At 39.9% G+C, this 144179-nt stretch overlaps 2 protein-coding genes across 8 annotated transcripts in view; one reads left to right on the top strand and one right to left on the bottom strand.

Annotated features, from left to right (window-relative positions):
- The window catches only part of SHH (sonic hedgehog signaling molecule), a 9744-nt gene extending 9640 nt beyond the window's left edge, over window positions 1-104 (top strand). The window contains exon 3 of the mRNA XM_082755056.1: window positions 1-104. This exon is cut by the window's left edge and continues 624 nt beyond it. Coding sequence (XP_082611182.1) covers window positions 1-83 — 83 coding nt within the window. The 3' untranslated portion in view covers window positions 84-104.
- A 26032-nt stretch (window positions 105-26136) lies between these two features.
- Window positions 26137-126664, bottom strand: RBM33 (RNA binding motif protein 33). 7 transcript variants are annotated; one of them, XM_082753687.1, is made up of 19 exons: window positions 126424-126664; window positions 116924-117002; window positions 111721-111769; window positions 109598-109674; window positions 107237-107528; window positions 106007-106114; window positions 99498-99669; window positions 92396-92604; window positions 90396-90702; window positions 85152-85210; window positions 68919-69078; window positions 67729-68060; window positions 66537-66785; window positions 65445-65732; window positions 57488-58126; window positions 43943-44152; window positions 42354-42542; window positions 30742-30830; window positions 26137-30555 (listed from the first exon to the last, which is right to left on the bottom strand). In XM_082753687.1, the coding sequence occupies exons 1-19, from the start codon at window positions 126449-126451 to the stop codon at window positions 30507-30509; spliced, it is 3585 nt and encodes a 1194-aa protein (XP_082609813.1). In that variant the 5' UTR covers window positions 126452-126664; the 3' UTR covers window positions 26137-30506. The 7 variants fall into 7 exon arrangements, with proteins under 7 accessions (XP_082609813.1, XP_082609814.1, XP_082609815.1 ...); XM_082753688.1 differs by having other exon boundaries at window positions 43943-44149; XM_082753689.1 differs by having other exon boundaries at window positions 90396-90552.
- Between the last annotated feature and the right edge of the window lie 17515 nt (window positions 126665-144179).

Raw genomic sequence — 144179 nt, 5'->3', positions numbered from 1 at the left:
CGCGGCTCCTCTACCGCATCGGCAGCTGGGTGCTGGATGGCGACGCACTGCACCCGCTGGGCATGGTGGCGCCGGCCAGCTGAGAGCGGCCGGAGAGGGACAGAGACGGAGCGGGAGGAAGGAAGAGAGAGAAAATGGGGTGGGGTGTTTTGGTTGGGGGAGGGCGGGAGGGGAAGGAGGAAAAAAAAAAAAAAAAAAAAAAAGAAGAAAAAAAAAGGAAGAAGAAGAAAAAAAAAAAGGAAATAACCCAAATGAAATGGAAAAAAAAAAAAAAAAGGAAAAAAATGCATATTTTTAAAAAAGAGCACGGATTAAGACTTAAAAATAATAATAATAAAATAATAATAATAAAGTAGGACAGTCCAAAGTAGACTTTAAGGGAAACAAAGACCCCGGGAAGTTCTGTTCCGTTTAGTTTATAAATATATATATATTTTTATTTGTGTTTTTTGTTGTTGTTTTTGTTTTGTTCATTGTTTTGTTGTTGTTGTTGTTGTTTTTTTCTTCCTCTCCTGGATATTTATTTCTTTGGTATGTTGAATAGATGTTTTAAATGATATGAACCGGACCTTCAAGAGCCTTAAATAGTTTCTTTGATAATTTATTATCATGTGAACTGTACTCACAGGGGAAAAAAATTATTTTGTGAGGCCAAGCAAAACTGCGCAGAGTCTATTTTTCTACATGTCATGTGTGTCCTGACTTTCAGAAAGCAAAATTCTGTACTTTCCCATCTCTCCATTACATTGCTCCTTCATTTCAGTGAGTCTAGAGTAACAAGCAAGCAAAAACAAAAAGAAAAAAAAAAAAAGAAAAAAAAAAAAGAGAAAAACTTCATGGGGGTCCGTAAATTATATTTTTATACACAGAATTGTAAATTAGATTTTTTTGAGAGATCAATACTTAACTGAATCACATTTCATTTTTTTGAAATAGTGTAAAATATGAGAATATATTATTTTAATTTAAATAGTTTCAAATGTAACGTCATTTCCTGTATTGTTTTCCATGTCTCTTAAATATTTTGCTTTGTAAAAAAAACACCATTTGGCCACGTTCATGGAAGTCAAGACTGTTACACAAACTTTTTATTTGCAAAAACCGTAAGAAACTTTGTTATTTTTAACTTCAAGAAAAGTTTATTAGAAAATAATATTTTTTAAAAGCGCACATGGCGGCAATTCTGTGACGATGGAGACGGTAGTTTGTACAGAGGGGAGAAAAGGATGTTTTGCATTAATAAATTGAGAAATAACTGCTGTAAATTTACTAAAATGTATTTTTGAATATTTTGTAATAGTTTTAATAGTTTTATAGAAATAAAATGTGCCATGCACAGTCTGGTTAGTATATAATAACTAAGAGTTCCTGGTGCATCCCATTTTTTTATTTTTTTTAAATTTTTTCTTTCCTTTTTTTTTCTTTTCTTTTCTTTCCTTTTTTTTTTTTTTTTTTTTTGGCTTATTGGTTTTGGAAACATAATGCCTACAGGAGTGCCCATTATTTTGTTTAGATATATTGCTTATAACTTTTAATTTTGGTACATTGAATAAGGAAAGAGATCCATCACATCGGCTCGTAACCTGGAACCTGTTGTACTAACAGTAGAACCTCACTCATTCGCACTAACAACTGGGCAGATTTTTCCCTTTTCCCTCACCAGCACCCAGTCTCCCCGTCCTTGCTCAGGCAATGCTTCCCCTCTTCCAGTTTCAGTGCTGGGTCCTCATCCTCCTCCCGGTCTGATCTGGATGCTGTGGGCATCTCTTGATGGATTTCCAAGGGCGCTAAACCCTTTGAAGCAAACTAACCTGAAGGCAGGCAGCTGTATTCACATTGCAGCACCTCCGTGGGTTTGATTAGCTTTAATTTGCATCCCCTGAAGATGCCTACCTGGGGAGCTGGCACTGGTTTTGGTGAATTAACTGGAATTCGTGTTGCTGAAGCTGAAAGAAGGATCTGGCCACCGGATTTCAGTGGCCACCTTGCCTGAGTAAAGATGCAGGGCTTGGGGCCACCAGGAGAAGATCAAAATATCCTTGGTCAAATAAAATTAAAAAAAAAAAAAAAAAAGGAATAAAAATTGCTCTTTTATACTGAGAGCCATGCCTTAGCCGTAATGCACCCCTGTCGACCCTCAGCCATGGATTAGCAAATGCATTGGAGACATATTTTAGAAGGAGGGCGAGGAGGCCACCCCTGTGCCCTCCCACTGGAGCACAGCTCCAAGCCCCCCAGGAGCTCAGTTTGGGGGTGCTGATCAGTGAGGTTCTGCTGCACTGTGTGTGACCCTCTCTCCTCCATGGAGGCTTTTCAGGATCCCTTGAAAAATTTTGCAAAACATTTTGTGTGTGCATCTGAGACAAGACCATGCTGGAAGGGAGCTTTCCTTGAATGTCTTCTCACCATTTCTTCAGTTTCCATTACTTGACCGGTTTAGGATGTTCACCCTTCAGGCAGCACTGTGCTCCAGAGACGTGGCCGTGTCCTCCAAAAGGATGGAAGGCAGCTCCGTGGTGTCCAGATGTCCTCCTGGGATGATGCGTGGAGGAGCAGTGTGCTCTTCTGTGCTCAAAGCCTGGGAGTTTCTGGAGCAGTGAAGGGAGGTGGTAGCCAAGCCTGGACGTGCATGCAGCCTCCAACAGATGGATGAAAAGAGGTGGTCTCTCTTGTTCCTGGCAGCCTCTAGCTGAGGGCCACATCCTCCATTGGAGCATCTGGGATGGTTCTTGGTGGTGGCCAGACGTCGGTGTGCATGCTGGTGATGCTCACAGCACAGCAGTGCTGTGCCAGGATGTGGACTGCTGGGATGAGAGCAGAGCTGTGGCCTCAGGCAGGGTACAGAAGCTCTGCACTGGGACGCAGCTCCTGCTGAAGGTCAGAGGAACCTCTTCTCCAACTTTAGAGGGAGCTGGATTTGTCCCTTGGGCAGGAGTGCTTGCAAGTGAGAAGTGATTTGGGAGCCTGAAGACTCTCTGACTGCAGACTGCAGCTGCAATCAGCTACTCCGTCTCAGTAAATGCCATCTTCTGCAGTGCTCCAGCCGTCCCTGGGTCACCACCACAGTGGTGGCAGTGGTGTCACCTCTCACTGGCATGGGGACTGTGCACTGCAGGTACCAGGGCTGGGACTCTGCCACTTCTGGGTCTTCAGGGGCTGCTGGTGTGCTGGGGGCTGCAAGCACAGATGTAAAAATACGGACATGGAACAAATAAGTCTCTGCTTTTTTAAGAGTTTGTCCTTCCTATGGCAGTGTCAGGGCTTCTCAGCTCTCTGACCCCTATCTCTGAACAGCGGCCATCATTTTGTAAGGCCTTTGCTCTCAGAAAATGGCAATGTGGAAGCCTACCTCCTCCAGGGGTTGTGCAGTGGAAGCATTCAGGGATTGAATGTCAGCGGCAGAATGCAGTCCAACCGAGGTGAAAAAGACCTGCCAGAGCAGAGCCCATGTCAGGGTAGGGTACATGCCCCAGTAGAGAAGATATCAGATCCCACCACATTTAATCTCCACCAAAAGGCAGAGCTTTGCAGTGTGAGAGCAGCTTGGATGCCGCCGTATGCCAGGATCAACCCGTTGCAACAAGTAACGAAACGCAGCGCTGTGCTCCATCGCACGCATTTCTGGTGACTGTACGCCTCCCTCTCACCATATATTTATTACATCTCTCCCCAAAACCTTCGGCGTGTCACATCTGGATCACATCTCCGTGGCACGCGTTAGAAGTGCTTTGTTAGATGGACCAATGCAACCTCTAGCTACAGCTCTCGTATGAAGGATGTACTGTCGTAACCTTGTGCAAAACGTCTAGGAGATGTCACCGTCCATTTTCAGGGTCTGAGTATGGCAATAGTTTGTATAAAATGTACACATAGTGGTGGCTACAGAATAGTTTATGACTAAATACATATCTATTACTGTTAAAAATAATGTATCAGAATGTACTTGAAGCTATTATCCTTGTGCTCTGTTGTCTGAATAATTAAAGAAATTACAGAGACTTCCTGAAACGTCTGTTATGTGACATTCAGCTCTCCAGCTCTTCCCCTGGTGACACTGAGATGGGAGCTGGGGCACAGGGTGCCAGTCCCATGGGGCTGCAGGGCTTGGCACGGGAGGAGCTTCCACGGCAGGAATTCTGCTTGGGCCGGTCTGTGTGAAGGTCTGGTTGGTATTCACCTGCCAAATACCGTGTGGGTGTGCAAAGACAGCTCATTTGGCAGGGAGTTTTGGGGAGAAAGGGAATCTCTGAGTGCTAGCCCCAGGAGGATGTGTGAGATTCCCAGCCTCCCCTGTGAAACCAGCATGAGAAGTGACCCTAAAGAGACTGGGGCTATTTTATATTATTTTAATGTGGTCGGTCTTTCACATAGTGCCACACGCTCATATGCCAGGCAAACCAACTGAGGGGAAGCAGGGATGTGGCAGTAAAGGAGGATCATGGCAACTCTGCAATTAAAATCCAAGCTGTGCAAAAAAATAAGCCAGCTCCTGCACATCCAGGTAGCTCTCTGTGTTGTCACACACAAGAGTTTGCTTAGCTGTATCTTTATATATACATATATGCACACACACGCACATATATATAACATTATTACCCACATATTAAGAGCTCAGCATATCCTACTGGGCTATAAATATGTTTACAGTGGCCCTCCTGAGCATTTTGCATCAAGCTGAAGTTGGACGGAAGATTTAAATCAGCTGAGTTTGGTGATAATTGGGCAGCAGCTTTGCAGCTCCAGTATCACATATATTTCAATTACAGGGGGAAGGAAATCAGAATTAGCATTCAGTTTTACTCATTACTGCAAGCCATCAGGGACTACTAGATTTCCTAAGCTTTTGAAATTCTCTCTTCAGCAGTTTCTGCTTTAAAACTAGTGCAAACTTCACCTAAAAAAAAAAAAAAAAAAAAAAAAAAAAAAAAAAAGGTCTATTTTCCATATACAGAACACTTCATAGCTTTCAATAGAGCTGTGTTAATGTGATCCTTGGCCCATGCAGGTTGAAATGGAAAAAAAAATATAAAAAAATAAATCGTTTTTAAAAAGTGAACCTTTACAGAAGACAGGATTTTCTCATATTTTGGTGGGAGCAGGCACTGTTTGAGCCAAGAACGTTTAATGTCATTTTTAATGCTTTGCCTTTGAGGTGTTTAGTCTTTGCATTTAAATAATTTTGGTTTTCAGGACTGATTGATGAAAAAAGTGAGCAAACGTAGGAAATATGGGTTTAATAATCCTGTCCTGGTTGCAGAAGAATCAAGCGTGACATTCAGAGCAGGTCTGGGAGCACAGGGAGCTGTGCTGTCACCCTAAAGCCCAGTGCAGGGCCCTGTGTAACTTTTTTGTTCCCATTTTTTGCAAGCCAACTCTCTGGCCAAATATTGTTGCAAATCAGGAGTGAAACCACAAGGTCAAGAAATATGTTTGGGGGAAAAAAAAGAAAAAAAAAAAAAACATTTGTTTTGATGGACCGTGACCTAAATGTGAAATAAATATTAGATTTGCTCAGTTTGGTGTAAAGAAATGTCTGTTCCTATTACCGAGGAGAAGAGGTGACAAGGGATGCTCCGTGTGGCGTGACCGCGGAGGGTTCCCCGGACGCCAAACTCATGCCTGGCTTTCAGGGAAGATATCACTGTGCTGTTCCAAGTCTGGAGTCTTTTGATGACATTCGCTGCAAGGGAGCGGATGATAAATCTGTATGCAATTACAGCAACATCCTTTTGGTATCATCCACACACAGTCACTGTCACAGACCTGTCACAGGGCTTCGCTGCGTGCAGGAAGCTCATTTTACAAGCAAGGTACAGCTCAAGCTTTGGCCAGTTCGGAACATTAAAATATTTCATGAGTTTTTTTGGAACCGTTTAGGCTGGAAGGGGCCTGTGGTGGTCTCATGTCCAACCCCATCCTGTATGGGGCCAGCTTAGGACAAGCTGCTGGGGGCCATCTCCTGGTGGATCTCCAAGGATGGAGAGCCACCACCCCTCTGGGTAGCAGATATTGTTCTTTATGATAACATTTTGCCTGAATACTCTGTGCCATGTTCTATCTACCAAGAATCTCCCTTTATATTCTCTTCTGGGGGTAAGAAACCCAAGAGTTAAAATGATATCATGTTTAAGAAATGCCAGGTTTAAAATCTGGGACATTCAGAGGTCTGCTGGACTGTACTGTTCCCACAACCCGCACCTAGCAAAGACAGCAGAAGCATTTGCTGGGGAGAGCACAGCATGCCCAGCCAGCCTCCTCTCTGTAAGCCAGTCCTGCTTTCTACAGCAGTAAGCACTGCTTTTAATTATTAGGCTGTGATGAATGCAAATAAATATTAGTCTCAGGATTGCTAATGAACAGTTCTCTTGGAATAGTCACCGGTTTGGTGCAAGCTTTGGTAGCTCTGCCAAATGATGCCCTTTCTACCCTGTAAAGCTTCAAGAAACAGGAGTGTAATAAATGTGCAGTATCAAACAAGTCTGTTCTGGCATAGTATTTGTATGAATAACTATTTTGTGCGAACACCAGTGGAAGCTACGGGGTTCACAGGCATCAGAAAGTCCAACTGACATTCAAATATTTGCAAATAATGAATCATGTGATCCCACAAATAACAACAAACCAGCCTGCTTGCTTTCATTGAGGAAAATGATTATGAATCACTGTGTACCGTGGGACCAATCCAACAACCACCAGCGTCAAAGGGAGTCTTTCCATAACTTCAAACAGGCAGGGAGCTGAGCTGTGTTTGCTCAGCTTTGCTCAGTGTATCCCTCGCTTTCATATCACACAATTAAATAATAGAATTTATCAGGCAAGTCGGAATTTCCTAGAGCAGCCAAGAGTGGGCAAATGTCATCTCCTGACTGCATATGTGCAGCTCCCACTGATGTCAGTAGGGTTATGTATGGGCAAAATGAGGTCAGGCTGTGTTGTCCTACTTTACGTGCCCTGTGGTATTACACTCAATTAAGTTTGTCTCCCAGGACGCAGCCTCCCTCCCACTTAAGTCACCAGGAACTTTGTCACTACACAGCAGCTCAGGAGAAGGCATGAAATACTGGTCTTTCATCCCGAGTGCAATGAGGTTTAACTCGTGGAGCTGCTCTTTGAAAAAGGGGGGTTACATTCTGTAGAAAAAAAGTAGAAAGATCCATGAAATCACAGTGTGGGTCATCTTCTAGAGAACGTAGCAGCATTTAAGGTCTCCCACAGCCTTGCAGAGCATGGTGGCCTCAACAAGACCTTCTTCCCAAGGCATCTTCCCTGCCCAACAGCTGCCCACAGTCCCTTGCAGAAAGAGTCTGAATATCATGGCCAACACCTCTTAGGCAGCGCTGGAGAGTCAGCCACATCTTCTGTGTGGGTGACCACATGCTAGGCTACTTTGGGAATATTAACCACTGGTTATGAAGTGAAACTATAAATAGCCATAGGAATGCCAGCTGAAGGAGAAAGCAGGAAAAATCCCCTGGTGCAGACAAAAGTGTTGCCAAAATGCTGCTGTGCTTTGAGTGAGCTGGGCTTAGTCCTTGACTCCTTGATGGGGTTCCTCCTGATGTTGAGCAAGTGTCTTTTTCTCTCTCTGCCTTCAGCAGAGATGTGCAGAAAAAACACCACTGAGGATAATTTTCTATGGTCTGTATGATGAGAAACACGGTCATTCAGATATCATCTGCTGACTTTGTGTCACTATGAGGGAAGTTCATAGGTACCATGAAACCCAAGGAGATTCAGGTCTGTCCTACACAGACACATACCTTTGTGTAACAGCCTAGTTGAAAGACCACCTATCTATATATTGGTTAGAAAATAGTGTTTGATTTTTAAATCTCTCACAACTGCTGTTTTAAGTCCCTTCTAAATACTTTTGGAAAAAAGGATAGCTGACTTTTTTAAAGATGTTTAACTTTGCACAGTATACTTAATCATGAGGGGGCCACAGAAGGCAGCAGTCGGCTCGAGGCTAAGACAAAATTTTGGCTTCTGGTTGTGTCATTGGGGTACAGAGAGAGCAATTCAGCTCCTCCTGAAGCAGATACTCTCTGGCTGACAGGAGGGTTTTAGGTTATGTCTAAACCCAGTTGTCCTAACTCAGAGCTGGACCCTGCTCTCCCTTTTCCACGAAGGCTCTCCTGTGGGGTGCTGGATTGCATTTAGGGCCTCCTTGCCTCCAGTAGTCCTGGCTGGGTGTTGACAAAGCCACCCCTCCAGCTGCACCCACAGCCGGTGTAGGCCCAAAACCGAGCTTTCTCAGGGGCTGGCCCTGCACTGCGGGACGGGATCAGGACTTCAGAGCGGCCACAAACCTCAGCACCTCTCTTTCCAAGAGCGCGGCACGCTTGTTCAGCCTTGCCTGCGTTGGTATAAACACCGCGCACGTACTGTGTAGTTAATTAAAACTATTCCCACTCAGTTTTCCCCGGGGGGGAAGGAAGGGAGAGGAGATGGAACCACTTGGGAGAGGTGCTCGTCGCACTGCTTAATGCGATCTTCTGGGGGAGGCAGGCAGTGCCGCAGAGAAATAAAGCCGCTGAGGCCTGAGAGCACCGTGGAGAGCAAGGAGGGCTGTCTGCTGGGAGAGATGTCCCTCAGGCCCTATGCTGCCCAAGGGAAGAGGTGGTGTGAGCCTGGCAGAGAAAACAGAGACCATCCTCTCTGCAAGGCTGGGTAGCACGCATGGAGGCCTACCCTGACACCACCTAACTTCATGCTCAGGACCTTCTGGGATCTTGGGAGGCTCCCATCCTCCAGAAGCCCATCTTTTGGGCAACTGATGGAAATGGCAGAAGTCACAAGCGGCTGGGCATGTCCATGACATAACCGGCGCTCGGCCTGGGTGACTCAGCCCCATACCTGGAGTTTTCCCAGGCTTCAGACGGAGAACAAAAGCAGCCTGCAGCTCCCCACAGAGCCAGGTTACTCACCCAGACACCAGGAAGTCATTCAGGCTTTTGTTCTGTGGTGTGTGGATGTGCAAGGGCTCATTCGGGGAAAGTGGCTGCCCTGATCAGTGTTCCCAGAGCTGTGATTTTTTTCCAATGCTGGGCATCCTGGCACTGAGGCAGCGGTGCTGCCATGGGACAGATACAGCTGGTGCCACCCCACTGCTCCACCAGGTCCCCCGCTGCCCTCCAGCAGATGCTGAACAAGATCAGGTGCAGGATAAAAGGTGAAGCCTCATGGGCAAAGCAGAACACGCATAAACCAACTGCACCTAGCAGTGGGCAGGGTGCTGCTGCAGGTGATGATGTCTTGGTCCCTGCTGGTGACTGAGCAACCCATGGTGTGGGTTGCTCACATGGGATTCAGGTGTTTCCACTGTGCACACCAACAAGAGAGCTTGTACGATAGGGCCCAAGGCAGCCCAGATGTCCAACATGAAATAAACGTCACATTTCATGCTATAAGTTCATCCATTTCCAACAAGGAAAGTTGTTGCTTCACAAAATTAAAAGAAGCCAAGCCTGGGCTCCCATTGGACTTGTTCACAGAAATGTGTCACAGGGAAATGTTCTGCATGATCAGAAATTTGGTTTTAGCATTTTTTTCTTTCACAAAGGAAATGACTTTACTTCAGTTATCAATTGTGTCTAGGAAAGAAACACAGAAATGCTATCACACCTTTGAGTGCAACAGAATAGGCAGCAAAATTAGAATATTTTCTTGCAGATTTATACATCAGAGCTATTCTTTTCCTATTTATAGGGATCCTGACAGGACAGAACTATTTACTGAGAGTTAAATAATGACATCTGTTGTGATGAATATCAAATCCAGTGGAAGCTGTTTCATATTAGAAAAGAAACTCGGGGCCAATTTTCCTCTTGATGAATATAGGCACAGCTTTATAAACTTCTTTAAAGTTTCACCCTTTACACCAGAATAAAACCCAGCCCAAGTAGCTTATATAAACAAGCACCATACACATGTGCAAAGAGAGTTCCCTTTTAAGCAATGTCTCACTGAAAAACAGAAGAAAGCAGAAACCAAGCCCCAAACCTTTTAGGATTCCCTCGTTTAGATGGAATCAAAGTGACCTCTAGTGATTCGCTGCTAACCGTGCAGCCGTGAAGCACCGAGCAGGAGCAGTGTGATGCTGCGGTGGCACTCCTCTGGTATAAACACCATCAAGACCTGATTAAAGATAAATTATAGCAGTTAGTAGCTGTTACAATGACCATCACAAGTATTCAAGTATAAAGTATTTTCCAAAGCCCTACTGGTTCTTTCCATGCAAGTCTCACACTGTTAAAAGAAGAGGATTGTTTTTATTAGGCCATTAAAAATAAGCAACACAATGAATTTATTAGTAACTTATCATCCATGTGTCTTCTGGCACTGCTGACGTGCTGTTCTTTGGGAATAGGCAGGATAGGAAGTGCGCTAGATTTGTGATTTAACTCGTTTGTTCCTACTTTTTGGAACAGTCACAGGCTGATGGCAAAATTATAACCAGTTGTTGTGCAGCGAGTGTGGGGTGCAAGGCTGGGCAACAGAAGGCAGATTTGTACCTTGGCAAGGTCATCCTTCTTCTCCCAAACAATGTTTTTATTTTTATTAATATTTTTAATTAAATAAAAATCATAGAGAAAGAATGTTTCTGTTAATCAGCTGTGCGAGAAACTACATGAGCCACATTGTGTTGGTTTACCGTGAAAATCAATAGAAAAAGGGGTAGAAATGGGATATCGCTGGGGTCACTCCCTGGCAGGAAATCTTCCAGGGACAATTGCAGGGAACTCAGCCAGCAGTGAGATGATGGAGTGCTCTAATATCCCCCAGGGGTGTGTCAGGGCTGGAGTGGGCAGCAGATACAATCGATTCCTTTGGCATGGGAGGCAGGGATGGGCACGAAGGAGATGCTATTACTCAGAATGCAGATTTTTGATAAAATATATCCTCCGCAGGCTGGATGCATCAATCTCAGCACCAGAAACGGGCAAAAACCAGGACACTATTTTTGCTAGGAAATGTTGCCTGACTGCTTTAGTTTCATATGTGTTTGGAAGTTCATCTCCAGCCTCCTCTTCGATTCCTTCTCTCCTCATCCCCATGTTACATTACCATTAAAGACTACATCACTGTACATCTGCAGGAAGATGCACAAGAACAATTCTTCCCCTGTTGGCAGCTCTCCGTGACGGTCATGCATGGAGCAAATTGCATTTTGACTCCTTTCCAGGACTGCTCTAGCACTCCCTGTAATTTTTGTGGAGGATCCGCCGCAGCCATCATAATGAAACTTGCTCCCTTGTTGTGGTCAGCACTGCTTTCATCACACATTTGCAATGAAGCGCCTTCTTCTTCTTCCTTTTTTTTTTTTTTTTTTTTTTTTTGGCCTGGATTTGTCAGTGCCTTTCTCTCCTACCAGAAAGCATTAGTTAAGACATTCCTAGGATAGGATGCAGAAGGACTTCTCATGGGAATGAGGCATTTCACAAGGGGTGCTGTTGGACCTGCCAACACCACGAGGGATGCTGGGGACCCTCCTGCCATTCTGGGGTGCCCACGGTGTAAAACTTTCCATGTTTTGGATAACAGCTGCCTGGATAAATGTCCAGACCTAGATGTTAGGCTGCTATTAATGGTCAACCTACAGCTTCATTTGCTCAGGAACATCTGAGCAAAGCCTCCTCCATCTGGGGACAAGAAGCAACTTGAATGAGTAAAATTACATGTGTGTTTGTCCAGGCCTTGGAAACTAGCCAGAGAGCAAGGATTTGTCATCAAATAATGAATCCAGCTACCGGAGAGACCTAGCCCAGGCTCTGCTCTGCCCCAGAAACCTCTCCTCAGAGCCATGGTGGCAAGTGCCAGGTCTACTCACAGGTCTGTGTTAAATAAAATGTGGCTTGACATGTGTTTGTTTTTAGGGCTTACAGATGGAAATATTATTATTGCTATTATCATTATTTCTATTATTATTATTGTCAGGAGGAGCAAATCCAATAAAAACAGATAGGTAAAAAGAAGCAAGGTGCTCATTGCAGGATGATCTGGTACTAACTCTGGATTGTCTAGATTTCTTTATTGGTGTTATAATCAAAAATTCATGTTTCTGTATTTTGTTTCATTTCTTTCACAAAGAAAGACACTTGCACACTTCATTAAGCTCCTTCTACATTTTACATTCATTGTGTATAAAATGATATCATTTTAACGAAAGGCAATAGCTAGAAAACCACATTTTGTCTCGAAACAGCCCCTTTCTGGTAAAGAAACATTTCCTTATTTTTAGAGCCAGAACTGTGCTAATCTGAAGTACTTGCACAGCCTTTGAGTCCCAAACCTGAAAGCTGTAAAAATATAATTTATTTTATACATGCATGCTGCGGGTTTATTTTTCCAGCTAAGGAATGAGAATACAGAAGCTGGTTTCACTTTTGTGGTCTAATAGGTCAGTGCAGATTTACCATTTTAAACATGTGCAGCCATAAATACACAACAAAACAAATTGCTGCTGTTGCTGTGATCCAAACCCCAAATTAAAAACAAATACAAATTAGAAATCCCCTTTAGAAATCTCATCTGTCTCAAGCTGCTAGAATATCATCTTGATGACAGAACTTCTCAGATAACAATGGCATAATATTTGGACTTTTCAGAGTATTTTAACTAAATCTCTTTGTTGTTTGTTTTGAGTATCCAAATACTTAAAGGCATTTGTACATTTCTGACTCTGTGAACCATGTGATTGCATGAGAATTTCAGATTAAACTGTTGTGTTTTTTTTTTTCAAGTTAGCTTCCAGCTTTCAGCATTTGCAGAAATAATATTAAGAAGAACCTGAAATCTAGAAGACCAGGAGGCAAAAATAAAAAAATCCTTGAGCTTGGTCCTGTATTTATTTCCTGGTAAAGTTTGCACAGTTGAAGTTGGCATCGGGAGACAAATGAGAAGTAGCACAGTGGAACATTTACATTCTGCGATGCTGGGAGCTATGGAGAAGTATGAAGCAGTCACCTGGAAACCAGCCAGCCCAGTTTAGTCTATCTACAGGATGGTAGGTCACTCTGGTCCTCTTTTGAAGGAAGTGCAATCCGATGAAGTTTCATATTTTAAAAAAATATTCACAGTTGACTGAAAGAAAGTTTTCCTAAGGAAAGTAGGCTTGGTGACCTGTTCCTTAAAAAAAGTCCCACTAGATTTATTGGGAATGAAAGCAACCATGGAATACAGGAAAAGAAACGACTCAAACAGCCTGGAGAAATGAGCAGAGAGCAATATGCTCCTGCAAGCCTGCTGCAATGCTCTGCAGGGCTTCATTTTCTCTGCTCTGAGAGGAGATTTTAAAATGTGGGAACAGGGAGGCTGGGTGCCAGAGGAAGGGCTGGTGAAGGTCCCCTGCTTGCTGGGCAGGGGATTCCACATGGATCAAGTCATAATCCAGTACCAGTACATGGCCCCCTAGCTCCAGTGGGCCCATGCAAGCTCAAAACAGATCTGGGGGGACAAAACCAAAAAAAGAGTCTGCAAACAACCCCTTCTACTCTTTGGGATGATGATATCCTCATGTGTTGCCTGAACACATCCTGAAGCCTTGTCAAGGTGTTGAAACTATGGGTTATACCTTTCTGGGATGTGTCTGCATTTTAGCCAATTTTGTGATATTAATTGAATGTTGAAAATATGTTTTTCACCCTTTTCAGGCACACTTGAAAAATTAAAACCAGACACTAAGGTAAGCTGCAGATTGCACTCCCAGAAATAAAATGGCAAGAACTGAGCAGCAAAGAACCCAGTCTTTATGGAGTTTGTGAAAATCTAAAGGACAGTTGCCACAAATCAGGTTTTGTGGCTTTGTTTTGTGTAGGAAAAAAGCTAAAGATTCTCAAAACTTCCTGATAAAGGTGAAGCTGTGCAAGAATAATTTCACTTGTTCTGCAGAGAGGAGGCATATGGCTTCAAAGTAACTACGGCATAGCTTAAAAAGTGCCTTGCTATGGTTTTCAGTAGGATGCTGATGCTGAATGAACAAGAAAAATGGTTAATGATAATAGGGGTATGGGCTGGAAATGACTGCATCCACCATGGAAATGAAGTCTGTTCTTTAAGGCAGTGAAAACATGAAGCATTTCTGTTCTCTATGCAAGAGCAGGAGGGAAACAGCAAGTGAGATGGCACGTCCAGGAAGGAGGAATTTAAACACATCCATCAAATTGGCTGCATTAGCATCTGACTGGCCAACTGCAAAGGCAGAAGCTCAAGTTTTCAATGTGGAGAAAGGGGCCTGAGCTATCACAGAGGTCTCGATCCCAGTATTGCACAAGAAAATAAAACAAGTTTTAGATAAAAGAATGATCAAAGATTAAGAGCCAAAGAGAAAATGAGATATATAGTACCCGATTGATTGGGTCAGGTTAATGCAGAATAGTTCTTTGATACTGTAAGCAATTTTATTTTATTTTTAGACAGAACAATTGATCTAAGAAGTATTTCCAATGATGTCTCATTAGTGTATGCTACCTAAGCCAGAGACGATGGAAACAAGTGCGAGAGCTGCAGGCTGGTTGATGGGGGCTCACAGTGACAATGGGAGGAGGAGGCAAATGGTTTTCCTCAAGCATTGATCCTTTCATGGGTCTATTTTAATACCCCTGAAAGAAATTGAGGTGTGCCCTGTGCTGGGTGACAAGATGAGAGTTGCCATCAGCAATAAAGATGACCAAAATATTGATCAGGAGCAAAGAGGTGACCTTGACTGAAAGAATAGAATTGGTATCAAAATGAATAGCAAGAAGTGTTCTTCGTGCACTTAATGAGTAAAAACAGTTACTCATATTAATTACTGGAGGCAAAAGAGGAGAAAGGAGTCCTGCCTGCCTTAGCCACCCCCGTGTAACAGTCAGGAATGTGACACGACCATGCAAAAAGCTAACACCATGCTGGTTGTAACAGGGGAGGTATTTCCAACAGGGTTTGAGGGAACGCTTTGGGCAGCAGGACTTACACATAGGAAGGGAGAGGTTATAAGTTTCTTGGTGCTCTCGCTCAGGATTAGGATGATGTGATGATGACAGGAGGTCGGAAGGGATGCTGCGTGTTGTGAGCTCTGGAAGATGAAGGTTTTCATACACTTTAGCAGGAGTCAGCCACACCAGTAGTGCAAAAATAAGCACTCGGCAATAAATAATATCCCCACAGGAAATCCACCAGGTGTACAGCTATCTCTATAGCTAATTACTTGTTTATTTAAAGCAGAGTTAACTTACTCTAATGTGACTGGACAGATTGTCTGACAAGCCGACCCTATGGGTGTAGAAGCAGAGGCATGAGATGGACAGACACCCAGCCCCTGGTGTGGCAGTACCCAGGCAGGTTCCAGCACTGCCAAACTGGGAACCTCAAAACTATTAAAATGCCATGGGGAGGGCTGGGGGGGCTCAGCTCCATCTGCTGGGCCTTGCTACCACCCTCTCTGGTGCAAAACCTGGGACTGGAGCCCCAAAACTCAGCCCCAACCCATGCTCCGCTTATCTGGATGGGCTTCTTTCATGTTAGGAATCTGCTTTTCTTTAATATGCATACAATTATTGAATCAAAAACTTCCCCTTTCAGCTTCACTCCGGGTAAAGAAAATGACAATTAACCTGATTCAGCTGTGAGTTAATTCATTTAATCTCCAGGTGCCCTTAGCCTTGAAATTAATACCCCCTAAAACACTGCTAAATAGCGCTCGAATCTCTTCCTTTAATTAAGTGCGTAATGAAGCTAATTTAAACAGCAGCCAGCCTACTGGAGCCCACGCTGCGGGCTCCGTGCCCCTTTCCACTGACACCAGAGAACTTTTTCCAGGTTAGGCCGGCACCGCACGGGCTGTGGGGCCGCTTGCCCGGCCCCTGAGCACCACCTGCCGACATATCGCCTGCAGACAGCACAGAGGCAGGGCCCTGGAGTCTTCAGTTCTGACAAACAGGAGGAAAAAGTGGTCTCAGTGGGCTTGTTGGGGTCTGGGGTTATTATCTGGGGTTTGTTGTCTGTGTCTGCTGCTTTGCTTCCCACCTGGAGGAGGGCTGGGAGGCGGGTGATGGGTTTTCTCCCACCTCTGCACCTCCAGCAGGCTGAGTTAAGGGGAGATGTTTCTCCTCCCCTCAACCGGTGCCTCTCGGGGCTCATGCAGCCTGGCTCTACCTGTGCCACCACTGAAAACAGTTGGAGTCCTTCCTTTCCCTCTGCTGAAATGTCAGGGCTGACGCTTGACACTGATAAAAACTTGAGATAATGTAAAAACAGGAGGGGAGGAGGGCTTTGTTTATAACAGGACTGGGTTCACACTCCCTCCGTCTTCAGAAAACAAGGATGGGGACAGAGAGGGCAACCTGGTGGCCATGCAGCAGGATGGGGAGAGCTGAAGCACCCTGTGAAGGGCCCGAGCTGCCCTGGTCCCCACAGGGAGCTTCATTTGGCCCTGAGGGGCCACCCCGCTGCAGAGACCTGGCTGCACGGAGGTCTTGTCTCAGTTCTGTTTGCTTCCTTGCATGTTCCTTACGCTTCTATCTAAAGGCTTTTTGCTGTGTTGCCTATGCCAGGCTGAAAAAAATATATATATATATTTATATATGTATATACATCTATATACACACGCGCAACCCCCTTGCAATTGGTTCCTGTAATGGATTTCAAGCCCAGCTACACCTCTGGCTCAGGCAGCCCGACCTAAGGATTTTATTGTGCCCTTTCCAAAGCTGCATGTTAAAACCAGTTCCCAGAGAATATTCTGGGCTGCTTGGTATAAACAGCAGCAGCCTAAAGCCTCTGGCAGGGCCGTGCCTGGCTGGCAGCCTCTCCATCCCCTGTCCTCGCCCTGCTCCTGGTGTCTTTTGGTCTGGTGCACAAAGGGGGCAGAAGGCTCAGCAAGGGTGGGTCGGGGCTGTCCCCGGGGCAGAATTTCTCCCCATGGCGGTGGGAATTGCATCATTAGTGGCTGGCCTGGGGATGGGCAAAGGTGTGGCTGAAGGACGTACACTAGACTTAATTATTTAACTTTATGAGGTTCAGGAAGGAGAAAAGCCCTTGTACCATCATGCCCGGCATGAGTCCTTGCAGCCAGGGCCAAAAAATCACCTTTCTGAGTATCTTTCAGAGAGCTGGCAGCATTTATGAGCTCTGCCTCTCACGCAAGCATGTCATCCTTTAAGATACACTCACCAACATAATGTAGTCTACAAAAAAATGAAGACTTCTGTGAAGTTTGGCTTTCATGTTTTTTTTTTTTTGTTTTTTTTTTTTTTTTGTTTTTTTTTTATGTCATGGGTAACTTCACGTCTTTGCTCAGAAAGCCAAACCTAAATCTCCTAACGAAACACCACCTTCACAGGGAGCCCACTGGGTCAGGCTGCTGTGCCTCTTGTTGGCAGCTTCATGCTTTGGAAAACCCGTGAGATCTGAATATTGGTGTGTTGGGATGTTATTATTTTTTTTTTCATTTGCTTTCAGATTGTTGACATTTCAAAATCCTCACTTCCAAGGCTTTGGCCCCATGGGCAGGAGCCTGTGGAAGGCTGGGGTCCATGTTGGCTCCTCGAGGGGGGGTTTAGGGATGCTCTGGAGCACAGCAACAACTGGAGCCTGTGGTTCCCCCCAGCTCTGTCTTTTGGGCGCATCATGGTCCAAACCCTGACCATGTGCTCACATGGCACTGGGGATGGATAGAAGGACAGAAGTCCTTCTTTTGTGTGTGTGTGTGTTTTTTTTGTTGTTTTGTTTTGTTTTGTTTTGTTTTTTGCTTGCTTTTGTGAGGTTGGGTGGTTTTTTTTGATTGGGGGGGAAGGTTGGTGGTTTTTTTGTGTGTGTTTTTTGGGGGGGGGAGGGGAGTTTTTTGTTTGTTTGTTTTTGTTCTTTTGGGGGTATTTTGGGGGTGTGCTCTTTGGATAAAACAAATATTTCTCTGCCCAAATTACCCCACTTTGCTGAGGCGGAGGACAGGTAAAAGTGAGTGTGTGACAGCTCCCAGATCTTCCTTAACTCTTCCTTTTCCCAGCAAATAAAAACGAGCAGATCCTTTCTAGTGAAGCCCAGAGATTTGTGGCTGCTCTGAGGATGTGACCAGGCTCTGTGTGGATGTGCCCTGTGCTGAAGCCCTGGAACCTGCCAGTTGCTGGCTGTTGGGTTGCACTTTGGAACAAGTAACGTGCTGTTAGTGTCATCCTATTTTGCTTTTCTGCTCTATTTTCTACTTCAGTTTCACTTCACTTCAGTATAGAGATGGGCTTGGAGAGCCTGGAGGCAGGAGCAGGAGGTCTCAGCTGCTCTTCTCCATGGATAACGGAGGACAGGGGTGTTTGCAGCAGTTCCCTGCTAGAGGTGTAACAGCATTCAAACCCCCATCCTGTTTATTTTTGTGTCACATTTCAGATTTACTGTATGCTCAGAATATGTACGGTTAGTTTTATATTTTTTTTAATCTTTATTATTTTATTTTTTTAAAGGTATCTGGTTTCTGAGTTGTCTGCAAGAATGGAGGTTTTGCATAAGAACACTGCAAGTCCTTTCCCCCCAGATCCAAGGCGTGTTATTCACCATCTCCAGCCCACAAACACACAAAACTGGTATTTGTTCCTCACAACTGATCAGAAAAGAAGATCTCAGATCCTAAAGCACCTCTTTGCAGCAAGAAAGATGAGGGTTCATGCTTTGAAATAAAAGGGGCTGAGAGACACTCACCAGTTTTAATCAATAAAGCCAGAAATACGCTGGCTCTGAGCTCACCCCTACAAGACCAGGGTTTGAACTCCCTGGGACCAGGCTGAAGATGTGCTGAGTCACCGAAGGACATCACCACGAACAAGAAAAGCCTCAGCACAAGACGCTTGTTAGACCTTTAAGCATTAAAAAAAAAAAAAAAAAAAAAAAACCTGCTGGAAATGATCCTGCCTTCCCCCCGGACAGCCCCCTCATCAGCAGCATTCACAGTGTGAGAACCCATTTCACCTCTCAGAGAGGAGGTAATTATTTCTTGTCAGTTAGGCTCAATCACTGAACTCTAAACAGCTGGTGGTATATCACCATTTAGCCTCATTTACCACCATGATAGCCTTTTAGCTGTTCTACATTTCACGCGTTCTCTGCCATTTTGCCCATAAATTCTCCTCAAAAAAAATCATAAAAATTTATGAGGGGGGAAAAAAAAAGAAAAAGCATAAAATGGAGGTGGCTAAGAGAAAAAGTACTAAAATTTTCAAATGAAGATGAGGTTGCATACCCCCAGCTGTGTGAAGTGCAGTGATTGAGGGTCTGGCTGATGAGGGTTGATTGCCTTCCTCCTGCTCCTTGCCCCCATTAAAGGAGAAGTGCATCCTCCCTCTGGGTGCGGCTGATTAACGGCAGCGCAGGGAAGACCTGGGAACAACTGTGTCTTCCACGTTTCGATGTGATCCATGGATTTTCCTGACCCCCTTCCAATAAACTAGCACCCTTAAACAGCCTGAAAGGTTTATAGGAACAGAAACTGGGAGGCATCACTTTGCAGAGGGACCAGCTTGTGGCAGCGTTTAAGATGGAGAATGTACCAATACATTATCACCTTATTCAGTTAAATGGGATTTGGCTTCCAGGATGGCTTTTGTGACACAAAAGTCCAGGCTGAAGTTGCATTTGGTAGTCACTGTGAAATAGCAAAATCCTGTTTTTATGGTCCAGGAGTTCCTGGGCTCCCCTGACCAAGTCCCAGTTACTTCCCTGGGGCTAAGGTTTTGAATCTAGCCACTGTTTGCAGAAGCCCCAGTTCCAATGTTAATAGTAATAATAAAGACAAGCAAATGATAGGAAGTGACAAAGAATAGGCTGACTTAAGGGCCACTGAATACCTGTGAGGGAACATTAAAACCATCCTAGAGCAAATCCAAAGCAGACCTTCTGTTTTATTGAAGATCCACCCAAGCACAAAGTGGTAAGGATCCAGATGATGCAGGAGTGTTATTTCTGATCTCATTTTCTATCAACTTTTCTTAAGAAATGAGATTTCAGAAAGATGTAAAAACAAACAAAACAAAACAACAACAAAAAATTAGATCATGCAATAAGTAAAATTAATTTTGCCTGTGTGGAGAATACTTGATGCCAGCCACCACTAATATATGTATTACCCAAAGAGCACCATCATATGCTCATAAGTACCTGAGCTGGGACCACTTTTCTCTGTGCAGTGCTAAACAGACACCGCATATTTGAGAGAGTGCCCACACTCCCTGTAACCTATCTTCCATTAGAAAAATAAACAACAAAAAGCCCCCAGCCTCCTCTGGGATGAGGGCTGTAAGGGCAGACAGGAATCCCAACCCCCTGAATACCTTTTGGCCACTATTAAAATACATGGAAGAGCTTTTTTTACATCTTGCTTTTAACCTCTTGGCCATTTCCACAAACCCTCAATCCCTGCAGGGTGGAATCCAGGTTAAGGAGGGATGTGCGAGGCACTGAGCGTGGTGTTGTGCACCTGATTCACCATATAGGTGCATGTAGGAGGGAAAAAAAAATGCAAAAACGCTATCCCTCCTTTCTCGTTAACTTTCCTCCAAGTAAAGATTGTGCGATGCTGTAAGGGAATACCAAAGTTTCCCTTTTTGGAAGACGGACGAATTTGTTTGCAACCCAAGGAAACAGGATTGGAAAGGGCTGATGGGCAGCTCTCGCTCTGTTGTCATAAAATCCTTCTCATGGGAGTACAGTCTTTTTATCAGCAATTTCATGAAAACTGGTTGTTAATTAGCAACTAACGATTACTGGAATAGAGCACTAGAATAAGAAGAATTGGAAACGTTCACTTCGTGTGTCCTCTCCAGAGCCTCCACAATGCAGAGCACATCTCCAGAGAATGACTTTCCCAGGTCAGCACCTCTATTTTTTTTTATTTTTTTTTTTATTTATTTTTTTTTTTTTTGTCAGCTGAAGGCATACCTTTCCTCAGTGATCGTTGCAAAACAGTGAACATGGGTGGATGAAAATACGTAATATACATCCCGCAGTTACCAGAACTGGCATTTGAAACCAAGGAGCAGTGGTGCTGTGTGACCAGTCAATTCTCATTGAAGCAATGCGCGGATGTTTTCTGTAGTTTAAGCCCTGGTATTTGAAAGGCAGAACATGCAGAGCAAAAGCAGAGAAAATCTTTGACAGCTGAACCATTCAAAATAAATAAATAAATAACCAAACAAATAAACACCCCCTGAAATCAATATTCAAAATAAACATCCTCTAAAATCATTATTCACAGGGGGATTCCACTTAGGGAGTTGCTTTGTATTTTGAAGTCCAGCACTAATTCCTCGTACTATACATACACATACTAATACTTCAGTTCTGGAAGTGCCTGACACATTGATCCTGAAAAGGCTTTTTTTTTTTTTCCCCCCTCTATGGCTCACCACATCTGTAGATCAGCTATCTGCAATTAATTCACTGCTCTTTCTCTTCCTTTTTCTTGGCAACACTCAGCTTACAGCAAAAATCCTTACTTATTAATACCAGAGTGCATGCTCTTGCACTTTGCAAGATTTAATTTAATCTCATCTTTATTATTCTAATTCTCTAGCTCATCCAATTCCTGTAAGATGCTCCAGTTCTCCTCCTCCTCCTCACTCAAGCCCTCCCTCACGCGTCTCCCAGCACGCTTGGTGAGCGCGCTCCCAACTCTTCATGCCCAAATCGTTACAAATTAATTAAGGTCAATCAAGACCAATTTTTGAAGCACTCCACTCAGCATCTCAAAATTTAATTTTAAAGGCTTACTTATTCCTCCCTTGGTCACTCCTTTTCTATCCCTTCAATAGCTAGTTTTTAGTCCCATTGATTTCCTCTTCAGCTCTGCATTTGCCAGCCTCCAGCTGAAGGTTTAGTTTTCCAGCCTTCAAAACACACTACTGCATGAATACTGCATTCAGGTTCCTAAAAAATAACACGTTCGTTGGTGGGAGATTTTAAATTTGTACTGGGTTTACGTGGTAAGGTTTTGGTAGCAGGGAGCTGCAGGGGTGGCCTCTGTGAGCAGAGCCCAGCAGCTGCCACATGGCAGATCAGAGCCCACTCCAGCTGGCCCCAAAAGGACCTGCTGCTGGACAGAGCTGAGCCTTGAGTAATACTGGTTGGGCCTCTGGGAGACCAGAGTTAAGGGATAAAAAGGCTGTGCTACAGTAGCTGGGAGAGAGGAATCAGAAATGTAAGAGAGCCAGCCCTACAGCCCCAAGGTGAGCGCAGCAGGAGGGCAGGAGGTGCTCCAGGCATGCAGCACAAGTTCCCCTGCAGCCTGTGGAGAGGCTCCTGGTGGAGCAGGCTGTCCCCCTGCACCCATGGGTCCCACATGGAGCAGATCTCCACGCTGCAGCCCCCCCATGGGTGGAGGAGCCCCTGGTGGAGCAGGTGGATGTGGCCTGGAGGAGGCTGCAGCCCATGGAGAGCTCCCGCAGGAGCAGGCCCCGGGCCAGAGCTGCAGCCCGTGGACAGGAGCCCACGCAGGAGCAGGGGGTCTGGGGGGAGCTGCTGCCCATGGGGGACCCGTGCTGGAGCAGTTTGCTCCTGGGGGATGGACCCCGTGGGATGGAGCCGTGTGGGAGCAGTGCTTGAAGAGCTGCTGCCCATGGAGAGAAGCCCCCGTGGGCTCAGTTCGCGAAGGACGGCATCCATGGGAGGGACCCCGCATGGAGCAGGGGTAGAGGGGGGCCGTGAGGGAATGGCGGGGACAAAGCCTCAGGGGCTCACTGCAGCCCCCAGTCCCCAAATCCCCTGTGCTGCTTGGGGGGAGGATGTAGAAAAGGGTAGATGGGGGAAGGTGTTTTTTGTTTTTAGTTTCTCACAGCTCTATCTTGTTGATAATAGTCAATAAATTATATTAAAGTCCCTACATTGGCTGCTTTGCCCATGACAGTAATTGTTGAGGGATCTCCCTCTCCTTATCTCAACCCTTGAGCCCTTTCTATCATATTTTCTCCCCCTCCTCCTTTGAGGAGGGGAGTGAGAGAATGGCTGTGGTGGAGTTCAGCTGCCCAGCTGGGTGAAACCACCACAAACTTTCAGAAATCACATGGACTGCTATGCCTGATCCTAAATGTGATCTTAGAAAGGAAGATTGTTTTTCAGGTCATGATGCTGTCTTGAGATCTACCCCCAGTAACGATGTGACATGCTAGTAATGCTCCAGTGAAAACGTAGATATTGGATCACTGGTAGCCACTTCAAGTGATAGCAGGGTGATAGTGTGATTTATTACATTTTCCTCTGTGAATAATATTAACAGATTGTAAAGCTTCTCCTAAGTGCAAAAAGGCAGATTTTCTGACCTCTTATCTAAATATATAGTACTCCAGTGAAATTAACCTTTACTGATGGTGATAGAATTGTGTTCAGAATATAACTGATGGTGAACAGATTGAGTTTGTTCAGAGCTCCTTTATGTCATAACTATAAGCAGTATTTGAATGCAGAGATCTTTTATTGGACATGTCAGTACAGCTGAAAAAAACAGAAAAGCTTTAAACCCACATGTGTTTCTCCTATACTCATGTTATGAGCTACTTGTTAGCCTCAAGATCTTTTCAGCTGTTCACGCAAGCACAAGCCTCATGTACCATCACCTGTCCTCAGTCATTTGTTTTTCTGTTCAGGATGCCTTTGTACAGCTCTGCAAGAACCCTACACTACAGCACTGATGTAAAAGCAGGGGCCCAGGGATGCTACCACAGTAAAACAATATGGTATGTATGGCTCTTTTCCTGGCAAGTTTGAAGTTCAAGTTGTACATCAAAAGACAACAAAGCAATCATGAGGAAAATAAAATTTTATTCACATATTTTAGGTACAATAAATATATTTGCATGTTGACATTGTAAACATGGAATTACATGTAAAAAAACTTGCATGAGATTATTTTTGTGTTGCCATTTTTACATTCACTTAAAGAGGTATGACAAAGATCTCTTGTGCAAGTGGAGGATTTGGAATAGTTCAGTGTTACATTCACGAAATGAAGTAAACAGCTTGTGCAGATGATGCTGTAGTAAACATGAGGCAGATGAACCCCCAGTGGAGTCAGAATGATACAGTCGGCTGTTGAATTTATATTCTGAACTGCTAATAAACAAACTCTGTCATCCAGATTAGAGCAATACATTTTAAGTGATTCTCAAAACACCTAAATATATATACAGCATTTAAGACTTTATAGGTTAGGAAGGATCACATTCAGTAATAGTAATAGGAGGTAGAATTGTGTCGACAGTGCTTGTATTTCTAAGTGACAATAAAAAAGCGCTATTACTATCACTGAATTCAAGAACAGAACTCCTGAAAAAGTAAAAAGGATAAAAGAGGTGTTAATCCTGTTCCTCCTGGCTTGCCACAAATGCTAGAGCATCTATAAAAATGCTGTAATTCTCCAACACAGGTAAAACTGCAAAGCAAAACTGTTAAGTGGTATTTCTCCAGTGCTCTGGTATGGGCAGCATCTCCTAAGGTGTGACACCTGTAAACGCAACTTCAAATTCAGGTACTATGAAGTCTGCAAAGAAAAATATAGTATGCTAATGCTTCCAGCATGGAAGATTTAGTCTTCAGGTATCAAAAGGGCTGGAAGTGAGAACAGAACAGAAAATACAGCAAAAGATTGCATGCTATGCACTAAGATAGGATGAAGTCTGGAGGGATGAACGTAGAGTCAAAAGATCAAGAACATAACAAGGATACAAATATCCTTGTGGGAATGGAAAAATAGGGGCAAATGAGATGGAAATGAGGTAATGCACAGGGTAGAGGAAAAGGGCACCACAAGAGAAAAGAAAGTTGACTCATTCTAAGGGCAATTTGTGTCAATAAAAACTATACACAGTGGCATAGAAGATCAGCTGCGAATAAATTAGAGTTAGCATCTCATCTTTGGTGTGTCTGTAAGTGAAAATGTGTATAAATTAGAAATTAAACAGTTGAAGAATTTCGCTGCCTGCAAAAGAAATCCTGCAAAAGAAAATATTATTTAAATGGAAATAAAACTATTCAGAAGTCGGCCTGAGGAACACTAGGAAAAAATACAGCGGATATTAAAAACCATTAGATGTACATAGAGATAATTTTGACCCAGTGAACGAATGCAACATTAACACAGCAGTGCTCTGTTTAAACTGTGATCTTCCAAGTAACTACACATAACATCGCAATACAGCTCCATTTAACCATACGCCTTTACAAAAACATTCTTAATGATTAAAATTATTCAGATGGTAAAAAATGGCTTAACCTGAGCGCTGTTACATGAAACAAGGAGTGCAACGCGTTGAAAAGCTGTATGTATACAAGGCCCATTTCCTGTTAGTTAGAAAAACGTGTATCCAACCAAGAAGTGAGAAAGCAACACAGGCACCTAAAAGACCCAGTGAGATTAACTTTCCCCTTGAGGTTTTGTCTAGTGCAATAGGGACCACACTTTCCACCAAAATAAGCATAGAAATAGAAAAAGAAAAATAAAAAAAATATATAAAATATAAATTAAAAAAAGAAAAAGCAAAAAAACAACCCTGCAAAAAGTAGTGTTATAAAGAACAAAATGATCCTTCCCAACCATATTATACCAGAAGATGGTATACGTAAGGATCCAATATGAATCAGGTTTTGTACACAAGGCCCTGTGCTCATGTAGACAATAAGTCATCTTCGTGATTAAAAATTAGGTTACAAAAAAACCTTACATAAAATCCTTAGGATTTAACACTAATTGAAGATAAAATACTTCCACAATTATGTTTATGAATTAATGGTTAAGGCATTTAAGGTAACATTGAAACAAAAGCCCTATGTTACCCTAAATGACCCATACATACCCTTTATAACATAGCTAACTTTATGCAACCTGTTCATTTTCCTTCAAATTTATTTCTCATCCAACATGCTGCTAAAAATTAAAAAGCACAAAAAAATAATTTAAAAAAGGTTCATGTCTCAACAAACAAAAATGCCTTTTTAACAGGGAGCACGTGAAAGCCAGATTTCTACCTTCGAGCATCACAACCCACGTAACAAACATGGTACCAGGCGAAGGACAGAACAACACAATGCTATGCCAGAGAACAAATCCAGGAAATCTCCCCAATACGACAAACAGGCAAAAAAAAAGCCAGCAAATGAAAACCCACACCCTCCCTCCCGCCCTCTCACCCGTAGTATAAGGGCAGCACACCCACACACACATACATACACACAGTTACTTTCTGTAACCATAGAAAGTGCATACAACAATTTCTCAGGTAACTGCACAATATAAAGCTAAACAGAAGATACTATATATAAATATAAAAAATACTATTTAAAAAATATTTAAAAATAAATAAAAAATTGTTTCTGATTCCAAGTAGCTAGATTATGTCGAGAAAAAAAACTATGAAGACCCTCAAGGCACATGTTCTCAAATAACCTACAGTTTTATAAAAAAAAAAAAAAAAAAAAATCTCATCTAAACACTTGCAGTGGAAACCTAACATCAAACGAAAATGCTCAGTCTACTTGGCATTTTAGTGGCTGGAAGGCCGTATTTTTTTAAAACAGAAATTTGGAAATCTCAAGTTATTTTTCAGAATTAAACTGGGGAATAAGCTACGTATCCTGAAGATACTTTACAGATGGGATGCCAATATTCTTCTTGAAGTCATACTGGTGATATATAGGTGGACCAAGAACAATTACCCCGTCTAAATTTACTCTTACCACTACTTAGAGGGAAAACATTTGCATGGCAGCTCCTTCAGCTGTGAAAATGCTATGGAACCATCCTCCTCCTACCTAGCAACAATTGTACTGAGCTTTTCAAACACTCCAAATTGTTTCATCGTACATTATGTGCCACATCAATTGCTAACATTGTGATGAGAGCAAGTTTTACAAGACCAACTTGAATTATGTGTAAAACGAAAATAGCCCAAACTTTTGAGAACAGTATTACAAAGCAGACCTATCTGTGCTTGTACAGCAGAACCAAACAGACCTAGAAAACCATGCCTTAGTCTGACAGTGTACTCTGTTTTCCCTTTAACGTTGAGCTTTTTAAAAACCTTTCCTTTTTTTTTTTTTTTAATGTAGAACATTTTGCTAAAATACCACAGATCATATGGCCAATCCAATCTTTCAGTCAAAGCAAAATATGATTAGTTATGAAGTGAATTCTCCAGAGCTACAGATGAAAACAAAATAATTCCAAAAAAAAAAAGATGGCTCAATATAATCACCTACTGGAGTTGCCTATTAAAATCATTATAAAATTATGCTAATAAAAATTGTGAACAAATAATACACAGATCAGGATGTATGTATTGACTTACTAGCATCTTTATAAAAATTTGAAGATATACACAAAAACACATCAACATTTATGGAACTGTATCCATTAAACTTAGATAAGACAACACAAAAAACTAACAGGTAGCTAAGATGTGTTTGACTGTAAGCACTTTGAGTAACATTTTAATTTTAAAAGTTCAATATTTACATACTACATTAAATGTTCCTTTTTTTTTTTTTTGCATTGTATTTTGAATGCATGATCAAGAAAGAACAAGATAATGGTTGCAACAGATCTTCCAAGAAAGTTAACTTAAGATGTTCATTTTTAACTACGTGCTGAAAGAGAACATGGATGTAACACGTTCATCTAGCTTTACCTCTACTTCCTTTTGTGTTTTTTTGTTGTTTTTTTTGGGGGGGAAGGGAGGGAGGAGACAACAAATAGAACTAGAAGAGATGTACCACTCAAACTGATCATTGCCAACAGATCCAGTTTTAAGTTAGAATTTGAGAACTAACAAAACACAAACATTTTCACAAGTGACTCACCTAATTGCTACTTTTGCTACTGAGTTTAAGGTATTAGTAAGATATGGCGACAATACAGGGTGTGCGTATGTATGTATGTGTATACTAAAAGGCATATAGACATACATACATATAGTGAGTACGTTTACACGTGGTTCTGATACCCAGCTACTGCAATAAGCAGCTAAAATAACCAGCAATGCGCTGTACATTGTCTATGCACAAGCAACAATCTACTGCAACCACCTTTAAAGAGGATCCATCTAGTCATTAAACAGGCATTGTTTACGTTGCCTCCTACATTTAAATAGATCTGAGGCAATTTCACGTCTTTGTTCCAAAGCCACCCATTTTTGTCTTTTTTTTTTTTTTTTTAAACCCCAACTGAATAAAAATTCTTAAAACTTGTTTAAGTTGGCTGAACCTCAGCCTCTTTGGGATAGATTCAAAACCCAAAGCAGGAGCGTTTCTACAAACTTCTTTGACTTTTGAATCAAACCCATATTCTCAGGCTCCAAGAAACCCTCTAACCCCAATAACACATGCTTACGACAGGACAGCTGATCAACTGCAGATGTTCCTACTGCTGAACTCAGCTGCTGGCCTGTCTGGCATTCGCATCTAGCCCAGATTTCCAGACACACACTATTAGTGCTCCATTCCTAGATGTCTTCCCATCCTTCTCGGCACAGAGAAGCTGCTTCCTAACAGTGGGGTGAATAACTGTTTAATGACTCATTTTAAAGATAAGAATTTATTTTTAAAAATAAAAATGACATAACCTGAGGAGGTAGCACAGCAGTCCTAGCACTCATGGAAGTGAGGAACTACACCGCCCTTGGCAGAGCCAGTCACCGCCATCACCTGGCATTGGTCTTCAGAGTCAGCTTCCACCGGGCACTTCCTACCTGAGACTTGTTCTTTGTCCTGGGCTTAGGCCTATCTGAAGCACTAACAGCACTGTATGTGCTGAATGTAATTAAGAAATATGCTTAAATGGGGAACTGTACAGACAGATATAAAACTCACTTCCACATTAATATTCTCTTGATGTTATAGCATCTTGTTACTATGTTGGAAATGGGCTTAGAGCACTCTTTATAATTTTTACCAGTGCAGTTATTTCCAAAGTACCACGTTACTCTGTATCATTTCAGTGAATAAAAGCAGTTTTACCTAGAAGACTCAACAGTATTTATTAATCGTTATAATTTTTTTAAGCAACTTTTACTTAATTGAAAGCCTGGACCAGTCTTTCCGTAAAAAAGCCAAATGGGTCTCTGTTACTTAGTTACCATTAAACCTTTAAAAAAAAATCTATGCTACTATAAACTTGCTTAGTTCATCCTTCTGTTTTGGCCCCCATTCACAGCTGTTCCATTGGTGTTCTTCTGTGATTGCTCAGGTAACAAACCTACAAAGTTTCTTTAAGTCCCCCCATTCAATAGTAGGTGGAAGGCTTAATAGTATTCCTAAAATAAAGGATGAAGCAAAAGCTCACAGTCTAAAAACTAAGGAAATGTTCATAAAAACTTCAATCCAATATAAAGATGACATTTTAATAAGTTTATTCAGAAGTAACTGAAAAAAGTTGTTCCTTTGGCAATACCATCTAAATGGTTCTAACCAAAAGGAAATATTATGAATTTTACTTTGAATAAAATATAAGCTCCTTTATGTTTGCACATAATTTTTGCGAACTGCCACGTTCACCAGCAGATTCACAACGTCCTTATAGTCTTGTATGTATTGGGAACAACACATCAAACTAAATCCTTTCAGTTATGGGTTTCTTATGGTTCAGTCAAAGTAAATCTCAAAGGAAGAAAAAAAATAATCAAAATAAAGCATAAGGCGATTATGAAACACTAGCCCAAAAGAACTATTAGGAATGCACCGCTCTTCCTGTGTAACTTTTTTTAAAGTGAGCCACTAAATATTTCTTTTTCCTTGTATCTGGCAACATCATTTAAAACAACTTAGTTACAACTTGGAGTTAACTACCCCAGGATGCTACTGAAGGGCAAAGATCCTTGTTTTTAAAAACCAAGGGAAAATACAGCAATGTTTTTCCTACACAGTGTTTTATGGAACAAGTGGAGTTGGAAGGAGAAGGTGGAAGTCTGTGTTGGAATAGAAAATGCAAAGACAGACTTAACATATTTACAAAGATAGAAACTACAGTTTTCCAGTGTCACCTCCAAAGCTTCTCAGCTTACTGCTATTCAGTGAAGTAGACCACGTTTAAATCTATGCAAGAATACTTTCTATGCTCTCAGATATACAACGTAACTAACGTGTTTTGTTTAGAAAAGTGAGTTCTCATTCAAATACCTCGCAGTGAAGATAAGAGCAACCATTATCAAATATTCTTTGCTATGAAGAAAGTTTTTAGATCTTTCGGTGTAAACGTTCTCTCTCAAGTCACTGTGGTCACACAGTAGTATCTTGAAGAACAGTGTCTGCATGCACTGTAAGCATTTTGAAAAAAATCTGTAGTTCCATGTGGTTACAACAGAACGTGAACAAACTGAACAGAAATTCCACCTTTGCAGATCCCTCTCAAGTTCTGCTCTTCTTGAGGACATCTCGCTGCTTTCTGTAGTTCAACATGGCAATTAAAGACTGTAAGCTGAAAGGTTTCAGAACCTGATGGTTGTGCCACCGCGTCTTGTGTCGCTCCACAATTGGCTTCTGTTAGTGTATGTATTTCTCAGCAGACATCACTCAACTATCAGTGCCACATTTATGTGGGACAGATCTATCATGTGCCTGTTAAAAGAAACGTAAAACTCGTACTCAAGCTTATTCTAGGGATAGAGATCAGACAAGAAGGTTCTATGAAGGTCACCAATAAATAGATGCTTGAATAGATTAAGAGAAACATTGATCAGAGGAGACTAATTTCATCTTTTGAAGGGAGGGAGTGAACCAAAGGTTGCAGCAGTGCTTACTTACCTGTGGAATTTCTGTTGAAATGCTAAAGCATGTGCTGGCTCCTTAAATTTTGCTATGGCTTTCCGTTGTTGAGGAAGCATCTGTAAACTCTGTAGAGACAAAAAAGTCAAAATATATTTTTATTATTCAACTAAAATTACACTTAAAGAAAACTCATTTTGCATCAAACCTATCAAAATTTTGTTTTATTTCTTTTCTCAGAAACACTTACTGGTGTTTATGGAATGGAAAGAGACTTCTGATTGCAGTCAGGGGCCTAGCTGAAAGCTGGTATGTTAAGCAACTGTGCCAAAGGGAAAACCTAGACTATCGCCGGTTAAGCAAAGACCACAATTCTTCAATCTGATCCATACAGATGAAACAAACCCTGCAGCCCGACTTCCACCAACTGACTGCGAAGCATTCAGATGGGCACAGTCTCACTTCACACACAAGCACCTGGATTCGCTCACCTGACCTACATTAATGGATCACAGCATTTCACAGGTCAAACCAGAGCAGAAACGGGGAAAAAGTGGCTAACAGGCAAAAAGTTATAAGTTTTGATCTCTGGACTGTGTATCCTCGTGCTATTTCAATACAAATGGTTAGCTTTTGACAGACACTAATGATCCTGTGACCTTGATGAGATGATTTAGGACACAAATTTAAATATCCAAGTCCCAGTAATGGGAAACAATACAACACATTTGCCTGCAGAAGTCCATGAGATATATGTTTCTCTTACTAAGAAAGCAGTATTTCACAATGCTGTAAGAATCAACAAAAGGTATGTAGTATTGAGGCCTCTAGAACTAGAAAACGCCTCAGCTACGGAGCTGGAGCACTCATGTCCCTGTTCCCCGTTGACCGGTGGCCCTGTGGTCTTTGTAGTCATAGAATCAAAGAATATCCTGAGTTGGAAGGAGCCACCAGGGTCACAGAGACCAACTCTTGCCTCTACAAAGAACCACCAAAAATCAGCCCGTGTCTGAGAGTGGTGTCCAGATCTTCCTTGAACTCCTGCAGCTCGGTGCCGTGCCCACTGCCCTGGGCAGGCTGTCCCAGTGCCCGACCACCTCTGGGTGCAGACCCTTTCCCAAATGCCCAGCCTGACCCTCCCCTGTCCCAGCTCCATGCCGTCCCCTCGGGTCCTGTCGCTGTCCCCAGAGAGCAGAGCTCAGCGCCTGCCCCTCCGCTCCCCTTGTGAGGGAGCTGCAGGCCGCCATGAGGCCTCCCGTCACTCTCACAAACCAAGTGATGAGAAGTTAACAGCCTTACTAAGGTTGAAATTGATACTTCGGGTTAGAACAGTCTAACCACCCCCCCTAAAAAAAAGACACTTCAGAAATACGAGAAAATTAAGTTTTACAAATTAAATATGTGCACTCCCAACAATCCCTGAGAACATGCGAGAGGCATTCATCATGACAGAACATCCAGGATGGAAATATCCTGCTACACCGATGTCTGAACACAGGCCACAGGGATTTTACAGTAACTAGGTTAAAACATCTTCTGAAAGTTTCAATCACAATTTTGAAGCTCAATGTCACAGCGATTCCAGTATCTCACGATAAGTTTCTGAAGTTTAATTGCCTAGGCTGCAGAACACTGAAGACAATTGTTGTCATTCAGCTTCCAGCTCCCCACCATTCTCATGGCTTTGCATACAAAATTATATACCTACCATTCCTGCTTTCCATGCCTAAGTTTCCACATAAAGTCAGTCCAATTTTGCACTGAGCCTAATATGTATTAAGTCACCTCAAAACTTTTCTAGGTTTCCTTGTAATTTCCTGGTTGTCACATATAAATTTAGTTCTCTGTTCCTGTGTATCGCCTGCACTTAGCAGCATCCCCACACTTGTCAGTGACTCTAGCCTTCTCTAGGTCAGTCTCCAAAATTTTAAATTCCATCTGCAAAAACTTCATATCATCTATTGAAGAAATACCAAATATCTTCAGACAAGCAACTGTTCCTTGGGAAACCACAAACAACCACACTCAATACATTTTTCAAGGGTAACATGCTTTGAGACGTCTCAGTGAAAGGATTTTTATCCAACTACTGTGTGCAGTGCTTGCTCAATCTCATGCAGCATTTTAAGCAAGATGTCAAACGTCAGGATGAAATTTGCTATTAAAATTGCCTACTTGTATCTTTTTTGGAGCAGGCTGAGAACACGTTTATTTAACAAGAGCTGTGGTACCTGATAGTCGCATTTCTTTATTTTTAAGCCTGACAATTCAGCTGTAGGCTCTTTCTGTAGTTTATCCATCTGTGGATTTTGAAGTCATTAATTTTAGCACTGGCTACCTTGCACTACCTTGTAATTGACAGGAAACTTCCCTTTCACTACGAAAATCACAGAAGTTTAATATTTCCATTACTCTGACAATTTTAAAGTGAAAGCAGAGGAAACGATGAGGAAATTATCAGCTTCAAATTTGAAATAACTGAGAAAAAAGTAACCAGCAGAAAAGTTCCAGTTGGTTAATTTGCACTGTACAGTTTTCGGAAGTCTTGCAATAAGGGAAAGATTTAGCTAAGTAACTAGAATTTGTTCTTTTCTGAGCTAGTAGCAATAGGATTTATCTAAAAAAAAAAACAAAAAAACAACAAAAAAACAAGCAAATAGGAATATGTCTATTTTTTAATCAGAAAGATCTTTACAAGGTTAAGCACATTTTACCAACATGAATACTATCTAATTGCACAAAGCACCAAAGAATGAACTTGGAAAAAAGCTCAGTTCTCCTGTATGTATAGAAATCTGCTGGACTGGATGAGGGAGGTACTGAAGTTTGTGTTCTCCTTTACAGATGTCCCTTTATTATAACTTACAGAACTGTATTCTCTTGCCACCACCTTTTCAGTCTAGACTAAAGAATAAGTTTTAAAGACTAAAAACTAATTACAGCCATTAAGTAAAACATTTTTTAAAGAAGACACTTTTAAGAGTTAAAAGGAAGAAATGTAATTTAAAAAAAACCAAACAAACAAACAAGAGAAGTAAATCTGTTTCCTTGATTACGACCCAAAGAACCTGAAACGATTAATATAAGAAAAACCTGTCTGAATCACTGAAAGGACAAATAGTTCAGAGAGCAGTTGGACAACAGCGAGTACCCTGCAAGTCCTACTGTCACCTCGTTCTCTCCCCTTTCCTGAGCTGCCTTTAGTTCTGCTAACAACTGATACTCACATGATGTGATCAGTTTCAGAAGAGATAAAATGTGCTCTTTTTCCAATAGTTGATCAATTATGACTTTAGTATGCTTGAAACGCAGAAAAGCAAAATTTGATTTTGCAGCTCATACACCCGTAATGATAAATTATTAAGAAGCTGCTCAGTAATTAGCATACAAGATTGACTAAAGAAAGACATTCCGGCGTAGTAGAGGCTTATTAGTGAAATTAGAAAGGCAAAGTATCTAAATCTTACTGTAGACAACATATTTGTGCTTTCACATGAATTAATAAAGCTTACTGGCTGACTAGTTTGGATATGTCACTGCCTGCTCATCTTTGTGTTGTATTATTGTCATATTTTCCAAAGCAAAAAAAATGTAACCAAAACAATTCTGATTTAAGTTTTAATTTTAATACTCAGTTGTTTTTGGCAACAAAGCATCTGTTCTTGGATAAGTCTATTGAAAAGCATCTTAATAACATTCAGTTTCACTTGTCAATATGGTGAAACAAAGTAAAAGGTTTTCAGCTGATTTTCAGTGGAAGCAGCAACCATTTATACTCAGCCTGAACTTACTTGAAAGTTCTCAGTTTATTCAATTCCCCCAACAGTATTTTATATTTCAAAGCCTCAACATCAATTCTAACAATCAAAATTTTCCCACAGTCATCTGGCTAATGAATCCAGATGGGAGCCACCGTAGCAGCATGGATCGGTGTGCCACACTGGATCTCCACTGGCTGCAGTAAGCCAATCCATCTGATCCTTTGCTGAACAGGCTCCATGTAATGCACTCACACAGCCCAGCAGTAGGACAATCACTTCCAGCATCAATCTTCTCAACTACTGCAGTTACATGCTCTTGTGCTTTTCAGCAAGAGAGAATTTAGGACTGCACAACAAAAGGATAAACGAACGCTACACAAATGATACTCCTCTAATTGAAAACTGTTCAAAAGCTCCAATTAAACAGCTTTAATACAATTTCTCAACCTTCACTACACTCAAACCATGGTTGTGAAAACAGTGCAGATTTGTGTTTGCCTTATTTAGATATAAAAAAATGTTTTTGGTCTTGTTTTAACACGAAATAATTTACTAATTTACTTTCACTATATGAATACCATAGCCTGAAATGCCATCACAAATACCTTTGCTGACAAAGACTTATAATATCACAACATGAGACATGATCTACATTGTGTTTTCAAACAAATCATTATTGATAACGTGCAAATATGAGCATTTAGCTTGCTATCAGAAGTCTCTTGAAAATGTCTACTGTTATTTTGAGACAACATACATTTACTTGTACTACTATATAAACTCCGAACTTCATGCTTACACTGTTAAGAGAACAACGAGGCTGACTGTCAGGCACCGAACAAGTCAGTACAATTTTGCTGGAGTGTGTAGGTCCTGACCTGCTGCTATCCTGAGCCTGAACAGATGGGCTATCGGCTGGGAATACAAACAAGTGTTCCACTTCAGTGGAAACCTGAAATAAAATAACTGCATATTCATCTTACTGGATTATTTCTGTCTCCTTGAATTCTGGGTGAGATGTAGTTTAGAGTTGATCCTGCACTTAGGTGATGTTAACAGCTTCAGTTAACAGGTGATGTTGTCTGAAGAAACAGATTGGGCATGCAACCTGTGGAATTTTATCACCTCAACATTTTTTTTTCAAGGCATTATCTTATGGACTTTACCAGCTTTTCCTACGTGCTAGGAAATTACACACAAAATTAATTCTGCATAACTTAATCACACTACCTCGTTATTTTAAGACCCCTATTTTTGTCACCTTTTAGAATAACTGGGCAGTCATTATTTTCAGTGATAAAATTCAGTATTTTTAGCACCCATAACATTCTTAGGACAGGCCAAGTGCTTGCACATTCACAGGGTCATTTCAAAATAACCTCCTAGAAAGCTGTTACATTTAATCAGCTGGACCAACTGCAAGTCTCTGCAAAAATACCAGTCCTTTGTAAGAAGTGCTAGCCCTCCAGGAACACCACATTTCCAGAAACATCACAGTGATCACAACTATGCCGGTGACTTGCTCCAGGTTCAAGTCTGTAACAGCTATGGCTGAAACCAGACTGCCATAAGATAAATGTGTTGCATGCTATTAGAGATAAGACTTTTTCTTCTTACAAACTCTACATGAGTTTTGGTTTGTTTATACTCTAAATTGTGAGTAACATGATAATAAATGCATAACTGTATGTTGCTTAGACACATTCAAATCTATATTAAATGCTTCCTTCAATAATGTTCAGATACCACACAAGTACCACAGATGAATGACATTTATGGAAGAAAAATGGTTTTAGAGCTGAGGTAGTATCAAAAAGAAGCTAAAACCATCAGACAGGCAGGTCTTCATATACTACTAATGATCTGTTCTCTCATTTTCAAAGAATACATAGCACAAAACAATCCTTAGCTTTATGATCTCCATTACAACAATAAAAATGAGTTTATCTTTGACAAAATATCATGCCGCCCTATGAATTTGATCTGAATTTAGCATTATTCCAGTAGCTACTGATTTTGCAGGATGCCAAAGGAGAGTCAGGAGAGGCTGGGTAAGGACCAGCTACACAGCCTTGCTTTTGGACATGCACTGGTTCTACCAAGAGTTACTTGACTTCTCATATAATGCAGGGACACTGAAGTTTCCTCAACAGGAGATTTCTGCCACACTGTACTTCACAAGAATCTCCTTCTATCAGCAATTCCTAAACTGAAATATCACAATCCTTCCAACCGTCACAGCTCTGAAAAAACAACTTCATTCACATTTCCTCTTTAAGTTGACCTAGTCAGACGTTCACCAGAGGATGAAAACCCCTTCCCGGATCCGCTCAGGTGTAAAGGATTGACAATGCAATAACTTCCAGGGGATTTCATTGACTTGTTACTTTACAGATTAGGGCGTACAGATCTACCATACAGTTCTTCCTGGAGATCAGCCTGAGATCAGAGGTATTCTATGCATTTCCCCAATCGACTCCGGAGTAACAGAAGAGATTAGATCCTGACACAGTTTTAGCATTAAAAAAAAAAAAAAAAAAGAAAAAAGAAAAAAAGAAAAAAAGAACTGTTTTATGCTGGGGAGGAGTTTTTTATTTTTTTATACAGAGGTGATTTTGGAAGCGTAGAGCTCATACTGATCTTCATTATTTCCCTTTTCTGCTTCTTTAGGTGCTGCCATGGGAAGATGTGTACCTTTTGTAGAATGGAAAATGCAACAGTTTCAAACAACCAGGATTTCATGAACACTCATGCTTTTGGTTGAGAGCTAGCCTACAACTGTTTTAAATCACTACTTAATTCAACATCTTTAAAAAAAATCAGGTCTGACATTTTCTGCAACTGAACTATTACCAGTGACTAAAGAACGAACATCGTAAAAAGACCATTCCCTCTGCAGAGGCTGAGACCTACACTGGGCTCAAATTTATCCTTTACACATGCTTTGTCCTTACATCTACACTTTTCCAGTATCAATAAAAAATAATTTTGAAATAACCTGCATATCAGCAGCACAATGATCTCTAGTTAAGCTTCACTGAAAAACACTACCTTGACACACGCAACAGGACAACCAAGAGTAGAAAGCAAGAGATCTCTTGTAGAAACCAAGTGTCTTTGACACTAAAGCTCTCAGAAGTTACACAGAGAGAAGGAAGTTAAAAGGGAGGTAGTAAGAGTACTGAGAGATGGAAACTAAGCAGGCAGGGATTGAGACTGGAGCAAGAGCTCGTTTCAATTACAATAGACACATGGGAAATAAAAGTTTCCTCCTCTAAATAATAGACTGTACATTCAGTTCATTGCTGAATTTAGGATTAGGGGGTGACAGTCCATACACGGCTGCTAAAAAGGGTCTGTGCAATAACAAACTGTAAATGGTCATAAATAATAACATTACTAGTGTGTGATTCAATCTGTTCTCCAACAGTATGAACAGCAGCACGGCAGGTACTTTCTGAAAAGGAAAATCAGATTCTATTTGTTCTTCCATCCCTTCAATACATGGGGATACATTTTTATTGTTCTCACAGTTCCCTGACAGCTGAAGCATCTTTCTGTAGGTGACACTTCATAGCCATTGCCAACAGGCACAGAGGCTGGAACAGAATGTATTTATTTTACCCTCAGCTTTTGCATATGACTGCGCCCCTCCTGCCCTTCCTTCCGGCTTTTATGCTTTAAAAGTGCTCAACTTTCAGCTTCTGTATGCAAGATGAGATAAGAAAAAAGGGATAATCACCTATGGTTGAGATGAGCTTCTCTAGCTCAGGCACTGCTCTGTAGTGCAGCTGAACAGGACAGGCTCATTGTAGAGTTGCTCTCCTCTCCCCCAGCCCAAGGACAGGGCAGGACTGACCATGCTTTCTTCCACAGTCTGTGGAGAGACTCTCAGCTGCAAGAGCTGAAAATGTTTTTACAGGCAGGAAGAACAAACAGGTCACCAAAGCGGCGCTGCGCACCCCGTGTGCCATGTCACACGGAGAAGAACCCTGCTGATCCTGGAAGAGCGCTCATGTTCTGGGCGCGCTCATCTACATGTGCTTGTCATTTCCACTGATAAGCCTTTACGCTAAAAATAAAATCATCAACTTTAGGTGTAGTGTTAGTGCAGACACTGTCTTTACCCTAAGTGGGCACTAGGTAGCACTATCACTCTAAGAAAGCAAAGAGAAGCACATCGACAAGGCAATTGTTTTCCCTTTCTGAGACTGGAAAATAAATGACTCTTATCAGAGTATAACTTATATTCATAAATGCACTTCAAATACAGTTGCAGCATTCTAATCATCTCTGATATATAACGGTGGCTTGCTCCCCCCCCTCCTTTTTTAACATCAGAATTCATGATCTTAAATCTTTTAAAAGCAACACTGGGAATTTGCACTAATATTTTATGGTTGGAAACATCTAAATATATGGTTTAAGACAATTATGGAACAACTCCACAGGATGATCACGCAGTACTCGCATCAGCTGAAGACCTAGAAAACAATTCTCTGTACCTGCCACCAACCGTAAAAAAATATATAAAGGTGGTGGTAACGGCTGAATACAAACCTCTGCAAACAGTACAAGACAGCATGAACATTAAACCTGGATTCAATAGCATACAAAAAAGAGCTAAGTTTTTAATTACTTTTGTAACTTCTTACAAAAGACATAAAATTATTAGAGTGTCCAAAGGAGGGCTATAAAGATGGCAAAGGGTCTGGAGGGGAAGATGTGTGAGGAGCAGCTGAGGCCCCTTGGTTTGTTCAGCCCCGAGCAGAGCAGGCTGAGGGGAGGCCTCATGGCGGCCTGCAGCTCCCTCACGAGGGGAGCGGAGGGGCAGGCGCTGAGCTCTGCTCTCTGGGGACAGCGACAGGACCCGAGGGGACGGCATGGAGCTGGGACAGGGGAGGGTCAGGCTGGGGGTTAGGGAAAGGGTCTGCACCCAGAGGTGGTCGGGCACTGGGACAGCCTGCCCAGGGCAGTGGGCACGGCACCGAGCTCAAGGAGTGTTTGGTCAGCACTCTCAGACACAGAGTCTGGTTTTGGGCTGGTTATGCGTGGAGCCAGGAGTTGGATACAATGATCCCTGTGGGTCCCTCCCAGCTTGGGATACTCTATAATTATTAGTAATCTCCTTCAGGAAGTGGTTCTGGACAGATGTGTACTGAATGTCACTGCTGCAGTGCAGTCCCCAGGAGGCTGTATTTCAGTGGCGTGCTCAGAAAGCTTCTATACTTTCAAATGTATTTTGGACTGCATGATTTTATTTATAGTATATAATTATTTTAGATTCATCACTCAGATTCTACTTCAGGGACATTATTTGTATCTGTATCTTCTCCAGAAGGAGGAGGACAGCAAGCCATATGCTGAAAGGAAGTGGTTTTCCTGGTAATTTAATCATGTTTGAGTTGGAAGGTGCAGCTATGACTAATGGACTGTTCCTGAAGCCTGGAAAATTTTCTTCAGTATCTGAGAATCTTAATAGTGTTTTTTCTCCTGTTCTAGTAACAAAGCAGCTTTAATGAATCAAGGATTAGAAATAAGGAGTCTACAGTGATAGTCAACAGAGCATAATTTTCAAAGTTCATATACAGGAAAAGACAATTTTCTCCATTTTTAGGGGATGGAAAGGAAAAATTGTAAATTTCCCACCTCTGAACTGTAAAAAATCACCATCTTTTGAGTGCCCAGCTGTTCCCACATTACAACTTACAGAACCATCATCTCAATGCAAACTGATTGCAAAGCTAGGAGCACTGAACATCATAAACTGAGGGGATTTTTGAACTTCCCTTCTTAAGACAGTTTTGTGCAAGGTAATGATACCTCAAAGATACGAGAAAAAGGCAGAAGTAAAAATCCAAGCCTTCTGCATCCAGAAAAAGTGTAACCTCCTTTATGCCCAATGCATCTTTCTGTTCTCCTACTGCTTCTGGACTTCCACCTGGCTGAGCTAAAAACCTGAGCTTTCTTGAATTCATTTCTGAAAAAGCAGCTAGAATTTCTGTCTCCGCCCTTTTCTTGGAGGTAATTTTTTCTTTCTGCATTCCTCCTTTTCCAGTTCACCAAGTTTCAACACTTCGATTTCATCTCAAAAGATCAGAACTGCACTACCTAAAGGTGCTCTTCTGCTCAAGTCATTCCCATACCCGATGCATGAAATATGCCAACCCCACATGGCCAGGAGCCCTTCCATTCACTACTCAGATCTCTTCCAGTGGCTCACTTCTGTACTCCTCATTGCAAATTACATACATGAAGTGCATTTTAAAGAATGAAAACATGATGTATAAAAGACCGTTATAAGCAGACTACTTCTCCCCTGGACATGTCACTATCCACACTTCCAAAACATCGCTTAGTTGCAAGCAAGCCAAGAAATGTCTAGCCTTCTATAAGCCTGATTTGAAATTCAAGGGTAGAATTAGCACAAAATGCCTTCTGCATCATTAGCTAAATTCAACTCTCTTTTTCAAGTACTAATTCTAGATATCTGGTGAGGTGAAAGCAGATGATTTACAACTTTCCAAGGGTACAGCTGACACTGTTGAGCTGCAAGAACACAAGGGACATGCATATATCAAATCCCACTGGAAAATTAGTCACAGGTTTCTTCCTATAAGCATACTTTCGAAACTGGTCTGTGACGCTACATTAAGATACTACCGTTTGGAGTCTGCTAAGAAACAGCAAGTACTGAATAAATTTTTTAGCACATTCTCAATATCTTCTCTCAATCATGAATATTTCCTAGCAGGATTTCTGTTAATCTCCTCCTAATATTCTCATGCAAGATTTAACAAGTAAACACTGACTAAATGTGCTCTGGAACTGTATGAATAATTTCCTCGAGTACTACAGAACACGAAGGGAGAAAGTATTTTGTGAGAGTATTTTTGCCTTCACAAACAAATTAAACCTCTCTGAATTGACGACATAAATAATTCAGTGTTATTCCATTTACTAAATTGGGAAAAAGTGAGGCAGAGAGCACATCTTTAGGAAAGTACTGTGTTCTACAACAGAGATAATCCTATTCATAAACAAGTCTCCAAGCCACAAAATAGCTCCAGTTAATGCATTGCATTTGTCTGAAAATGTTGATCCTATCAAAATCAGCGCCCAAAACTGAAAAATTAAAGGAGAAAAATAATCATAATCTGCATGTTTCATTATCTGCTGACTGATATTTTCAAATATACTAAAAATTCAGACATGGGCTCCTAAGCCCTTGGGTGCTTTGAAAGCCTCCTGTTTTGCTTAAAGCCAGTTTAACTGATACACCAATTCCAGGAGGCAGTTTTAGAACAGAAGCTTTGCAGCAGATATACCAGCACATATGTCATAACCTTGCTCACAGGCCCCTCCTGAAGAGAACCTCCTAAAAAGTAAATTAAAAATCCTTCAAAGCAGAATATGTTTTCATTTGAAAAAGCAGGCAGTGCTACATGGTATAAAACCTCAAATGAATACTGTTCATTAAATAACCCAGGACTGCAATGACAGGAATCAAAAAAGAGTGTAGGTGCAAGCCAACAATAAAAACAGCAAGAAAAATGTATTTGCTTTGATATGATAATTTGGCTTTAACAAAACCTCACAGAACGGACGTGCTTGTATTCTATATGGAAATAATAGAGATCGTACAAGAACACCAAAATGAAGGAGACTCTTTTGCAGCAAGAATGTGACAGTTAGCAAAATTCTCCTGCATTTCCCGTGCCGCAATGTAATCGCGCCTGTCTTTGCTATCAGGTGTGGCGTGTGTGGGTGGGGGTACCTTCAAACATAAATTACCAATAAACACACATTGTATTTAGTGTCAGGGAATTAATTGAGCTTTCCGGAATGAAAGACTTTTGGCACAAAAATTATAAACCAAGGTTGACCTACCTGAATGGGTCCCACTGACATCAGCAGGTTTTTCAGTTGGACATCAGTAGTTGATGAAGAAAGCCCTTCAACTGACACAATACAGGGCTGAGGTTTGCACTCCACCACTCGCAGGTTCTGTTTATTTGGCATCAAGCGTCCTCGGCCCATCTGGCCTGCTACTCCTCTGCCTCTCCCATGCATAATGACCTGCCAACAACAAAAGTAACAGTATTTTGATTTACTTACCTAGTGTTTCTGCTAACCGCATTTGACAGATGATACAAAAGTTAGCAATTTACTTAAAGATTTGATTAAAGCACGTGTTGATTTAAAACAGCTTGTTGCTGTTAGCTTATTTGAAAGGCCACACATTAACATATCTCTCTATTGCTTATATAAACCTATTTTAAAGGGATAGCGAGTTAGAGATGATATTGAGACTAAAGCCTCAGCCTTAGCACAGATCAAGCAGTGGAAGGTCCCAGACCAAAGTGTATAACCTAGTTTTCAACACTGATCACATTATCAGGCATGTATTTAGCTCCCATATTTTGAGTCTGGTCAAAAAAATCCGAAGTGATCCCTCTCATTTTTCTTAACCCACAGATATATTTAACGTATGCATAAGATGGGCAAACTGTTCCAAGTGTCTCCAGTCTCTGCTGCTTGCAACCACCAGTCCATTATCTGGATGGAGTGTTTATGCATAGAGAAAAAAAAAAAAAATAATTGTTTTACAGTTCCTTTCCCCCAGATCCTGTAGGATCTGGAACCACAATATTTATTCATATCCCACAATATGTATTCATTCTTGTAAATTAAAGGTCGAACAGTTGGGGAGAGAAAAATCAACAATGAAACAGTAACAAACATCAAACAATTAACACTTAACATTGAGATAACACTCAACACTTTCTCTTCTTCAGTAGGATTCCTACTTGAGAAGCCTAGGTAATGACTTTTCCTCTCCGCATCAGCAAGGAAATCTTAGCTTGCCATGAAGCTGGAAGGTTACTGCTAACAGTTCGAAACCAACCATTAACTTAAAAGCCAAAATCCCAGTTATTTTCAGGGAGCATCTCGGTTTGAGGATGAACAGAAAGCACACACCAGTGCAACCTGAACGCTCTCCCTGCCTCCTCCCAGTGAATGATCAGTGCGAAAGCCTCATCCTGAGCTCACCGACTGTTCTGAGCAACACCAGCTTTGAGAACCACCCGAGGAGCATCCTGAAACAGCTGCTGTGTGCTCCTACGCGTGCAGCCAACAGCCTGAACACAAGCAGAAGCACAACTTCAGAATAACTCGGGTTTTAAGCCAGAAAGCACGTTGGATGCCGTTCCTCTAGTAGCTATCTTGAGACGCACGCATTTCCCATGGGGAATACTGTGCTGGCCAGAAAGTCATCGGATGAAACAACTTGCAGGCATCACCACTCTGTGCTGGATACAAACAGGCCTCTATAGATTAAATGCTTTATATGCAATTATGCATCTCCTGGGTCATGCAGCCCTGTGCTAGTAATTGACAAACAGAATGCTAGTTATTAATATAGCAACACAGCTAGACAGTAAAACTTCTAGCAGCGATATGCATCTAAAAATCACCTTTTTAGGTTGATGGATTCCCTGGATGTTTTTGACTCCTTGAGGAGCTGGTGAATGGATCTGTGCCTGCTGCTGCTGTTGGTGCTGCTGCTGTTGCATTCCCTTTGTCAATGTGACCTTCCGCACTGGCTGCTGTTTCGGCTCCAGAGGTTGTTGAGGCCGCTGGGGCTGGCCCTCTGGGTGAAAAAAGCCAGCATCCTCTCCCCCCTGCTGAAATCAACAACACAACACGCGGCTCAATGTCTACGCAGTGCAAACACTCGCCCTGAGAAACCTCCTGTGACATCCAGCTCGGTTAGAGCACAGCAAACACTCATCGATTTGCCTATTAAAACAAACCAGCGCCTGTTACAGAAGTGTGTAAGGGCTCAGCCTGGAAATTACGCTTTAGTCTAAAACAAACCCACAGTAGCTAAGCACAGCTTATTTCGTTTGAACTTTATTATCGATTGCTGTGTTCAGTGACATCTTTTCAAACCCAAATCAGCGAGGTATTTTCACTTCTCTTTCCAAATTATTCTTCCTTCCAGGTTTACATATGAACTATGCTTATTGCTTTTTGGTGGTGGTGGATTTTTTTCCCCCCACAGAGACGTACACGTTACAGAGAACTGTGAAGGCTGGAAGAACCACACAAGTACTCTGCTCATCTTTCAAAGTTGAATCTCTCTTTAATTAGAAATTAGTATTTATTTTGAAGTGCATATTTACGCTGCCTGCTTCCATACCAACAACCTTTTAAGCTATCTTCATCCCCAAGCACTGTCCACGTTTGGAACAGTTAGAACAGTTCTTCCCCAAGGTTTTTCTTGTTTGGTTTGGTTTATAATGCTCTTACTGTAAATATTTATACTCACAAGCACAAATAAACAATGCCCTTTCCGATCCAATGACCCCTAACTCTTTCTACTACCTCTCACTGAGCACACAGCACAGATGTGAGGTGAAGGCACTAGGAGATGAGTGATTCACTTCCACTGCCTCTACCCAAGCAGTTTGGCTTTGTACAAACAGAGGGGAGATTCTTGAATTTGTGTCTAGCTTTCCAGACTTGATACCGAAAACCAGCATCTATAAAGGGCTTCAAATCATCGCATGCTTTCTGCATGGTTTTTACAGCAAAATTTATATATTAGCTGCACTCCAACGTTCTCCAATCTGCTAATATTAGTCAACATTGTTCGTATTATCTTACATGCTCAAAGAATACTGATGCTTGCTGCCTGAGCACCCAGCACTGACCTGAGCATGCAGCTGCAGGACCAGCAGGAAGCCCCCCATCACCTACTGCCACTGGGGAGCCAGGCAGGGGAAGTTCATTAATCTCCAATCCCACTGGTGCAACACCTGAGAGTCAGGCTGAATAAACACAGGCAGGACTGCAGGCTTTATTTAAGCCCATGACAAACCTCAGGCAACCTTGCAAAAGCCCTATAATAGAAGGTGTGTCTGAATAAAAAGTAGTAATTGTGAAAGCATCTCTATTTACGCAGTTTCTTTCTTTTTGCTTAAATATCGACGAGTCAAAAGTCCTTCTGCATCCGTACCAGAGGTCAATAACCAGAGAGGTTCACATTAACTGGCACATTTCTTGGGGACAAGCAGACAAAACAAGGCTGCAGAAGGAGCAGGTTTATGGTCCAAGAGTGAGATTACCTCGACTGAGAAAGCAAATCATTACGCCTCTACCAGGATTACACAAAAGCAAAAGAAACACCTACTGAAGACCACTTGCTACTAAACCTTTTCACTATTATTCGAAGAGAAGTAGTCCAGAACAGGCAGTATCTACGATATTCTCATATTTTCAAGACCACTAGTGCACAATTCAAATCCCTAAACCACATTCTGTTTTATCCAGTAGATGCAGGCAACAAGTTCTCAAGAACTCGACTACATAAATCCCAGACAAGTTAAACCCCCCAAAATTGGCTTCATCACTGCCTTGCACCATCTACATTTCAAAAGCACAATCTGTCATAGGGAAAATCTTGAAGCTCTTCCTACTTAAGGGCTTTCTGCCACGGTACCCACAGTGAGAAAGCAAGAGAAAACTGCATCTGTTTTTCCTACTTCTAAACAAATTTGTTTTTTTTTCTGTGCTAAACTGAATGGCTCCATGCTGAATGAGGCTTCACAGAAAATTTTGTACATAAACCTTTGAGATCAGTAACTAGAAAGATATTATAAAGTTTTCTCTTCAACTGCTGCTCAAAAAAAAAAAAAAAAAGGAAAAAAAGCAGCAGCTCTCCTCTTCTGAAAAAACAAACATACACACACAAACAAGTATCTTAGCAAGAACCCAGTATTAAATCCTCTTCATTTTAGTATTAATTCCACTATGAGCATCAGCATAAGCCTTATGCTCTGGTCAGATAATTTCCTTTATTCAACCTTCCAGCAGCTGGAAGATTATGAAACAAAAACGAATAAAAACTCCTAGGAGGAATTTAAATGGAAGAACGGGGAGTTAAAATCTAAACTATGCAACCTGCCTGCTGTGAAAAACAGCCATAAGTATTTGCAACCATTTGTTTCTAAACCAAAAATTATTCCATCCCATACAAAGAGCATGAGAGCAGGGCCCTCATGTACACAATGTGCTCATTACTGAAAGTTCAGAAGCAAACAACCATTTGCCATAAGAGGCAGGGACAGTCAACAACCTAATATTTAACTTGCAAGCCCAATTATCACCAAATAAAACTGTAAAGATTAATGCAGGAAACAAACAATCACACAAAACTCGAACAGAGCCAAATGCAAACACACAGTATTGGTTCAAATTCATGGAAGATCTAATGGGACTTTTTCTCTGCTGGGGTCTATAGTGGGTTGAGACCCAGTCTTGGGTTGAGACTCAGTCTGTGGGTTTCAAGCACTAGCACGATGTTACTGACAATTCCCTGGGATGCTGATCCAGTCTGAAAAGCTGGAAGCATCCCTGGACTTTTTGTGAGTTAATACATTTTGGAAATACGAAAACCTGTAGGTAACAACAAAGGTAGTCCACGGGGTAAGAAATGGAGGGAACAAAGCCTGCTGGTTCCTGTTAACAAGAAAGGAAAACAGGACAACCTGGATCAAAACTTTGTAACACCTCTCTGAACACCTCCTGCCACTGGAGATGACTGGAGCTGGCAAGGGCAGAGGGCTCCCTGCTCACTGACCTTCAGCAGCACGTTGCAGCACTGTACAGCCAGTCCTGCCTTCCCCTTTAGACAATGTTGGTGTTTTTCTTAAGGAAATGAAAAACAAACACAGCTCCTAGGTCAATATGCACTTAACAAGCAAAACAAAGTCTCAGGTAACAAATTTTAACCAGCTGAAAAAAGAATCGGTGCCAAAGTCATGTCAGTGCAAGGACCAGCACTGCTAGAGCCAAAGGGAACTAAATCTGCATAGTGCTATTTAGTGGCAAATTAAAACATGGCACTCACCATCATACCATCTTTTAAACTTCTTACATGCAAGGTAATTGCTGGCTTCTTCAGGAATGCAAATAAAGAACTAAGTCTCAAGCAAAAATAAAGCATGAAGAGCTTTAATGCCTGGCCTTAAAGCTACAAAACCTCACACATTGCTCACGGGCCACACATTCGTATGAGAATATTAACACCTCAGAGGAAGAGATGCATGCCTGTAAATAACACTGTTGTATGTTCACTCCTGGCTTTCGCTCCAGAGGCAAACACCCAGCCAGAACCCATTAGGCTAATTAAACACATGGCAAAGCTACAGGTAAGGAGGCAGGCAGAGCACACTGGTAGTGCAGAAGCTACCAATACAACATCTAAGTGATGGAAACTGAACTGCTAGCATCTCCTCTACTTCAAACATCCCACTTCTACCTCATTTGAAATCCACTTTTTCTTAAGGACTTGATTTCTCTGATGGTAAGTTTTCATTAGCTTATATCCTCTCTTCCCCTCAGATTTAAATGTGTAGAAATAGAATGAGATATTGTAATTCTTGATAAAGCATGTTTTTCTTTTCTTTTTTTTTTTTTTTCAGTACCCTTTTGAGATATACTGGGCAACCCTAAATCCTGCTGCAAGGAATCTATCCATCATCATGGCCTGCTTCATACAGCCTGATGCACTGGAAGTGCTGAAACAAGGTAGAACAATTCTCAGCCCACCACAGTCCTATGCTAAGACCTGAGACTGATTGTTACAATTTCTGATTTTGTAATGCCAATTTCTCTAAAGTCCCCTACAGATAGGTGAATTTCATCTTGTGTCTGCAAACCAATAAAGGGAAAATGCTTTTCAGTTATTGCCTACTGCTTAATTCCTGCATTACAAACCATTTTGACCTTCAAGCAATGAATTCCCAACTTTTATACAAGGGCTACCTTCCTAAATTAACATGAAGCTAGGGAAGAGTTCTCTTGAATGAAACTTTATAGTTACTTGCCTAATTCAAGAGTAATAAAAACACCTTTAGTAAGGGACAGGAGTTCTGTTCAGGGCAAATCTCAAAAACTGTCTTTCAAATTGAAAATACTATGAGATTGCTAGCAGTGCCAAAACTACAAGTTAATTTCTAATACTGCATGCAATTAAACACTAGTCAAAAGATCTAGATGAAAGGATTTGATCTATACGGTGAATATTTTTCAAATGTTACTGTGTAAGAATCTGCAGACTAACAAAAAAGAGAAGTTATGCCATTTGAGGGCCACGAATTTCAGAATCAGTTCCCCGATAGTAATCGGGGCTGGTTTCCAATATTGACACTCACTCTCTCACTTGTCAGTGCTGTGCATTCAGAAACACAAAGACCATCCTGCCAAATAGGAGATCACGAATCCTAACCCCAGAATTTTCTGATCCTGCCCGAATTTTGCAAGCTGAAGCTCTGCGCTCCATCATAATCATTGTGACAGTTTTGTAATGAAGACGAAGTTTATTTGCCACCAACATTAGCAGGACAAATTTATTTATAACAAACGCCTTAAAATGTACTGATAAAACTGCCTATTGATAGTGTCAGAGCTTCCTGCAATTTGACAGATCAAATCTTATTTTCATTCTTAAACCCCATGAAGGAATGGTATCACCAACCTGCATTCTGTAGTGAGCAAATTGATTAATCCCCCTCTATAGAAATCTCAACTCTTGATTACACCTATCAGACGTTAAGCAGCATTATTCTAGAGTGACAACACTTGACAAATTCCCAAACCATTTTTCTCAGCCTTTGTGGCCCTGCTAGCTTGTATTAACCCTGATGAAAAATTAATTTTCCTTATCTTCTGCTAAACCCCAAAATCCAAATCCGCCAAACTGGCAACTCTTTCTGTAAAGGTATTATGAAAACCTCGAAAAGATTAATTGCATGTCTTCAGGTGACATTAAATTAATTTCTGCACTCGTGACAGACATTTGATACTCCGTACTGAGAGGACAGATAACATTGTCAGGATACACAGAAGGACAGTGGTGCGGTGTCCCAGGGCAGCCTCTTATGAATTCTCCTCTCGATAAGGCCATACTTCACTGTCACCGGCACTGTTAGGGATCTTGCAGCCCATAGACCTCACTGCACAGGTTTCTATTAACTACGACAATGCCGTGTCTATCCGTGTAATCTTTATAAAGCTAATTCAAAAAATCACCCAATAGGAAAGGGATGTGCATGCCGGATAAAGCACTTAAAGGAAATAAACTCCGGGTGATTTGTGTAAAAATAACCCGGAGAAGGAAAATATTTTCATCTTTTCCCAGACGTACTACAAATCAAATTCTCTGTAACACGATGAAGGCTTGAATCTTGCAGGAAAATCTCAATCCAGAAATGTCTTGTAATTGATTTCCTCTACGAAAAACTCCTCATCTGCTACCAGTTTGAGTCAATATTTCTAGAAATGAGTACTTCTACGGTATCACAGTCGTTCAGAGGAAAAAGCACCTACCAGGTTACTAAACTCATCTTCACTTCAAGGACAAGAACAAATTACTGTTTTCTTTCATCAGTTATGTGGATTTTCATATGTAAACTTTTTCTTTTTACTGATACTTCAATTGATTGTCAAATAGACAACTACGCAGACAGCTGTGATCACCATGTAACAGAGTTCAATTAAAAATCATAGAAAGCAAGAAAGACCATCATGAAATGTATGTGAATAATCTCTCATTACAATAACCAGAAACCAAAATTAAAGGCAAATTGCTATTAATTAGCTGTGTCTCTTCAATTGGTGTTCCAAATATTTTACCACTGTGATACTGCCAGGGACCTGGGAACAGAAAGCCCAACCATTTGTGAAATACCCCACAAACCAGTACCATGAACAAGCACTCTTTGTGAACAGCTGAAAATCTATTTTCAGTCTGTCAAATGCCAATAAGACACACCTGGAAACCCTTTACTGAAAGGTCTTAGAAGGCTTTTAAAGTCTTTCTTTTTTTATATTCAAGAACAGCAGTAGTAAAAAACAAAACAAAACAAAAAAAAACCCTCCTGCTCTCCAGCCAGGCTGCTATACACTCCTCAATTAATAGACTCATTATTAATGACACATTTAAGACACACTAATGGTATGGTTTTGACTTATGAGAACCTGCAGAAATACGCTGCATCAGCCTACAGAGCATGCAGAACTACCAAAGCTTCCCCATTCACACCAGAAAAATGCCACTTTTGGTGCTGTGGTTTATTTTTCCTGGTCAAAAACTTTGGCATGAGGCAAACTTACCTCAAACAAGAGCACTCAGACTAAGTAATAAATAAAATCCAGAAGTGGTTCCCTCCCCATAAAAAAAAAAAAAAAAAAAGAACAAGACACTGTTAAGCTGCTTCAGTGAAGCATGATTTGATGACAAACTTCTCTTCTAATAGTGCCTAATGGTGTATGGAGAGTCAGAACAGCAGAAGCAAACACCTCATAAAAAAGCAGCTAATTCTGTTTAATCCCACATACTAACAGACTCCTTACCTTTAAGACATTTCCTCCTATGTCTGAGAGAACTAAGGCATGGAAAAGGACTGGCCGAAAGGCAGAGAAACCTAGCTGTGCTACACTGGTTTCACCAGCAGCAACAGAAACACAGCTGATCAGATGCTGAACCATGGTGTGTTCTTCTAGTACAAACATCCACCTGCCCATTACAAAAATACAAATGTTGTTTCAAAGCTGCAGCAAAGACAACAGAGGTCGTGGACGCCCCATCCCTAAAGGTGTTCAAGGTCAGGTTGGATGAGGCCCTGGGCAACCTGATCTAGTAGGTGGCATCCCTGCCCATGGCAGGGGGTTGGAGCTGGCTGGGCTTTAAGGTCCCTTCCAACCCAAGCTATTCTAAGATTCTGGACTGGGCCTGTATTTTACTCTAAGTACCACCTTTGTTTTTACATTTCTGTCCACAAATATACATCACCGGAACGTAGATATCAAAAATATGTTTTTGAGCTAAGTTTCCTGTGTCCCTATTCATTTGTCAGTATTCATGTCCAGGGTATTTTTGTACAGAATATTACAATGAAAACTGGACAGGCAGAGAAATTACCAAGAGAAACCACTTCTGTTTGAAAATACCAGCGATTCCAAAGCTCCTCAAAGAGCACTTTTGAGCTGGACACCAGGTATGTTAGAAAACACAAGGACTGGCTATCAGAAATCAGTACAGTGGGAGCTTCCTCATTTCTAGGTTCCTTTCTAGGTTCCCTAGTTCACATTCCCTGTGATCCTCCCAACTCACAGCCACCTCTGTATTAAAGATCTATTCCAAACTGTCAAACCTGAAATGCCATTTAAAAGACATTTGTGACACCTTGAACTATTAAATTTAAACTGGACAAATCTGCGTTTCTCCCCACCAAATTCATTGATTGCATTCAAGTAATTTTAATTTGAAAACTAGCTCTTTGTTACATACTTCAGTGGTGTTAGAGCTGCCTTTAGTCATTTCCCATCAGGAAACGAGATGCTCCACAACACCAACATGGCATCAATACAAATTTCACACTGTAACACAATGGCAGAAAAACTCTCCTTTGAGACTTAACAACAGTGACAAGCAATACCAAGTGCATTGCTTTCAGGGTATTCAGGAGGACGCTGCTCTTCTTCAACATACAATTTAAAAGTCTCCTGAGGAAAAGGAGAAACTTGTTCTCCAGCCTTCAGTAGGAAATACTTTATTGCACTTTGCTTCCAAGTTAAACCACAGCAAAGCTAAATTCAATTTAGTTAGGTATCTCCTTCTCTTTTTTGAGGATTTTATTACGAATCCATAGAAAGTACTGCTTGCATCTGGTTTGGCTGTCACCTCAAATCCCTCTAGTTGCTGAGTGTGTCCACACGTGCCCTTACACTGCCCCCGAGCCACCAGGTATTCTGTCTCTGTAGGGCCCATCCTCGTTGGAGGCCTGGGAGGACAGTTCATTTGTTTTGAAATACTCCATAAAATAGTATGCCTTTTTCATAACAGGAATAGTACCTGACTTCCTTTTTTTTCACCCTGATATTTGTGGGGAAGAAATCCACGTTCATTTGTGAAATATTTCTACAGCACTGTCTCGCAGGCTGCGGCAGGCAGAGTCCTTTTTCAATGACACTTGAATTAGTACTGCTGCAGAGGTCTTGCCCATTCTGACACAATTATCACTCTAAGTGATATCTGGACATTCAGATATGATGGCTTCAGCCTGTTCCGTCTGCTTCCAATATGGACATTATCCACAGCTCCTTCAAATAGTGGGACTGAATGAACTACAATGCCATTCCCTAGTTTCTTAAAAAATTAATCGCACTGTGTGTGGTGCCAGCTCCTGTGTTCTGTTTCTCACAGCTGGTAGAAGAGCAGAGATCTCTCCAGAACTTGTCATGCAAACATAAAGAAATCTTGGTGTTTGTAATTCCTGACATATTTAGAGGAAAGGCGCTATAGAGCTTTCAAGTCAAATACTTTTAATTGAACTTGAAACATACACATGCATGCAAACACAGGTACAAACAAAGTGAAGTTGGTTGATAAGGTTACATTATTAAACAAGAATCATCTAAATCAGTGTCTTTGTCCATATTTAGAACTCCACATTCCACTATTTCACTTCTCAGTTACTTGAAATAAGAATGAAGTTGTCTATCTTCCATTCCCATTTTCTTTTTACAATCCAAGGACAATTTTGTAACAGACTTTTCAAACAAGACTTGCCAATACTTTCTTCAAGCTTTTCAGATGAAGCATCTCAGGTTTTCATGATTAAGATCACTAATAAGATAATGTTGCTTTTAATCCAATAGGGAACACTGAGATTTTTGTGTAGTTTACAGATATATGAAACAAGCTCATTGTGCGGCTTTCCACAGAGACAAAGATTGGTGTGTTCTTGTTGCAGCGTAAGAAATCAGCATTTTCAGGCCTTTGGGACAGACACATATCACTTTAACCATGGCAGACCATTTTCTGGCTAGAGAAAAATCATCCAACAACAACATAAGGTGACTGAAAGATACAGAGATTTTAAGACTTTATTACCGTTTCCCAAAGAACCTCAAACAAAACGAAAACTAAATTCAGCACCCACTCCATAAAACCTTCAGATATTTAAGGATGTATTTGGTACAAACCTGTTCTTCTAGGACTAAAGACACTCCTAATATACTGACTATGGGAATTCAGCTGAGCTTCGTACTGAACTATTTGCCGACAGACTGGTTGCAAAGCCCAAAGGAGAGCACCACAACAGCCAAGGTGCCAGAAAACCTGACCTGTCCAGAGTTAGTGATGGGAATGACTGATCAAAAACAGTTAAGAGATCTTCAAAATGAGAGACAGCCACAAAGAGGGACATATTTTTTCCCCATGTCTCTTGAGGTAAAATACAAATAGTGGAATTCAAATTGCAGCAAAAAATATGGCTTGGTCACTAAGAAAAAATCTCCTAAACGTACACGTTAACCATTGAAGTAGATGGCCCAAGAAGTCTCCATAAATGAGATCTCAGAAAAAAAGCTGGACAGATCCATCAGGAGTGCTATAAAGTTCACCTCTCTTCAAGGTGGAACAAATGGTCCTTTCACCCATTTTCTGTAAGAGATTTATTAGGGTATCTCTGCCTGACAAATAACGCCCTACAAACTCTCTGACTTTATTCTTATGCAGATCCTTAGGACTGAGTTCAGGCTCCTTTCCAAGGAATCAAGTGTATCTCAAGACTTCTTCTTAGCAGAACACGTTAGTATGAATACCCAACATGTACGCTGAGCGATTTCTGGAAAAGCTGAATTGGAAGACACAGCAACCATAAAGCAGATTGGATCTGTCAAAAGACTTTTGGGCCTCCATGAAAAAAATAAAGTCAGAATTCATTTGCTAAACTCTTAGCACTATCTCATTTTTCCAAGAGTATAACATTTAAAGGAGTAATTAATATGGAAAACTATTCACTGTACTGCCATTCCTGCATAAATTAAAGAAGTATTAGAAAGGGATGGGCATATCTGGCAGTGGGTTTTTGTTTTTCCTGAAGAAAAAAGGCAATTTGTTAAAAAAAAAAAAAAAATAAAAAAAAAAATTAAGTATGGTACCTAGCATGTATCACCTTGGTATGAGGACTTAGTCTGACATAAAGAAAAGGGAAGTAGAAAATGACCTTAATTTCCTTTAAGAAGCCATAAATAAAGGCATCTTACATATCAGATAAACTGGAGTAACTAACATATTTCTTAGGATTTAATTAGTAACTCTTACAATTAGGTAAAAATACTTAAAAAGTAAAAACCTCTCAAGAGAGAATATCATAGGAAGAGATTAGAAGCTCTTTTACCTTAAATAACAAGGATTACTTTTATCTGGAGGTCAGAGAGCCTCAATAGTACTGCAGTGTCCAGCAATATAAGTATAATTAGAAGCTTAGACTGGGGAAGTTACTTACTGTCCTCAAGAAAATAAACCATTTCACCACATAATAAACCTTTCTCTTCTGGTGTACGGCATTTGTACACCATAAATGACACCGGTGTACTCAGTACATCTCCCTAACTTAAATAACAAGGCGCCAGCAACAAATCCTCATTTGATCCTGTTCTACTGATGGCCCTACTGAATCCTGGGGAAATCTCCTTGCCACCAGCTGCTGTTTTAGGTTAATTTGGTCTAGGGCAGTTTGTATGGGTCTGGCATCGAACTGATCAGCTCTTCTGCTGACAGCTCTGCTACCATGCTGTACCATGGCCAGCAGGCTGAAAGAGAAGGGACCTTCTAAGTCTGTACCTGCCTGAATGAAGAGCTTCAGAAAGGGACCCTCATTGTGTCTAATCACAAACCATCTCACTTGGACACGGGTCTTAAAAACTGTGCTGCACAAAAGAGCTCTACAAAGGAAAAAGGGTACAAGCGATTAGACTCGAGAGCAACAGCAGGGCTGCTAACTGCAGGATGAAGTCAATGCATATAGATAAGAGATACCAAGCATCCCTTTGGCCAAAGGAAGGGAATTACAGGAAACACAAATACTAAGGAGAACAGCTAGGAAAAAGAGATTTGGCTTTTCCTTTACATTTAGGGTTGAGGGAAGAGGAAGCAGGTGGCAGAGCTAAACATGAGAGAACAAAACTAAATGTGATGTGATCTTTATGGCAGAGCCCACACCTTTTAATTCTTCTTTAAAATCCTGTCAAAATAGACAAGATTGCACACCCTCTCCATTTTTGTTTTTTTTTATCTTGCATGGTTCAGAAATGAAGTCATATGGATTCAGCCTGTCACTAAATGATTAAAAATTAACTATCTTGATCAATGTTAAGCAGCTAATTGCAATGCTTGCTCTTATTCTTCCATAGTTGGAACGAAAATTTTCATGACTATATGAAAAAAAGCAGAAAAAGCTACATGTAAAGAACCTGCTTTACATTGGTAATAACACCTCAGTAGCTGGAAGTTACAGACAGAACAAATCTGCTTGAATATACACCAAAAGAGAGGTTCCAGGTGCATTTAACAAAGCTAATTGCTCTTGCTTACCAAGAGACTCATCTGAAACAAACCATCTCTGGTTTCCCGAAACAGAGTTACAATAAGAACTATTGCATTACAAATGCCAGTTTGGGCACTGATAACCTTTGTTATGAAGAGCTGTATACAGTGGTGACTGGCACTGTTTTATTTCACCACATAATAAAAGAAGTTGTGCATGATTGCTTTATTTAATTGCTCAGGAATAACAAACCTGCTGTACCTTTCACAGACCACTGGGATTCCTGCAGACATATTTGTATGCAACTATTTTCAGCCCAAGAAAAAAAAAATTCTTTCAACCTTTTGAACTTTCTTCTACACTTGTTACCGTGTCAGAGGATTTAGACATCCTCCAAGCAAGGTTGTTGTCAGCTCTATTTAGTCAACAAGGTCCTTTATGTTAGTATTTTGAAAGATCACGTGGTCATTATGCAATTCAAAATTTTAAGCATATTTGTTTTATGAGCTGTAGAAAAGTATTTATAAAAAGTAATTCAGGCTTTGGCATTTCGATTTCTCCCTTATTTCTACAGATTAAAGCTTACCCACTGAGGCTTCCTTGAGCCCATTAACACAGTATGTTCACTTCATTACAGACTTAGAGCAGTTCTGCAAGTTCCCCTAATTAACATTCTTAAATAATTAAGAAATTTTCTTCAACCCCCTCCCCGACATCTCCAATGTATCACAGTTTTTAACAGATCACATCCTTCTTTCCTCCTCAGCACAGAACCCAAGGACAGATTGCACACTGGCAACCATCACCTCACTGCATCTTTTCGTGTCACTTTCTTCAGAGCCCTACCAAATTAACCTGTCTTTTTCATTAAGACAGAAGAAATCTGGTCTAGATACTTCCTAACCAACCCCCCAGATCTTAAGTATGCATGCTGCCATCGAGGCCAGCATTGAGAGTCATCCACAACGCTGGAGCTCAGGGGACGCCCTACAAATAATAGACCCCTCATCAAAAGATAAGGAAATCTCATTTAGATGCAGAAGGGAAATGGTAATGTTTTAAACCCAGCCTCTAACAGAAAACATCCCTCTCCAATATACTGCTTTAGTTAGTTTCGCAACACACTTCCCAAGAAAATAAAGCCAATCTTCCCTTGGGTACAGAAACCACGCCAGTGCCAGTGCTGGCACACAACTAAATTATGTGGCTTCAACTAATGAGTAAGTAGAGCCTAGATTTTTAACTGAGCCTAGAAAACAGGTCTACAAGTCCTTTTCTCCGACCCATTATTCGACCTATCAACCTTAAGCAAAATGAGCAGAGTTGAGGAGTCCCTGAGACTCAAGTTACAAAGAATTTAAAGGAAAGGAGTGTTATTTTAGATAACAATGTGATAGCAGTAACTGCCTGGCAGTAAAGCAGTAAAGAAAACATACACTTCTGAATAGCTAATAACTTACAGTTCTGAAAATCTAAAATATGGATTGTAAAGTCTGCTAAATCTGCTACTTCCCTCTTCACCTTGGGCCCATTTTTTATTTTGGGATTGCACGGAATGAAACACACACAAACAAACCATGACAAGAGACACACACAAGACGAGCCTCGGAAACTTACCCCTCCTGACAACTTAATCACCCTGACTTTGCTGCCGACATGGGGCCCATCTCCACTACCACTGTTTGTCCGCTGCATGACAGTCCTTTTCACGCCAGGTTTCAGTTCCTGGGGCCTTGCTTGTACCGAAGCCACTCGAGCAGTCTGTGGTGAGGGCAGCGGTGCTGCAGCAGGTTTTGTCTGCGATATTTTCTGCGCTGCCTGAGGCTGACTTGCAGGTACTGTCCTGGGCTGCCTCAGCTGTTTCACTGGTTTCAGCTGCTGTCCTTGATACTGCATATTGCCCCCAACCTGTGGGTAATCTGTGTGTTTGGGCTGGGTATTTGGGACTACCATATCTTGCTTTTTAACAAGGAGTCTGTTTTTCACATTTTGCCTGGTCTGTAAGCCAGAGTGGGGTATGTAAGGGTTGCCGTTGGTGGGGAACTCGGAAGAGTCGTCCTCCTGCTGCATGTAGGATTGCTGCGTAGAAGGCTGCTGCTGCTGCTGCTGCGCCAGTCTTTCAAGCAGTTCTCTCTTCCTAGCACCAGCCTGCTGCTGCCGTCTCAACTCCTTTTGTTTCAGAATTTCTTCTCTTAAACGCTTCTGCTCTTCTATCTTCAAACGGTACAATCTAGTTTCTTCATCTTCATCTGGATACTACAAAGGGAAACACAAATTAATTTATAAAATACTCTATCTGCCCGGTTTGGTCAAAATAACATTATTTTGTTGTTTTAGATGTGATAATGACCTAACTCTCTGTAGAGCTTCTGAAATTATCCATGACACAAAGGAAAGGCTATTAGTAGTAGAGCATATCCACAAATATGGTTTATTTGCTATTCATTAGAGACAAACAGCTCAAATCAGGTTTAGGACTTAGAAATACTACTTCCTAAGACAGTTAAAAAAAAAAAAAAAAAAAGCTTTAATACCAGTTAAGAAATCTTATCATAATACTAAAAATGAAGTCTTACAAATTGGAACTCATTTAGAAGTTTCTAAAACCAATTAAACTATTAATATAATTTGAGATATCAAAATATGTTTCAAATGGAAAGTAACAATACGAAGGCAACCCACTGTCACACAGGTTTTATCTTGCTCTTTTCTGACAAACTAACAAAAGGTAGGGTGGTAAATGACCTGAAAGGCCCTGATTAGAACTATTGATTTTTCTCACAGAATTTTCAGCCTGATCTCAAACTCATTTGTCACACAATAATTGGTTATAATGAACAGCACAAGTCAATCTCTCTGACCTTGAACTCATGCACTCTCTTCAGAATCAAAATGTTGCCAAATGCAGCGTTGGAATATTAATGGTATATAGAGAATGCCTTTAATATTCCGTCCCTAGGCCCTTCTGAAAGTCTTATACACTATCAAATAACCTTTCTAAAGATTATTCAACTTTGGCGCAACGGGTTCTTATGAAAAGCTATAAAAATAGACAAGAGCTGGGAAAACGTTAATTCTCACCATCCTGGAAAAGAAATCAAGCAGCTTATGATACAAATATATGCATTTTTTTAAAAAAGTTACAAAGCATACCTTTTATGTGTTTTGTTTTCAACAGTTTGAAACATTAGAGACTTACAGAGACTGCTTACAAATGCTAATGAGCACAAAATTCTCTTGATAAGATCCATTAATCACCCCTAACAGGCTCTCAGAGTAATAATACTCTACATTTTGGTAAGTTACAGCATAAACAATGTTAGAACACTTCTCAAAAACTGAATCTGCAATTAATAGTTATTTATGTTGCTCTAAACTGGGGTGCAAGAGCTTGTAAGTATAAATGTCTTTTTTTTTAAGATTATTTTTAAACGCATGCATACCCAAGTGTGCAATAATAAATTTTGGTGTTTGAGGGCTTTTATCTCTGGTACATCACAGAATCTCCAACACAAAAGAAAAAAAAAAGCAGAAGAGATCCAACCATAAAGTTGATTTGCAGATAAAAAAGTCCATTAGTATTTGTGTTCATAGAATCCAGATGCACAAATCCTGAATGCTCATTTCCTCCGGATATAACTGCTCCTTTCCTAAGTAGCTGCATGTCTCAGAGTACAAGTCTAGCCTAAACAACGACTAAAATAAGATTTCAACAAAAACAGATTTATTTATTTATAAATATGGGCTACGGTTTTGGGAGGAATCCGACCACCATCCTTTTTAGGACAACACTTCATAAACCACAAGGTTCTGATCTTCCCCAATCCTTTTCAGAGGACGACTGTAGTGATAAATGACTGATCACTGTAATGACTAGGTTACAGGTCTTTGTTGACAGATGGCAACAGGAACACACTTCTACAAATTAAAACATGGAGGGAAGTCAAGGAGTTAATCTTGGACTGAAAGCTGGAGGTGCTGGATTATAGTTTTAAACACCAAAACTACAATAAAAAAAAAACACATGATCCTTAAGAAACAGAGCAAAAAGATAAGACTCAAGTATATCTTGCATAGGATGAGAAAAATAAGGTAAGCTCCAGATAGGAGGATGACATGCTGTTATGCAGAACCTGATGTTATGAATGAAGCTTTCAGTCGGTTTCCGAGACAGTAAATATGTTGTTCAAATCGTCCAAACAGAAAACCTGTTCCACTTAATGAATTAATTCACTTGCTTTGCTTTAGATCAGAGCATGCTGTATTTTATCTAAATGGGTCTGACAGATGCCAGTGAGCCAGTACCAAGTCTACCTCTAGAGGTAGCACTTTTTTTTTTTTTTTCTTTTTATGATCAACTGAGGGTGTCAATACTAGCAGAAGCCTGCATAAGACTGGGCTTTTCTATCAGCTGCGCTGTATCATCAGGGAACTGTCTGCTTGTATTACCATCTAACAAGTTCTGAAAGCCTCGGAAGATACAAATCCCAATCTGTTAAGTACAAAACACCAACTCAAAGGCTACATGTAAGCAGCACAGAGATGTATTTTATGGTGCATTTAAATGGGTCTTGCCAGCAGGCAAGAACGGACATCCTGAGGGGCTCTGATCAACACGTCCATGCAGAACCCCGTGGGCAGACTTCAACTGCACTAGCATTAAACACAGAAGACAAGTGGATGAATGCTTAGTAGAATCTGCGGGCTACTCCATCTCAAATATAATCTGGAATTTTCCTTTCAGGAACTCAACTCAATATATGCTAAGTTAGTAAGGTTCCTACAAAGTCAATACAAAGTCAATTTCTTCTGAAAAGGCGAGCTGTGAAATGAAGGGCCAAAAGCTCTGAGGTTATATGACAATTGCAAATCAGATCATTAATAGGCTACAGACAGGCCTAAATCCTTCATCTCCATAAATGAGTTACTATTACTGTTAAGTTCTCAGTAAAATACCCTTGCAGCTAGAAGACAACCACACAATATAAAGACGCTGTGATCAATAGCTAAGTATTTGCATTAGGAAGCACTTCTAATTGTTATTAGCCAGACCCAGTACAGAATGACCCAACAGCACGGAATCAGAATGGGTAGCAAACTCCTCACCAGGATGAAAACAGGGGCAGTTAAATCCTCTGCCTCTTGGCTCTAAAACCATCTCTTCCCCTACATTGTAAGTAGCTTCATCAGAAAGAACAAGCAAGACAGTATGCTGGATCAAAATGGAAATGGTATGCAATGACTGCTGCTAATGCTTTTCATCCTATTAGCTTAATAACCGCAGCACAGACTTCTTCACAAGCAGTTGCACTGCCAAAAGAAAAAAAAATAAAAATTTTGCCAAAAAAAGCAACTGGGAGAAAGTAGACATCCGTCAAAGATACCGTGAATTTCACAGCTCGTATTTGGAGGTTTAATACCAAAAGCAACATTATCTGCAGGTGAAGCAGCAGAAAACTTGGAGCAGCCTTTTCACTAGATAAACCAGATGTGTCACCCCTTTTTCTGCAGAAAATTCTACAACATGAAGAAATAGTGTACATAAAAGGAGAAGCCAGGTGGAATACAAAGTAAAAAAACAAAAAGTACAAGCACAAAGCCAGAGAGACAAAGCAGTTCCCTTAGTGTCATTTTTATTGTTGTTTATTTATTTTTTTCCTGTTCATTTGTTTTTGCTGTTGTTAAATGCAGATTCTCATCTGCCTGAAAAGTTCTTGAGCACAATATATTTAATTGTGGTTTGGAGGGAAGACCAAGCCTTAGCTATAGGTTTTCCTTCTGCCTTAAAGGTGCATAGATTTTAATGAAAAGTGCCAAAAGAAGAAGTTACAGGCTGCCATTCTGAATCTAACTCAAGAGCAGCAGTAAGAGAAGCAGCAGACTTTTGTAGGGTAACCCAGAAATGCTCTAAAACAAATTACAACATAAAGTATAACGTCTCTAGTCCTCATACCAATAGCTTGCTTCTCATATAGTGAATTCAAAACAATCACTTTTGTGGCTGTGGGTCGGTTTCTTTTCTTTTTTTTTTCTTTTTTTTTTTTTTTTTTTTTTTAAGAGTTAAATGCAGAGCCCTAAGAGCTGGATACTGAAGTTCTCTGGCTTGCAACGAAGGATAAAGGAACAAAAAAAAAAATAATCATGCAGCCAGGCTCACTTGTTTCCCTCAGTAAAACTGGCACAATCAAAACAGTTCGAACTGCAGCATATACACAAATCAGTTTATTCAAGAGGTTATTTTTTCCCCATCAGTTATAATATTAGAAACAAAATAGACTAGAAGCACTTGTCCAAAAATTCATAATAATTCTTCATAAAAGGTAAGGACAGATCCAAATTACATCATTTGGCTGCTGGGGTTCAATAAGGACAGTTAAATAAACGTCACACATTACTAATGACAGGGGCTCCTAAACCCTATGAAGGTATGAATCATCCTACAAAACACAGGCAGAGTACATATCAGAGAAACAGAAAATTAAGAATGAGATTATATATTAATTTGAAAAGCACACTGCCCTCTTATGATCTTCTATCTAGAAAAATATCGCTGGAAAGAATTTAAGCACAAAGACAGGAGGCATTATTTTTAAAATTTGGAAGTCAAACCTACTCAAGCTGGAGAAAAATTAAAACGTACATTTTTTTCATGTAATTAACTTCTAAAAATGCAGATTTAGAAACATTTTCTTAATAATCACCTGAACTTCCTCAATATTGAATATTTTCTATACTCTGAGTCTTATAGAAAAGAACATTAAGACCCAACAAAAATCCAACTCCAAAGTTTACTGGATTTGGAAGAACAGAAAGGTTGCCTTCAAGGATACCAGGGATGTTATCTGCAATATAAGTGGTGATATCAGTAAACCTGATTACGCAATGGTTTACCAATATCTCTCCTGTTCTGAGATCCAGTATTTCATTTCTTCTAAAAAGCTTCACATCACCTTTCTACATTTTTCTGCCCTGTTTTGAAACTCAAAAATGCTTAATGTTTCCCTAATTCCTCCCTCCCTAAACTGACCTCAACATGAGCAGAATGAGACCCGCAGTCACTACCCATTTCTCTCAATTTCATTGTCTCTTTGTTACTCTCCCAGATGTAAACTTCCATGTCCTCGGTCTGAAAAATCATTCTGACAGAGGCACTTAAAGGTCGATATTTTCCAGCTGCATAGGAACAAGTGTACCATTCAGAAAGTTTAAACAGTTTTCAGTCTTCTAGTCACTCAGGTTGCAATCCTTTATATATCTATTTGGAAGATGAGGGAAAACCTTTAACAGTCAACATTGCTATTTTTTGTGCTTCCTGAGTGATAGGGCATTCATAAATATGGCCGTTGGCTCTTAAGGAAGATGGATACAGAAAAAGAGTCTTAATTTTCCAGTTGAAGACACTTGCAAAATAACCTGCCCAATTCAGTTATGAGCCAGACAGCTAGAAAAGATGGCAGAATTTAACTCTTTCATCTTCACAGAAAGCCTAAAACAGCATAAAGTTTGGTAATTAGAAGAAAAATACACAAAAGACTGGAAAATATTACAATCTGCCTTAAGGAGGGGATGTAATAACCTACATTACAAAAATAGCAGAGAAAATAATTAAGTACTTGGAAATGAGATTGCTAGTACAGCAATCCTCAGTTTGTAAACTGAGGATGAGTGGCACCAGTGAATATGACTACCAAAGTGGCACAGCTGAAAAGGGACAGCTGTTACTGCACTGTGCTGCAAGGCTCTCTTTTGGGTCTACTTTGAAAAAAGAAGTGTTCTATTCTGTGCATGCACGTTCATAGAAATCTTTGACAAGCGTACCTACGAAAGCTTTACTTTTATGGTTATCAATAGGAAACAGTATAGAGACATCGATTTTTCAAGGGCAACTTTTTTTTCCCTCCCGTTTCACAAAGAAAGTGACATATGTGAAATAGGTATCACAAACTCCTTTCGAAGACAGCTGTTTTACCATGGAAATGAAAAGAAAGCTTGACTTACAGGACCAAGAAATCACATGAGTTGAATTAGATGGTCTTAAAGTTACAGGTTTGTTAGGATACGTATAATATTTAAGATGGAGAGAACAAGGTATCTGTACTGGTTATTTTATTCCATTTGATTAACAGGAGTGAAAACTAGTAGTTTATTTTTCCTGACACTGACAGAGATATTTCAGGACTAATGTCCTAAGTTCCATATGGCTGAAACATGAAAAAACTATAAAATGCTTTAGATGGGGAGGCCTGTAACTGCTTTGCATAGGTCTTCAAAACTTACCTGTACTATTGGCCTGAAAGACAGATTGACTTGGATTATTCCAAGAAACTGAACTGAGGTGAAAGAGATTACTTAAGCAATTTTTTCAGAAAAGATCACAATTAAAAGGGTTTTTTATATTCCCACTGAGAAGCAAGTCCAGAAGAGGTCAAGCACTGCCAGCTACGGGTTTCTTTTGTGCCACATTTCCGAAAATTAGGGATGGTCATAGTAATTCATGAACGAGATGAGAAGCTAATCACCAGCAGCTTAAGAGGAAGACAGTATTACCACAATTAAAGCTTTCAACAGTTGTTGAAGGAAACCTGGTCCTTGAGACAAGTTTCACGGGCAACCGAACTATAAAGATTTACAGTTTTGTTCCGAATAACCTGACATTCAGGAATTGTACAGGGTGCGTTTAACCATCATGTTCCTCTGGCACTTCCTGACATTCAGTATTAACAATATCATCTGTGCAATCCTACCTACTCTCTCACACAGTGCTCATGGCAAGTCTTCTCTAGCTTCCAGGAGAATCTGTGCAGGAAAATGTCCCCTGTTCACAATGCATAACCCAGTGGAATCCAAAAACCTGTATTTCATTTTTTGATTGTGCAGAGTACTAGCAGAGCAAACAGCATCTTTTTGTCCAAAATGGAAAACTTGAGAGCATCTCCTATTTTCCTTCATCCAAAAAGGGTATATGAGAGAAAGATTTTCTTCCTCAAGAAGAAGAAATTCTGTGGACAATACAGCTGCAATTTCCTGCAGGAACGCTCAAGACCCTAGAGTAGAGTGGGCAGTCTAAGGACAAACAGCACGAAGAAGAAAAATGGCTATTTAGGGCATATAAGGCATATAGCAACACAAAATGGAAGAGAAGAGGTTTTCTAACCAAGGAAGAAGTACTTACCTGGAAGGGGAAGAAAAAAACAAATGACAAAAAAAAACACAACACAAGACAACTGATCGTAAACCTGCAAGATACAAAATGGGCACAGTGGGTCAGAGGACTATCAGAGGACTATCTCAGACTTGTATCATTGATGAAGTTCACGCCACCTCTGCCTTGTCACGGTAGGAATGATTCCTACACCTGCAAAACAAGATCACCAGGGCCCTGACAACTTTTCAGACTTCCCTTTTTTCTTTTTTATTTTGGTCAATGGAAACTGAATGAAAGCACAACTCAGAAGGGAGGCCTCTAGTGGCAGCAAAAAATATTGGACGAATAGTATGGTAGATATGCTTACAGTCAGACAAGAAGTTTCCAATGGGCTTTCTTTTTAAAAACAGCAAAAAAAAAAACCCTTACCTCTGTTTCAGACTTTGCTTCTGGTTTTGCTTGGGCCACTGGTGTGATCGCTTTAGCTTTCACCTCAGGCCGTCCCTGTGAGTTTCCAACACCAGCTACAGTCTTGGTGGCAGACACTGTGCTGGTAATGGGTTTGACCTGAGCAGCTGGGGTAGAGGTTCGCCTGTTGTTGCTCACTTCCAGAGCATGTGACGGTGCTATTGGCAACTCCCGCAAGTTACTATTTCTTGGAGCAGTTGGCTGTAGCTGCTGATTTGGACGCTTGACAATATTTTGTGAGGGTGTGTTCTGAAAAGCAGAAAGAAAAAAAAAATGGAGATATTGCTACTCCAAGACAGACTGAAGTGATCCCTGTTTTAGATTTTCATGACTTGCTTGCCAACACAAAAAGAACTTTTCAAAGAGGTAGTGAAAACACAGTAGTGTTTTCAATGTAAGTATTAAAACCAAAAACATTAACTTTTTAATCTACAGCAAACAATCTCAGTGGTTTAACATATTTCTCAGAAATTGGCCTCACTGTGATTTATTTTGCTAATTAAAGTGATTCTTCCGAACTACAGTCACATCAACTTGAGCACTGCCATGGACTGTTGTGTTACCCCAACCTACCTAGTAGCAGAACATGCTGGATTGGAGCAAACTCACAAGACATGAGTGATACCATCTGAACCAGAACACTTATCCACAGTGCTACTGAGAGGCCTTCAAATTGAAGGATGGTGTCACAGAAATGGGCTCCTACACAGTCACAGACTACCAGCAGTTTTAAATATGATCATGCAAATTTTCCCCCCAAACCCTTTACTGTCAGTTTTTGGGCAACTCTATCATCTCTTTTTGGAATCAGATCACAAAAACCACAGAAAATTAGACTAGAAATAAAAAGTAAAGACATGTACTATTTGTGGATGTAGATTATAAAATGATCAAAGTAGAAAAGGGAGCAAAAAATGGGAACAGAACAGAAAGGGACAAAACAGAAAAGGAATAAGCGATACTGAAAAACTGCGGTGGCATTTTGAAATGTGTTTATATGCTTATTATCCATGTGGAGCTAAGAGAGACAACGCTGATGGAGGTGGTACTCACATGTCTTGGCTTCATCGGACCCTGCCGCTGCTGACACTGCATCCTGTTGTTATTTGGCTGCTGCTGCGTGGCCTGCATGTGAGGCCTGAACTGTGGCTGGTTCATGGGCATCAAGGGCTGTGGTGGTCCTTGGAGATGATGGTGGTGTTGCTGCTGCTGCTGCTGGTGATGGTGCTGCTGCTGCTGCTGGTGATGGTGCTGCTGAGGCTGAGGCTGGGGCTGAGGTTGCAACGGTGGATGCAAAGGACCCTTTGTATCAAGAAAGATTATTTGTTTTTAGTTTCAAGGTAGTAATCTTTGGAAAAGTAGCTCCTCCAGCCTCACAAGTCCTCAAAACATTTGTGTCCTCAAAACATTTGTGAGCAGCTACTGCCCAGGCTAAACCAAAACCACACTGATTAAAAAACAGATTAACAGAAGCTGTGCAATGTAGTTCTATGCTTAAGCCTGAGTAAGACAACAGATGAATTGGGAAAAAGGCAAACGAAAGGCCTTCTGCTCTCCTTTTTCTTTTCTGTTTAATGACTTAAACACTGTTCTTTCTCTTCCTCCCCCCAAACACAGAAGTCCACAGAAGTCTTCATGACTTCCCCACATTCAAAACCCAGACACCATGAAAAGACCCCGAACACCCAAGCATGCAGGCAGGGCCCTCTCCATCACTCGGCGTAACCCCAGAACATTTACCCACTTCAAGCAAGCAGCTCAGCTTCCCCTCGGGCAGCAGGAGGCCCCAGCTCCCCGCTGAGCTGTGCGGCTGAGCAGCAGAGGGCGCTCCGGCCCTGCCGGTGGCCCGGACCAGTGGGGCAGCGGGACAGCTCTCCCTGCCTCCACGGAGCTAAGGCAACTTAAGGAGCTGCATGGCACTGGATCAAACGTGGCATTAAATCTTCTCAGACTACATTAGCTGTAAAGTGTTAAACAAATCACGGTGTTTTTTGTAACTTTACTGTAGAGATAGGACTGGGCTGCAGACTGCTGTTGGAAATGAATTAGTACTGGCAACCGAAGGAAAAAAAATAATCACTTTTTCTGACAGAGTAATAAGCACTATATGCAAATCTGCCTCATACCTGTAATCTTGAATAACTCCGTTTTATTCACATTACTCCTATAAGCCAACAGGGCTACAGTGCAGTATTGGGACACTGCAAACACCTCTTGTACGACTGCTCCTACTGTAAATCTGTACCTGCATGTTAGGCTGCGTATGTGCGGCGAGGAAGGGCTGTCCCGGGGCTTGTAGGAATTGCTGTCTCGGAGGAATGAAGGGCCGTGGATTTGCTGCACCCGGCTGGTTGAAATGGAGAATTCCCACCGGGCCTTGAGGCTGTATGTTTGGCCTCACCGGCCTCTCTCTGGGAAATACCGGCTGTTGCCCCTGCTGGCTGAAGGCTGGCCCGGGCTGACTGAACGGCATGGGGCTTTGCGTAGGGACAGGATGCGCGCTGTTCAGAAGCGGGGGAGGTGGTGGCGGAGGGGGGCTCCGCTGCTCAAACAAGTGATGGCTTGGAAATCTTGGATCTACAGGAACCAGAAAAAGTCATTAAATGACAGACTCCTTGGGAAACAAACATGCTTTTCAAACACAAAGTTGTTTTGACTTAGAAAAAAGTAACTTGAAATTTGTAGAAAGCAAAAATATGAGGTGTTTTAATCTTAAGAGCTATCCTCAACATCCATTTCCCTCGCTTGTGACACCTGTGTTTAAAAGGAATTGATGCTTGAAAGACCAACAGAACTGACCATTACCTAGAATTAGGAATAGCTTTCAGAAATTCTACTCTACTGAAATCAGCGAAGGATAACAGGGATTAGTGCTTGAAGTACACAACAACTCACAAAACTCTGATACCGTTTGCTAACCAGATACTCAGCAACTTTACATATACATATACATGATATATGTATTTCATACATTTGGTATAAACATATCTATATATACACACAAACTATTTTGTTTGCTATGCTGCAGCAGTTCAGCTAATGTTAACAGATTTCTTATAGAACATAGTCCAGACAGTTTATAGTGTTAATAATGGAAACCAAAATGTACAGAGAGTGCATTATGTAAAATGTAACAAGATACAACAATTTTATTGCATTTACTTTTACTTACAATTATTTGCATACTAATTTTATTTTGCATTTGTATAAATTCACAGATTTATGGTAGCTAAATGTGTAGACAGAAGACTACATGAGAACAGGAGAAAAGATACCAGACCACTGCAATTTCTGGCACTGTAACTCATCAGGTTACATCAATCTTCTGGTCTTCAGGTTCTTCTCAACATTTCATGTTACAAGATACATACTTAAACTGCACACTGATTTTACAAAATGTACATCTTGTACATTAATTGAAATGAAAATGCTTACCTCCTATAAAAAAGGGATCTCTCTCCTGAGGAGGTGGAGGAGGGAGTGGTGGTGGCGGTGGTGGTGGCCCCCTCCACTGGTCCTGGATTGGCAGCCTTGGGGCCTGCGAGAAGTTGGTAGGAACGGGTCCAGGCGCATGCTGCTGAAAGTCTGGAGGAACCTATTTAATAAGACAAAACTAAGATTAAGACTACCAGCCAGAAAATTATCTATTGTCTGCTATAACTTTTTTTTCTCTTAAAAATGTAATTGATTTATGGAGTTACCTCCTATAATCTCTACAAATTGGCAGCTCTTACTGAGTCATCCTTTCACAATGGAAGAGATATTAAACCTGAGCACAGCATTTTGAAATGAATTCACAATGTTTTAATAATCACTAGCACTACAGGAATGCCATTTATTCTCAAAGCTTATTGAAATCCATACAATTATTGACCTTCTTTCCCATTAATCCCCCCAAAATCTGAATGTCTACTTTAGTAGATATTCCTGACATTTATCTTCTTAAACCATGCTATTCTGTGCCATCAATTCAGTACAACGTAGCACACGGAAGAGAAGCAGCTCTGCTTGGGGGAGGAATGGGGGACAGGACACGACGATGCGACAATTTGTGGCATTTGAAAATTAAATAAACCATCTTTCAAAAAATAAAAAGGTAATATTTCTGTCTATGCAAGCATCTGAAGCATTGTAAGGCAGACTACAAAGTTATATTTCCTCCATTAAGTTTTTAAAATGTAAACTGAGCCCTTTCATGTTGCAGAAAGTGGAACATCAATACAAAAGCAGAATTTTGCAGAAGACACACTTAAGTCAGTAATTCACATTATTACCATTTCTTTTATATCAGAAGTTGACAAAGTATGTTGGCAACCTCTGATAACTAACCGAGAGAAGCTATACCTAAAATAAATTACTATATTCACAAACATTTCCTTATTATATATGAGCAGATCAAATAAGTAATGAAAATAAACTAGGAACATTCTTGTTTTCCACTTCAGAGAAATTCTGAAATTAGTGGTGGCATCTTTTTCATCTACATCTGGTGTTCACCTAAAAGCTTAAAGCTTCATTGCTGAAGACAAGTTTTTCAAAACAGATTTCAGAACATATACACTCCCTGCTAAACTGAATTATGGCCATCAGCAAAGGATTATCATTTATCTATGGGGCTGCCCTAACCAACAACATATGCAGTCTCACCCTATCCTATGTGTATTGAAAAAAAAATCATAGTTTTTTCATTAAAAAAAAATCTCACACAGCAAAAACAGGTATTTGCTCTGCAACTGAAGTCTGCTTGGTATCAAAGCAGCACAAGACAAAGCTGCTTCACACCCTTCTACTACCAAGCTACAGATGGGATTTGCAAGAACCAAAAAGGTAGATGAGAGCAAACCACTGAGGTTCAAAGCCATTACTAAATCTGTGGCCTTCTCGGAAACACCTAAATGGGCTATCTGAGAAACTAGGAGCTCTCATTTGGAAGTGAGACTGCGACTATGTATTTCATGTCATTATATAGCCATCAACTGCAAATACTTTATCATCAGAGATTAAAGGTTCTCTATCCTGTTGCCAGTGCTCCTTCCTAGTCAGCCAGTCTCCTGTGGGTATTTCATTTAGAGAAAAGACATCATTTTACACTCAAGCATGACAGTCTACATAATGTACATACTATTTACAGGAGGAGCTGCTATACTTCTCTAAGCTAACAGTTACCAACACAAAATATTCTTGCCACCTCAGAAGACACCAAGATCTTTGAATTTCAATGCTGTCTGCAACCAGTGGCACTTAGAGGAATAGGGAGGTATTCAGGGTGGAGAAAATGACATTGATTCGTCCCATCAAAATCCATTCAGGTTTAGCTGAACCAGGCGGTTCAACCGCGTTGCCCTTCCCCGGTGTGGAACAGGACAGCGCTGGCTGCCTGCCAAAGCAGAACTGAACACAAACCTTGAGGATCCTGACCCTTCGTTCCCCAAATGCACCTGTACCATCACCACGCGTAGAAGCTGCCAGAGGTACTTTCAAACTAAGGTTAAAAGCATCCCTTCATCCTGGGGGATAAAAGCGTATTAAAGAGCAGCTCTCACAGCCATCGGTCACCCTAGGGAACACACAGGAACACACAGGGCTTCCGCAAGCCACGCAGCCTCAAGGGACGCACCCAGCAAACCACCCCACATTTAGCTACTTCGTTATTTAGGCAGTCACATTTAGTTTGTCACTGGATAATGCATGAGGTCACTGCCAATGGAGGCAGGGGAAAAACCAGTTCATCGGGGCAGTTTTCACACAAGGTGGTTATCTTACATCTTACTCACAGCACATCCTCACATGAGCATATGTCACCTGGGGAGAGGAGGAAGCCCAGGCAGGTAACCTGCTTTTTTTTTTTTATTTTTTATTTTTTTGAGGATTTAACTTTGAAATTCTGAAGTTCTCCTAGTTCTCAAGATATGCCTACAAAAAACTTACTTATTTCTAAAGTGGCCACCGAAAAACATGACGTGGAAACAGTGACACATAGGTAGAGAAATGGTGAGTACCACATATTTGCCGCCTGAGCTGAAGAACTGGCAGCAGTAATAACGTGGCTGGGCTTGTTTCCAAGCACCAAATGGTGTCACAGTGATGATAATCTGTACTTCCTTCTTCCAAACTCAACATATTCTGCCCTAGTGAAGGTCACAGAGCCTTTTCAGTCTCTCCCCCTCACTCCCAAGCTCTAGATAGACACAGGTTACGGAACAAGCAGGTGTCTCCACTCCTACTCCTGGAATCTGCAACCAAATCTCAAGCATTTTCCTCAATATTAATTCATTTCTCAGTCTTGTTTTTTCTCCTGAAGGAGAAGCATGAGGTGTGCATGTGTTTCTATACCTGTATTTAAATAAAGAGCTTTCCCTGTCCTGCCACCCCACACCCTCATTATTACACCTGGATCTACTACATCCCAAAGCAGCCCTGAATTGCAAACGCACGGGAAGTCCTGCTGAATCTCACACAAATCTTAATGCAATGAAACATCCCCCATTCAGCCAAACTTTTTTTTTTTTCTTGAAAAAATGAGCAACAATAAAATGTGAATTTCTGAATAGCTCACTCAGGCAAAATGATGTTCTTCAATGCTTTAATCTCTGAATTCTGTATTCAGAGTTTTTCAACCAAAATGATTTAAATTGAGGCAGGCAACCAGCAGAATATATTGGCTCAAATCACAGAAATCTGGTTTGAGACCACACACACATTGAGAGCAGATTTCTACTTGCCATCATAGGGAAACTTTAAACCTTTATGAAATAAGCTTTGGTAAGTTCCAGAACTGAGCCAAGTTACTTTAAGTCCCACTTTCAAAAACAAACAAAAAAAAACAATCAGCAAGGTATTTTACTGCTATAAATATAAGCAATACTGATATCAAGCTCCCTTCAGTTCCAAAGATCTGTCCATCTTCATTTTAGAATCAAATATTTAGTCTCCTCCAAATAGTTTCACCAATTTTAAGCCTTTACCCAGTTATAGAAAAAAACTTTCCACTAAGGTGCACTGAGGCTCATTTCTGCTCTAGTTTTGTTAATAGTGTATTTCAGAAAGGATATCCTACAGCACAAGTTTGGGTCAAAATAAACAGTCCAACAAAATGAGAGCAAGAAGGAAATAATTTCACCTCTTCCTAAAAGGCTCTTTTTCATCCCTCATGGGTAAAAAAAAATTGCTCCCCCCACCTTTTATACTTTTTTTTTTTTTTTTTTTTTTTAAGATTCTAGTTAAACTTTGAAGCTATTAAGTTTTTTAAAGACAAGAAACATTTCTGAATCCTAAATCCAACTCTGCCTTTTTACATTTAAAACAACATGAGGAGCCTTTTCATATTCTTTAGTGAATAGGGTTGTTTCTGACAGAATTCATTAGTGCTGAATTGTCGCATACACAGTTGCTAAAACAATGAGACCCTTCCCTGCCTGAGCACTTATCCCATGCACAATGGAACTGAGGGTTGTGGGGTTTTGCTTTTTATTAAATCTGGAAGTTTTGACAGTGGGAAAGTTACAGAAGTATGGCTGATATAACACACACCACAGTAAAGCAACAAACTGCACAGACAACTGAGTGTCATTAACAAATATCCACTTATTTGATCACTAACAGATCTTAACTTATGTATATGGCATTTTGAAGAGCCAGTAAAAAATTATGACTAATCACATTTCTTGGCTGATAACCAAAGGCCAATCATGCAAAGTTAATTGCAAAGTCATTTGCTATTTGCAGAAAAATGAATTACCAATATTTGCTTCTAAAAAAAACAAATGAGTTTGATTCTCTTCCTTCTCACATCAGTAAAAGAAAGACTGACCTCTAATTTTTTTCCAAACCAGCTTTGCTTCTGCTCCCCCCAAAAGTGAAATAAAACTCTACCCATAAATTACTGTAATATGGAAAGGAAGAAACTTGCATATTCAGGTTTTACATTGCTGAAACTTTCCTTCTGAAAAAGCTTTCGGAAAACTCCAACATAAATTTGATTATTTTATTAATGATTTAATAATTAAAATGATTAATTTAATATAGTATATGTGAAACTAAGTTTCAACCAGAGTTATTACTTCTAGGCACAAATGAACTTGCTTTTTAATAAAACATGCACTATACGGTGGATGTTTTTCTGAGTTATGAGATACTCATCTATGATTCTGAAATACACCCACCCCATCCCCAGGAACACACTAATACCACAGCTTTTTCTTATGCCAAATGCTAATTGCCCTAAAAATAGTACAAAGCAATATAACAGTTTTCTATTACTTAAGGTTTAATTCCTTCCTCTCCCCCTTCTTAACTGCAGTCAAACTAATTCCAGGAGTGGATTATTTTATCATTATTGCTAAACTCTACATTCAGCAAGTATTTGCTACTGATAACTGCCAGGTGCCTTCTGGTATTTAGTAGGAAAGACCACGCAGAGCTATTTAACTTCAAAAATTAATGAAGAGCAGGTGCAAAAGCCAGTTTTCATAATGGTCTATTTTGATAAAAATAAGCATACTGTAACGTAGATGCATAATAAATCTTTATATGCACAGTAGTTACTTCCATTTTTCATGGTTTTGCTAACCGGACAGTTTCGAATTACAAGCAACTATTCAGTTCACACATCAACCGAGACTCCCTACAGAAAGGGATTTTAACTATTCCTTCATCATTTTTAAACCTTTCAGGAAACTTCTCTACTTAATAAATCTCACGCTCTCCAAAACACCTATTTTCAAATTAATGAGTTTCAAGTGAACAAAAAGGAGAACTAAAAATTCATAGTCAACCAAGGCTTTAAGTTTCTAACTTTTAGTCCCAGATTGGGGCCAACTGTGCTGCTGGGGGGGAAGGGATAAAATTATTTATGTGCCTTTCCAGCAAGACCCCACAAAGCTGGCTCAGATTCATACAGACAGTAGTTTGGAAGATTGAGTTACCAAGTGTCTGTATGAGAAAGTGTATGAGAAAGACCCAGAAGAGCACATAATGCAACTTTCTGGAAGAGTCTACTCTATTCTTCATCACTATCAGATTAAATTATCGATAATAATGATGCTAAATCAATGATAGTGTCATTTACTAAATAATCAATTTGATAAAGTGCACCAAGCTGCAAGGAAAGACTCCTAAGATGGATCTTTTAGCTATATTTAAAACTAGTTGCAAAAAGAGGTCAGAATCAGAAAAAAGCACCTGACCTAGAGCAGACTTACCCATCACATCACACTATGTATGGCCTGGAAGCCATAAACCGACCTACACTTACCCCTTACAAAACTGCTCCCAATACTCAGCGCTGTGCAGTTCCTTCTAAACCACGAGCTGCAGCCCTGGCATTAATGAGAATTTCAAAGAGCTGAGAGAGCAATTGTTATTTTTGAAAACTTGAGGGCTCACATCTAGTGCAGGAAGGCCTTCGAGCCTCTCAGTAGGAATCTGCAGGCTGTGAAAACTTAGCCTGGGCCATTCTTTCTTATCTTGTGTGCAAACTAAAACATATGTCAAGCCCCAAATAACGATAGCAAGGTCAAGACTTTACTCAAACTACCAAAGATGTGCTGTATTTTTTTCTGTATTTTTAAGGAATGCAAGTGTTGATTTCTAGCATTTAGTTTATCCTAGTGTGATTTTACTTTGAAAATTTTGATTCATCATCTTTCTGAATACACTTAGGTCTAGACAGAAATTACACTGGAAGGGGGGTTCTGGGTGGATTTCCGAAGAGACTACAACCACAGGCATCCTACAAATACTTCAAAGGAGAAGATAAACGCACACTGAAGTGCTACTGACAAGATATTTTACTGTCTTAAATATTCATTTTTAACAAGTTTACCCCGACAAAAAAAAAGTCAATCCACACTTTCTCCCCCACATGCTATAATTTATAGCACCACGGACTGACATTTTTATACAATTCCACGTGTATGCAGCTTATACAATTTCCCCTTTTGCTAACTTCCATTATTCAATTAACTTACATGTTATCAATCACTTTTGCAAAAAAAAAATGCATTGCAAACTTGTGTCTACAATTCATTAGAGTTGTGAATAGCTCATTGAACACGACTTTCACACACTCAGGCAATCCTACCTTCTGAAAGAACACGAGATAAGGTTACTTTAATCCTTTCAAAGAACTGCACTATTTTGCCTTCCTTTTATCCCTTTAAATATCCTTCCTAGTTAAGAAATTAACATTCTCTCATACAATTCTTACACAAATTGTACTTTTACTTTTCTGCATCTCTTGTTAATTACATGATGTTATCTCCAATAATCTATTCATGAAGCATAGATAACTTTGGTTACCAATAAAAGGGAAAACTTAGCATAAATTGCTTAGCACACAGTTAATCTTATAAAGCAAGGAATAAAGAGGATCTAACAGCTATTATATGACTTATCAGCTTCTCTAAAAGGGTCACTCCACTTTTTTTTTCCATGAGACTAATTAAATACCTTAACAATGTCATTGAAACTTCATGAATCTTTCAATAAATTACACCCTGCCTCCACAACATGTTTTCATTTATTAATCTCACTTAAAATGCAAAGAGCTAGGAGAACCCCATTGACAGTTAAGCAGGGCCACTCAGTTAATTCTTCTTATATGGTTTAAATGCAAAGAATAATGACCACTGTAACCTATGACAATTAAAACTATAGCCATCTGTCACAAGATGTTAATCCTCTTATTTCAGTAGCTACTAGACTTTTTGAAAATTTGAAAAGCTTTCCTAAAATGCCAACCTTCCAGTGCAAGGAAGTGACTTTTCATCCTTTTGTGCAAGAAGCCCTTTTTCATATAAATTAAATATGGTTTAAAATTTTTCAAGTAGAAACGTACATATCTCACAAAACAAGCCAGTTTCACAGTGTTCTTATTTATTGTGCACAGCATACAGAAAGCAAATGATTCTCTGAAATTTCAGAATAAAACATACTCGGTATTTTCTCAAATGCAGTCTAAATGAACCTGTAGGCTCCCTGCGACGTCCCTTGACAAGCATAATTCCATCAAGGTCAGCTAAAACTTAACAGGTACCAAAATATTCCCTATGGATTCAATGTTATAAAAAGGCCCTATATAAAAGTTTATGCCTTTAATACATTTCAGTCAAGAGAGACAAAAATTAAAGTTCAGAGAGATCATGAAACTCGAGAGAGTTAATGCATTCTACCCCTACATGTGTCTTCAACATTTCTGGAATACATTTTCTAAGGGGAAAATGCAAGTAGATAGTAACTGCTAGTTCATGTATGTAGATCCTAGCATTAAGGCAGATTCAATTTGAAAAAGAACAGGTTGGTATTTCCCTAAACGAAGCCAAAAATAATTTGTAATATTGAAATGTACCAGGTAACTTGGACAAGCTTCTCTTTGACACTGCACAGCTCCAGGAGGTAAACCACACTGGGATATTTAAGCACAAGTCCTGTGATCTGAGCAGATCGTGTACATAAAAGATTTGTATAAAAAATAACTAATGCCCAGCGTCACTGTTTAAGGTCCCAAAATGGAATTCATCCATCACAGAAAACTAGTACAAGAACGGTGCAAGGAGGGAGACAGAGGAATCCCTTGTTACTTAAGCTAACTGACTGATGCTACCCAGAAGGATCACGTTATAGAAGAAAATTTTACTTTTAATTTCAAGACACTAAAAATCATCCTACATATTTTTGTGTTGAAAGCAAATAGTTTACTAGGAATAGGTATATTACAAAATGTGCCATGCTTTTGGGTCCCTAGTATCTCTTCTGCTTTCACAACTATTGACATAAAACACCTATAAAATATATTATAACAATAGTCTCACCTTATCCTGAGGCTAGAGACCATTATATGGAAATATTATTAGAATGTTTATTGACCTAGCACACTCTGGTGACCCGCATGTCACCTGCGATTAGAAGCAAAAATCAAATGAGTATCAAATAGAATATCAAATTCAGGATTTCTACATTACACTCCAAGTTTGACAGTGAACTTACAGTTAATTTCAAAACAATGTGAGAACCTCAAAAGATGTGACTTGGGGACGATGCTTCTCCCTTCAACTAAAAATGCTCAGATGGCAACAAAAAAAAAAAGAGAACGAAAAGACAGCTTTACAGAAGACAAATATTAAAATTGCTGCTAAACTGAACTTTGATCTGTGACATTTCAGATCTATTTAGTAGTTAAATTACAAGACTCCTTACTTATAATTCTGTACAGAAATTTCATTTTGGAGGTGTTCTGTACCTCTGACTTTGCAAACACTTTGATGCAAGAACTTTACACACCCAGGGCTACCAATGTGCTTGCAGGTTCTACTCGCATGCCTGAAGGCCTGAATATATTTGTCATTTGGTGTATTCCATATTCAACACTTAATATTACTCTAATTCAGTTTACTGTAATCAGTAGTACAATTTAGTATTTTACAATGAAGCTTACAATGAAGCGTGTTTTTTTTTTATTTCACATACTAAACAGCAAGAACTCAAGGTACAGAAGGTGAATAAATACCCATTTATTGATAAGATCTTTTTTTCCTACTGTGATGACAAATATACTGTTTTTCAGAAGTATGTTTCACAGCTCAGTGAAAACAGCTTGAGAACTATACTAGCGTCAAAGCCTAGGTTATAACAAGTATATTTTAGCTCTGCATTCAGCATTTAAGCACTAGATTAGTCTTACTGCATTGTAGTAAGAAGTCAATTGTACACTGTAATTGAATTTCTTTGTAAGAGGAGTCTTGACATCAGCAAAATATCTCTAACTGCCTAATTAATGGCCATAGAGCCATACACTTAATACGTGTTTGCGTGTGCTTAATAAAAATTTATCGTTTGCTCATACAGCTTAAAAAGTTCAAACTTCATTCATACAAATATATCTGAATCAATCTGTTTTATATCTAATCATTTATATATACATATACATCATTACATGTAATATATAATAGATATAAATATTATTACACATAGAAATATGTAAATACAGTATTTTTATGTGTATAAATACACGTGTTTACATGTGTATAGGTGCATGTGTGCATGCATATAAAATATACACATACAAAAACACACCCAGACCTAAACTTTGTAACTGTGCAGGTGATGGAGCACTGGCACAAGTTGCTTAGAGAGGTTGTGGAGTCTCCTCCTCGGAGATCTTCAAAAGCCATCTGCACATGTTCCTGCACACGCAGCTCGAGGTGGTCCTGCTTGAGCAGAGGGGTTGAAAGACAACCTCCAGCGGTGCCTTCCAACCTCTCACCGTTCTGTGACTCTATGCTTAGCAGGTACTAAACCAGAGACTGAACTGTAGAAATTTTTAGTGTCAACAAGACAAAAAAAAAAATTCTTCAACTCTGTTTTTTTTTTTTCTTAGCAGTCTTAAATAACAATTACTTAAAGTTAAATGGCAAAAACTATGGAATATAAGTGCACAAGTTTTCTGTTTGATTTTAATTTCTACAGAGCATGTGCACACTGGAGCTAGAAGGACAAGTTAAAGGGTTACTACATTTAGAAACCATCCATTTCTCTCTTATTTAATAGCTGTTACCATCATGTTTTGCTGCTGCTGCTCCTCCTGCAAATGGGAATTCATTGATATGATTAAATTTGATGGTATGATAATGTATGGTAATCGTGATTAATCAGAAGCCCACTAGCAAATGGAGGATGTTGGGTATTATGTCACCTGCATTTTAAACTGCACTCCCTCTATGCCAGCCTGACAATATTTGACAGCTGGAGGGATCTCACACTGCATCTGCTTGCAACTACTTATAGATCTGATAAGAGAAAGTGCCCATCATTCCTTCACTATCTTAAGTGCTGTAATTACAGGGCTTTGCAGTCAAGTTGTGAAAACAGTAAGTGTTCAAAACGAAAGCTTTTTGCTAGCTGCGGAACAAGCTCCGTCTCACATCTGCAAGGGCTATAATCTGAAAGAAATGTAATTTGATGCAGCAGTCTCATTCAAACATGATTTGCATGAAATGCTGTATAAAGCACTATCCAAGAAATGTCAATCAACACCACCTGATACCATGTATCCTGTTAAATGAAAACAAAATGCTTTCTACACTACCTGTGATCTGCTACCGCGACACAGTAATAGAGTGAAAATTTCATTTACTGTTACTCATTATAGTAAAGCCATAGCTAAAGCAGAGTAATTGTGAGGAAGTAGGAGAATCATTTTCACAAGTGACTTTCTATTTCCATTAACAGTTTGTCTCCTACATGAACACTGCTGCAAACATGTACTAGTTACTATCTATCATTTTTTGCTAAGTATCACTTTAAAAGGACTGAATATTCTCAGATGCAGAACTGTTTAAAATCATCCATACTGTAGGCACCGGAAAATAGGAGCCAAGACCTTAGGAAGGGTTTCAGAACCCCTTACTTATTCATAGCAATTCCTAATGGAATTAGAAATTTTGGAAAAAAATAACCCCTTATTTACATTTTCCACAACGATCACGAAGCACTACTGCAAGGAGCTTTATTTACAAAAGCACTGCAAATTTCTGCTTTCACAGACTGCAAGAGGCATTTATGTAAAGACACACCCCCAGGCCCAAGTACATCCTAAAATCCATTAAACTTACCCAAGTTTGCTAAAACAGTACTACAGGCTGATTCAAGTCAGCCCAAGGACCACTTCAGGGGAAAAAAAAAAAAAAAGGCAAATCATATTTTAATACACCTTTAATAATTTAATACAGCATTAATACTCTTTTTTTATCTAAAGGAAATGTTTCAAGCCAGTGGCAAATATGAAGGACAGCAACCTATGATCTGAGCAATAATTGAGCACTTATTCAAAAACCTCACGCAGTTTAAAACATAAAGCAGTGATTTTGAAGTGTCTGAATTTCAAACAATACTTCAAAGCTCAAAGTTTGTCTAACTAGGTATTTCAGAAATGGTAGAAAACCAGAATCAAAACTCATCAGCTCCCCCTCACAGCATCCATTTACAACAGCTGATATCCTGGAGATGAAGTTGAAGCATGTCGCATGACACTAAAGAAAGCTCAGTAAGGTTTTTGTAGTTTAAGAAAAAAAAAAATCTTCAAGTATTCTTTTGGGATAAGGACCATTCTGAAAAGAAATTTTAAGGTAAGTTCCAAAGACAAATTATGTAAAAAAAAAAAAAAAAAAAAACACTCCTGAGAATTGAAAAGACACGATGTAGAATATTCAGAAGAATATTCTCAGTTGCCTGAGGACAAGTTGCTCGACTAAGGTCTTATTTTTATACTGAATAAAACAATTTATATGTCATGCAATTCAACTTTTTTAGATTTGAATTCAACAGTTACCTGAAAGGCACCCAGTGCACTAGCAGTTGTCCTATCAAAGGAGGAAAGCTTTGTGCATCTCAAAGCCTTCCTGGTTGGTCAGGCAGACACCAGCGCTGCTGCCATTTTTGCTTCATACCACGTCAGACTATTCTTAGTTTCAGCTCTGAAACTCAAGTGGAGCAAAATTAAGAAAATTTGTCTGTGGGACACCAAGGGCGTTAAGTTAAGGATAACAAATGAACAGATTTTCATCCAACTTCCCTGAAAATCCTGGCAAAAGGAATCGAGATACACTGCCAGCCTCCACTCTCTATGAAGCATTTTCAGAGGACAAACCCAAACAGAGATATAAGGGGAACGGATGGCCCCAAGTCAGAGGAAGCTATTCCTCTCTTCTGCCTCAGGCAGTGTAAGGAAAGTTTTCTGCAACTCCCTCTTCACACAAAACATCTTATTCCAGACTTGGGCTGGCATATGCCAGGGATTCCCTCACAATTTCTGTCTGAAGAGTTTTGACAATGAAAATGCTGGGGCACTCTCTCAAAACGGACATGACAACACTTGCTCCACTTTCATATGTCCTTAAAAAATCCCAAACAAATGTGCCACATGTGGAAACTGCCTTGATGTTAAATGAAATTAAGTAATGTTTAAAGTAAAAGGTCTTCACCTTTCCTTCAGGCAAATGCTGAAATATTTCAAACACAGAACGTGCTGGTGAAACCACATAAGGAATGAAAGGATTTGGACCATCAACCTCAGCTCATGAAAATTGCCATTTGAAAGCAAATGTTTCACATTAAAGGTCTGGCCCCTACAGTAGTAAGTTAGTAGCAACCTAAATATAGTGTTTAGAAGCACCTCTTCTGTTTCCTTTTTATTTTTTATAGGAGACATTAGCCTAATCACAACAGTTCCTCTTGTAAAAATTCAGATCCATGCAACTAGCCTGTAAATAAATCTCCAATCACTTTCCTTCAAACAGATCAGTCGTCCCCCCAAAATCTTGTTTGTGAAACACTGGGACAGTAACTCAGAGAAAGGCTTTACCTGGAAGGCAGGTGATACGTAAAGCTAGACCTCCAGAAGGACCCAAAGATGTTAGCCAAATCTCCTCTTTAAACAGTTTAGGAAAACACACTCAGTTGGCACGTGCACAGTTCCAGGTTAATTCCAGTACCTTGAAAAACGCTAGCACCAACTGCAGTTGAAAACTGAATTATTATTAAATGTAACCACCTGAAGAATACTCACTTAGATGAGCCTTTACACAACTTGAGGCTTTAACTTCCAGTTAGCACCACTTTACCATGTTTCTCAACTACTAACAACCCTCAGATTCACCATTAATTCAGTCCTTATTAGCTGACCACACCTCTCAAATATTATCCCCACTAAGTCACCTCGAATAATTACAGAGTAAGAAATAGACAACTTCCTTGTTTGCTTCAAAATTACCCTAAATGTTCACATAACTTCAAATAGGGAATGCAAATGGATAAATTCTACTAGACCCTTTCTAGTACTTCTCTAAACGCTTCGCTTAAGGGGTTAAGCTTTAAGTAGGAAATAATTCAGAAATAAGCCCTACCCTGAAACATTATCATTTACATCCAGGGCTGTTAAGTGAATTTAATCAGTCCCAAATCCAAGCAGACTGGATTCTGATCAACATTACCCTGATTTAATACCACATTATTTCTTATAATTTAGAACTGAAACCAATATGCTAACATGCTCATTACAACTTTGTTCAACTCTTCAATTACATCCTTCTGCAAAAGGTTGTAAGAATTAACCATTACATGGTTACAAGTCACTTCATTAGTCCTAAATTAATAACACCTGGTTTCCAATGGATTTATGACTTGCAATTGATTAGCTCTGATTGAAGCTCTTCTCACAATTGTAACACACAGGGGCTCTCTGTGCTGAGAAGTCTCTGCTAGATGAGACAGGAACTCGGAAGTGGTTTTTCTTTAGTTAGGTCACTAGCCACACATAGGGTTCTCACAAGGGAATTCGAATGTCATTACCTTTAATGTTTGTGCACCTCTGCCACATTCAAGCAAAATAAGCCATCCAGTTCAAAGACACAGGGGAAAGCAACCTAAATATATTAACCTCAGATTTATTTATTTTTTTTTTTTAAGAAACAAAGCAAACAGAAGACTGACTACTATGCTAAGATCAGGTGATCCTAAAACCAGAAATCAAGTTTTCACATATCTACGGATTCCTTTTATAATGAGAAAAAGGAAGAATGTACCATGATCAGGAATACTTCTTTGACCTTTTTCAAATGGCTCGTCAGCAAAGTTGTCCAACCATTGCTATACTGCTATAAGTCAACATTTATACATAAACAAGTGAATTCTAACAGCACAGAGGCATTTGACATGTAACAAAGCAAGAAAAGGTAGCTCCGCAGGATAGAAGGTTCAAGTCAGAAAGTAAATTTGTCTTCAGCTCAAGAGCTAACATACTACATTTAATAAAACAAACACGCGATATGTACACAGTGACACTTAATTCCTAATCCTAATATATCTGATAACCTATGCAAAATTTATAAAGTGCTTCATGGAGGGAAGACCACATTATACCCATTTTACAAATTATTGAGTCATGGAAAGATTAAGCACCTTTCTCAGGGTCATAGAGCAGGTTACTAGCTGAAGTGGAAAAAACACTCAGGGCAGCCAAATCACAGTACTGCATCCTCTTAGTTAAGACAGCCTTCCTTCTCTTAATGGAAAAAAAAAAATAAAAAAAAGGACACTGACTCTTTGCTAGTACATTGCTTACATAAAAAGTCAGCAAGCACTCTGTGTCTTCCTTCAGGCAAAAGGAGCAGTCCTAACGAAAGTGTTCAATCCATTTTATTCCATTTAAAAAACTGTTGCATACAAGATTAGTCAGGTTTGCAGTACTTCTTGACTTGCAAAAACAAAAGTGAACAGAATTAAAATCTAATTTCACAGTCAATTTAAAAAAATTAATTTCCAATTTTTCTACACTGATGTAAACACACTTCAAAGATGTCAATTACAATGCCTTTACAGATATTCCGTGTCCTTCTATTTCTTTTCAATCCCAAATTGGGTTTATTGGCACAAGCAAGTTCATGTCAAAGGAAACCATACATGAGATACCTGTGCTTTTTAAATAGTTACTTTTAAAATGTTAACACTGTTTTTACTTAATACTAAAGGCCGTTGAAAAGAACTCTTTCCCTTAACCCACAATAATTTTAAACAGAAAAATATTTCCTGTTTAAACATTGACACAAATTACGTGACAAATTTAGTTATGAAACTGCAGTTATATTGTTTAAACTTTTTATACTTCACAGAAGAAATGTGGAGATTTAAGAACTCAGCTACTGTACCAAACATGCACATAAATTTCTTAGCTAGATATCTAGAACAAATATTCTGCATCAAAAGCAGCCAGGTATGCACATGGCAATCAAAAGTCACAGCAGGTTTCCAAACTCTGCTTTTTTCAAACACATCTGACCTCTATGCAAATAATTTACTGTGTGATATCACACAGATGTTCACAAACACCTACTTTCCCCCTTCAACACTGCAAGCATTAACAGAGGATAATTTTTGTCATTTATGTATTTGGGAAATAATATGCGGGTTGTTACTTAAAAATACTTCAAATAATATTGCACAAATAAATATATTTTTTGCTTATTTTGATGATCTGCAAACCACCTGAATTAAAAATTCAGGACAACAGAATTGTGAAAGTTTGAAAAAAATATCTAGAAAGGTGCTTCTCTAAATTATTAGAATTAAAAAGTGTTTTTTTCTTGTGAAGCAGTTAGATGTCCTGTTTGTTTTGCAAGTTAGGAACATTGAAAAAAACAAGGTCATACAATGCCATTCTCATTTTTTGATATAAAAATACGAAGGCATTTAAATGCCTGAAGTAACAATAAAAATACAATTTTGCTGATTTTTACCATGAAAATGTATGTTACTTTTTAAGCTTAGGGATTTTTTTTCAAATAGCCTTTATTATATCAAATAAAGTAAGGATTCTATTTATACAGAAAGACTCAAGTAATAAAATGGAGCCCATATTCCTTAAGACAAGATGCATTCACACCTCTCCCACCGGAGAGATTGGTTCAACAATTTTACAGTTAAACAGAATTAATTCTACTCTCAAAAATCCATTGACCTTAAGCTTTTAACAAACATTTTCAACTGCAGAGTGTATTGTCAATATTTACAAATTCTTAAAATTATATTTCACTAGAACAGCCTTTATTTGCTGTATTAATATTTCCTTGCAAATGTATGCTTATCCATATCAAAGAAGAAGAAACAGCTGCTACTCACAGGAAATCTCTGGGGTCCTACGGCAGGTCTTGGCTGGGCTGGAACTGGCAGCAAGGGCACTGAAACAAGAAGCACCTTTTAACACCATTTGTTTTACCTAACAGTTGTTGCTGTTATTTCCAAAAGTGGTTGCAGTAAGAAACCACGATTAAAATCCGCTACATTTACCCTCGCATGTCACAGCTCCTACGATTAACTTTAAGCAACCATTCCCTCCCCCACAACATGCAACAGGGCAATTAGGATTCTCCTAGTTCATTTACATAATTTGATTCTGCATTCTCCAGAACGAGATTGCTTCTTGTTTCAGGAAGGAAAAAAAACAGTATGTATTCAGCCAAAGGTATGTCTCAGACAAAGCTGACACGGACTCTTAACAATAATCTCATGTTTCAAACAGGAGGACACGTAATTAACTCACCTTCTCAACTTAGTGCCCCTCGTTTCCTAAGTATCTCCCAGTCTCACCACCTACTTCCCATAGCAAACACTGGCATCAGAAAAGCTATCTGGCATAAATCACTGTTCACGGAAGGGTAAAAGGAGGCAGGTAGCAGCAATTAAGAGCAAGCGAGATCCTCTTAATGTGGCTTTGTCACTATAATGGTGCATGCAACCGCAGTCATAGTTTGTGTAATTGCAACTGCTGATCTCAGAAGGTAGACTTCTATTTCGTAAAGATGAAAAATAACAACACTCTTCCTGAAAAATAACTTCTCCAAAATTAGGAGTTCGGAGACTAACATGGATGACATGTTCACATAACTTTTTTCTGTCTGTTTTCTTGAAATGCAATGTCCCAAAACAACCACTTAAAATGATGGCATAATGCACAAATTAACTACAGCCAGATCACCCTGGGAACTCAATCTTTATGAGAATCCCCAACACTAAATCTAATAACAGATTTTCCATTTTTCCTTTTTTTTTTTTTAATCTTTGGATTGTCTAAATGGTTAGAAGTACAAATATGTCCATTTTAGACAAAAGGTCTGCAGAAGTTAAATAAAGCATTTCAGTTAAACAGCACCGAATGAGTTCGTTCATTTATCAAAAAGTTTAAGGCTATTTTTCTTCAATCTGTGCTTAGCATTTGAAAACAATAGGGAAAATGTTTCCCACACAGGGTTAAACACTGACTTTGTAGACAACTGCATGACACTTGAGAGCAGGAAAGGTGTTAAGAGATGTACCCTTCTCCCTTAACTAGCTCTATTTCACAACACAATTTTCTAATATACCTCAAAAAAATTCCTTTTTCTTCAGTAACACAGGCACAAGAGCTAATGCATTAGCAACTATTTTTAGCTCATGTCCATGTCTGCCTTCTATCCACTGTTAATTACCTGCAGTTTACTGCTTCATGGGCTGAAGTGGTAAACTACGTGCACCAATCTTTCAGCTCTGAAGGACTGTGTGCAAACTTCTGATCAGGTTACATGAGAAAATTAGTCAGTCTCATTGTGGTTTCTAACAAACATCTGTCAGTATTGCACAGCCATGACCACTTAAAAAAATTGACAGCATGCTCTTGACAGACCAAGGACTAAAATAGCTCAGGTCAGAGAGCCAAGTCTGAGAAAAATCACATAAGGTGGGAAATGCAGAGAAACTTCATCCATACAGTGCAGTCGTGTCTATTTCAGTATCCTGCCTGTGACAGGAGCATATAGAGAGTTATATATTTTTAAACAAACTAATTTAATACCCATGAAAGATAGTTCAAACTCAGCACCCTTTCAGTCCTTGGACACCTGCTGAAGCAGCAAAGAATTCTCAGATAAGCATTCGTTACTTCAACATGAAATCTTCCACAGGTTTGAAAGGTATATTTCAAACATAACATGTTGTTCAATGCTATTTTAAGAGGATTAATTTGATTTTAGCTGTAAATTTCAAGGCTATACCTGAAAAGATGGAGCAACAATTCCCACATTAATGATTTAGAAGAATTATAATTTTTCCCAGGATGCGAGTTTTTAAAAAGGTATGGCACACTAATCCACTGAGCTGCCACAAACTGCTCATCAGTAATTCCTGTCAATTTTGGCAGCACCACAGTATCCTTGAAATAGTTATTTGTGGTGTAAACATCAAGGGGAAAAAACATTCAATACCTAAATCACAGCCTGTACTAGTATTTCATAGTGTGTCTACTTGCACTTTGTTGTCCTCCCATATTTGTAAATTGATCCAACTCAAATTTGGACGTGCACTCAGCCAAAAATCTCCTCTTACAACTCAAAACTAATTTACAAAATGGGACACACAGAAAAGAGAAAATTTTGACAGGTAATCAACAGAAAGACATGGGATTCAAATGCCACAAAAGGCACAGCTGAAGACTAACTGAACACTATCTGCAGCAGGTGTGAACAGACGCTCATATAACCATTAAGGTTTCTGACAGACTGAGTCCTTCTTAATCATTTATGAAGCTTCAAAGACTAAAAAAATATTAGAAATTTGTTTGAAAAAATGACTTGACAGAAAGCAACTACTGGGTGGGTTTTTTTGAACCTAGATACAAGGAGATTTGCCACTGAGACGAAGAAATAAGCCAATAAAAGGATTCTTCAAGAGTGTTTCAACTCACTTTCAGGCTGAAGTAGCTGGCTACAGAAGACCTCATATATGCTATTTTATTCAAATGAAAATTTCATGAAAATTTACAGGTTTTAGTCTATTTTAGAAAATACTGATATACTGAATGCATTTCAAGATGAACTCAGGCCAAAAGGATGTTGAGAAGGAATATTTCTATGATTCGCAAGTTAGAACAAATGCCCTTAGTGCAGACAATTGAAATTATGTGGACTTATTCCTGCCATAAAATTAGAGAGGTAAAAAATGCCAGTCTACCTGAAAACACGACAGCACACCATTAAAAATAAGGGAATCTACGTTTCTGTATCATGCACTTCCAGACACAGCATTTTGACTTCCAGGCATCACATTCTAAACAACAGAATCCAAATAAACTTTGTATCTGACTCTATTCTCTGATATGTAAAAAAGCCTTGTATCTGGAAATAGATTTGGTTGAGAAGGGGCAGGATATCATCAAGAACATGAAATTACTCTCATCTCCTTCATAGTTCCCGTTACCCTTAAATAAATGCTGCTGCATGACAAACATGCTGGTGTTGTGAGCTACCAATTAAACTCAGCAAGATTTTTTAAGAGGAAGTTTAGAACTGTTATCTCTACTCTGGAATTTCTGTCTACCATTTGCATGCCTACACTGAAAATGCTTAAAAATTCATCTGAAAATGCTTAAAAATTCAGCTGTTATGATTTTAGAATTATGCTCATCTTCCCTGAAGAATATAACCTGATGCCCTACATATTTTCCTTCAGTGTGTAAATGTATACTTTCATTTAACATAATTCTACTACTGTTTGATGAGATAGCCACTTCTAACAGCCACTGCAGAAGACTGACTGCTCACTAATTAAGAAGCTCGATTTAAATCACTCGAATTTTAACAATTGCACTGAACAGTATGCTGCACACCTAGCAGCAGAAATATTCTGTAGTCTTGCAGAGGATCCTTTCAGTAAAACAGATGGCACTAAGTTATTTCATATGAAAAACATTTCATATGAACCCTTTGCCAAGACCTTTCTCACTGCCACACAGGTCTTCTACCATTTTAAAACAGATCACTTTGGGGCTGTTCGTTCCGAGAGGATGACTACTAGTCAAGGAATGTGCACACAAAGTCAGCAAGTGTAAATTATAAAAATAAAAGGAAAAAAAAAACATACAGCAGCCTACAAATCCAATATTGAAGATCTATTAACGTGCAGGTACGCAATTTGGCTAAAATTAGGTTCAAATTAGGCAAATTAATAGAGAAAGAAAAGACTATGTCCAAGATAAAGCAAGGTCTCTAGCATGCCAAACATACTTATCACTGACACTGTGGTAAGACTGAGACAAGACTGAAGCACCTTAATTACACGACAAAGCAACTCAAACGAAAGAAAGAAGACGCACTGCTGTACTTCTGGCATTGGGCAAAAACAAAAATCCCAGTAGCCATTACTAGCATTAGGAAGAAATCTGTTCACGTAGATGGAGATGCATCAATTGTTTCACAGGGATAGAACAGGCATCTAGAATAGTATAAAAACTATTTTTGCTTTTCACAAAGCAAGAACTGTTGCTTTGGAAATGTTAGTCAAATGCACAGAAGGCATACATCCAAGACTAAAGGATCTTTTGGACTGCTTCCAGATAATCTGTCCTGATGCATAATTTGATGGGAAGCACTGATTTTATTAGACAGGAAAAAGTGAAATAATCTCTACGAAGCAGCTACTGTGAACCCATCTGTGAGAAGCCTAACAGATTTCTATCAACTGGCAATATCCTACCCTGCCAAATTCCTACCTTTCAGTGGGCAAACAAATGAAGCAAAGATAACACTGGCTCAGAGTTCTGCTGATTCAAAGGAGGGAAAAAAATACAGAAAACCTAATGGTAAATACACATCCGCTTGTTTTGCTTCGTCTAGTTCCAACTGAATCACGAGTCAGAGATATATAGGTGCTTTTTCTTTATCCTCTTGGGAATTAAACACTTCCCAAATAAGTAGTAATATTAACAGCTCTGTTTGCTGAGAGCTGCTCTAAGAACTGTAGCCCAAAGGGTGCTTGTATTGAGTTACAGAAAGAGCGTGTACTTGCAGGCTCTGAATCAAATAATCATACATGTGGAACTGAAAGGAGAACTGAAAGCATGTATCTTGTCAAGTGAGGACTGCAGCTTGTACCTTTCACACAGCATTTACAGTTCAAGGACTGTCTTTGTGTATTCTCACTGAACTAGGTGGGCGGTCATTCTGTGACTGCTTGGCTGAACCTAGAATGATGTGGGGAATTCTGAACTGCAGCATTGATTCTAAACCTAGTATTAAAAACCAACATCCCGCTACTTTTAAAAACATTCTCTTTTCAGTTTTATTGTTCTTTAAAGGCTTTCAAACAGTAATGATAAAAAAGTGGAAAAGACTTTACTACTCCTGTTGTTGGATTGCACTCAGCTGAAGTGCATCACTGTCTTTTTTTTTGTACAAGTTTCTTTTTCACATCTTATTTCTGGCAAAATATTTAAGGAAAAAAATATTAGCCCAAAGTACATTTCCATCAAGAGATAAACAAGGAAACTGTTGCTTCCTTGGCAAAGAGCAAGATGCCTCATACGCTAATGACTGAGAACGTGTTCAGAAAGCTCACCTTGTACAGGCGTCACTACCGTCCCCTTGAAATGTGGGTTTATGTGTATGTTCTTCGGTTGCTGAGGTGTCACTGGTGGTGGAGTCATCATTATTCTAGGTGTTTCTATCTGAGGGGGCATATGTAGCCCTGGAGGAGGAGAAGAATGATGCTGATGCTGTAAAGGAAGCAGAGATTGTAACTGTTGCTGCTGCTGCTGCTGTTGTTGTTGCTGCTGTTGCTGCTGCTGTTGTTGCTGCTGCTGCTGGTGCTGGAACAGACTCCTAACAGGTTGCTGGTGTGTTGGAATTAACCTCTGTGAATGAGTCTAAAGTCAGACAAAAGAATAAAGTCAATAGGCTTTAAAGTTCAAATAACCTGACATAAACCAGAACAAAATTAAGACACCTTTGGAGAACTGAGGCCAAGCATGAATGGAAAAAAACTTTCCTATAACATTAAATCAAGTGGAACTGTTAAGATCCATCAGCACAGGAAAGCAAAGGAACAATCAGTCCAGAACAATAATGTGAAGAAGATGGCAAAGTGCAAGAAAAAGATAAAATTTGCAACTGAGTATGAGTAGTGCATAGGGTGCACATAGAGAACGTTACCAGAACACATTCATTTTTTCATGTACTTCTAACAGTGAAACTACCTAATCTCATAGGTTAAGGTTCTGTATATGCCAATGGAAACTGCCATCAACCACAATACGATGCACTGAAATATGAGGCCCAGTATCATCAAGCTGCTTTACAGATACCTTGAAAGGTACTTTTCATAACAAAAAAAAAGTCTCTTGTTCAGCACTCTCAAACATAAATAGCCAATATCTTTTAAATAAAATAAATCAAGATTTTCTTCAGACATGTTCATTTTTCTGGTTCTGAACTCATTGATACTATGGGTCAGCCCTAGGCCAGTAACTTTCAAATCGTAGTGCACGAAGAGTCCCAAGCACACAACCTTTTAGTAACAAGGATGTGACATCTGTTTTTTTTTCCCCAGCAGCCACATACATCAAGCAAAGCAGCTACAAAGCATGCACAAGATATTATGAGTACAGAAATGTTTACAACATTTAAGATCAAAATAAGTAGCAAAGACTCCAGCAGTATAGAAAAAATGATTCCACCTTCACTGTTTTAAAACATTCCACTGCAGGGCTCTCAATCACGGAGCCAGCCACCAACTCCCGCTAGCGATCAGCACCTAGAGTTACTGCTGTCAGAAAAAGTCCCCACTGTTTAATACAGATGACCTTGTCCTGCAAAGGCATTCACAAGCTTTGTTCTATTATCTCAGCTTCCAGTACACTGTAAGACAGTTAAAACAAGTAAATCTGGGATACCTCTGGATCCTAAACCCACTTTGTTTTGGGACAGAAAAAGTAAAGTCTTCTATTCTGAGATACAGAACACAGGCACAAAAACAACAAAAAAAGTGAAGTTGAATTTAATCTGAAAACCTAAGAAACTGATTTATCTAGCAGTGATTACTTTCCTTCATTTCTATTTGCCTCCACAGTAGTATGGTAGGAATAAACAGATTTTAAAAATAAAAACTAAAATTAAGTGTCAGCAAAAAAAATAGTTTAATAGAAACCCAAGAATTATTTCACAGAACTGTTTTTTTTTTTTTTTTTTTTTTTTAAAGAAATAGTAATGGGAACATATTCAGTCCCACATGTTGCACGTAGAGGACTTCTCAAAGGAATTATCTTACTCCTCCACGTGTATGCAAGGCAATAGAAAGCCTGATTATATGCACAAGTCAAAATCTGCTTTTCATTTGGAGGCCTTGAGCTTCCTCAAATTGAAGCTGGTAGCAGGACTAATCCCATACTTTTATCATCATCACCTTACACAAAGCCCACCTTGCCTAACAGTGCCCTGAAAGAGTAAAATGGGAATGTTGGAATACCCATATTCCACCTTCATAATGATTCACGACTTGGAATGCCTTTCATCATAATTCCTTGCAAGTACAATCAAAGAATACTAAGGGTTAAAAGGTACCATTGTCGATGGCTGGTTTGGCAGCAGTGCAGGCCTATGATCCTTCATTCTTCCCCTATCATTATTGTCTCTCCTTTGTTCTCCCATTCCATGGCACATGACTGAGCCTCCTCTTCGCCCTCCTCTCCTTGAGCCATACCGTCCTTGTTTAAGCTGCCTTTCCCTTTCTTCAAATTCAAGTAATGCTGCTTTGGCTTCTGCAGAAAGTTCTGTTAAAAAAGAAAAAAAATATTTTAGTTTCAAGCTGAAAACACAGGAAATACCATGAAAAACACTAAAACTACACAAGCATCCCTGCAACTTAACAAAATTTGCAGGCACTTTGATCTCCTTTAGGTGGCATGTTAACATTTCATTAAAGACACCTTCAACAGCAAAAACCACGCAGATACTTGTGTCTGGTGCACAGGCAAAAACTGGCAGGTGAATGAAACAAACATGAACAAAAAGGTTTGTTTTTCCTCTCACTTAGCCGCAGAAATGTCAGGCAGCAAAATGAAAGCCCAGGCAAACTCTACTGTCAAGGATATGTTGAGTCTTCCATAAAAACAGATTTTACCCACCAGAATGTTTTGCACATGGGCGTATTCCAAAGAAGGACTTGCTGGTCGATGAGATGTTTTTTGCAGTAACTGCTTGTTATTTTCTCTCATGTACGCGGCTGAAGAACCAACTGTGCTTCACAAGTGATAATGCTACTTGGAGCACACTTTAAACTGTGTGCTCAGCTCAAGTCAAATACATAACCACTAACACCCACCCAATCCACACGACAGGCAGACACCAGAGAACAGATGGCACCCCACAAAAACTGCCAAGTTTGTTTGAAATCTGGGACAATGCTGATAAAATTAAGAGAAAACTATGTAGTTACAGACCCAGGTAATCGAGTTACTTGTAAAGAAAATCCAAAGCAGAATTCAGCAAGCACTGTGGCACTAGCAGCAGTGCCACTCACCAGGTTTTGGTTATTTAAGGGGGTAAACTTGAACCCAGACTTGCAGCTGAGCGTTTTGCCATGTGCCAGCCACATCCCTTGTTACCTCTGAACTGACTTATGCAGTTAACAGTAAAAAATTAAACTAGTCTACAAAGATACACGTTCCTGACCTATAAAAACATATTTTGAATTCATATGAATAACAATTAGTGCAAGAATTCTGTTTTTCCATTAAAATGAAGTCTGCTCATAAAGGAATCCGGATACAGAGACCAATTTTTCAGGACAGATTGGTTACCTGCTAATACTACAAGTAAAAGCTACAACATTTGAAGATCAATAAAATACTTCTCATTTCACAGCACTCCTAAGGCAGCTACAAGACACTATGAAACCTCTGTGCAGCTACACATCCTCCATCATGAATATATAATTACAGAAATAGAAAATTATTAACATTTCTTGCCAGTGCAATAGCCAAAGCTACTGAAAAAACACCTTAAATATCTTTATAAGTAATCTCAGTCAGTCTTTGAAGCTGAGGATTGACAAAAGGGCACAGAAGGGTAAGAACAGTATAGTCCTGCTGCCGCAATTGTTCTCACCTGGCTACCTGCAGGTACTACCTGCACAACAGAGCTGCAAGCTGTCAATTTGCACGTCCCACTTTTCAGGTGTTCAACACCTGCAGAAAACTGGTGCTTCTTGGTTCTTGAAAGAAAAGCTTAGAACTTGCTGACAATCCAAGAACACAGCAAACATGACAGACTGCCTAAAATCCCAGGATCTGCCTGTTTGCTGTTCCATTTCTGCATGTTGGTGCTATGTTTCTCTGCCTCCCTTCATTTCCCCTCTCTGACACTGGAATTAAGTGACATAAAAGCTCAAGTTACAATTGCATCAGATGTTCTTACAAGATGCTACTTCTGCCCTACTACTGCCTCAGGAGATCAGCAGAGCCCCAGACGATCACGAAAACCTCTTACTTGGCATACTTAGACAAGGGGCAAGGAATCACATTCCCTGAAGTCTTTGTATGGTATTAAATGTGCACACTGTGTATTAGCAAGGAAAATTAAGATAACCATCCTCTCATCCAATGCAATCTAAAGCATTGGATGTGCCTAGAACAGTCACCCTATCCATCCTTTGCTGTCAGGGATGGAAAAAGCTAGGTTAATGGAAAAAACAGAGCTCTTATTCCAAGCCTCCTTTCCATCCATGCCTGAAGCAACTTCACAGGTTTACAAGCGTGAAAGGGCTGACACTGGCTGTTAGTTGGTCTGCAGGAATGAACGTTCACTGCCTACCATACACATAGTCAGAAATAATGCCACTGCACTGCAAAGCAACAGCTCTCCTTCCTTTAACCAGAGGGGATCCAAATCCTGCAGAGCCATCCTGGGCATGTTGCCAGTTGGAAAGTTTTCTCTTATTTCACCAAGAACAGGACAAGCAGGATTTTTTTTTTTTCCTGCTATTTTCCACACTACAATCCTGAACTCATGTTAGTTTGGAAAGCAATGTTCAGTCATTGCAGCAAGTACCAGTCACTATTCATTCAAAACACTGTTAGACAGCTTAAAAGTCACACGTGAGGAAAGCAAACACCCAGGAAGACAGCTAGGCTTCCTACAAGACCATGTCTGAGTCTCTCAACCTCTTTAGCACACACTGGAGGACACTGAGTAGAAACAATGTTAGAAGGAGGAATGGGTTGCCCCAAACAAAACTGCTTCAGAGAGTGATGCTGATTATGCTCTGGGAAGGGATGAGAGCATCCTGGTCAAAGTCAGCCTCAATGACCTTACATGTACATATGTACATTTCACCCTTCAAAATGAAGACTAAAATTATTTTCCTTCTCATTTTACACAAAAGTGCTCAAACTTTTAAAGGCAGTGTCTTCAAATCAGAGCCACTGTATCCAGTTTTGCGCACCGTTCCACTGTACCAGATGAAAATTTTGAACTTGGAAAAAAACATCTAACCCAAAACATAATCCCCAAGAATTCATGACAGTAAGCACCATTACATAGACAGCACATATCTGACCACAGAAGTACATTATAAACACTTGGTTGGAAGACAAAGGAATATGCTTGATGTGTTAATGTAATTTTATATTTCGCCCCATAGCATGCTGCTAAACAAAACTGTGTACCTGTCAACAATTTTGCTCACACACAAAATTGAAGGTTTAGAACCTCAGAGACAGGCTACAAAAGTGAAGACTCCTGCAGGGAACCAAACTCATTCTCCATGAAAACCCCAAGCTCTTTACATTGCTATCCATCACCATGCAGCAAAGCACAGACAGCTCAGTTATGAGGTGGGCTGTTTATCCCATTGCAGAGCATTGTGCCACACATGCAAAGACCTAGGAGAAAAAAATAGCATGGAAGAGGGTTCTGGAGGGAGGAGAGCAAGGAAATGTCTTCATTGAAAACATCAGATGTTTGACTAGAAAGGAAGTTAGAGAAAGAGGAAGAGATCATCGTTCCCTCTCTAGTCTCTTCCAAAGCACACCCAGGGATTCCCATGATAAGGAATTATCCCTGCTTCTCCCTGGTTGTGAGCTTGTGTGCATTGTCACCAACACACGTTGGGCCAGGCTGGATGCAGCCCTGTCCCCCCTTGGCCACCAGCTCCTGCCTGAGCCAGCCCTGAACAAAGGTCTCTGCTGCTACACCTGCCTTGGGCAGCTCCTTGTGAGCACAGCAGTTCAGATGCTTCAGAACCCCGGAATCCCTGTTGTTCTGGGTAACGCACAGATTTACAACATGAATCACATCCCACAACAGCCATAAAAAAAATACACATTCACATATATATGCACATGTGCCATCTGAATTGGGAGGGGTAGTAACTCTTCTCCCAATTTATTTTTTCTCCCCATTATCCAGACTTATAACGTGGTTACATCTTGGTCTTTTGCACACAGCGCAACAGGGTAACGGTGAAACCACCCACCTTAATTTCCTAGTCCTGCCTGAAATCTCAGCCACTAGGTATCAGCAAACGTAAACTAAGCGGAACATAACAGGAAATAATTGCACATACATGAACCATTGTTATCAGCTTGCAAGGGAGTCTGCCTAAGTGTAGGGTTTTGTTTGCTTTTTTGTTTTTAATTAGCTACAGAGAGAACAATTCAGTTTGGCAATGCCAAAGTCTTTTCTTTTTCTTCGTATTTCTTTATGAGTAGATCCACAGCCTAATTACAACACCAACTCGACAACAATTCAATCACCTCCACTGAAAGTTACACGTTTCTCGTCAAAAATGATAAACTCAGCACCTCTAGAAAAATCAATTGCATGGATGTCCTACAACCCCTCTCCTTTAAATTCCTTATAGCACTGCTGTATCTTGGATAACAGAATATTTAGGAAAAATCTCAGCTACATTTATGCGAATACACTGTATTTTTGCATGGTTTTACCAGCACACACTCGCTCTAATCTTGACTGTACAGTTCTCTCACATGCACACATTTAATGCAGTGAATCAGCAATTATTTTTCTAGTGTCTCTAAGTGTCAAGATTAATTTCACTATCCCTGGTAATAAAATGGTTTCAAATGACATCTTTAATCAGCAAGTAAGAATGCACTCCTCCAATAGAGACAAGCTGTCACAAAAGGTCACCAAAATGTGACAGGATGGAAATTACGTTTGTAACTTCAACTGAAATGTTAATTTCTCTATAAGTGTTTTCCCAACTATGCTCAGATTTTAAAGTAAGGAGATGTAGCTCTCCAATGAAGTTTCATTTTTAAACCAGTAGTGTCTAAAAACCTATTCTATAATCTCAAAAGCTGATATTTATAGGCAAGGTATTTTTGCTGTTTAACTTTCCACCAGGCAATAGGTCATCTGGTCTCTTATCAAGAAAATAACATAGGAAACTAGGCTAAATAGAAATCTTTTCACGACAGCAAGGTTTTTGCAAGGACCAGCTAGAAAAGCTGTTTACAGATTCACCTACATTTGCATCACCTTTTACATCAAAGCAACATCCCTGATCACCCTCAGAAGTCAGTCTTGTTCTGATCACTGTTCTAATAACATCCGAGCTCTGTGGTACAGTTTCTCATTGCCTAGTCTCGTTTTTACGTTACGCTGCTGAGTAAACCCATAGATATATGAAAATGCGTGGAACTGTCATTTACCTTGTAATTACATGCTGAGATTTAGCTATTCCAACACGTTTTTAAATGATCCTGTTTTGTAAGACCACCAGCACCTTTTGTATAAACAGGATAAAGTCTGTACGTGGCATGTACAAACAGTTTTATGGTTGAAAACACATTTTGAATGCATCTCCACTAAAATATCCCTTGCCCATATAGATTATTTTTGTGTCTGAACCGTTCTAGATGGTTCCCTTCAGGCTTATTTTAGTCAGTATCAATACCTGCTTATAAAAAAAAAAAAAAAGTCAACTGAAGGCCTACAATACACACTTTGCCTGAAACTGCAAGAACTATACAATAAATACAAAAACCAGATTTAAAAGACCTTGATTCAAAGTAATGCGCTGATGTGTCTCAGAGCACAACAGGAATACTGCTGTGAAAGGCTGGTTCAGCCTTTGCAGCTGACTCCTTGTTGCTCATGAGTAAGTCCTCATAGCCACACCACCTTTATTCTAGATGTAAGGCTCCTCATTTTTCACATGTACAGTAAAAGCCCAAACTGTGCAAGCAAATTAGAGGAGGAGGAGAAGCAACTCCGAGAAAAATCCTTAGAAATGATGCCCATTTTAAGGCAAACCTTTTCAGGGAAAGGGAAAATTTGATCAGGACAGGTCCTGGCAATCTAGATAGGTGCTCCAGGAATGTAATTTCAAAATGCCCTGTTGCCCCCAAAGGCACTGTCTCACCGGCAAAGAAAGCAGAAGCACCCAGCTACCAAGTATGGGCTGCATGGGACCCATCTTACAGAAATCACGTGTGAGGAACTCACGCCTACAGCCAGGCAAAGCTTAAAAATATCATCAAAAGCTATCTTCTCCCAGTGATATCTGGCAATTAGCCAAAACTAAGTGACAATGTGCCTTCATTACCAGTTCATACCTTGCATACCTTGATTCTCTTCAAAAGACCTGACCTTTTAATTTGATACTTCGGCTCAACACCGAAACTATGAGAATAGCACACCCTTCTAAAAGCAAATCTTAACTTCTATTCATCTCACTATCACCATTTTAACTTGATTTTTTTTTTTTTTTGAGCATTACCACACCACTGTAAGCACATCATGAAGGGCAACATGGGTATCCTCAGTAGGACAAGTACATGTCAGAGAGTTTTAAAAACTCCAGGATCAAGTAAATACTCAAGTACCCAAGACACACAACCGGTCTTGAACTCTCAGATGGTCTTGAGCTCTCAAAAAAACAAACCAGTACTGTGCTATTTACAAACTAAAACAGGGCAGTTGCAAGATAGTTCAGTATCTACTGCGTCTTCTGGAAATAAGTGTCAAATTCATTAGTCACAGAGCTTATGTTACACTACTCCCATACGAAGTAAACCTACTCTTTTAGATGCTACCTAATAGAATCAAGTCAGTAGGAGACACTCCCACAGTTCCACGTTAGAAAACCTGAAAGGAGAACACAGGGTTCTATATTTTTCTAACACCATAAGCACATTTGCAGATCAGCAAGTTGCAACTTCTCTAGGCCAATCCAACAGGGGGAACACGATAGGTTTGTAACACACTCACATTCCTAAGTGGAAAAATTGAAAAAATACAGGTATTTTACAGTGGAACAAAAGTAACAAGATCTGTGTTACAAAGTGAAAATCTTCCAGGCAATAAAGTCTAAAGGAATTCCTTAAATTGCATTCCACCACAATAAGCAGTGAAACAAAGATCAGACAGCTGCTGTTTCAAAACATGAAAGCTTTTAAAGACACCACACAACCGCCAGTGAACAAACACTGTGCTAGTTTTCAAAATACTGTAAGCTTTAACATTACCACCAAGGAGACAGACACTACAAATGACTTTGGACAATTTGTGTATAGGCCAGTCTAAGTTACAAAAAGGGTATTCTATCTTTTGCCATCGAACTCATTCCTAGAAGTTCTAGAAAGCCTCTTTTAGCTTATTTTATTATAGCTCTTCACCATAGTCCACAGAATCTCACCTAAAGTTTCTGGAATGTTTCTCCTTTCTCTTGTCACATCTGAGAGCCTAATTATCGTTCCTTCTTTCCGTTCAGTTTTGAAACGTAATCGTCCAGACTCTTCATCATCATCCTCCTCTTCATCAGATTCCTCTTTTGTCTGGTCTTGAAGTTCCAGAGATTCAATAGCTGCCTGAATCACAAAATACAGAGGATATGCAAACTGAAAAATCTACTTTCTTGTGATCAGTGAGATTCAGAAGACAATGCATTTTTAAATGCCCCTTTGTACAAATTTTACTGGTATTATGTATTATAGAAACTCAATGAATATTAAAGCTTTAGCAACTTAAATATACATATACAATTTATTATATGTTCTGCATCTGTGTAACATCTACTAGAAAAGCTTACTTTGACACAACAGTCTAGGGCAGGGGTAATCTGCAATCAGGACCGCCACCTGATTAGCAGCTGCTTTTGCACACAGAGTGACATTCCACCACTGAATTGACTAAGATGCAAGCCTGGGACACAACCCAATTCACGTAATCCAAACACTAAATCATTTTTTTTTTTTTAATTTGCTAAAAACTGCCAGTAGTATGTTGTAGAAAAAAATACAGATAACCTCACATTTCTCAATTTTATTCCTCCAGGTACACATAATTGTACTTGTCTTCACTTTTTCCACTCCTTGACTATTTCCCAGTTTTAATTCAGCAAATGATGAAGAGGAAAGGATTGCATAAAATTTGAATATACTAAACTTGTATATTGGAATGCTATTCCCTTGTCCTCATTTACTTTCCAATTCTCTCTGTAACAGAGAACATTTATTCAAATGAAAATTCCCAAATGAAAATGGATTCCTCACCTTCAAATTAAAATATATAAATAAATGTCATTGCCCTGTGCTGGCAAGATAAAATTAATGCTCCGAATGTTACACAAGTTATATTTGATTTCTAGAATTGAAAATTAGAAATGTTCTAATACAGTATGATTTTCCATAAAATATTTGGTTACTGTAGATTTGGCTTTTTTTTCTTTTGTAGAAGCCTACTTGCTCATTTCTTAGAGCCTGCACATGCAATCTAATTCTTCGTAAAGCTGCTAAATAGATCAGAACTTCTATGTTGCTTGAGGACAGTTAAAAAGTGAGTGAAATGTAACACGCAAGAAATGGTTTAATCTTCTAATTAACCAGATCAGTGCAGTAATTTATATGAAAAAGGCAAAGCGTGTCAGTCATGTAGACAGATAGTAAGTCAAACACCAAGAAAGAGAATAAATAGTAGAATAATAGAAGAGACTGCAGATTTCCTCACAAAAACACAGGAAACAAGATATAGGAAGAGAGAGAATCTGGCAAGACAGTTTCAGCTTTAGAAGACAGCAGACTAAGAACTCAAGCTCAAAGCTTCAGCAGCTTCTACCTGGTAAAGACACAATCTGTGTGCTTAGTTACTGGGTTTAATGGGCTACTGATCCCACCTTGTTTTCAACCTGCCATCTCTTTATCTCAGATTGTATTGTATCCATTCCAAGCACATATCCAAGCATTGTACTTCCTGACTGTAAAAACGTTTAAAGATATAGCTAACATAATAGCCTAAGTTTACACAAAGCTTTAAGCATTATATCTGTTAGAGATATTTTATAAACACACTTTACCATCAAATAGCACAGTTAAAAACAACAGATAGGATCGCAGGCAAAGAAAATCCTTCAAGACTGAAAGAAATGCAAGCCTCAAAAGCAAACCCAAATTGAGAACAACTGGTCTGATTAACATATCCATGGAAAATCAAAGCACCTCAGAGGAAAGGCAGTTGAAACTTGTGGAACAAAGGAATCATGTTAGAAAGGGAAGATATGTTAACTTTGTTTAATAAAAACAAACAACAATTAAAAAGGGGGATAGAGTGTGTTAGAATTTTACTTTCAAAAGAGAGACTCCCAGAAGGGAAAGGAGTAGCAAAACCTCCATCAAATCTGTTTTATGATATTTTAAAACACAATTTTACTGTTCTGATGCTCATCTTTAAGGATTCTCCCTTTAGGATCTCAATTTGGGAGTCTGAATCGAAGCAGCTGTTTCATGACACAAGCTCTCACTGCTCTGAGCCTCTTGCTTTTACTTTAGAACATAAACCCCAGACACATCCATTTCCTACCTTTGTGCCTCTTTAAAGCTGTGCTGGGATTACACTTTTTACTCATCAAAGCCAGGTCTCAGTTACATAATTTCATCGATGAGTGCAAAACATACTCATGCAAGGCTCTATGTGCAGCTCAGACTACCGAATGGTTAATGTGGTCTGCACTGTCCTGAGAAATCTTGACGTGGTCTAATGAAATGCTACAGAAAATACCTGTGGAAACTGCTGCCTTTCACTATTTATTTATTCTGGAGGAAAAAAAAACATTCTGAAAAAAAAATGCAAGTTGTTACAGAGTACATGGTAACTTCTTTCCTGTTCAACATTAAGAAAATCTTGATTCAACTTCTCTACACCAGCGTAACTTTATTCTTCTTAGCCACTTATATAAATTCTGTAGTCTTTTGGGTGTTATCTGACATTATTCACCAGCATAATGCTCATACCACCTATAACCAAACAACAGCCACACAGGCGTTAAATATCAAAGACAAAAAAATCAAAGGAGCTAACAAAAAAACAAGCACCAAGGAAAGGCAATGTTGAGAATGCTAACTGACCCATGTCCAAGTCTGATTATATGTATTATTGAGGGATTTATATTAGCTACGATGGAGACACAAACATGTCTGACAGCCAACCATATGTTCTCTACATATAGCTACAGGAAAGGTTATCTGAGCTGTGTAGGAGCATACACCCTTCCCCTGTGATTTGTACAATAGTTGTAGCATGCAAGACTTCTTTTGATCATCTTTTCTATCCTTCAGCAAAACAGGATGAGTTATTTTCCCAATATTACAGTATATAGATATATAGAAATACAGACAAAATTCATTCAGGAAAGGACACGAGCACAGGCACAGAATTAATAGTACTTAAAGGATTCTATTTAATACTAGCTAATCATGAATATCTCTGCATATACATCAACAGTCCTTGAACAGCCACTTGAGGTCACTGGACTAGTCAGCCAAGGCTTCTTAGCAGCTCTTCTCAAAGGGAGCTTAACATTTCCCATTATGACACCTTGTACTAAGCTATCAAAGAGCTTTACTGATTTTTCATTATGAGGAAAAAACAATGACCTTTCCCCTATCACAAGGTCAAAGTTTTCTGCCACACTCATTAGATAATTATGCCATAAATCCCAGTTATTCACCAGAACTCCCCATGCTGGGTTACGATCTGCTACAGAGCAAGAATGAGTGCTCCTGCCCAAACAGTTTACTATGCAGCTGCAGGACTGATAACAGACATAGAAAGCCCAAGGAAAGCAGGAGAAAACACTAATCAGTGTGATAAATGCTGATCTTAGCACAGGATCCTAAGCGTGGGATTGGCAAGCTATTGCCAGAGTGCTAAAATGCACAAACTAGGCTGAGTGTCATAAGGTTAAACCAGATCCTTTCCACATGGAACACTACAAATGAGAAACAAAGAACTTCTATGAAATCGTTGGCCTATGGTAGCCTCCGATTTTTTGCTAACACCGAGGCAGCAGCAGTTGTTCAGTCCTAACAGATCAAGAGATAACAGGGCAGGTAAGATAACGTTACATCTATTCCAAGGAAAAGTCCATTTCACAGATGCAAAATGGGAATAAAAAACAAATCAAAGAGTTCCTAAATATTTTTCTGAATGTTTAAAATTGGACTGTTCTGTTTTAAGCTGTTTCCTCATTTACTTCCAGGCTGAAAGATCTTCAAACTTGAACAAAAGAACTAAAATGCATGAGTTTTGGTTAAACATAGATGGAATAATCTTATGACAAATGCACACATTGGCTTTTTTTGTCTACATTTTATCAAAAAAAAAAAAAAACAAGTGTGCAGGATTTCTTCATGAAATATGTTCCTGATCAAAGTCCTCGTCATTTCTTATCAGCACAAGCCAAGACATGGTTTAAATTTATACAATGAGAACCCCCCCACCATCATAGACTTCACAGAAGATTAGATCCAATATTAAAATGACAAAGAAATCGCGAATTTGATTTTAGGTGGTCACATTTTTTTGAATATATCATAGAAATAATTAGCGATATCATTCTCCTGAAAGTATTTTGGACATAACTCATGTAACTGACAGGTTTACCAAATCTATTTGCTGCTGAAACATCTTGATATTGAGATTTTCTTTGTACCTTATAAAGGCAAAAACATTTTCTAAAGCACTACTAGGGTTTTCAAGGAAGCTCCACGAAGACTGTTATTAATACATAATCCAAGTTCTAAGCACCTTTTCAAATGAAATATCAAGTGAAAAACGATGCCCTGAAACTGATCTAGACAAGGATAAACTTTTCCTGTCCCTCCCTCCCACCTGAGTACCCCTAATAGGTCTCTCTCCCTTTCCTGCTTCATCAGTTTCCCCCATCAAGTTCCAATCCTGTGGCCAGTCAGCTTTGCCCTTGACTTAAAAAAAAATTTCTTCATGCAGTATAGTCAGATGCTCTATTTTTGTAATGTGGAAACTGCTTAAAATACAACACTGCAGAACACTTTTCTCTATCAGCTCTCTCTCCATTATTCAGATGCCAAATCTGCATCCAAAAAGTACCAATGCTGTCTATTTGTACCTCATCTACTACAGCTTTATTCTTGCCCGTATTTTCTGCAGGAGAATGCCAACGATTACCCTTGTTTACAAGCTGTGAATGTTATGAGATTTAATGAAGAGTCCGTGTTATGTAACATTCAAATAAAAGCAATTGGCATTGAAGGCCTAAGGGTCACATACAAGAGTGCATGCTTTGCAAAGGTTCTCTTTGTGGTATCCTCATCGGAAGATTCCAACTGAGAGCCTAAAGACAAGGGTAAATACGATACATCTGGAATAACAGAGACATTAGAAGATAGTACTATTTTGGAAATAAAACAACTGTGGAAATCTGCAAGCCGTAAGAATGAAGTCAGAATGGAGATCAACGGAATAAAGACGCAGCCAGCACCTTGACATTATATAATGAACAAGTTCTCTAAAAGTTCTATTAACTAAGTCAATTAAAAATGTGTTAGTGGTGCATTTCAAATGAAAGGAATTTAACTCTGAATTAGACAAATTTAGACAACATTTATTACAGAACTGACTAGTTTATAGTCTAAAAATGAAGCTGTGTTTTTTTGAAGCAGTCAGTTTGACAGAACAGCTACGTACTTAATTTTACATAATGTACCATGCTCCCAGCATCTCATACAGCCTGTGGCTGCAGACAGAACAAGTGCATCAGACTGCTTATAAAACACCAGGAAGAAACCATTTACCAGTGAATGGACAAAAAAAAATAGATCTCTAAATGCTGTAAAGTTTTTTGGAAGGGTAATTTAATTTTTAAAAAATAAACTACATTTAAGGTATATTTGGTATATAGACTGTCATGACTGCACAGAAGAGTGAACAATATAGCTGGGTTCCTTTCAAGGTGTCTCTGTTCCTCTACCAAAAGATGCTGGTTTATTATCATTTTGATGCAACTAAAGAATCTCACAGCACACCCATTTGTTAGAACCTTACAGAAAAATGCTGCTTTGTCTTTGAGGAATTAATTTTCTGATGAGCTCAGGCTCCAAAGAGGGAACACACTCTGACTACACTTCTCAGCAGGTATTACACTCAATCCTATTTAATTAAGAACTGGATAAAAGTAATATGAAAACAGATTCCTGGTGGGGAAAGGAAAAAAAATCCCTTTGCAATCCACACCAAAAGCCTGCTGCAAATTACTAACAGGTATGATACCATTGTTTCAGACTATACCGAGTGAACATATACCTGACAGCTTTTGGCATAAGCTTTCTTCTTGCAAATGATGGAACTCATCTTCTTTCCCAATCAAAGAACTAAAATTAACTTCATAAGAAATTCTGTCCCAATACAACTTCTTTCAAAACAATCTGATCTTTGCCTTTCTGACATACAGAACATTTTATGTTCACGCTCCTCAAAATGGGATACCTGAGAGCTATACACACTTAACAGCAGTGAATTATCTGTCTGGAAAATGATGCACCGTAACCACCTGAGATTTTAACAGACAACCTAAATATGACGCAGTGTTACTATCATTTTCCTACTAAAAAGCATCCCTGAAGTTTCTAATGCTGAAGCAAAGATGAAATATTGTCACTATGAGCTCTCCCTTACAATTTTCAGCCCAAGAGGCACTTTTTTTTTTTTTTTTTCAAATTTTTAAATGCCAGACAATATAGATGCTATCGCCACTTACCCTACATAAAGAGTAATGCCACCAAAAATCCAACGTTGGCAAAGCTGCATCAGCTCTTGCCCACCGATATTCACAATTCCAGAAATTCAAATTCTGAAAAATCATTAATTTGATTGTCCATTAAATTCACCACATACCTCTTCTGATTCATTTGTCATTGTCTGGGGTTCTTCCAGCTCCTCATCAGCTGTATATTCTTGTTCTTCCATTGCTTGTTCATTATATGACTGCATGTAATCTTCATCCTAAAAGAATAATGCAGGAAGATGAAAAGACATAGGCAAACTTTACAGAAACACAAACCTGTCAAGAAAAGGTGTCTGTAAGCATTGGTATTGTTACCAGAACTGGAGAGAAGTATTGTATCTATCAACATTCTCAGTTGTAAGTGACAGATCATATAAAGTATAATTACCAGGGCTTTTAACTAGACCATTGCAATATTACCAAAATTATAACCAAAACATTTTCATATCCCAGCAATGTCATCATAAAGATCCTGTCTATTACTGCTTACCCCATCTACTTCTGTATTTCATATCCTTTGATTACAAATTCATATACCAAAAACTGCAGTAATTTCTTTCCAAAGGAAATATGAACCTATAGCACATCTATATTAATATCAGGTTTTAGCTCATCAAAAATGTAAATATTCTTACAAAATTCTGCAATTATTTGTGTTACATGCTGTACAATTCTGAGCAACTCTGTAAAATTCTCAACAATAAAGTAGAGAAAAAGTTTGCTGAGATTTTAAGGCATCTCACTAATCACATACAGTTTTAATTAAAATTGAATAATTTAGCTAGCAATTAAAGGCACCATGTGTTCACTAATACACAGTTTAAATTATACCAAATTATGCAGGTGACATTTTCTGAACTAACCTCCAATCTCTTTATTCAGGTTTAGACAGTTCTCACTTACAAAAAGGATGAACAAGCAGGACATCAATCACTTTGGGATATTAGCACCTTAAAGATGTCTTTAGCAGGTCAATAATCTTTTCACCTTCGAAGGACTTTATCAGATCTTGTCTAAAGCCTGGATAAAAGCTTTTGCATTAAGTACTTCTAACAATTGGCAGTGTATCTCCACCACACAAAGCTGTTTTCTTCCTTAAGGATACAATCCTCAAGGTCATGATTCTCAACTGCCTTCCAGCATGACAAAGGAGCATTACCTACCGCCAAACAAGCTGTCAACACAAACTTTGTCACAGCCTAGATAAAGAAACTGGCAGACAGTGATAATAGGTCTAATTTCCCCTACTCCCTAGGGATGTAAACAGATTTCAAATCAGTCTGAAACCCTATGCACATGAAGCAACGTTATCTTGGAAGATACAATAGAAAGAAACTCACTGGAAATTCATCTAGGGGTTCATTGATTTCAAGGTCTAGCACTTCATCATCTTCTCCAGGCTCTTCCCCATATTCTATTTGGTCTTCTGTCAGTTCAGGATCATTGCCTTCATAATGTCCTTCCTCTGCATACTCTGAAGCATACTCTTCAGGTGCTTCAGATTTGTAACCAATTTCATCTTCCCCTTGGTCGTACTCATGTTCTATTGATTCGTCATTGATGGTCTCAGAGAGTTCGTAGGATGTAAGTAAGCCAGACGTAGCATCGAGGCTAACTGTGACACCTTGGGAACTGTAGTATAGGGGAAAAAGATTCAAAGTTTGAAATATAACAGTCAAGTGCACTCACAAAGACTTCGCAAAACAAAGCCATCAGACATATTCTCTAAGTTGGTAGACAAAATTATACCTCACACACTATTTGACTCCATGCCATACTTTCATAATGCACACCGTCTTGCAGCTTATCACGAACTGCAGGCTATTTGACCAGGGGAATCAAACCAACCAGATGGTTTAACAGGTCAAACTGGCAAAAGTCCTGTTCAGTAACCAAAGCAGGCTGGATTTAATTTTAATTCCAAGACTAACAAAAAATCCACAAAATTACTGTAATTGCATCTGTTTTCCCAATCTCTCAAAATAAACTGGTAAATTAGTTTCTTATTAAATGCATTAATATTGCTCCTTCTTCATTACCTTGAATCCAAACTTATATTTTACGATAGATTTTATGTTCTACATAATGTAAAATATATAGTCAAATTTACAAATACATATGTATGCCTAACACTTAAAATTAGTGACAGCACTGGCACAGACAATGAAAATAGCAATCAAAATGAAAAACAGAAAGGTTATTATCTGGAGAAAAAGCAGAACTCAGAATTTACTGTTTACAATAGCTACTGTCATCAACACATAAAAGGGCGAGTCACCAACTGCAGACTAGTTATAAAAGAAGGGAGAAAAAGCTCTTATTGATTTGAGAGTTCTGGGTACAAGGAAAACAACGATTTATTTTTTTTTTTTAAATTGCATTCCTATTATTTACTATTTTCATAAGTCTGGGGGCACGAGATCCAGGCAGCTTTGAGCAATGTGCATCTATCAGATGGAGAAGATGTAATACAATAACCAAAACATTATGCAGGATTATCATTATCCTCCCAACTGCAGAGGAATTGATGAGTTTCAATGGAAACAAAGGGAGAGGAGTGGACCAAGGCTTTCATATCCTGGCAATAAAGCTGCTAAAAATGCAGAGATCTGCCCGCACTGGGTACCACACTCCTGATACTTCCTCAGCATTAGTGCAGTCATATGGCTATCCCTGCAGCCCACGGCCCAACAAGGAGGAAATTCAGAGGAGAAACAGCAAGGACTAACTGAACTCCCCACATTGAAGGGAATACTCCAACTCTCACTGCTCCAGGGAGGAAAAGAGCAGCTAGTGGAGAGACTGATTGTCTCAATGGTGAGGTATTTCACCCCGCCTTCATCAGTCCAATACAGGGAGATGTCCCTCGTCCTAATCCACACCAAGGATAAAAAGGAGATCTGAAGCAGTACATTCATGTCACTCTGAGAACATACACCTGCACAGCATGACACATCAAGGAAAAGCGGCCAGGAAAGAAAGACCATTAAAAGCAGCAGTGATACTACATCACTTCTCCATCACAAGCATCTTCTAATTCCTTTCAGTCCAGCTTGAAATGTGAAACAATCAGAACTTTTATTTTGATTTGTAATGCCCATAATTAAGTGCTGGATCCGTATCAAAACAGAGTATTCACAGGGCAGGTTCCTCACTTAACTCCCATGGAAGTAAAACCCTGCTCAACCCTACAGACCCCATACAAATTTCCTGTTGTGTATTGTACACAAATATTTAAGCCACAGTTCATGCTTTAGAAACTATGGAGAGCCCCATCTCAAGGTCTCAGGTGGTAAGATACATTTCTAAATGCAGGATGGCAGGAAAAGAACAAGAGATGAAAGCCTACAACAATAGAAAAAGCACAGAACAAGAGCTCTTTAAGTACTTACAAACAGTTCTAAATAGCATAGGAAATGATACGGTTTCTTCTTGAAGCTTTCTGGGTATTTTTTTTTTTATAGATTTGGGCTATGTTAATTTTATTAGATTCGAATAAATAAGCATCATTTTACTGACACATTAACAATGCCACTGAACACATATATACATATAGTAAGTAGTCGATTGAATAAGAAGCAAAACTAAAAGTATGTAATTAGTAACTACTACAGAGTTATTATCAGTACTACTAGTCAAAAACTTATAGGTTATACATATAGCATAATAGTTATTCAAAACACAGGATTTAGAAAAGGTACCCAAATTCGTGCTCCTCTTCATTGTCACTTTGCAGAAGATCATCGTTCAGCTCCTCATCTGACAAGTCTGACTGATTCTAGGTTTTGGAAAAAGTCAATCATGAACATAAAATATGGATACAAACTATACAAACTACTTAATGTTCAGAAGTTTTTGTTTGTTTGTTTTTTAAATGAGGATCCTCAACAAAATTGACTAATTCAACAAGAAAAATACACCACTCGAGATAACAAATCTGTAAATAAATGTTTGATGGTTGAACATAAATTTCCAAAACTCAGATCTGCCCAGCTATCAAGTCTATTCACTGAGGTTTTTCCAAATATAGCCAAAGATGACAATTCACTTGAAGAAATACCAGGATGAGAGAACAGTTAACATTATTTAACTGCCCTGTGACCCTGATACATTAGGCAAGTCAGGAAAAAACAATTTGAATTGCTCTTCTTTTTAATGAGCAGATACTTAGGAGCCTGGAGAAATAATATAATGATATTAAGAACACTGACGAAGTGTTTATATAATGGTATTAAGAACACTGATAAAGTAGTTTTCAGGCGAATTAAGGAAAGAAGAAAATATTGTGCCTTTTTCTGAACTCCTAATTTGTCAAACCATATTTTCAGTTGCTTCATATATTTATTCTGTTTTATTTTGTTTTAAATAATTACACTGTAGGAAGAGATAACTACAGTTTTGCTCAGCAACATTATTTCCATCCCCCTGAAGTAATGGGCGCAGAAAGGTTACACAAGGGTAGACTTATCTAAAAGTACTTGGATGAGATTAAGTAAAAGCAAGTTTAGCCTAAATAGCTCAGGGAAAACTTCCTGAGAAACCTATTATTACTCCACCATTTAAGTCCATACCCAGAGATACTGCTGAGAGCTCTGGAAAACTGAAAATAAGACTAAGAAAAGCAAAAGAACATGTAATACATTGGAGAAATCTAGTATCGCTTTATATTCATACAGTCAAATTTTAGTAAGTAGCTTTATCAACTTTGTTTCAACTACAAAGTTTTAATGTTAAGTGCTTACATTTTTGATAACCAGTAAACTAGTCAACAGGATTTCCTATCTTTTACGGGGATTACTTATAGAATAATTTCACAAAGCTAGCTTCTAACATTTGGAGTGTGAAGCTACATCAATTAAAACTCAACTTTCACCAGATCCATGCTTCTTAAACCTATTAATCTCCAGCTACAACTTTAAGAACTACTTTCTAATTGAACTCATTTAGCAGATAAAGAAGGGAAAGAAGTGACCAGCCAGTTTTGATTTCCCTGTCTCTTCCTGCAGGTATCAGGCAAATACAAACAGACCCAAATCCAAACAAATCCAATCTTTCATGCAGTTCCATTTTGGAAACACGTATCACAGAGTGGAGAGTCTAAAGCAGTCGTAAGCAAACTCATTTATGTTCTCCAACACTAGCTCTTCCCACATCCTTCCTTTACTGTAGGAAGGAAAATCCTCTGCCTACTTGTTATGTAAAGAAGTAGCAAATGAAGTGCAGTGGGTGGATCTTTAATAGACACCACTGACTGCTTTTTTCATTCACTCACCACCCAGAATGTACCAGAGCACCTCAAACAGATCTCGGTATAACACTGCTGGGAGTGAGCGGCACAACAGTACTGATATTTTGACAAATAGCCTTTAATAGCCAGCAAACTGGCAGTTGAAATGAATTATCAGGAATCCTGACCAGCTGCAGGAAGCATATATATAAACACACACGCTTTTTATATCGATGTATTATTATTATTATTTTTAATTAAGTCAATCTGAGATTCAGATAAATTGATTTCGAGAGCCATCTTTTTGGTTTTTTTTTGGATCTGTGTGGTACAAGGAGAAATGCCACCTCAGGAAAAAAAGTACTAAAATTTTATTAAAATCACCACACTTGGAGGTATTTCACAAAAGCAGCAGAGCCTTGGGTTGAAAGTGTCTGGCAAGACAGCAGATCAGATACCTGAGCAAGGTGGCGCTCAGGCTTCAGGGAGGTGACCATATGATTCATAAAAGGCCGTATCAAGTAACTGGAGTGGATGAGCTTAACAAGATTCACATTTCAATATCTGTAACAGTTCACTTCAATGCATCTCTCTTACCTTTTTGCCAGCGAGCAAATCCTCTCCAAGCAAATCATCATCAAGTTCACTGGAATATAATAACAAATTTTGAAAAGTTGAACTTAGAAAACAGAAATAAGCACCACACATGACTTAAAAAACTAACTTGAGATTTGTCACTGACTCCACACAAAGCTTTCCTTTTAACAAAGCATTTAGCAAGCAGGAAAGGATGTTAAATGCATCAGACGAAACACATTAATACTGCCGTTGTGCAAACACTTCATTTTCAGACCATCTCCTTTCCATATCCCTCCGATTTTGACACAGTACATATACCTAGACAAAATGCAGACATTTAAGACACAGCTAGATTCTCCTCCTCAAGGCCATTGGGCATACTGTCCAAACTGTTGTTTCCCACTTCCCCACAGAAGCAGCAGGTAGGACAGTCACATGCTGTAGGCATAACTCAGCCTACAGGCCACTAAGTGGTCCCAGCTTCATTTCAGGAAGGAGGCATCTAGAGGCCACCTGGCTTGGGAGGTGGTAAGGCCTACATCTTTTATAAATGCCCATCTTTTATAAATGAATTTATAAAATGCTTTTATAAATTCAGGAGGAGGAAAGGTCAGACATTTGCTGGACCACAGAAACCAAATACATGGCTCAGTACCTCTTTGAGAGTTGCTAAGAATTCAGGAAATGAAAATACCTGGCTTACTAAACTTCTTCCAACACACACAGTCTCCTACATAAAGAGGATCCAACATGAAGAACTAGTCTCACTATTTAAGATATTAACTATTTAATTTCATTTTGCCTTTAGTCCAGTGCCAGGAATAAAGAGATTCCCCCTTCTATAGAAAATATTTATTACTGACAAATGCTCATATCAGAGCACACACATCCTAACTCTAAAATCAGATGGCAGTGATTTGAAATATGAGCTGTAATTCAAGAACAGGAACCTATTTTAACCTGCATATGTTGGCAGACCTTAAAGAAGAAAAACAACACAGGCCTTGGATATTACATAAAGATTAAATACCTCAAAGTGAGAATGGGAACTAAAGATAGGTTTCACTATACTTGAGTCCACAAGAAAAAGCATATTTGCTACTCTTTTAAAGCAGCTAAGAGGAAATTCATACTGCTGTAATTATGTGTAAGAGTTCTTTAGGATGACACAGAATAGCTGGAATGACACAGGAGCAAATGAGGAAGCCAATCTCAAAACATAAATTAGTACTAGACATTGATAGGTACATGTCTTTAAGACCTAGCTAATGCACAGATAATGCACAAAAAAAAAAAAAAAATACTCTGAGAGAACTGACTGCATTCCACATCATCACTGAATAGGATATTATCAGCAGCACACAGTATTTCTCCATACTGATCTCAAACAATTCCAGGAATGTCTGAACATTAACAACCAGCAACTGCTCTGTGTTCACTGCAATATTAAACAAAAATTGGGACATACGACACATACATCCCAAAGAGTAAAATGGCTAGCATTTAAGTCCTTTATTTCAGAGACAGAAAACTGTATGTAACAGAATGGTTCTGGAAGAGCTTTTAGCCAAACCTGAGGTAGCAAAAAGGCACACTAATCTCTTCAGCACAGAATCAGTAATCTGACAAAAAAAAAAAAACTGACAAAAGCACAAAGATTTGAGAAAATTTCCCAGCACTATGGTCCACCGCTGGCAGCTTTTAATAAAGCTGCACAAACGAAATTCAAATAGACAGCAAGAGTGTGGGTTAGGCATTGGAATGGGCTGCCTAGGAAAGTGGTTGAGTCACCATCCCTGGAGGTCTTTAAAAGACATCTTTTTAAAGATGTAGAGCTCAGTGGTATGGTTTAGTGGAGGACTTGTTACTGCTGGTCAGAGGTTGGACTCTGTGATCTTGGAGGTCTCTTCCAACCTAGATGATTCTGTGGTTCTGTTGTAGCAACATTTAAAGACAAAATGCAAATTCAGCTAGGAAGAAGGTCAGGTCAGAAGGAATGATAAAGATAATGAAAGACTAAATTCATTATCTAAATATAGTTATGGCTATTCAGCATATCACTAAAAAAATCTTTGATTTTTTTTTTTTTTTTTTTTTTAAGACATTTGGTCAATAGAAGTAACTGCATACATACTCTAGATTTTTAAAAAGTCTTTGGCTTGCTACATGGCAGACCAAAAAGTTCGTATGATCACATAAATGAAGCCCATGACAACATGTCAACAGGTTTTCCATACAGTGGTATTCACCATTTGCACTGATGATTTAAAAGAAAAATCAATGTTGGTAACTGCTTGAATTAAAGTAACAGTGAAAAGCCTGAACAGTAAAGCAGACATCATCTCAAACTTCTAACATAACTAAATCTGAAGTTATATATCAGAAAAGAGGGACCAGAACTACCAGATCTATTTAAAGAAACAAACAAAAAACCACCACAGCTACTAAGAGATCTTCAGTTAGCAGAGAAAACCAGATGGTTGGAAGCCAATACCACGCAAAGCCATACAAGAAAAATTAAATTGGAATAAAAGTACACATCTGTGACAGTTCCAAAGGCAACCAATCCTCACTATCATCAGGACACAAAGGTCTTTCCAATACTGCAGTTCTAGGAAAATGGGACAAAAATAATCTAGTTCACTGCTCTCAGAAGAGACAGACCCATTGCCTGCCCTTCCTCACCTCCAATATTCAATGTTCCCATCACTGAATAAATTCAGCTCATCAAATCAGGATGAGAAAATAACATGAAAAATGAAACAACAAAAAGGGAGAAGTTGTCTTTTTCTTCCAAACAGAGAAATGAACTATCTCAGAGGAGGGTCTGAACAAAGAAATTTCTACAAAAATCAACTACTAAATCATTCCTGTCATCTCACAAAATAGCACCAGAACAGCACATTTTTCCCAAACCCAAGCTTTGGGCTACTTAAGAGAGAGAAATGTTTAAGTTAACAGCCCGTGATAAACACATCAGACTATATGGCCCTTTCTGGCCTCTGATTTCATGAGCATGCCTCATTAAACGTGAGCAGTAGCAAGAACAAGTGTTTTGGAAAAGAATTTGTAATAAAAAAGGGTAATGGGAAAAATTCTCCAAGAACAATGTTACATTTGTACTCCAAAATAACATGGGCCTTCCAACTCTCAGCTATCACCCTCTGGTGTTTGGGAACAAAAGAGAGCTGGAAATCCAAAATGGTTTAAATGTCTGGGAGACAGGACTCAGTTAAAAAGCAACACATCAGTGATCAACTCTTTTCTAACTGCCTAACTCCCTCAGCCTCATCCCCCCCCCCCAAAAAAAAAAAATTAGGTTGCAAAACAAAGCATGAGAGACCAAAAAAACCAAAAAGGTCTACTGTGTTTATTCAGCTTTCTTCCCATGCCATATTCAGTAAGGTGTGCCCTATACTGAACCAGGCCAGTAGTTAGAAAAATTCAATTACATTAGGGCAACAACATACCCAGGGGTAAGGCATTTACATGTGCCCAGACAACCACAGAATTTAACACGTCCAAAAGAAAGCCTCGCAATCTAGCAAGAACTATCATTAGAATAATAATAATCCCAACACATTTGCAAATTAAATTATATTCTATCAGATGAAGCTGTAAAAAAAATATTCTCTCAAATGATCAGCAAGATGAAACTCTGGAATCTCTAGCACTGCACCTAAAACCATTTCCCTTACAACTGCACTCAAGAATAAACAAAACATGATTATTCATCGTTTCTAATTACACGTAGCTAATAATAGCAACAAAAACAAGCACATAAATGAAAGAACTTTCTTCTAAAACTGCGTGCTTCAAAGTCTCAACTTAGTGAAAATGCCCTACAGCCTTCCTCAAGTCCTATAAAAATAGCTTTGTCACAGGGCATTCACCTCCAGCAACAAGTTTACAGCTTCTTCCAAAAGAACTGTTGTTTGACTCGCCCACATTTTCCATGGCAGTAAGAGTAAGGCAGCTGAAAAAAATGGGACCAGCCAACATTTAAAAGCCCACCTATTCACACCATGAAGTCAGTTGTACAGGCAAAAAGTTCAGAAAATCGTATTTTAATATAAAAGCATTTGCCTGTGATACAGGCTTTAGTATTCTGGGGTTTCCTGTGCTACCTCAAGCATGACACCACAGCTCTGGGGCTGGGAGGCAGCACAGTACAGTGACCTAGCTTTAACACATTATTTTAATTGCATTCTCAAAGCAGATCAGTTCCTTGATGCAGTTTTCACCATCCAACTCGCAAACAACTGTGCTGGCATGACAGTGCAGCAGATATCCCCCAGAGCAGCAGAACAAACTGTACATTCAAGATATTGTCTGAGTTCCTTAGTCATTCTTCCTCACCTCCTACAGCAGTGAAAACTATTTAACCTAGCAGGAAAGCATGGAAGAGGAAACTAATCCCTCCGGAATGACAATAAGCGTACAGTAGCTGGTTCACTCCCAGGGCTCAGCTCAGTGGAAAACTACTTACAGTACAATTTGTTTACCAGAGTCACAGGAACGATTATTAGATAAGACAAGTTCAATTCAATTTTTTTTTCCCCCTTTTTACAGTGAAACACACTGACCACTGGCAAAGTTTGAACAAGCTTCTCTGCTACTAAAAAGGACTAATAATAAAGCAGTTTAACAAGAAGTGAAAAGCTTCCTACCAGAAAGAACAGACAAGTTTAGCCAGCAGCTAGACTCGTCTTTCGCAGTCAGAGTGCCTTCACATAAAAGGACATGCATTTATTCTCCCCGAAAATAACCAAGTTAGTGCATACTTCTAAATCTTTATAGCAGTTGTATTTTTCAATAGCAGCCTGTATGTAAGCTCAATTACCCTTCAGATTTTGAGAATAAGAATTTAAACATTAAAACCTCTCAAATTCAAGTACCAGACAAAAATCTATTTAAGCTAATCATTAAGACCCTACTAAAGACTTCGAGGAAAAACAAGGCTTTTATTGTAAATTTAATTACACACCACAAATGCTTTATATTTATCTAATTTTAAATGGCATCTCTTCATAGTGCTCTCTAAATTCCTCAAGACAAATATACATTTGGCACAGTCTAGCATCTGCTGACACATGCATAACAACCAACATCTTCATTAGTATCTGAAAGTGCACTACTGTAAATATTAGAATACAAAACGCCAGAACAGCGAAACACAGCGATGTAATACAGAAGCCAAACATGAAAATATTCTACCCACCTGTCCCACTCATCATCTCCAGCTCTTCTTCTCCAAGACCTCTCTGCACCAGGCTTATCAAATTGATCAAAGTCGTCATCTGTAGGGGAAAAAAAAATAAAAGGCAACTACGTGAAATAATCCTTATTGAAATTCAAGGAGGTTTCTGAAGCAACCACTTCAGTCTGGTTTTGTTTGATTTTTAAGATGATGCAATGATAATTTTTTCACTTTGTTTTAACGTGAGAGAACCAGATAAATACTGACTTGTTTCAATAATTAAAAAAATCATGTAAAAAAGCTCATAAAGTTCAAGTACATTGGAGATGAAGGAAATTATGTCTGCCAGTCCTCTGCTCATCTTGGGTGCGACAAGCCTATCTGCCTATCTGCCCACACTGAGCTCTTGCAAGAGTACTTAGAAAAAGGCAGCAGCCACCAGGTTGGCACAAGGCAGGGAAGTACCAGCACCCCCCAAAAAAAAAAGAAGAGAGAAGTCAGGTGTAAAACACCACCAATACCTCAGCTGGGGCATTAAGAAACCTGGAAGCAGGTCACCCTGTACACCTAAGTTTGTACACGCCTTCCAAAATGAGACTGCTGCTCCAAATATTTTTCTCACCAAATAACCTCAGTTTACTTTGTCAGGTCACAAGTTATTCTTTCGCAGCTTAGTTTTTAAATGACAATTTCACTACTTAAAAAGATGAAATCTTCCGTTTATCTGCAAAAGAAATGCCAAATTCATCTGCTCTGTGCAGATATGCAGCTGACTCATCACCTGCACATTGGCAACACAACCTTCAGAACCTCAACCTTCACTCTCCCATTCTCTGGCTACAGCCCAACAGAGAAAACAGACAAGAAATAGAGTTTTTTTTTTACCCATTTTAATGACTTGTGAAAGTCAAATAAATAGACTAATAAAAGTTATGCTCAAGACAAAGGGAAACTGTCTGCAGTTTAATGATCTCCAAAATACAAGAAGCCAAACTACCCAGCCCTTCCAGCCTTACAGTCTGAACTGATGAACACTTAGATGCCATACATCCAGTCATTCTCCTGGCTCAATTTGCACTTAAATCTTTGACTAAATACAACACCAATGATAGACTGATCTTTGTGTTTTGAAGAGCTTTCAAAAAAAAAGTCTTCAGTTCTTTAAACTCAGCTGCAGCATCCTTTGCTGAATATTCCTCACATGCAATGACAAACCTATTCATTTCATACAAGCAAAAAGCAGGTGTTAAGTGACAACAAGAAATTAAAAGGAGGAAAAGACATTAAAATTAAAATTTCTGTTTTGAAAGCTGTTGGTTTAATGATGTTGCCAGAGCTGAATTTTTTATTTTTTATCATACACAGATATTAAAATAAGACTGCTCAATATGAATGATAATGCCATACAAATCGTGTATGGCAACTCACTTCTTCTGGAAGAGTAGATAAAAAACAATTCCCCTCCATCAGGTTCCCCCCTTACTCCCTGTAGATAATTCTGTATTTTAACAAAGCTTCTATACGTTTGCTAATCTACATGGACTAATACCACTGAAACAAACAGTAACCTTACATTTCTCTGCTCAAACATCTACATATCCCAACCTCCTTCAATTCCTATTCCTTTTCCAACCATAGGGAGAAGTCAGACAGATACGCAACCACTTACTTTCTTCTCTTGAACACCAAATTATCCAGTCTTGTGGTCTGTAAAAAATGCCACGTTGCTCTCCTTACACTCAGAAACATGCTGCAGGGACTGTATTTGTCTATTGCTGTTTTAAGAGCACAAATATCCTGCAGTGTCCTTGTTCTTACAGCTGAATTGCAGCAACTGACTTGATGTAACCACCTCTAAAGGTGGTTTAAGGTAACGTGACTGGGTTTGCAGCAACTCAAAGCAGGAGTGTTTGCACACTAACATACCTCAAGACGACAACCACCACCTGGAAGGCAGTATCTTCTTAAGCTTTGCCTGCTCCTTGGAAAGAAATTGCAATTTTGCATCCCAGGCACCACTCTTAGGAGTACAGAGCAGTGAATTAGAAACCAATACAACTCGAGGATGGTATCTTAGCTCTGTCGTGACTCAATTCAGCACTAAACTCTTACACAGATGGACCTTCTGCCAGATTTAAACCCAGACAAAGCTACACATCAAAATCTCCTTTTCTGCTGACATGCCTTTACAGCAAAAAGAAACGCTCTTCAATACAATTCACGCAACTCTTCCAGGCCTGATAGTTGAGTTTCACTGCTATAAAAGTGCTTCAGCTTACCAGCAGTAAAGAATACCAGAAGAGGAACCAAATTCCTGGCATAGACTCCTACTCAGTCAGCAACACAAACCTCCACCCTCCCTCCATCTCTTATAACTTGTCCTAAACTGTCCCATTCTGCTCTTTATTTAAGAGCAACTCCTACCAAAATCCAAAGCTGCATTACATTCCTTCAAAGCCTTTCTCACAAGCCCCCTTGGGCAGGATGCATACAAAGGCTTCCGAAATAACTGGCTGACCTCCATGCAGTGAGTGGGGCTCCTAAGAACCACTCCACATACGTCCCCACCACCTCCTTGCTGCCTTCTCTGTCTCATCACCCACTTACAACACAAAGATTTTGGGGTCAAAGGGAGACAGCTTTTCTTTTGGGGCTTTATACTTGTTTGTTCTGTGACAGCTGATGCAGACAACAAGCATTACAAATTACGCCATTAAGCCCTTGCGTATTGTCAGAGCCCAAAGCAGGCCGTACCTGTCCTTCAGAGAAGCAGGTTACAATAGTCATGCGCCTACAAAGAGCATTCAGTTCCAGCGTCGTGGTTGGTGAGATAGCAAGCACTAAAACAGCTACACAGGTGTAAGGCCTTGCTGTCCACGTGATACCTATAAAACCTCACAGAGGCACCATTTTGTTTTTGTTTTTTTTTTTTCATTTCTGAAGCTGCATTTTTGTTCTGTGTAGGAAATAACATTGGAAAATACCAGTGATCAACAATCAGCATAACATGTATGGATGTTTCTCCTTGAAGAAGTCAATGTTTATGTCACACGCGGTTAAGTGCTCAGAAAATTCATCATCAGTCAGAGCACAAAACCACTGAGAGCAACAGCCAAACACTTTTTTTTTTCTTAAATTCTCAGTTCTACTGTGTTGGAGGTGAGAAAAGGGGAAGGGGGGAAATCCACGCACGTAAGTCTTTTAAGCAGGAAAATGTCCATCACAGGGCATTAAATGTTTTGTACTTCTTCCAGTGGTATCACTGCAGCTAGGAAGGTAGCTGTACATCACAGCTCGTTGGTGAGATTTGCAATGCAATGGCTATGGCTCCTTGTTTCAATGCAACATGGTCACCAAGATGCGCATGGATTAGCAGAGTATCAGCAGCAGGATTCAAACAGGAGCACTAAATACACTGGCGTCCCCCCAGGCAACTTCCAGGCAACGTTGTAAGGAAAAAATCAAGGCCTATCACATACCAAAAAAGCACTGAACGAGGAAGCAGGAAAAACCAGTTATGCAGGAAAAAAAAAAAAAAAAAGAAAAATGATCCAACACTTGGTTCTCCCTCACTGCAGCACTAAGAAAAACACTGTTTTAGAAGCTTCAGAGAAGTTGGAACAGAGACTGCCCAATGCTGCCCGCTTTGTTAGACCCGCCTGCCTCCCCAGGCTCTGGGCAGCTGCAAACCTAAGTACAAAGAGTGCCAAACACACTCAGTTCCCTACACTAAGAAGGTTTCTGTTTGCTTTGTACTTACCCTACTGCAGCAACAGCAGTGCTGTAAGCTGTTCTACAGCTTATTTTCTGCTTTTATGATGTATGACCAGAACTGCTTTTTGTTGGTTCTGTTTTATTATTTTTTCCGTGCTTCCTAAGAACAGCTCATCCACACTAGAAATCCACAGAATTATTTCTTCTTTGGTTACACGGATGGCAGTTTCCTGCTCCCTGGTCTCCCTTTCAATAAAATTTACGCTAATAATTTTCCATGTAAAATGGAAGCCTTAGCTACACAGTCAAGTCTCACAAGCGTAGGAGGTGAATCAGCAAGAACACTGCAGAGCAGAGCTCTTACACATCTTAAAATGGTACCAGCGTAGCCTAAAAAGGTAGTCCCACATAGCAACTGTTGCTAAGATGGAGTATTTTACTGCAATGAGATGGCCAAAACTTCTCGACTAGGAAAAACAGTTGATGACTGCACTGCTCTTGCTACAAATACACCTGCACGCTTTCCGGAACACTAACTACACCTCGTAAACCTCCTTAACAACTCAAAATTTTGTATCTTGGCCCACTTCAATATTTCACTACCATGAATACAAAACTTACTATTTCTTATAGGCACTGAGAAAGCATCAAAGATGTCTCCTTAACCTAAGCAAGATGGAGAAAAGCTATTTCTTGCGACAGTGATCCAATAGTTCAATGGAAAAAAAGCATCACGCTGCTTACCCAACAGGTCTTTTAAAGTAACTATGCTGGACTGCTTCTGGGCAGAACAGAAGGGGTTATTAAAAAAAAAAAAAAGGGGGGGGGGAAATGAAATGAAAAAAGGAAAAGTCATTTACCACATGGTAAAACACTTTTCTATGCCTAGATATAACACTGAATGCAATCACTTCATCTTGATCTATCCCATTTCCCAGCATCGTATTTAAAACGCTCAACAGCATTACAGGCACGAGTCCCCAGGTTAAGAACAGCTTACCAGCCTTTCTTTATGCAGCAGTTTATTTGTTCAGAGTGTTTTTCTTCATATTTCACTGCAAGATGTTACCCAATACACAGGTATTGTGAAGCCCAGACTTCCAGGAACTGAGTACACCACTTAAACGCAAAGCCTAACAGCCAACATCAGTATCTTGCCGTGTCATACGGAGAAATGTCTACAGCACAGGACAGAGATGTAACTGTTCTATTGACACTGACAGAACAAAAACTTCTGGTAACTAATCACAACATCTAGCAGTAAAAACTCAAGGTCAACACGAACTCCTGAACTGAAGCCTGTGATGTAAGCCAAACATTTTGAAGCAAGCTATGAGTCCAGATCACTACCCCATCATGAAAATCATATTCACTTGGACTGCCTCGTGCACAAGAAAACACATGCAGAAATACACCAGACAAACACCAACACTTTGGTTTGTGTGTTCGGGGACAGCCATCATGTAGTCTTTATATTGGTAAACAATTACTCATTCAAGCCTTAAGAATTCAGTGACTAAGTGTTTGTAACAATATAGTAGTTGCACAACACGGCCCTCCACTACTGTATTTCAGGAGTTCTTTCCAAATTATTCGTATAGAATAGTGGTTTGGTTTCTCAAACAAATAAAGTAGAAAAATGAATTTCTACAGGAGACAAGTTATTTTTACCTTCTTAAATATCTTTTTCAGTGTTTGTAATGATGGAAAACAAGTCACTAACTATAAGCAAGAACAGAACTAATAACAATGTGCCACCGGGAACTTAAGTTCTGTCATCAGTGCTTGAAAAAAATATCTTAAACGGAAAGTAAGAAATAAAAAAGAACTTCATCTAAACACAAAAAATGTTTCCAAAGCCCTCTTGGATTTGAAAATATATTTGCTTTGGAAATACATTTTAAAAGTGTCATGGTTCCTTCCCTCATGAGCACACTGAACAGCAAATGAAGGCCAAGAGTTTAAATGAAATCCACATGAGCTTGATTCCCAAATGGCTTTGGACACTGATGAGAAACGTCTACTCTCCAGCATCTCTCATAGCCACCAAATGTTACAGTTGGAACTGAGGCTGCATAACAGCAGCGCATAATAAACGCAACACAGGACCAAATCCACTACTTATCTGGAGGTTTTTTGGGTTGAGCCTGTGACAATCACCACCTTCAGTATTCTAGACAATAAGTTGCATCAGACCTAAAATCTGAGGTTTAGTATTTGATGCAATAAAGCACGGTTCAGCTTCGTCTTTCATTAAAAACAAGTGATGCTATGGTTATGCTCAATTTAGATGACCTTTGGTGAGATAATATTCAGAAAAAATGTAGCTCTTAGTGAAAACTTTTCAAAGAAGCACTAAAATGCTTTAAATTGCCATGTTTAAAGAAAGTCTGCTGTCACAAGCTCACTCAAGTAATGTTTTTTTGGCACTAGTCCTTAGCTAATACAGAAGTCCATGTATTTGTATCTCACAAACTGTGGAGGCCTTTGTCACTTTGGAGTCTGTGTGTGTACATTCCAATACAAAAGCAAGTTATAGCGCCCAGTTGCATCAGTCCACCTAGCGAGCGCAATACCCAGAAACTCAACCATGGCCAACGCTCTACCCACTTCCATCCAGGCATAAATGTAGAATCTGTTTCCAGTCCCTGCGTGCTGCTGTCAAGTAGCCTGAAGTACAACAAATTCAATTTCATTCAGACTGCAGGATATTTACTGTCTTTAAATTGGATAGTGACCCCACAATGCAGGGGAAGGTGCTTGCTGTGCTAGCAGTATTAGCTTTTTAACTATCTTTATTAACAGCAGCACAAGAGTTTTTTATAGCCGCTACATTGCTAAGAATGCAACAGCAGCCTTCAGATTAGTTGAATGACAATCAACTAGTCAAAGTTAATCAACAATCAAAGTTAAACCAATGACAGCTTGAGTTCCAACTGGAGAAATAACAGGCCCAGATGTAGAGAAGCACCCATTCGGCTCCTCTTGGTATAGGACTTCTGAGGAACATGGGAAAGACACGTACGGATTGGACTCTCTTCAGCTGTTTTGCTGTCTCCCACATTCCATCACAGCCCATCATGATTTACTCCAAAGATATGTGCACTCAAAGTAGTCTAGAGGAAAGTTCATCAGAAGCAAATTAACCAGAAAATAAGTTACAATAGCTTCCCTTTGCCTCAGTAAGGGAGGGTTGATGCTTCCCCTGCTTCATGCTGGAAGGGTTCCAGTGGTATCAGATGGCAGACAACCAAGAAGTGTTCCTTGCTTTGTTTTACTGCGGGTTTGCTGTTTAGTTTTGCTGTAAGCACCTCTCACTGAGTAAGATTACTACCATCAATTTACAGCTACATTTTAAATATCACAAAAATCCAGCAGCTACACGACACAGCTGGTGTATTATAAGCAGATGTTGGACTCAACACTCAACATGTTTGCTCTGGTCCTGGTTTTACACGCAAGTTTGCATCAAGCTTGGGAATCGCTGCCTTAACCATATCAATGGACTAATGAGCAACTATCAGCCCTCAGAGTCTCGCGTCATCACTACCAGAGGCATCCTGAACGTACATGTTTCGATACGGGCACTCCAGAATAAGCAGCAGGTTGAATCAGGCCGCACGGCAAAGGAACTTGCAAGTTCATATGAAGTTGTGAATCACTCCCAGAGACCTCACAGGCCACCACGTGAAAGCTTTCCAGTTTATGTTTGTGAAATCTATCACTGCAATAGCCTTAATCATCGTCCTTAGTATCTGGTTACAGAGGTACGTACGAGTACTCTGTTATTAAGAATCAAGCCAGTTCTTCCCAAGAACTTAAAAAAAAAAAAATACATAAATGGCCAGTGAGCCTACACACTCTGTCCAATAGACAATCCTTCCATCGCATCAAATGTACTTGAGATGTTCAGCAGACAAAGCCATTTCATTTTTCAGTCCTGCATCATCTCTTTACAGAAGACTTTAAATTTAATCTGTATCTTCAACCACAAAACTCTTACTTTGACAACTATTACCTTGAAATTATGTCAAATTAACACTCCATTTATTCTGCACTTCTCTTCTAATTGCTTGTAAGCCCATTTTTTAAAAGAAAGCTCTATTGCTATTACGTTAATAATTAAAAGTCTTTGCCCATCCCAAAACCAAAAAAAAAACAAATAGAAATAAGAAACCCTGAGGACTAAATGGAAAACATAAGCTCTGAAAGCCAGAACTTCAACTAACCAAAACCACTTCAGCCAAGTAACCACAAATTCCTGGATTCCTTTTTTCCCCCCACTTACTACTGCTATTGACTTTAGATATCAGCCTCTTTCCAAATAGAGCTGTACGTACCATTGTAGTGTAACTGCCATTTTTTAGGGGGGTTTTGAAGTGTATTTAACAAGTTCCACCAGAAATTTTACTTGACTACTCAGATTAACATGAAGTGACACCTCTGTATTCTTCATTTAGATAAGTGTTGCACAGTGATCGTGCAGGTTAAAACCGTCACTATTTACATGGAGCAAGGATCATATTTAATTGACTGCTATTTTATTGATGAGCTCAGCGTTAATTCTGAACAAACAACTGCCTGCACCCATGTAGCGCAAAAGGCTCCTAATTCAGTTAGACATGAGCAATATTCCATCACAAAACAAAATAAACTAGAAACTGCAACTGCACCCCTTAGTTGAAGGCTGTCTGTTGCATGCACATTTACACAAGTAAACACTCTCACTCAACTTGCAGCAATTATAAGCACAAAAATTCAAGTGCTTAGAAAGTGATGTTTCCTTTAAAATACCCATTCCTTGTAGTACTAGCAAAAAAACTTCTAGATATAGAACATATATGCAAAGTTTACTTCCATAGCAAAAGTAACTGAACCACAGATAATAGCACAAATACTTTTGCAAACTAACTTAAACACTACAATGTAATTAGCACCATTAAACCAATGCTCAACATCCTCAAAATATTACCAATTACTGCTGTCCTTTCTAGCCTTCTTCCCAAAGTTTTCCATTATGAAATTTGGGGATTTCCTCGCAACATTTACCTTCAGCAGCTGTATTTACACACTTTGTTCACCACTGTTAGCTTAACTGGTAGCGGATTGACCACTTTGGCAAGTGATCCTGAGGACCAGCCACACTGTTCTCTGTAATAGCTGCTGACAAGAAAAATTAACTAAAATTATCAGAAGCTTTAGCACAGACAAGGACAGATGCTGTTAACCCTAACAAGCGTTTAACTAACCTGTTAGTCCTTGTGAAAGGAGGGCTCAAAGCACCTGAAATAGATGCGTTCTCTAAACTACATCCCTCTTGAAGATGGGTCGCATGGGCGATCTAAGTCTTTTTTTCTTTAAAATCACTCAATCAAGTGTTTTAATTTTAAAGTCTACCTACTGCACTACCCAGAACAGCCCTGGCTTTTGCCTGTCGCTTAAATACTGCGAGCAGGAACCCAACGGGAGAGCAGTGGCGCGCCCAAGAACCCTAGGACCGAGCACTGATTTCACCTTACGCCTTCCAACCGAGATGCTCTGCTTCGGGATCGTCTGCGAAACAAAATTTTCGTTACTTCTTAGCTTAGACATCAATTATTCGATGGGGACACACTCACGGTGAGCATGAAACCACGATACGTTGCACATCTAAATAAACACGAGCCTAAAACACACCCCACACACCCACCCGGCGCTCCCGAGCCCAAAAAGGCGGCTGAAAAGCCTTCGTGAGGGGAAAGGAGCCGAGGGGGCCCCGCACCCCCTCACCCCTCCGTGAGGCGAGGCCCGGCCCCGCCGCCACCCACCTGCGCCTCCTCCCAGGGCGGCAGCCATGGCTCGTCGCCTCACCCCGGCCAGCTCCCCACACCTCCTCCGAGCCCCGAGCCGCGCTCCGGGGAGCGTTGGGACGGGGGCAAGGCCCCGGGGAAGGGCCCGGCTTCAGCGCCCGGCGGCCGCCCCTCGGCGCGGCCCGGCCGCAGGAGAACAACAAACTACCACAACATGGCGGCCGCCGCCGCTGTCGCCGCCGCCGCGTTGCATGCCGGGACGGCGGCGGACCGGCCCTGCCCCCTCGGGGGAGGACACGGAGGGCGGTGGGCGCCGCCGGTTGGTCAGCCCCGCGCCTTGTGCGCATGCGCCTCGCTCCCTCCCCTCGGCTCAGCCGGCCGGGTGGAGGAGGCGGGAGTGCGCATGTGCAGAGGGGAGGGAGGGAGGAGAGGGGAGGGGGAGGATCAGGGAGGGGACGGGCGCGCATGCGCAGTGCGAGTGGTGGGGCTGGGTGGGGGGGTGGGTGTCATGGCGGCCGCGAGGCGCGCAGGGAGTTTAGAGCGTGGGGAGGGCTGAGGGGACGCGGCTGGGCGGGTGCTGCTCCTCGCCTCCCACACGGCTCTGTGGCACAAGGGCCTGCTCAGACTGTGTGGGGTATCGCTGAAGTGCCATATTTGTGTTAGGTTACACCACTGCTTCAGTAGGCTGGAGGTTCTGCCTGACACCCTGTCTGCAGCTGCCCGTTACATGAGGAGGAAAAATAATTAGCAACAGGGTTGAAGTACACCCCAAAAGGGTTGATTCCTGTTACAAGTGGTTCTCTGTCCTTCAGGGTTTGAGTGTGTGGGGAAGCTAGGCTTGGTTAAAGAGTGATCACTCATGTAGGTCCTGCTTGCATCTCCACTCACGCCTCACCTCTGTGTGTGTTCTTACTTTGCACGTTCAATGTCATAACACGCTAAATCCAATTTAATCGCAGGCTAAACATCCTTTTCTGCCACCCTTTCTGTTGAGTGCTCCCCTCTTGGCTTAACCGTGCTCTCCCTTGTTCCGAAGGCCTAGCGCTCCTGTGCTTACAGGGCGGATCAGTTCCCTAATCCCAAAGGAAAGTAAGCCACCAAAAGGAGCCGTTCGTTTTCTTCCCAATGGGGCAACAGAACTCGCAGCATTACCCACACACCACACTAAACACAGTATAAAAATGTGCCTCAATACACAACAAACTTAGTTTATACTCCTTGTGAAGAAGCCCGATCTGCACTAAAGCAATTTAATGGAGCCTCATATAACAAGACTAGTTCAAGTAACCGGCAAAACTTTCCCAGGTGGATAAGTCCTCATGGAAATAATTAACAATGTTAGTATTTAAATTATCGACATTATCTGATTAAACCCACGCTATGAGAATAGAGAAGTTCTCATGTCACTTTGTTCCAGGCTCCCTGCGGACTCATCTCTGCATTGCATTTGGTCTCATTTTTTAGCTTTGCTTCACAACTGTATGGCTAGAGATTTATTCTTTATATATTACTGCAAACTCACAGCCAAATTCTGACTTTAATTTAGGAAACAGACCATCAGTTGTTGCTGGTAATTTAATACATAGTCCATCTGTCCAGTTCTGATTGCCTTACATAGAGGTAGTAAGTGAAATGTGAACACTACTGTCAGTGGTAAAAACTAGGGTGATTTCAGTGGGACTGGGATTTCAGCCATCACGTCTTGGTATCCATTTTTCTTTTGGGTATCTGTTTTGCAAAACAAAAGGATTCCCTGGCATGGGAGGGAGTTTTGTAGTCTCTTTAAAGGCTACATGGCAAGAATCAGCCAGTCTCAGAAGTAGATTTGTTGCAATTCACAACTCTCTTGTCATAATTCTCTGTATTCTCTCTGGCTGAGGCTAGGAAATGAAATATTAACTGTAAGCAGTATGCACAGTGAGCATCTGAGTGACATTCAGATATGTAAAAGTATATTTGATAGGTATTCAATGCTCTATATTTATGCTTATTTTAATAGCTGATTTGACTTTTTGTGACTATCAATCCAAATGCAAATCAAGTTACCATACATTTCCTTGCATATGCTTAACACAGCTATTAAAGAGGAATAACAGGATAGTTCACTATAGCTATTTGATAGTATATGGGTCCTTAAATAATTTTGTACATCTCTGGTACAAAAAACAGTGGCCATTTCCAGATGTTTGATCAGCAGATGTGGAACGGGGACCCAACTTACAATGACAGAAACAAGTATAGTGGCTGTACTCCTCTTCACTCAGGACTTTCCTCTCTGTGAATTTTCAAATTCCAGGTGCCATAATTGCTCTGAATTGTGCTTAAAAAACTCCAACTCAGTACTATCTAACCTGTGCTATAAAATGCCAGAGCCCTTTCTGTTAGGGGGGTTGACATTCTTGCCCCCTTCTGGAAGTTTTAAATCCATGAATTAAAGTGACTTCATGTGAACTGATCATCAGTTTATTAAATACTTCTGAAGAAGATTTATTACAAAAAAAAAAAAAAAAAAATGATTTATTTGTCAGCATGTCTTCCAAAGCAATTCCAGCTATGATTGGGAATCCTACAGATTGTCTTGCAAGAGGATTAAGTAAACAACTGAGCCAGAACTCAAGAAACCTGTAAACCCAGCTTTGCACTAACATGCTGCATTACTGGGGCAGGTTACCTTGCATCTGCTGCAAGAGATTTTCCTCTGAAAAATGGGGAGAGTAATGCCAAACTATTTTTTTTTTCTGATTGAAATCTTCCAAATTATTATTTTTGTGTGCATGTCCTAACTTCTCTATATTAAACTGCTGTTTCGATTGCAGTACATGCTAACAGTTTTATTTACAGTAGTTTGAGATTTCTTTTTTTTTTTTCCAAAACACTCAATAACTTATTTTTGGAGCAGATGGTTTATTTTAGATCTGTTTGTTTTTCATTTAAATTATTTACTTATTTTTACACACATACTCAAGTGGTTAAAAAGCCATCAGTCAGTAATCTAGTAAAGCACAATTCCAAGTTTAATTCTATTAAACACTTAATATAAAGAAAGTGAGAACAGTGTTATCGGCAGCAAACAGCTCCTAATTCCTTAGAGAAAATATCTTTCTGGCTTATCTTTTACCACAGTGATCTCTTCATGAGCTTTTATTCTAGTTCCACTTGTTGTGGCAAAACCAGGCTGCACATCGTGGTTTCCATAATGTGGGAGGATGGGTTTGTAGCGTTGGGTAGTGGTGTTCTTGTGCTGAGCCTCTCCTGCCTCCCAAAGGGGTGTCTAATTCTGAGGCACCTCTCTCTGTGTGAAGTTAAGCCTGTTTTCAGACTCGTTCTTCCAAATCAGACATTGAGCTGGTGTTTGGTTATTTCAGCCTGTAACGAAACAAATGTTCTGTTGCACCTGACAGGAAATTCTGCATTTAAAGTGTTTAAATGAGAGATATGAAAGCATATTTGCTCTCTTATAGGTGCATTCCTTGTGTAAGACCTTTTGGCAAAGGCAGCAGCCCTCAGAGCCTGCAGTACCTCCTCAAAGATATATGCAGATGAAATAAATCTTTTCTTTGAACATACTCCAGAGAAGGGCAAAAGCAGAGATAGAAATAGAAAGGACGTTGAAAACAAATAGATGTCTTCATGAAGGAGAATAGTATGAGGATTAAAATGAAAATATAAGAAAAAAAAAGTGATAAATTGTGAACAGAAACTTTTAGAGTGTAAAGCAGATGTGGTTTCAGAACTGCAGCCAGTGTTCACATAGATCAGCTTTTATTATAGCTGTAATTTTCACTGTTCTCTTTCCCCCTCCTTGTTACTTATTTACCCACTTGTTGCAGCTTATCTACCTTGTTGACTGTGATCTGCCTGACGCATCTTATTTTGGTTATGATTTCTTCAGAGCAACATGACCCAAGGACTGCTGAAACAGCTGCTAGGGAGGAGAATAGGAGACCTTCTGTGCTGAGAAATGGTCTAAACAAGCGATGTGTCTGTCAAATGTATTATTAATGTGTATTGTGTGGAGTCCCTGGAAAGCTGGTCAGCCACCGAAGATCCAAATCTCAACAGAATGAACGCACTGTTGAAGTAGGCTGTAAAATATATAAATTATTACCAGCACCAGCCCAGGCAGAAGGATATAAATTACAGTCTGGGCTTGATAGCAGCAGCCAGCGAGCAAGGCGAAGGGGAGTGAAGTAATACTGGCCTCCAGATATCCAAGAAGCACAGCCACAAATTTAACTCAGCGTGACATTTGTCTCATATGCATCCCTTGGCTGATTCCCTGTGAACCAAAGGGGAAGGTGCAGCAGGACATCTGCATACACAGGGAGCTTTAGGCTGTAGCTCTGGGTTCTGGTATTGCTTTGAGCATCAGTTTTTGCAATATTTAGTGATCTGGACAAAAGAAGTCAAGAAACTACAGAGGATCCTAGGTGTGAAACGTATTATAAATTGTATTTGTATATATATATATTTATATTTTCAGTTTGGACCCTGTAAGTCTTACTGATCAAGCCTTTGCTATGTTTTATCAGAAGCCATCTGGTGTCAGGGGCAGCAGGTGAATCAGAGTGAAGCTGACACATATAAGGCAGTCCTGCCTCACAAGCATGACTCAGAATAAAGTGTAAAATGTCTAAAATGTCCCATTCTTAGGCAAGAGAGCTGTACGCCATGATAAACTCATCAGAATAAGTGATGGTTAGAAGTGTTTCTTGAGGTTTCCTGACAAGGTGTCAATGTAAGTCATCATTGGCCCTGCCCAAATGCTGAGTTTTGGAAGGACTTTCTTCCTCTGGACCCAGGCTGGCCTACATCACTCTGTAAGGACTGAAAAGAAAAATGACGACTCCAGGCAAACCTCAAAGCATCATAAGCAGCGTTAGTGGCCCAGGATCTTGTGGCCCATACCTGTGAGAAAAGCCCTGTGCTCTCTGGAGCCCCTTTGAACTTAGAGACATTCTGCACAGGTACCAAATGTTAGCTCTAATACGTGAACTTCCAGATCACAGCTTATGTTCCTAAAAACTCCTCATACCAGAAGGCTATAATCCTGTTAAGGGCCTCCGGGAGCTACTGCAATGCAAATAATAGTAGCAATAATTAGCTCTGCTTTAATTGATACTGTGTATTCCTCAAATGTCAATGAAAATTTACTTTGCTAAGCCAACAATTTCTCCCCTGGAACTTTACTGGCTTTTCTAGAATTACACAAGGGGTGAATTTGGATCATTGTTGGTTCCTGGCATAAATTATCAGCTGTTGATTCTTTGCCCTTTAAAACTTGGCAAGCATACAGGAAGAGTTTGCCAGACATGCAAGAACTGGGTCTATGCGTTTATGGGGAAATCCTTAGGGACTACACATAGAAAGGAGTACAATTTGCTAAAAGTACCCAGCTGTGAAATCCAAGCACTCCTGAATACGACTCTAGCAACTCACAGTGTATTTAGACTGCCCTTGATACCTGTGGTTCCTGGAAGCAGGTTTGTTGCCCTCAGATTTAAAAAAGGCTATTCTGAGTTTACAGAATAGCCCTAGCAGGTTTGACTGGCATAATCTGGAGTAGTTTTGTGGTTACTCCTGTTTATCCAAGTAGCAAGTTACTCCCATGGCCAGGGGTTGTCTCTGCTTAACATTGAGAGTGTAGTTCTGAGCATATCATTGGCAGAAATAAGTAAAGATAACACACTTCAAAGCTATTGTCATCTTTGGTATGAACAAGATCCAAGTCTTGATCTTTGTCTTGCTGAACAACCAAGAATTTCATGTCCCATCCTTTATGGACAGACTTCAGTGTCATAGCACTGCTTCAACTGCGTGCTCAGGCACTCCTCGGGGATTCTTCCCAAGGGAAGGATAAATGTTCTCCAGCTCTACCTGTCTAAACATTAGATGCCTCATTTTACTTTAAATGGGCTAAATGGTGAATCTTAGCTACGGGAGATTTGTTGTGATGAAAGAGAAGGGAAAAAAATCCCAGTCATATAGTCTGTATTTTGATAGGGATGAGCAAAGCTGAACGCAGTAGCAGATCTCAGGTCTGAAATTTGCCAAATTTACCAGGAAAAGACTCCTGATTTGCAGATCTTCATATTGCAGGGCCAAAACATTTTGTGTTGCTGTGCCTAATGGGTAATGGTTTTAGGATATAACGGAATATTTCTCTTCTTCAGAGAAATGAGGTACAATATACCTCATTTTATGGATTATCCATATGTACAAAATTGTTGTTGCCAATGAAGCTCAGGAACAGATCATTCTAGCAAGTTACCAATAAGCCAATTAGTGAAATGAAGCATTGCATGTATTAGACTTCTTTATGCAAATGTTTGTCTGTGTGGAAATTTGAACTGTGTTTAGTATTCAGGAAGACCTTGCCAGTACAAACTCTGGTGATAGCTGCTATAGCTGTTATTGACCAGTTTCTTTTTTTCACCCCCATATGTGTGGATGTAAATGCATTGAGTGACGTGAACCTTAATGAGTAAAGGGATGGTCAGGATTTAGGTCTTATCATGTGTTTTCCTGCTAGTTGAGTTTGTTCCACAGGTTTCACAAGATCTCTTAACATTAAATTTGGTTATACCTTATTTCTGTTTTAGTGATCTACACGATCAGTATTTTATTTGGGCTAAAATCCACAAATCTTTCACATTCAACTCATTTCCTTACAAGGAAATTACACGGACAGAATTAGGCCCTACATATCAAATCAGTTTCGTCCTGGGACCTCAGTTTATCTAGCTGATCCAAGAGATTTATTTATCACAGCCTGTCCGAACTAAGCTGGGCACCTTTTCTGTAATGAGTTCCTTGCTGCCAGGAGCAGGTTATGGAACATGACCCATTTCAGCATGCTGTGGTACAGGGAACCGATAGAGATGCATTAGCCAATGCAGGCACAGTTGGAAGTGCTATCTTGTATAACAAATTATTGACTTCATTGTACATAGTACTAGGATTTAATTAAGCGATAAGGCCCATCATAGCGGTCCTTTATCTAGCAGATAAGGATTTACCAAGCTTACCCAAGAGGTCTTTATCTGAAAGATAAGAAAAAGGTACATAAGGTTCCTTCCCCTGTTTCTAAATCGTTAATTGAAAAGACCTTATTTTTAAGTTCTAGGTTGTTGTATTTTCTTCGTAGCTTAGTATTAAAGATTCAAATGTACTTTTACAAGGGATGCTGGAGCAGGAAAGAATATTACCTGTGGCCTTCACAGGGTGAAATTAATAGGATTTATATAGTTTTTTTATTCACAGTGTACCAGCTCAAAGCTCAATTGGAAATTTAGCCTCTGATCTGCAGGAGATTTTCCAGTGACTTTGTGATGTCATGGACACAAAAGAAATTCATTCATCGCTGATTTCAGAGCACTACAATTATGATTATGTTGTAAAGTTTAGAAAAAATGAGGGTTGCATGAGAGAAGAAAATGGGGAAGAGAGTCTTTCAATTTCAAGACAGTTCTTTCAATGATCATGTTGTCAGCTCAGCTGAATGATGCCAAGATTTCTGGTCTTTTACTTCTGTGACTTGAAGACATAATAAGCAGGAAACAAAGAAATTAATACTAATAAAAAGACCGGACACTTTTAAATAAGAAAAATGCAGTGGAAAACACAGTCATATTAGTGCTGATGCTCGGTGGGTAAGAACACAGAGGAAATACCAGACAAAAAAGAGAAGATAAGGTTTACATGACAGAAACACCTAAGGACTACTGCATGGGTGAAAACAGAACAGGATCTTTGGACTTATCAGATTTAACGCCTAATGTCACAGACACTTTTTTATAATCCTTTCATAAACATTCAAGCTTTTTTTTTTTTTCTTTTTTTTTTTTCTTTTTCCTTTTTAGAACTAGCAAGGCTGTTACCTCCCCCTCCCTTCCAGGAATGCTATGGTGCAACATCCCTATACTCAAAGATATGTGAGATCTTCCAGTGTGCAGCCTGACTGTATCCCTTGCCAATCCGTCCTTGTTAGCTGTTACGTGCTGACATTATCTCTTAGCGTAAGTGGCATTTCTTCCTTCCCATCCCAAGAAGAGCATGGAGGGCAGTCAGCCTTTACTCTGTGTCAGAATCTAAGCTGCCCTTGTATGGTTTTGTGGGTCCAGAAGTGACAAACACAACTCTGTACCACTTCAGGGAGCTGGGAGGTGTCAGGCTCACTGTTTATTCCATGGCAAGTTGCTTTGTGAGTGCTCTGTGAAATTCTCCTGAATTTCCAAGTGTCCAAAAACCAGAGCTGCCAGATACTGGAAATCCAGTAGGTTGCTGCCCAAAGCAGTTGTCTACCACATAAATTGATAGTGTTGGCAGCTCTGCTTGTGAAAGACTCCCTGTTCCCAGATTGTATTAATCATCCTGCCCTGCACCTGTTCCAGCCTGAATTCTTCATGCTTGAACAAGGGCAGTAAAGCAGGGTCTGAAGGGATCAGATTGTATTAGAAGTGCTTGGAGCAATTCAAGCCAGGACCAAGTACCAGTTATAATGAGACCCTCCAGGTTACACGAGAGGGAAATTGCCTGGGCGGTGAGTGGGAGTTTGTGGGGCTGCTCCGAGTCTGTTTGTTCAGTAAGCAGGGGATTTCATTTCCATTGTTGACAATCTGACACCGTTTATGGGCAATTGATTCACTTTTTTAAAAGTATCTAGCACAGAAGCAATAAGTGAGTGGAAAGGTGTGAATTAAAATGTGTACACAGCTAAAGACGATTACTCAGATATTTGCTTAGACTCGAAATCCCAGCTGCGAAGCTGGGATTATTCTCTCTTGCTCCAACTACTCTTCGGTAATTGCTTTGTGAGCAATTTTTCTACCGTGTCTTTTTATTTATTTAGTTACAACTTTGAAAACTGATTGAGCTTTCTGCCTCGGAGAAAGTGATAAGCACGGTCCCTCACCTTTCTGTACCCCATACAGAGTTGCCTCACCTTCGTGTAGCATCTCATGCCTGCTGGCCTCCGAACAGGGTCTCCGATGGCTCGTAGTGCAGAGCAGCCAACAGAACTGCATCAACTGGCTTCAGCAGAATAATTTTCCCACCACATACTTCATGCTTATTTCACTCAGAAGAGATTTTATCTGAGTGCTGCTCGCGGGCACTCTGCTGTCCTGTTCCTTTCAAACACCAGGTGAACAGAACCAACCCCCTTTATTTATATGTATTTTGACACAGAAATATTTTCCTTCATGCATTGGAATGGTATATTCAGATAAACAGGGATTTTTATTCCTTCAAATCGCACTCCAGTGGGAGCTGCCCCAGCCAGAAATGTTTGTGCTCTCTCTCTCTGTGTAGTTGTTCCATTAGAGTAGTGTGAAAGCTACAACTGTGTGTCCACTGTCATTCTGTATTAGAATTCTGAGGTAAGGTAATGATATGCAAGCTTGATCCTTCTGTAATACTTTCCTTGGAAGTACAGTTCTGCCTTTTCTGCTGTCAGCCTGCATTTAGAGTGCAGAGAGTGCTGCATGACTTGAAAGCAGCAGTAGGCAATTCCCAGTCTAAGCCTTAGACATTTACATATTTATGCTCACTTCAGTGGAGTAAATATGCTATGAATAAATCCTATTATGTTTGAAACTGTACTTACAGTATAATAAAAACACACAGTACGGTTGTGCAATCTCAAGTTTTCTTTCAGTGTCAATTTGGGAATATATTTACTAAATTATGTATTGTTAACATGGTATTCAACTTCCAGCAGCTGTTAGAATTTCTTGTATAATATAAGGAAATAATGAGGGAAAAAATCCTTTACTCTTTAAACAAGAATTGAAGGAAAAACACTGGCTGCAATTACTTGTAAAAATGGTTCTGCAGAAAATGGCCAGTCCATAAGGGCTGACTCCATAGCTGTTAGTTTTGTCATTACTGCTTCCAAAGCTCTGTGCATCTGAATGCGCCATCTAATGCAAGGGAATTTTTCAAAGAGCGTTGACAGGCATTGCAGATACAATGCCATGAGGTTCAAAGTGACACAACTGTATGTTGGTGCTGTGTTCCAGGGAGAAAAATCATTTGACTCCATACCTGCCAAATTTTCTAGGAGTTTCCTTCCTGGAAAAGATATCTATATGATGCTTGGGTGTACACTGTCCCCTCAGTGGTTACTTCAGCAGTATGCTAAGATGAGTGAATGAACTGTATTAGAAGAGAGGTCCTGATTTTTGCCCAGAGGAGCTGTGGCTGCCCCATCCCTGGCAGTGCCCAAAGCCAGGCTGGATGGGGCTGGGGGCAGCCTGGGCTGCTGGGAGGGGGCCCTGCCCATGGCAGGGGGGTGGAATTAAATGGCCTTTAATGTCCCTTCCAACCCAAACCATTCTGCGATTCCGTGATTCTGTGATTCTATGATTCTTGCTCCTAAAGCCCCAACCAAAACTCCTGTTTTCTGTTCTTAGCCTTGCTGTTGACCTCCTGAGTGACCTTCCTCAAAGCCACAGCACCTTCCTGTGCTTCCAGTTCCTTCCCATCTTCGTGTGTGTTGTCAAGTCTTCATGGCATTATTATTCATAAGAATTTTAAACACTTTCAGCATTTCAAAGCAACATTGTTTAGTTTGGTTTTGTTTTGCTTTGTTTTATTTTGTTTCATTCTTGGTTTGTGCAAATCTTTAGTACCAGCCATGCACCATACCACCAAGAGGAGTCCAAAAGAAACCAACATGGTGTTCTCTCTAGAAGGCTCTGTATTAGGTTCCACATTGCTTTGAATATGTATTTGCTTTCAAGGCTTAACCCTAAATCTGCTGAAGCAGAAAAAAAAATAAATCGCAGCACAGACCTCTATATCTGTGAAGATCCTTTCAATAAAGCTGAAGAGAAAGTCTTACTCCTTCTGCTAGTTGGTGTATGAAAGCTACGCATCTTAATTGGAATAGTTATAATATTTTCCACAGAGTGTTTTACACCATCCATCTAGGCTCAAGCTTTCACTTTTCAAAGATCACCAGTATTGCAGAGGGAACTTCCAGGCTGAGCAGAGCCTCAGAGGAGCTGAAAGAGCAGCAGTTCTGTGCATGTCCTTGCACTGCAGGGTATGAGGAGTCTCTCATGGAGAATCTAAAGGAATTAAAAGATGCTCAAAATAATTCTGAGTGAAGAAAGTAAAATAATAGTAATAACAATAATAATTGTCATAAAGAAGTATAAAAACTGCAGTGAGACATTAGCTCCAGCTAAGCACAACAGAACTCAAACCATAGATAGCCCTGTCAGGTTGCTGATGGTAACTGAGGTTTTGCTGGACAGAGGTTTGAGTTTTGTATTCTGTAACTTCTACTCAACAGAGAAAAGATAAGAATATCAATTAAATGCATGGATATTTGTCATTGAGACAAATATGTTATTCCTAACGTTGAGGGAAGAATATATGAAAATAAATAAATAAATAAATAAATAAATAAATAAATAACTGCCAAGGACTGAACATTGATAGAATGTGCATAAGTGACAGAACAGTGCTTGCTGTCACATACATCAGTTTATCACCAGAACTTCAGTCCAACTGAAATGACACCACAGTAAAAAGCTACAGCAAGAGCGAGGACACAAAGTCTCATGGAAGAAAACCAGCAAGATCTATCTCCAAGCAGCACAAGGAAAAAACGAGTCAAAATAGTAGACATGGGATGAAGTGAAGATGTCAATGTGAAAGAAGCAGAACCCTATTAGAAGACCAAGGCCTAATCAGAGAGTGCAAGTGCAACACACTTTAGCTCTACCCCTGAAAAGCTAGCACAGAACCTTCTCATCTCTACCTGCAAAAGGAACATCACTGCACAAGGGGCCAGGTCACAACATGCAAAGGCTTAGTTGTGCCCTAGTGTGAAAGTAAATGAGAAATAATGTAAGGAGTCTTTCTCCTCAGAAAGCAGTGTGTTGGGCAGTGCAGGCCCTAGCTTTTGGCCAGTGCTCTGATGGAGGCAACTCCTGAGAACGGACTGGAGGATGTCCATGAGATGGTGGGCCCAGGCCCCTAACCCTGTGGGAATTGGAGGTGCTGGTGTCGCCTCCAGCACGTGCACAGGAAACATCACAGGATGAGGGGATCCCTCTTTCTCAGGGATTCTTTCCTTCTCTCTGCCTCCAGAATGGTTTATGTTAAGAAGATGTAATCCAACCAAGTGGCTAGGCAGGGGCTGAGGGGAAGCCAGGTGGTCAGCTGCAGAGGCTCATCTCCTTATCCTCTCCAAAATGAGAGAGATGACCATTATGTACTGTTTCACCCTGCTAAGACCTGTGCTTGTCTTAGAAGAGCACCTCTCAGCAATGCTGAAGTGGATGTGCTTACTTTAGGTCATAAAACACAAAACTCACTTTATGTGGAGTCAGCATGCTGAAACATTGAATATTTCAACTCTCCTAATTACCCCTCTGTTGCTTTGTAATCCTCAGGACAGTTTTTTAAGTATGTTGGTTGTCTTGCATTGTACATTTACATTGTGAGGTGTTTGAGGTAGGGACAGTCTCAAAGGCTAAGAAAATACAGATCCACTTCTTGATAATAGTCTCCAGGTGCATTGAAATACAAGATGCCTCATCAGAACATCCCTCTGGTCAAAGCTTGAAGATTAAAAATCAGGATGCACTTTTAATCTGAGCAGCTACTAGAAAAAGTAGCTCAAGAAACAGAAAAAAAGTCTTGTTTACTGTCTATCATTAAAGTCAAATTTGTTTAAGTTACAAATAGTTGGCTTCCAATTCATTGTAGTTTTGGTGTAGGGAAAATAGAAATTTCCATCTATTATGCATCAATACTTTCTGGAAGTACTGAAATTTTGAAACAGTCACAGGTGATTTATTTCGTAAGCAAAATCTCATACTGGTTACATAGGATCATTATTTTAAAACAAACAAACAAAAAAGCAAAAACAAAAATCAATGAAAAAGCAATCCTAGAATGAACACAGTGGCTGTACCCATTGTAGTAAAGAGAAGAGGTCAGAGATTCCCCTCTGGCCCTGAGTGGCCTGGCTCACTAAACTGTTACCTCCAGAACAGGGGGATTTTGTGGTGTGTTTTATTTTCACTCCAGAAACAAAAACCCTCTTTTCACCCAAAGATTTTGAAGGATGTACTATTATTTCTTTAATAGTTATCTATTAGAGTTACAGATTGTTTATTGGAGGGATAGTAAGATACTTTCAAGCCTGTAACAAATATACTTATGGGTTGGCTCTGTTCAGATTACGGTCAGTAGGAGTTTTGCTATTGTTTTCAGCGAATGTAGCCCTGAGATCTTTAAAAGTGTGAAGACCTCAGGTGAGTTTTCTTTTTAGAAAAATGAGAATTAGTACGCAGAGAAAACTTTTGTACAAACTACAATAACTTGACAGATCTTCTGCTGAGGATAGAGTGCACCAGAGCAAACCAATATGTCTTAATTAATAATCCTGTCTACTCAGTACAACTGCAGTAATACTAATCATTTCCTGAGAAGCTCTGGAAGAGTCTTGGCTGAATACAAAGGCTTTTTTTTTTTTTTTGCCTACTAGTTGATTTGCTTTTTCAGAATCAAATTACTGTAGTGTTTTGAAGATAAATAAAAACTACTAATGAATATGTATGTGTTTCCTGATGTAGAGTATGTCAGTGAATATTCTAGGACAGTTTTATAGTCTGCAATGAACGTGCTCCTTTGAAGTTTTACTGATGTAAAAATGCAGTCATTATGTTTGGGTCACACATCAGTTTACTGATTTAGTTAGACAAAGAAACTAAGCTTAGACAAATATTTCAAGACAGGAACACTTTCAACTTCAAACAGAAAAATACCTTGAAAATTCTTTTAAATAGCAGCAAGACAGTTAAGAAAATCTTTTGAGAGTATGGAACAAGCTTCATTTTTACCTGTTAGGTAGACAAACACATTTCTCATCTGCTTAAAGAAAAAAAAAAAAAAAAAGGAATGAGTTACGAGCCACTGGAGGATTAGAGGTGTCCATATGAAGACCACAGACATATGGACACTATACAACTATACTGTGCAGCGCCTGCTATCCAGCATGCTGACTTCATGCCATGCCATACAGGGAGAATGGTGGCAGCTGGGACTTGGGCGGACAATTACCCACACCTCGCACCCCTGGGCAGTCTCAGGAACAGGAGCAGAGCTGGCTGTGTGCTGTTTGGTGAGTGGCTGTTCTTGTTGTCTGCTATCAGAATCACAGCCGCGGTGACATCCTTTGACTCAACTTTGGTGGGAATCCAAGGTGGGTGAAATGAAATCTTCAGCTTTCCTTCAAAAGTACAGGAAAAAAAAAAAAAAAAAAAAAAAAGTAAGTGTTCGACACTTAACATTCAATTTCCATTTTCTCTGTGTTATTTTTAACATTCCTGTGTCAATCAAAAGGGTTACTTATAGCTTCATCCCATTTCATAAGGTGCTGTACAAGGTTGGGGTAAGACAGTTCCTGTCCTAACAAAATGACAATCTAAAGGATAAAACAGAGAAGATGGGTAAGGAAATAATGGCTTGAAGAGGCAATGTTGCTTGCTCCAGATTATAAGAAATGTGATGTCACCTTCAATATAACTCCAACACTGGCAATATATTTGTGCATCAATCTCCTTGATATTAAAGACAAAATATTCAGGGAACAAGCTGGCAGCAGTTAGGGCTATCTAGCAGTAGCATCTATCACTAACGAGGGGGGAGCCAGATTGATTCAGTGACCTTCTTTCATTTCTGGTGTGATTTCTGCAGACAGTCCATTTTTGAGATAGTTTATTCACTCTCAGAATTTGGTATCCAACTGACACCTAAAGCTGGATGATAGGGAAGGCATTTTCCGTCCTGAAATGAGCATCCCGCTACTTTCAAAGGGGGAACGATATCTTACCAATATGTACTTGAGATTTGTGCCCTGTCCTGCCAATCTATGACCTCGGAGTCCTGAAGAGCAGCTTGCTAGCACAGGTTGTAGTTCTGAGAACCCAACCCAGTTGCATAAACTCAGTATTTTCCAGAAACCAAAATGCATATTTTCCCCAACAGAATCCACCTTTGCTACAAACAAATAGTTTCATGTCAGCAATGCAGAGACATCCATTTGAACTGTTGATAAATCTGTACAGAGACAAACTGTTTAGAATGTTTAGGTAGCAGTTTGGTCATCATTTTAGCTTCCTTAATGGTTGCTTGCTTGGCCTTCTCTCCAAACCTGGACATTCCTGTAAAAACAATACACAGCTCATCTTCTGTATGTGAGCACTCACTTAACCTTTCCATAGCTGCATATGTTTTACTTCTTAAGTAAGAACTTTGACTTCTTTACATATATCATGGATCTTCTTGTTCCTGGTACCAGGAGCTAGGTTACTAAGTAATCTAGAGTACGGAATTAGGTCTAGTAAATTAGATAGATAAAACCTTTACTTGCTCCTCTGTAGCTCTCCATATTGTCCTGGGCAACATAGCTCACTTGATTTTTATTTTATTAGTTGGTTGTTTGTATTTTATTTTGTTTTGTTTATTTTTTGAAACTTCTGAAGCAATTCTGTACCTACCTCTGGAGAATAAGAGACTGTGTCTTGGGAGCACTGCTTGTAGCTAAGTGCCAAACAGACCACTCAGATCAACCTGTGGTCATTAACATAAATGGGAGCCCACTGCCTCACTCCAGGACAGAAGTTATTTAATGAGTAAGATCTGAAGTGGGTTTTTGATCCATATTTCATCTATTTATTTCAGTTAACTACAGAAGCTTCTCTTACAATTCCTTCCTGTAGTGGATATTCTTGGGTCATTCCTACAGGGAAATCTGTAAATTCTGTAATCTCAAAAAGAAATGTGTACACACATAACGTATGTATTTGCTTATACCTAACAAAGTGATGGCTTCCACACCAGTAGAAGCCATTGAATCAGAAACAGGTTGTTTTCTTAATGATGTTTCCTAACTTAGTCAGAAATAATAGACTCAGCAGAGGACTTGATGAAAGTCCTGCCTGTTTAATGGAGGAAATGAGATCAAATAATTGTCACAGTCCCTTCCAATCTTGGAGGCCTATGGAAAGAAAAGCTGGGAAATAACCAGTGTAAGAGATTTAGGCAAGAAAATATAAAGCAAATGAATGATAGTGAGTGTGATATAGGTATTTTAGGTGACCTTGGGCTCAGAGTGTTTAAACACACAGACTGGAGGAAGTCAAATCATGAACAGGACTGAAGTAGGGTAAGGTTGTGAAAAGGACAACACTCATCACCAAACATCTTGGTAGTGCACCTGTAAGACTTTATTTTTGCTGGTGACCCAAAGGAGGATTCCTAGTCCCTAAGGGGGCAGAGCCAGCCCTGCCACCAGCAGGCCTCAGCAGCTGCCACAGGCCCCATGCCACAGTCCTGTCACAAAATTAGCATCAAAATAAGCTTCACCCTGCATTCCCCAGAAATCCCATAAGGAGGAAGTTTCCCGTGAGGTCTTGTCCTTGTAGTTCACCATGGTGACTACAGCTCCAGCCTCACCCTTGTGCTACCTGCCTGCCTGCCTGGGGCTCCGCAGGCAGGGCATTGGCCTTCCCAGCCCTTCACATCAGCAGGAGCAGGTCAGCGAGTGCTGCTTTGTGCCAGCCCCAACAGTCTGGGTTTGCCAGAGAGATCCCAAGGCTCTGGGTGAGGTGGCAACTCCAGCTGATGGAGCTGGGGGTGGCTGTGGGCTGAGCTACCAGCCACAGCTGCCTGCTCAGAGCCCTTCTCTGTGCTGCCTTGCATTGGACATCTTGGAGCCTGATCACTTATATTTTTGCATTGTCAGTATGAATTGACTCAAGAACAAGCATCTCAGGCACTGATAGCATGAGTTCCAGCCAGTTTTCAAACCTGTGCTTTCCCAAACCCTTGAAGTTGTATTAGCAGGTGTGGAGCTGTGTTAAAGACTTGCTTTCAGAGAATGCAACAAAGTGTGTTGGCAGCGCTGCTTTGTGCCTGATTTTAGCAAAAGAGGTCTTCTGCTGCAAACTAGGAACACTTCTGGTTGAAAGCCAGGCCCTGCTGGACTAAGCATCCTGTGTAACAACTTGATCTTGGTCCAGCAGCTATTGTGGAGTGCTGTTGTACAAGCAGCATTTGCTGTAATTCTGACTGTAAGAAAAGAGCAATCTCTGAAAATGTGGGTCTGTTTCCGTGAATGCAAAACACGTGCGTGGGGCAGGTGTCTCTGAGTTCTGGGTGTGGAAGTTTCAGCGGATAGAGACCAAGGAGCAAGTCGGTGCCAGGTCTTGTCTGGTGCCCCCCAGGAGCTCAATGCGAGACGTGGGAGCAAAAATAGCTTCTTAATATCTTTGCATTTCTGGGCAAAATGGCTGGTGTGCCTGCCAGCAGTCGCCCCACGTGTTGCTATAGCTCATAGCTGCTGCCCATGGTTGTCCACAGGCTGCTATGCAACCCAAAATAGCCCCGGCACAAAGCACTCCAGGAACCCCCCTCTTCCTTTCCTTCCATGTCCCCTTCATCCGGCACTGTGATGCGGAGGGGTTAGATTGGAATGAAAAGGTTACCTCATGAAGTCATTGAACTGATTTAATTTGTGTTTAATGAATTAAGGAAAAAAAAGTAGCAGTTCTTCTCTTGTGAGTTTGAAATAGGGCAGCATTTTGTTTTTCTAATCATTCCTGCCATTTATTTCTTTTCACTCCTTTAGAAAATTTTCATACTCACTTCACCTCTTTTTGCTTTGTAGGAAATAACATGAGATATTAGGATTATCTTTTCCCTTTTCCATCTGCTTTTCCTCTCACCACTCTGTGGCTACTTAATAT

This window comes from Aythya marila, assembly GCF_965140915.1.
Source record: "Aythya marila genome assembly, chromosome: 2".
Classification (NCBI taxonomy): Eukaryota; Metazoa; Chordata; class Aves; order Anseriformes; family Anatidae; genus Aythya; species Aythya marila.
Note: the sequence above shows the minus strand (reverse complement) of the source record. Positions and strands in the feature narration are given on the sequence as shown.

Bases quoted from the DNA above. Each gene is read 5' to 3' on its own strand.
- RBM33 (XM_082753687.1), bottom strand. From the start codon at position 126,451: ATGGCTGCCGCCCTGGGAGGAGGCGCAG. The intron at 66,786-67,728 runs GTACAGATTTAC...CTTGATACAAAG, and splicing joins ATACGCAGCCTAACATGCAG to GGTCCTTTGCATCCACCGTT. The intron at 42,543-43,942 runs GTGATTTTTAGA...TGTTGTTGGCAG, and splicing joins GAATCCATCAACCTAAAAAG to GTCATTATGCATGGGAGAGG.